The sequence below is a fragment of the Oenanthe melanoleuca genome, chromosome 14, assembly GCF_029582105.1.
Source record: "Oenanthe melanoleuca isolate GR-GAL-2019-014 chromosome 14, OMel1.0, whole genome shotgun sequence".
NCBI classification, from domain to species: Eukaryota; Metazoa; Chordata; class Aves; order Passeriformes; family Muscicapidae; genus Oenanthe; species Oenanthe melanoleuca.
This window is the reverse complement of record NC_079348.1, coordinates 1,332,308-1,436,427: the sequence shown is the minus strand read 5'-3', so window position 1 is coordinate 1,436,427 and position 104,120 is coordinate 1,332,308. Positions and strand designations below refer to the sequence as shown.

The 104,120-nt window shown below is 42.9% G+C and overlaps 3 protein-coding genes and 1 long non-coding RNA gene across 4 annotated transcripts; all 4 read left to right on the top strand.

The window, feature by feature from the left end:
• The first annotated feature begins 11,054 nt into the window (after positions 1-11,054).
• Positions 11,055-20,819, top strand: LOC130259380 (uncharacterized). The gene is made up of 3 exons (XR_008841627.1): positions 11,055-11,136; positions 16,410-16,549; positions 20,511-20,819. It is a non-coding gene; the product is annotated as an uncharacterized LOC130259380 (long non-coding RNA).
• A 1,600-nt stretch (positions 20,820-22,419) lies between these two features.
• SMG1 (SMG1 nonsense mediated mRNA decay associated PI3K related kinase) lies at positions 22,420-78,464 on the top strand. Its single transcript, XM_056503140.1, has 63 exons — positions 22,420-22,747; positions 29,815-29,978; positions 32,800-32,955; positions 35,401-35,537; positions 37,724-37,782; positions 38,420-38,633; positions 39,382-39,507; positions 39,602-39,674; positions 40,329-40,426; positions 41,870-42,043; positions 42,963-43,187; positions 43,284-43,385; positions 43,777-44,046; positions 44,598-44,728; positions 45,419-45,580; positions 46,041-46,159; positions 46,587-46,674; positions 46,755-46,856; positions 47,377-47,517; positions 47,783-47,982; positions 48,228-48,424; positions 49,066-49,233; positions 50,005-50,159; positions 50,624-50,769; positions 51,414-51,615; positions 52,572-52,681; positions 53,056-53,203; positions 53,564-53,723; positions 54,349-54,469; positions 55,126-55,374; positions 55,661-55,945; positions 56,275-56,419; positions 56,698-56,836; positions 57,112-57,342; positions 57,436-57,613; positions 58,230-58,391; positions 58,561-58,778; positions 58,946-59,100; positions 60,005-60,227; positions 61,172-61,418; positions 62,005-62,234; positions 62,748-62,996; positions 63,365-63,503; positions 63,591-63,700; positions 64,279-64,497; positions 64,893-65,083; positions 65,674-65,846; positions 66,233-66,512; positions 67,147-67,419; positions 68,242-68,476; positions 68,801-69,027; positions 69,701-69,851; positions 69,932-70,121; positions 70,337-70,806; positions 71,746-71,883; positions 72,722-72,874; positions 73,201-73,380; positions 73,568-73,795; positions 74,210-74,421; positions 74,627-74,733; positions 75,059-75,238; positions 75,355-75,461; positions 76,078-78,464. Exons 1-63 carry the CDS (start codon positions 22,659-22,661, stop codon positions 76,153-76,155), a joined length of 10,989 nt encoding a protein of 3,662 aa, XP_056359115.1. The 5' UTR covers positions 22,420-22,658; the 3' UTR covers positions 76,156-78,464.
• A 2,033-nt stretch (positions 78,465-80,497) lies between these two features.
• ARL6IP1 (ADP ribosylation factor like GTPase 6 interacting protein 1) lies at positions 80,498-86,777 on the top strand. The gene is made up of 6 exons (XM_056503791.1): positions 80,498-80,594; positions 82,049-82,182; positions 83,760-83,879; positions 84,709-84,826; positions 85,395-85,479; positions 85,696-86,777. The coding sequence occupies exons 1-6, from the start codon at positions 80,559-80,561 to the stop codon at positions 85,812-85,814; spliced, it is 612 nt and encodes a 203-aa protein (XP_056359766.1). The 5' UTR covers positions 80,498-80,558; the 3' UTR covers positions 85,815-86,777.
• A 246-nt stretch (positions 86,778-87,023) lies between these two features.
• On the top strand, positions 87,024-91,282 carry RPS15A (ribosomal protein S15a). Its single transcript, XM_056503792.1, has 5 exons — positions 87,024-87,331; positions 88,276-88,413; positions 88,537-88,616; positions 89,963-90,048; positions 91,147-91,282. The coding sequence occupies exons 2-5, from the start codon at positions 88,281-88,283 to the stop codon at positions 91,238-91,240; spliced, it is 393 nt and encodes a 130-aa protein (XP_056359767.1). The 5' UTR covers positions 87,024-87,331; positions 88,276-88,280; the 3' UTR covers positions 91,241-91,282.
• The last annotated feature ends 12,838 nt before the right edge of the window (positions 91,283-104,120 follow it).

The following is a 104,120-nucleotide window of genomic DNA, read 5'->3' as shown; positions in this document are numbered from 1 at the left end:
CAGAAAAGCCTCAGTGGTCAGTACATTCTCCAGGCTTGATCAGCACAGCTTAGGAAAGGTCAGTCCGTGGCTGGAGCTGGTCCTTACAGGTACAGCCCCAACACCAGCAAAAGCAGAAATGAGGAGACATGCTGGCAGGACCGGGGAGGCTGAGTTCAGTTTGCTACTGAGGTAAATGTTTCAGAAGGTTTCTACGGACAGCAGAGATGCCCTTTTGCCTTGGAAGTCCTTATCAGCACAGACCCTCTGCCTCTTTGGGATGGAAATGCGGCTGAAGTTAAAGGAGCAGAGCCAAAGCTGCTGCCACACACAGGGGCTGGGGTGGGGAAAGCAGAATCTGCTCTCAGTCCTCAGCCGAGTGACCGGAGCACTCCCTGGAGCACCTCTCAGATATCAACCAACAGCGGGCTGATTCGATTAACTGGATTTCTGCATCTGAAGCTGATGTCCACTGATTGGGAATCACTCCAGAGCGCAGGCAGTTAAACAGGAAGGTGTTTCCCATTTGTTTCTCACAGGAGATAAGGGTGCACTATAAGAGGAGGCAGAGGCGACCAAGCAGCTGAATCAACAAGAAGTTCGGTATGCTTCTGGTCTGAGGGTTACAACAGCCTCAGGAATTTGCTAATTAACTATGTCAGATCATTATCTTGCCAGTGAGTGAAAAAGTAATTCAGTTTTTTTTGTTGATGGTTTTTTTTTTTGTTGTTTTTTTTCTACTTGGAAGCATGCTTGGCACTTTCTGCTTCTCCGTGTGCCCTTGTGATGCTGCCCAGGTTGCGGGTCAGGGACCCCTCGGGCTCTGTGGGACACAGGATACAGCCCCTGGGTGATCCTGCAGCCTTGCCTCTGCTGCTGCAGGAAAGCAAAGGAGAAAACACCAGGATTTGGGGGTTTTTGGTTGGTTAGGTTTTCTGTGGTTTGGGAGGAGTTTTCTTTGGGGAGAGGTGTTGGGTTTGGGTTTTAGTTCTTTTTGTTTGTTTGGGTTTTTTGTAGTTGTTGTGGTTTTTTTGTGGATTTTTTTTTTCTTGTTTTTTGCATCCAACAGGTCCCTGAATTACAAGGATGGGACCCTTTGGAAAGGAACTCAGTCTTTAACTGCTTTCAGTCATAAAGGACTGCATGTTCTGGATAATACTGAATTATTTTAAGAATACATCTTTGTTTTTCTGAAGGGCATGCTGTGATAGACTAAGACCACAACTCCCAGTCTCTCTCTTTATTCTGCAACCATGGGGACCCACGGTGGAACTTGTCCCAGACAGGATTACAGCAGGAGCTCCTTGCTGCAGCCAGGCTGGGAACAAGGGGGGGATTCAAAGCCAAGTCCAGCCCCATAACCCAGCCCAAAGGAATGGGGTTGGCATCCTGCTCTGCTTTCCCCCAACGTGCAGCATGGGGAGTTCTCAGCTGAAGGAGCTGCAACAATTGCTTTTGGATACGTTCCAAAACTAATTTAATATCCGATGTCTGCTGGGACTGGGTGAGTCAGAGTGCTGGAATGGGACTCTGAATGTGCTGCAATTTATTTGTACTGAAGTTTAAATAAGATTGATGGAGCCATAAAGCCATTATTGAAGAGGCTTCATGGTGGACCCCAGAGAGGAAATGAAGCATAGCAACAGGCTCTTGATTCTGTGGCATCCTCCCACCTCACTGTGGGGTTGTGTTGGTGGTAGGAACTCTTTGTCCACTGGGTTTGGGTCCCCAGAGAGCTGTGGGTGGCTGTAGGCTGGTGTGGATGCCTGGGACTTGTGAGAATCACCAGAGCTGGGCAAGATTCCCCAGGAGATGAGGGGTGCTTTGTGGAGCTGTGTCTAGTAGAATCATGGAATAGTTAAGATATTTATATACATTAAGGTCAGTCTGGATTTTCTGTTTGAGATGAGATTTTGTCAGAGGTTTGCCTTGAGAAAGAAAACTTGCAGACCTGTGGAGTCTGAGGCCAGCACAATGGAGATAATTGTTCAGTGGTCCCAGTGCTTTGCCCTGCAATGAACCCCAGCAGCAAACCCAGCCAGGCTGGAGGCTGTAGGCTGCCCATCTGCCACCAATGCTTTTGGAAGCAGAGCAAAGGAAATTGGATGGATGGTAACATAAAACTAGAAAGGATTATTGGCTTTGGTTTGCTTTTCAGAGATTAAGAAGCTCTTTCAAGTGTCTTCATTTATCACCTAGATATAGACCAGAGCAGACAAATACATTTATGGTGCAAGATATCTATAAAGGTTTTTCTTTATACTTCATAGCTGTGAGGTATCAAACCCTCAGCTTTTTTGTGATGATTCATTCAAAGTAAGCTGTTAAGAGCAGCAGCAAATATAAGGGAAGCTGTGGCAGTCTGCAACCACAGGCTGGGCATCCCAGGGTGTCAGGCAGACCCATATTGGCAGGGATGGTCAGGAAGGGTCACAAGCCTGCTCAAAAATGTTCACAGACCTCCTGTTTTGGCTGAACCCTCTCCATTCTGGTTTGTAGGAAGGTTTAGTGGCAGCTGCTGCCTTGAGGTTTCCAATGCTGCATATGTGTGGCTGACACATTTGGTATTTCCCACTTGGAAATCTCTTTCCAAACATGCTGAAAACTCAGCTTCAGGGCAAGAACAAGAAAGACTGGGGATGCACCAGGATTTCCAGCTGAGATATTTCTATCACTACTGGATAAAAAGTGCTGAGCAGAAAGCTTCTGGATAATTCAGAGTCTGCAACTCTGTGTGTGTGAGTCACCAATATGTTGACACATACTCATTTTAGTAAAATCTGGTGTTTGTTTCACTAGTAGTGTTGATGTACAAAAGGCATTGAAATTAACTGCTGCATGTTAAAGATCAGTTAGGTTTTACTCCCTCTGAAAATGACATTGATATTTGGAAGACTTATGCCCCTTATGCTCACAGGGAAATTTATGGCCCAGCTGCAGAGAGGCCACTTTCTCTACAATGAACATCAAAATTTTGGTTTCTATCTCTGCCCTTCCTCCACTGGAGGAGGAGGAAGGTCCTAGAAGAGCAAAGAGTTCAGAGCCAGCTGGGAGCCACCTGCTGCTCTTCAGATCTTGCTGCCTTCTCCTGGAGCTCCTTCTCAGGCACCACAGGAGCTGATCTGTGTCATGGAGAGAAGGAACACCATCCCAGGGACCTCCAAGGGAAGTGATGTGGGATCAGTTTGCAAGGCTGGTGCCTGAGGCTTTGTGCTGCTTTTTTAGAAGAAGACATGAGGCAGGAGAATGTGTGGTAATGTACTTGCCAGGTTTACCAAGAACACTGAGTTAAGCTGTCCCAGTTCCCAGGGGCACCCCTGTATGTCACTGCTCATTGCTGGGGTGCTCTTGGCTGGTTTGAAGCAGGAGCTCTTGCTGCTGATTTTGTACTCAAGCAGCTTTGGATATCACTTACCCAGGATCTTGGGGCTCTGCTTTAAAAGAAAGTGGTAATTCAAGGAATTTCAAGGTATTTCAAACACGTCTTTTGGATGCATTATTCAAAATAATCCTTAAATGCAGGGCAGCACCTGCCTGGGCTTTCCTGTTCCTGCAGTTGTTGTTGCAAGGAGGTGAAAGAGGCTGTTGCTCAATGCTGTGACTAACCAACCCTTCCTGCCCACAGCTCTTGACAGGAGCACACTCCCTCCTTTCCACTTCAGCCCTGCCAGAGCCTGCTGGAGCCCATGGTGCTCTGAGAGAGCAGACCTGGCCCAAAATACCCTGGGGAAAGGGGACCTGGGGAGGGTTCCTTTCACCCTGATAATTTCCCTGATGTGGTTATGGGGCTGGAGAGGGGCTGCAGTCATGAAGGGTGTGCTTGAGAAATACCTTGGTGCTAAAAGTGAGGAGAAGTGGACAAAGTGGGGTGATTGTTGCATTGCATCACTTCACTGGAGTGGTTTTGCACTGTGCCTCCCCAAAAAGCTGTAGTGGCCCACTTTGGGCAGGACTGAGCTGGTGGAGAGAAGGCTCTGCCCTTGTGATGAGGGCAATGTGCTTTTATCAAACAGTAAAACACAGAACTCCCTCCTGACATTTCTCCCTCTTCCAGACCTAGAACTTCAAACACTGCTGCACAAAGGATATGGAGCCTTTTCCTGTGGTTTGGTTTATGTTCTGTGCCATCCCAGTGGGAGGAGAGAGGCAAACTGGGCTTGGTACAGATGAGGTACAAAAGTGATTTCAGCTCCTGGAAACAAGAGACTGCAGAGCCAGAGGGAGGTGTGTGCCGTTCCTCGTGTTTGTTCTGTGTCTGTAGCTGTCATTTGTCATTTCCAGCGGGGTGCATGATCTTGTCAGTTTAATCCAATTGCTCCTTTTAACACTAGATTGGCCCAGGGGCTTCTTTCCATTCCTTCCTGTGCTGGGCACGATGCAGTGTGGGCAGGGAAGGGGCTGGCTTTGGGCACAGGGCCATGTCCCTGGGGCTGGGCACAGGAGCTGCTCTGGGGCTGGTGGCAGTCCCTGGGGATGCCAGGACAGCTCTGGGCCATGGGAGGCATTGGTGGGGGTGGCACAGGGGCAGTGGCACGGCAGTGGCACAGGGCGGTGACACCGGGGCAGTGGTAGAAGGGTGGTGGCACTGGGCAGTGGCACAGGAGTTCGGTGACACCGGGGCAGTGACACTGGGGGTGGCACAGGGGCAGTGACACGAGGGCGGTGGCACAGGGTGGTGGCACAGGGCAGTGACACGGGGGGTGGCACAGGGGTGGCACAGGGGCAGTGACAGCAGGCGGTGGCACAGGGGCAGTGGCACCGGGCGGTGACACCAGGGCGGTGGCACAGGGGTGGCACCGGGCAGTGGCACCGGGCAGTGGCACAGGGGTGGCACAGGGGCGGTGACACCAGGGCGGTGGCACAGGGCAGTGACACCAGGCGGTGGCACAGGGGCAGTGGCACCGGGCAGTGACAGCAGGCAGTGGCACCGGGCGGTGACACCAGGGCGGTGGCACAGGGCAGTGGCACAGGGGTGACACCGGGCAGTGGCACAGGGGCAGTGGCACCGGGCGGTGACACCAGGGCGGTGGCACAGGGGCAGTGACAGGAGGCGGTGGCACAGGGGCAGTGGCACAGGGGATGGCACAGGGGCAGTGGCACCGGGCAGTGACACCAGGCGGTGGCACAGGGGTGACACCGGGCAGTGGCACAGGGGCAGTGACAGCAGGCGGTGGCACAGGGCAGTGGCACCGGGCAGTGACACCGGGCAGTGGCACAGGGGATGGCACAGGGCAGTGGCACAGGGGATGGCACAGGGGCAGTGGCACCGGGTGGTGACACCAGGGCGGTGGCACAGGGGTGGCACAGGGGCAGTGGCACAGGGGCAGTGGCACCAGGCGGTGGCACAGGGGCAGTGGCACAGGGGATGGCACAGGGGCAGTGACACCAGGCGGTGGCACCGGTCGGTGACACCAGGGCGGTGGCACAGGGGCAGCGCTGAGCCCTTGCCGTCGGCGGCCGTGGCTGCTCGGCTCGCCCGCCTGCCGGGGACTATTTTTAGCGTTATCTCCCAAGTGCCGCCTTGCTGCCGTCAGTTGCTTAGCAGCCACTGTGCTGGGGTGATGGGGATGGGAATGGGGCCGATGGGTGCTCATGGAATGGCCTGTCAGGAAAATTAATCCACAAACACCAGGGGTTTGTGTCCACAAAGGAGACAGAGGAGTCCTCTTTGCTTTATTCCAATAAAGGCAGAGGCCATGGGGCATTCCCCTGGGATCTCTCAAAGTTTTGGAGGACGCAGCCTCCTTTCATCCTAACTTCCCATCTGCTTTTCCCTCTCTCTTTCCCCACTGGCTGAGCTACTTGAGAGGCACAGACTTCCCAAACACCTGATACCTGAGATTCCCCTCTAATGTACAACCCTTCCTTTTAATTTTTAATTCTTATAGAATTCATAGTTGCTTCTTTCATCTTCCCATATCCAACTCCATTTACCAGCAAACCCACAGTTTGTTTGTGAAGGCAGATATCTTTTCCCATTCATCAATCAGTGGAACCCTCCCATTATTTCTTTTATCTCTTGGTGCTAACTTTGTCTCCCAGCAGATCCACAGCTCGTTTGTAAGGACAGGTGTGAGATTCCTCTCAGGCCCAGTGGGTGCACAAGGGAAGGGGCTGGGTGAGTGCACAGGAATGGACCTGGGAATGCACACGTGCAGGGGGCTCTGCCAGGTGCTGGTGTCCCCTGTGTGCAGCAGTGACAACCCACCACGGGGTCTTGCCTGCCCTGCCCACCCTCACCCCTCTGGCAAGCAGACCCTTCCCTCTGGCTTTGCTCTGTTTGGGAACAAACATCAGAAAAGGGATTTTTGGGCTCAACACACGCTGCCCCATGGAAATCCTGAATCCACAGCCAAGGGAACGTGGTGCAGTAAACCTTGAGCCATTTTGCTTTCAGATGATCTGTTTTCTCTGACATAATGTAGAATTGCATGTGTCTAAAGCTGACTGCCAGAATTGCTGGTGTCTGAGAGGGGAATTATGTTTGTTGTAAAGTCAGTGATACCCTCAGTTAGAATTAGTGCTCTCAGAAGACAAAAGCAGTTATTTTCTCAAATTCAAAACTCTGGTACTTAAATTGTATCTGCTTACATTGATCAAATTGGATTGCTGAGCTACAGATAAGACTGTAAATACATTAAGCTGAAGAAAGATTTCTTTTAAGTCTCCATGCCCTGGCAGTCTCCTTTTTAAAGCAAGAAAATCCTGAAATTAATTACTGCAGGTACAAATACAATACACACACAGGACTTTTAGGGTTTCCAAATGGCAGGAGTCCAAGCTGATGTACAATTGTGAGCATGTCCCCTAATCTGATAAACCTGAAAAATTAGGCTGAGGCTGTTTGTGCATTTTGGGGCACATCCTATTCCTGCCTGCCCAACACCAGGACATGCTGCACCTCCTGTTCCTGCACTTGCATCCTCTCACCATGACATGTGAGGGGATGTGTCCAAGCTGGAGAGTGGTGGTGCAGAGCCACAGGGCTTTGAGCACAGGCAAAGGGAAGGCAGCAGGGGTGTGCAGGGAGGGCTGTTGGGTGGGAAACTCTCTGATCTGGGCAGCTGAGGGAGGGACTGGAGGTCTGGCAGACCCTGGACACCCACCTGGCTATCAGGGAGGGATGTGTTACTGCAGGGACAGATGCTATTCCAGGAGAATGCTGCTTGTGAGACAGGAGGTTTCTGTCAGGCACTGGGGAGCACTGAGGGCAGGAGAGGGTCTGCTGTGTGTCAGAAGCTGCCAGGAGGAGCCCAGCAGCATCCAAACCAGATACTGGATGTCTGCTCAAGGGTAATGATTGCTGAATATCACACCCTGTTTAGTCTGGAGTAAGTTATGCTGCTGTATTTTACACCCAGATCCCGTCTGGAGCATCTTCACATCCCTGGTGTCTGTGCTCCCAATCCTCTGCAATTCCAGCCTTGTTTTCAGGGTCTGCCACGTGTCCTGGCTGAATCAACCCAGTGTCTGCACAAGGTGCCCCGAGGTGCTGCTGGAAAGGCAATCCCTTCTCTTTCTGCTCCTGCTTGTCACATTAGTACTTGTGCCCACATCAGTTATTTTCAGACTCTGTGCAATGCTTAGGTGTGCAGTAAAGCCCCTTTTCTCCATCCTTGTGGAACACTGGGAGAACAGCTTTGTGTGTCTCCTTCAAAACAGCTAAAATCATGAACCTGTGCCTTTGCCAACCCAACCCCTCACTGGGCCTTTTGACATGTTTAATGAAACACTTTTCTGAATTCAAATTCCAGATGCCTCTAGCTCTGCCACTTGCTGCCAGCTGCTGCTGACCTGGGTTTGCTGCAGCTGGGTCTGGGCCTTGAGGGCTTTTTCTATATTGTAAAATAAATTTGAAATGAGGTTTAAGTGGTTTAGGACAAGGCTTTATCCTACTACCTGTTTGCTTAAGGCTCTTTACTTTGGAAAGCATGGAAAATAAATGAGTGCCACCATTTGTCACACATTTAGTAATGTTGCATATAGAAAGGTAAATGCCAAGTGTACATATGCCATTTTATAAATAAATGCTGGCAAGGAAAGGCGATTTCTACCCAATTATGTGCCCTTTTGGATGTAAATGTTCTGTATGTGTGGTAATATTTGGCCATCTGCTGCTGACAGCAAGAATTGCACGGGCATGGCAGGAGGAGCCCCTTACACTGGCTCCTGCAGAAGCTGCAGCCAGGAGGGGACCACAACACCCTGAGGGGCTCTCCACATGGTGGGAGGGGGCTGACAGCCTCATCTGGGCTTCCTGACATCTAAAGAAGCCTGAATCCAGGCTGGAGCTCAGCATCTTGGTCTGTAATAGTGTCTGTGTGGCCCTGCTGGCCCACAGCAAGCTCTCCCACGCTGCTGGGGAGGTTTGTGTCTTTCTGTGGCTGGAGGAGTTTTAGGAGTGCATTGGTCTGATGTCTGTGACCTGCAGGGTCATGGACCACACCCAGGAACAAAACCAGGGTACAACAGCTGGGGGAGAGAGGAAAAGGAGAGGTGTGAGGGGAAAAAACCCACAGTGTGGGAAAGGTCTAAATTAAAAGAAGGTGGGAAAGCTGGTATTGTGCTTTGCAAAAACAGTTCTGTAAGGGCATGTGGTTTTCAGCATAGGAAGGCACTCAGGTGAGCTCTGACAATACCTGAGGTCTGACCCTCCTCCCATCAGAGGGAGCTCTCAGAAGCTCATCCCTGGTACAGCAGGTACTGAGGTGGTGTTTTGGGTGGTGAAAATAGAGGACATGGCTTTTAAACCCACACATACACAGTGAGTCAGGAAAGGTTTCTAGAAGAGAGATAGAAAAATAGCACAGACATTTTCTTGTGATCTTTCCTAAACATGTTTGTTACATCTCTTTCTGCTCAATTAACCATGAATTTTCCCAGCACAGCCAGAGCTGTGCCCTGCAAGCCCATCCCCAACACAAGCAGCTGATCTGTATCCACCTGTGCCAGCCTGAGTCTCCAATGTGGGCTGGGAGCTGGGAGATGTCCCACAGCTGGAGCTAGAATTGGTGACAAATGCATTGCAGGGAGGCTGAATCAATGGAGCTCAATGCAGGGGCGTCCCCTGGCTGCCAGTGCTGAGACCCTCCAGCATGCAGAGCAGTCCTCAGGGTGTGCTGCTGCTCTGGCCTTCCCTGGGGAGAAGGGGAAATTGTCATCTGTCAGAAGTGATCAGCCCCTGCTTCAGCCCTGGAGTCATTCTGCTGCTGCAATGACTTGTGTCAGGTAGGGACCTTGATTGCATCTGTAAAAAACATTTTTTTTTTTTTTTTTTTTTTTTACTTTCAGCTGTCATCACTTTGAAAATCACATCTGTATGTGACAGGCAATGTATTGATTCACTTCTGCTCATTTACTTTCCAACTCAGTTTTTCATTTCACATTTCTCTGGTCTCACCTGAAACCATTCAGGTTTGTGCTCTCTCTGTGACAGGGCACATCCTCATACTCAACAGTTTTGGGATACATTTTGGACAAGAGATGTCTGCCACAAGGTTCATAACTTGGTTTTTTATAAAGACCTAAACAATTTTCAAAATCTAGACCCAGCTGCTGTTTTGAACAAATGAAGCCCAGGCTTGCAGAGCTTGAACACAGTGTTGTCACTGTTTTTTTTGGAGCACTATGTTTTTGTTTCAGTTTAGAGTGAAATCAGACCTTCAGGAATTGGTGGAAATACCTCTAACAGAAATGTCCTATGGAAGAGCAAGGTATGGGGACAAATTCCTTGTTATAGGGCCCTACAGGGGAGTCCCTTCCTTGACCAAAATCCTGTGCAGTTCCTTTTCACCCTGCTAAGTGAAAAGCTTTGTGCTTACTCTTACCACAGTCCCTAATTGTAAAGGAAAATCTTTCCACACGTGGCTGAGATCTGTCTGTGGCCTACAATAGCAATTGCATTCCAATTTCCTCTCTTATTTGATAGTTTAATAATATCCTGAGTAGCACTTACTGCTACTGTTACTCTTGCCACATCTGTACAGAATGAATATTGATCCCTTACAAAGCTGGAGACTGGGATATTCATGAAAACTTTCTTTCATGCTGAGTTTGGTGTTATTGTATTTGGGGCTTCTCTTTCAAATCTGTTTCTATTAAAGAAAAATACCCAGACCTCTGAGAAGCAAAGGCAGGAGAAAAGGCAGTTTCACATGAGTGTTTCCTCTTGCCCTGCTTACCTCAGCTCAGCTGAAGTCAGCTGAGGCACAGAGCTCCTGCCATGTGTCCACCTGGGCCATATTCACCTTTATGTATGGAGCCCCTAACTCCAGGGAGAATATTTGACCTCTAAGGGGCACTCCCAGAGCCTGGGATGCTAGAGGTGCACTGAGGAGCTGCTGAGCTGTATTTTGGGCAGTTATTCCCAGGATGGTGAGCTGCAAGGCTGGACCAAAGCAGACAGAGACATTTCTCACCACAAGGCACAAGAGGTAGATCTTTGTGGTGTTACTCACACAATGTGAGTGAGATCTATGTCTGGACATCTGAAGACTGTCAGCTCTGCCCACAAGGATAAGAGGCATTAAGGAAACCTGCCCTGCTGTTTTAGAGGTGTTGTGTTTTCTGGGCCTGACCCATGTGTGGGGCTGTGTTCTCCACCAAGTGTTCTGAGCTCTCTCCAAGCACTGTGGGTTTAATTGGCTTCCCAAGCAGGCACCTCATGCCACAGTCTGTCTTGTTGGCATCCTTGGAGATATCTTGTCATTGTCCTTTTTCACTTGGCACACAAGTGCCTGCACACAGTGTCCAGAGTAGCCAGGTCCAAGTCACCGATGACATCACAGTCTCTGGAATAAAAAGCTCCTCAGGGGGTTGGGCAGTGCATGCAGCTTTGGGCTAAGTGCAATAAAAATCTGCTGTTTTGTGTAGAAAATGAAAAATATGCTCAGAAAGATCACAGGGAGTAACAGCTCTGACTGCTAGCAGGAAATGTGCTGGGTGAGCCCCAAGTCAATGTGCTTGCACTTCATTGTGTCCCAGCAATTACAAGTGCAGGATGAGCCCAGCCCTCAGCAAACTCATCCTTGTGCCTTGTGGTCCTTTCCCTGTCACAGAAGGACCTGCCAGGGCTGAGCCAGCTGACCTGATGGAAGGGAGGGTTCCTCAGCCAGTCTGGGGAACCTGTCACTTCAGGACAGAGCCTGCTGAGCCCAGGTACTCACTGCAATTTGCCTTTTCCTTCTTTTCCTTCTTTTCCTTCCTTTACATTTCTTAAAGCTGACTGCTGGCAGCAAACTAGAGTCCTCTCTGCTGACATTGCTGCAGGAGAATTCATGGGCTTTTCCTGGTTTCCAGGGAATATTGCAACTCCAAGGCAGGGAAGAGTCAGCAAGGAGGAGGGAGGAGGATCACAGCCAGAGCTATTCAATGGTCCTGGGAGATTTGCCTCTGTCAGCTAATAAATACAGTAGGATAACAATGAAATTAATTTTAAATCACCTAAACAATCAAAGAGCAATTACTTCATTTAATTATAAACGAGATGAGGGAAACAATAGGATTTAATTTCAATAATACCTCTACCAACTCAGCTAGGATTTTAATTTAATTTAAAGTGATAGAACTTCCTGTGTTGCAATACTCTGCCTGAAAATACCATGCTTTACCTTCACCATTCAGTCAATAAACCATGGTATGGACTTTGCTTAATAGTAAGCACCAGATTGAAAAAGAAAACAGGGCCCTACACTTTGTTTTAAAATTACATTTCCATGTCTGTGCAGCAATATCTCTTATGAGTGCCAAAGTTCACTGGGAGAGCCCAGCACTAAACTGAATGATGACCTGCTTGTTTGGGTATTAGTTAATTAAGAATATTTTTTAGATCCCTCCCAAGTACTGTAGTTCCTCTACAGAGGATCAGCCACCTCAGGCTCTCCCTGAAGGGGCTGAGCACTCAGCAAGATGTGAGGGGGGGTTCCAGCAGTCCCAGGCTGGATTAACACATCAAAATCTGGGCAAACAGAAAGAGGCATGAGAGCAAAAGTAACAGCTGGATTTGTTGGCTGCAGGCAAGCTGGTGAGTGGCACAGCTGGAGAAATTTTGGCTTGCTGTCTCCTGGTTTTTGCCTTTGTAGCTTGCAGGTTTTTTGGTTGTTGGGTTTTTTGCTGATATTTTCAGCATTATTCTGGTTTGGTAGCATTTAACTTTGTTGCTGTAATAACTGCTGCAGAAATTGTCATGAGGGAATTTATTCTATCTTTGTGAGTATGTTTGCACTGCATGAAATAAAGAAGGCCTGAGGCAAGTCATTGAAGAACAAGGAAAAGGCAAAATATTGACTCAACAATTCAGTGAGTATCATCTGCCCACTGTGCTGAGCAAGGCATGGGTCCTACAAGAAAAATCTCCTTGATCATGTTGTTAAAGAATATCTTGAAAGGCAAAGGGACAGGGGAACCAGAGACAGCTGCATGGCCTAGAGTAATACTGATAATTTTTGAACACTTGACTTCACAGCACATGAATATATAAAATTCATACATGATTCATATAGGTATGTAAATGAACTGATACACCCAGACATATATTTCTAACTCATGTAAATCAGAGTTAGTGGTTTAATTTATTCTTGTCTTGGTGCTTGTTGCTTTTATTAAGAGCAGCTCCTTCTGATGTCCTGAGTCACTTCAGAGAGGACATGAGGATCCAGCTTCAGCTCCTCCAGGCAGCTCTGTCTCCAGTCCCATGCCTGGGTTGTTGTCAAGGAGACATATCTCTGGCATACATCTTCTTTGTGGTTTCTCCTCTTAGTATGCTTTTCCATTGCTATGGAGACTATCACAAACTCATTTAGCAACTCCCCAGTGCCCCACAAGGAATGTGTATTTCATAACTCACTCCTCAGAACAAGGAGTGCTGTTGAATTTTTGGCTGCTCACCTGCATGTCCAGCCTGGCTGTGCCAGGGACTGTCTGTGCTGAGCCCTCATGAGCTGACAGCATGGTTCTAAAGGGCAGGCCACACAAAGGTGTCTTCAGTGGGGACTGACACAAGTCTTCACTCAAACCACTTTGGCCAGCTCAGAAGTGTGAGCTTTGCTGAGAAAACCAAGACATAAGAGAAGTCATCCCTCAGGATTTACAGGAGCTGCTGGCTGAAGGGCCTGCATCAGTGGGTTTAACACACCAGAGGATCTTCCTTCTGAGACAAGGCAGAAGGATCCTTGTGAGATGGTCCAGCAGGAGCTTAACACCATGGAAAGATCCCTTCCAAAGTGGGTGCAAGCAAGCAGGCAAAAATAACAGGGCAGCCTATGAAATAATCAAGTCCCATGTTCAAAGTGGGAATTAGAGCTCTGTAGTCATGCTGAGATGGCAGCTGGAGCTGCAGGTCCCAGCTCCCTGCCCTGTTTCCCCACTCCAGTGCACAGTCTGACATATCAGCCTAATCCTCAATTCCAGTTTGCATTAATATGTCAGGGACAGTGACTCTGTTACCTTCCCTGTGATAGTCAGAGTCCATCTGTACCCAGAAATCTGTGAGTAGCCAGTCTCCAGATCTCCACCTCAGTGCTCCACAGAGCCATAAATATTCAACAGGTACTAGGAACAGGTGAACCCAGCAAACAGAATATAAAAAAATAAATCAAATGAAGTAGTGAATCAATTCCATCATTTAACAAAAATGTACAAATTTACATATTTCACTAAGGCACGTGATTTCTAATGAAGTAGGATTTGGGAAACCCAAAGGATTCACACATACCCTGTCACTTATGCAAATCACTCTCTGCTCACTGATTTATAACATCAGTTGGCTGCACATGAAATTGCTGTAAAATGCTGATGTGCATCTCCCTGGTGTGTATTGGGCTGTTTCCATGTGCTGCACTGTGGCTGGCTCAGCACAGCCCAGAGCTGGGCTGGTGTAGGATGTGCACCCCAAAATCCCCCTCTGCACTTCAGAGCCAGCACACAGGCGGTGCAGAAGGAAAAGAGGAGGGACATGCATTAGAAATCTACCCTGAGCAGCTCATTTCAGTGTGTCTCAGCAGTGATGGGCTGCTTTGTGGTTTGCTTCAGTGCCATTTTTAATCTTGTGAAATTCAAAAGGTGAAGGATATATTTCACTCAGATTTGTTTTCAGCTTGGATCCCAGATTTGAAGGAAGCCAATTATGTTGATGCAGTGAGTATCCATAGAAATGTGTGTAAGTACCCAGCACACATGGGGTTGCATTTCATAGGGGTGTCTGTGCCCAAACAGCAATTCCCTGGGCAGCTCTGGTTCATATGGCTACATTTCTCAGAGGCACTTTTTTGTCTCATCATGGGTTTTCTTCTGGATGTTTAAAGGCTTGTTTTTTTCTTCAGCTGTGTGTTGGTGAAAGCTTACAGCCAGGATTTATGGATTTGCAAACATGTCATTAAGGGTTTGGTGGACTGGGTCTGCATGCTTGGAGCTAAATTCCATTTATCTGGAGAGTAGGTGTTTAACTAATGGCACATCAGACATGGAATAAATGCAGGACAGCTTCTAGTGTCAGTGTTTTACAAAAACATCTGAATGAATGAGCTGAGAGAACAAAACAGCCACTGTTTTCATATTCAGTGAACAGAAATAACAAGAAAAACCACCATGATGAAGCACTATCTTTGTGCATTAGTGATTATTGCAAGGTTAATTTTATTCATTCTGGAGAATTGCCATATCTGTAAGACTGTGAAACAACAAATTCAAGAAACTGAAAAAATCAAATAATTGCAAACCATATGTTGAAAACAACCTAATTAATATCTCAAATAAGAATTTAAAGGAACTTATGTGAAAGAAAACAGTAAATTCATGTAACATTTCTAGCTGAATGAAAAGCTGATCGTGTTGTTAACAGGGCTGTAATGCTCTGAGTGCTTTGGCTGCACAAGCTGTGGGTGAGGAGGATGGTGGTGCTACAAGGAACTGGGAAAAAGTGCAACAAATGTGGTCTAGGAAAATAATGAGAAAGAGAAGGAGAGAGATGTGCCCTGTTTAAGGCCTCATTCTGCTTCAGATGATGAAGCTCTCTTCTATAGCAGAATTATGAGACAGTATTAAGTTATATTATGCTTCAAGATGCCAAACTGATCAAGGTCTGACTACTCTAAACATAAGAAAAAATGTAATTTCTGTCTAGAAAGCTTTAATATATGCTGCAGTTTAGAGAATAATATGTTTTTATGTGAGAAATCACACGTACTGGGGACTAAGAAGTATGACAAAATAAAATTTGAAAGAACATGTCAATAGGGCTTGATGAGATCTGCTGTCCTTCTTTCACTTATTTCTGAGTAAACCCTTGGAGCTTTCTCTGTAAACATGCAAAAATTGAATTAAAAGGATTTTATGAAGGCTGAAAAAAGCAAAACTTGAAAATCAGAGAAAAAGTCAGAAATCAGGTTGACTGGGAATAACGTGTGCTTTTCATGCACAAAGCCATATGCTGTTTTTTCCCCCTGGCCTGGAGATGAGTCAAAGCTGCTTTTGAAGGAAGCTGTGGTTTGTAAGGCTGTTGTTAGAGAAGCTGCAAATTGTAGTGATTTATCCAGGGCACTATGGGAAGATGATTTGGTGGTTACAATGCATGTATGTTATTTGGGAAATCAGATTCTCTTTTACATAATGCTAGACAGCTCTCCCACACCAAGCTTTTCACAGGCTCAAAGGAATACTGAGCCCTTGCACTGCATGGATCTGGCAGTAAAAAGCAATTTATCCTCCTGTGATTCAGATTGAATTGTGTCATTATCCAGACACGGACACAGTCTTTCTCACAAAAATAACATGCAATAACAACTATGCAGGTGAGATTTCAACCAGGCAGTGCCTGGGGCCTCAATTCCCCCTGTGGAGACTTAGAACCCTCCTGGGTTTGCTGTAGATAGTGCCAGTGACTCTGTCACAGGGATGCCCATCCTCTGCAGTGCCCTGCTTGCTGAAGAACTGGAGAAACTGCTGCTGCTCCCTTTGTTTATCCCGATTTTATCCTCATCCCACAAGTCTCTCCAACTCTGTTTTCTGCTGATGAGTATTTTCCCATCCTGTTGTCATATTATCATGCAAATATCCAGAAATGTGAAAGATTTTGTTTTTTTAGCTGCTTCCATATGAAAGCAGAGCTTACATGGTCCCTTGGCCAGCAGATGAGTCATGGATCCTCTAGGAATTACTTTTGCTCCCATTGCCAGCTTTGTGGTTTGACACCTAAACTTGTGAGTTTCCACAAAAAAGCCCTTCAGAAGGGTTGTGAGAAAACCTGAGTGGTGTTTCAGAAGTGTGTGCAAAACTGACAGATAATCTAGTTGTATCACACATAAAATTAGCCTTACAGAACACTGTCTGGGTCAGAGCACTGAACTCTGAGAGATAAGAATCTGCTGCTAAATCTCTCTTTCTGGACTCATGGCTCCTCTCTTTCATGCTCTGTTACTGTGTTTTTTCTCCTAAAGGTTGGTTATCGAGCTGTCTCACGAAGCATGACTCAAGTGACATCTCTACTGATCTCATCAAAGTCTTTTCCAGAGGCTTCAAGGGAAGATGGAGAGATAAGGGCTTGGTAATGTTGAGATCTGGAACATTAAAAAAACAGGTAGGAAAATAAGCCTAGAAAAAGCAATTAAAATTAGAGAAGATTAAAGGATAAATACCTTGGGGGAGCTTACTGTATGTTTCACTTCTATTTGTACTGCACCTTTTAGACCAATTTTTCTTCTCATTTTCATAGCACTCCACTATCAGCATAAGCACCAAACTCAGCTAAATTAACAAGTTGGATTAATTACGCCATTCAAACAAATTTCCCTGGGCTTATTATGCCTAAAGGCTTGGTACTTTCCTGGCAGTCTCTTTCAAATTACCCTTTCAACAAACATGACATAAACTTGGGTCTGCAGAGCATGAAAATTTATGTGCAAGAGCAGTTATTTTAACAGGTGGAAATTCTCAGATTCACCAGAAAGGTGAGATATCAAGCACACCATTAATTTTTCTAAAGGGCTTCACGGCACAATAGTCTTGTACTATTGGCATCCGTGGTGAGAGAGAGCTGCTTCCTGCTGCAACTCTGCCTTTCTCTGCAGTGCAGTACAGAGCTCGCCAGCTCTGCTCCAGCATTTCATAACGTGCAATTGCTCGTGAGCCCCATCCAGCCTTTCCCTCTGGCAGTGCTTGCCAGGCTTCTGCCCAGGCTCTCGGGAGTAATGCAAGCAGCACAAATCTCCCCACGGCTGCCTGAACAGGCAGCAGCACGAGCTGATCTGCAGCCGTGCTCGGCTTGCAGGTAACAAAACATCTCAGGCAGGACAGCGCCGTGTCCCTGAGCAGAGCAGAGGGAGCTGCTGCTCGTGGAGCACCTTGCAGCTGCTGTGAGTTAAAGCTCACTTGATTCTCAGCCAGCGCTGTCTGCACATCAGACATTCAGCTGCTCCACGAAGTTTGATTTCCAGAGACACTGGAGGATTTTTGTAACTGAGTGGTTACAACGCTGTCAATTTAGCTATGTAACACACTGCAGGCAGACTGTGACTTTCCTCTAAGGAGCTCTGCCTGGATTCCAGAACTCGGGAAAGGATTGCTGCAGTTCCCACTCTCCTGAAAGCAGCGTGGACAATACTGCTTTGGGGTATCCACCATTTTTACCTGGCTGAAATTTAACAGATATGACTGCCTGTATCGACAAAAAAATTACTCTTTTACTATTTTTCCTTGGACTTTCAGGACTTAAATATTTCAAGACCTGAAACTGGTTTAGGTTATGTATTTGTCAGGTTGAAATTACTGCAACAACTACTTGTTTAGAAACCTGTCACTTAAATGGAAGTGCTCAGTTTGTACGTTATGTATGACAGTTGTTGGTAATATGTAAATAATATCTAGGACATTTAAGGAAGTATACACTTAATAAACAGAAAAACATACTGTTAATAAACAGAATATGAAGAAGCAGCTTATACTGACAAACAGGGACTAATGTAGCCCACGATGTAATAAATATATGATAGGATGGTGTCTGTGACAGGAGCTCAGATATTTACTCACATACTATACATAAATCTAGGGGATGTACTTCTCACCTAGGATATGTAAAATGTCTTAAAGATGTAAGAATCATAAGGAAATTCGAGAAAGGGAATTCTGAGAAATTTAATGTCTTATATTTGTTGCTCTGTTGTAGAGGAATACTGTTCAGGAAAAGATATCCTCTAAAAGACCTTGAGGAAATGGAGCAGATGGTTGCATGTGCTATCCCACTTTAATTCAAAGTGGCTTTATAAATACTCAGAAAAAATAAAACAATTTATCCTTAGTATTTTATACACATAAAAGAAAGTAAAAGATGATTTTTATTGGTATTCAAATTGGAATTCCAAAGCAAAATATTGACTTTTTTATACAAAAATTATTTTCAACACAAAACTGGCAGTGAACTAATGGATCAATATGCATTGTTATTTGTATGCTGAATTTCTGTATCAATACACCTGATAAGATAAGGAAAAATTCCAGTTTGGGATGAGACAAGGTATGTCTCAAGAGGGGCTGCAGCATTTGTTGCTGAAGGACAGTGTTCCTGGCGGGCACAGACCTGGGCAGGTCCTTGTAGCTGCCCAGGTTTTTAATGGAGAGCACAGTGGGAGTCCTGGAGCTCTGGGCAGGCGTGGGAGCCCCAGGACAGCGTGTTCCTGACACCCCCTGCTCCCAGTGCTGCACAGATTGGCCACACATCACGTGTGCTCGGAGGCTGCCGGGCCCAGAAATCAGTCTGGGAGGCCATTCAACTGAAAATTTGGTTGATTATTGATAGAAACTGGACTCTGCCATCAAAACAATAGAATTGGCAGGTACAGGGAGTAACTCCTCTAGGAATTCTCTCTAATTTTTAAGAGGAAAGACTTCAGAATCTCAGTGACTCGTACTTCTCTAGTTAAGTACTGTTTTGCTCCTTGGCTTCTGTCCTATTTCCATGAGAGGAAATAGCATCTCTTTCCCTCTCATGGTTGGTGATTGTTTATCTCTCAATCTGTAGCTTTATTATGGATCAGAGAGAGCCAAGGGCCAGGAGTGACTTGCAATCCTCAGCACATGCTGGTTTCTCCAGACACACTGCTTAGTAAGGAAATGAATTAGCAATGGGTAAAAGACACAATATGGTGCTTACCACCCTATTTCAGCACATTAAATATATACAATCTGCACTTCATTCCAACTAAAAATAACACTCAGATTAATGCAGCTTTCTTTGATATATTCAGTCAAGAAATCATTAGCATGAATTATAAAGCAGGAAAAGTGTGGTTCACAGTGTCTGTCACTCCAGAGCTGTGCATTAGGATGGATGTGGGCAGTCTGATGGAGTGGACTGAGCACACACCTAGAGTGACACAGGGCACATCTCTCCACAAGTGTCATCGACTCTTTCTGAAATTTAATGCAGGTCTTTTAAGTACATATATTTATATTTTGAGACAGTCCATATTTAAACACTTTCTTTTTTAGCAAGACTTCAGAATGTACAGCTCCTGCTGATGTCTGTGCTGGCTACTCAGAATCCAAGTTCCAAACCTAAGGACTGAAATTTAGAAGGCAGCTTTGAAAATCTTGGCCTCATCTCCCCTGGGTTTCTTAATTCCTAGTGTGATATCTGAATGGCCTTATCCATCTTTGGCTGATTGAAATCTGCTGCTGAGAAAATGCTATAGGAATAATTATTACTCTATCTCACAAGTCTTGATGAGCTTTTAAAACGATATCTTTAATACTATTTAAATTTCATAATATAATAATCTTTGTAGAAACAAATCTAGAATATCTTTTATTTTGGCTGCTATGTAATATTTTACAGTGTTAAGGCTGTGCACAAAAGCAGTTTAGAAAGCTGAACATCACTGATCCATATTACAAATGGAGACAACTGCACTCTGAAGAGGGATCTGCATTAGACCACACAGACTGCAGCAAATTCACCACTAGAATACAGGATTTCTGATACAAAATTTACTCTACTGAACACTAAATTGATGGTTCTTAAACTCTTAGTGGATGCAGGCAGTTGCTGGTCATAGTATCCAGGTTGCTTTCTCGCCTCCCCTTGCTAAATGAATTTGAAGTGTAGTTAAAAACACATTGCTACTATTACCTTGTCCCTCAAGTGATTCTTGGTACCACTGGGATGCTACTCAGCAATGAAAGGGAAAGAATCACCTGCTGCATCAGTGAGGCAGAGAATCTGCTTGTCTTAATTGGGAAGGGTCAGCAAATTTGCAGCAGGTATTGTTGCAACACTTACAGAATATAATTTTGGGGCATATTGTGTAATTCTGGATGTCCATCTCAATTATAAAGGATGGGGAAAAAATCTGTTATGGCTCACAGAATTGATTGGTTTTGCAAAAATAATTCACTTAAGATACACAAACGCACATCAGTTGAAAGTCAGACTGATGGGCAGGGGTCATTGCATGAAAGTGGCATTTTTTCTGATGAAGCTTTGTGATACAATTTTTTTTTTCTTTTTGTCCTGAAATTGATTTTGAAATCTCTGTGTCTTGCAGGCATTGCTAACTGACTGCAAGGCAACAGGACAGGATGAGGGCTGCCCAGCAGAGTCCGAGGGAGGCGGCAGGATGCCATCTGTCTGAGGGAAGACTCCAACAGAACCGTGGCATATGAAGAGGATTTTTATTATGGAAATAGGCACAGGAGAGTTTCAGAAGTCTCCTCAGGTCTTGCAGTGGTCTCAAGCCTCGGATAATGCAATTAAAAAAAGATTTTGATGTACTCATGTCTCTTTGCTGAATATCTGACCAAATTATTACAATTTTTCATAACTAAGGAATATACTGCTGTCAAGAATTTGACTTAACAAATCAGCTAATGTAAGTTCCCAGGTCTTGCAGGGGAAATAAAAATATGCCAGAGACTGTGTACACACCTCTTCTGGGGGGGAATATCCTTAGAATATCTATGAAATGGAGGAGACCCTCTTTCTCTCCCCAGAATTGCCTGCATTCCTGGTAACAGGAAGGCTTTGCCTGCAGTGCACATCAAATGCCCTTCCAGCAACGGTGAGGACAGCTTTGGAGGTCAGCATGGATAACCACGGAGATACATGGGAACGTATCCGGGCTTAGAGACACTAGTTTGCTTTTTAAATATATTTTAGAAGCGTCCTGGGAGGAAGATGGGGAAACCTTAGGGGTTCAGTTAGTGTTTAATGTGGGTCTGGTCAGCTGATGGCTGCTGAACATCAGACTCCCCGTCACTCATGCAACGTGTCCTAACGGGGAGAAGCGTGGGGACGGGAATCTGCTCCTTTCGGAGGGACTCGGCTCCCTGCAGACTCCAGCGAGGCCGGGGGCAGCACACAGGCCCGTGCAGAGGGAAGGGGGAAGATGGAGCAGGGCAGAGCGCGCCCTCCAGCCCCGCTCAGGTCCCGACAGCCCGGGCTGCTCCCGGGGCTCGGGGGCCCAGGCTGCCCTCACGCCTTGGGAACTTCGGCCCCGCAGCGCCGGGGCCGAGGAATCCCTGAGGAACCGGGTCCGGGATCCCCTGGCTCCCTTCAGAAACCGGGTCCGGGATCCCCTGGCTTCTTTCAGGAACCGGGTCCGGGATCCCCTGGCTCCGCTCAGGAACCGGGTCCGGGATCCCCTGGCTCCCCTCAGGAACCGGGTCCGGGATCCCCTGGCTCCGCTCAGGAACCGGGTCCGGGATCCCCTGGCTCCCCTCAGGAACCGGGTCCGGGATCCCCTGGCTCCGCTCAGGAACCGGGTCCGGGATCCCCTGGCTCCCCTCAGGAACCGGGTCCGGGATCCCCTGGCTCCCTTCAGAAACCGGGTCCGGGATCCTTTGGCTCCCCTCACAGCTGGGATCTGCGATCCCCTGGCTCCCCTCACAGCTGGGGACTGGGAGCCGCCGCCTCCTGCCATGTTTCCTCAGGGTGCCCTCCGGGCCCAGGATCCCCTTATCCTCAGGATGGGAGGACATCGTCGTAAGCTGTGCCCAGGGAAGGTTTAAATTGGATATTACGAAGGATTAGACACTGAAATGGGCTGCACAGGGCGGTGGTGCAGTCACCGTCCCCAGAGGTGTTTAAGCCCGGACGTGGCACTCGGTGTCATGGTACAGTTGACGTGGTGATGTTCGCAGAGAGGTCGGACTCGATGATCTCAGAGGTCTTTTCCAACGCCAGGGATCCCGCGATCCCTGCACGCCGGCGGCGCTGGAATGCCCTGGCCGCCCTCCCGCACAGGCTCCCCGGCAGCAGAGGGGCTGTCACCGGCTCCCCGCAGCGCCAGCCGCCGACACCGCTCTCCCCGCCCGGGGCGGTGCCGCCGCCGGCCAGCCGCTCCCGGGGGAGGCGCGGGCGGGGCGCAGCGGGGACCCCCCGGGCGGGGATCCCGTCCCGCGGCTGCCGGAGGCGGAGCCGCCGCCCCCGCGCCCCGTGCCCGCCCTCCCGGCGTGCCCCGCGGAGGGGCGGGCGGCTCATGTCCGCCATCCCGGCGTGCCGCGCGCCCGGGCAGCAGCCGGAGCAGCCGCGGCGGCCGCGTCCCCTCCCTGCGCTGTGAGACAGCAGCACCGCCCGCGGAGCGCGAGTGAGGAGCCGCCGCCCGCGCCTCTCCGCCCGCGTCCTCCTGCTCCTGCTGCTCCTCCGCCCTGTCCCGCGCCGCTGCCCGGCCGGCCATGCCGTCTCGGGCAAGGTAATGAGCCGCAGAGCCCCGGGGTCTCGGCTGAGCGGCACCGGCAGCAGGCAGCACTACCACCCGCGGGGCTGGAATGACTGGCAACCCAGGTGGGCAGGGCCGGGGCCGGGGCGCGGGCTCGGGGCTGTGCGAGCGGGGCGGGCGGCTCGGCCGGGCCCCGCCGCCGGGCCTGGGGCAGCGGGGCGGCGGCGGAGCCACTTCCTGGCGGCCGGGCCTAGCGCGGGAGGGCGGGCGGGCCCAGGCGGCGGGACGGGGCCGGGAACGCGGCCGGCGGCGCTCGGCGGGGTGGGAGCGCGCCCGGCTGCCCCCGGCCCCGCTGCCGCGGCCTGGAACGAGAGCGGCCGGTGGCCGGTGTGTGGCTGCGGCAGCGCCGCCGTCCCTGCCGGCCGCGGGCGGGCGGGGGGCAGCGCCTGTGGGCTCGGCTCCCGCATTTTCAGCTGGAACACAGCCAGGGAAGTGTTCTTCCCTGTAGAAGGAGTACTCGTAGTTTTTTTTAAGGGTTAGCATCATACTACATAGATTTATTTATTTATTTTAATTCTGTCTTTAAATCTCAGGACAATATTGGAACTATATACGCTCTCACCCAAGCCCGCTTAAAATATGTTGTAAGGCTTTGTGTGTGTTTACACCTGGCACTTTTTAAGTGAAGTTTAGCGTATGTTGACTTCTTTAGTTACATGTAGAGGGTGTATTTCAGGTCTTAATTATTTCTAATGTATCTCATGCCAGTGTATTTACTGTGCTGCTCAGCCTTGCTGGTCTCAGCATCAAAATTGTAATGTAGGAATCCGAAATAAATTTGGTGTTTCTTAGATGTTTTTAAAAATACGTGGATTTGAGGCTTCTTTTAGTGTTTCTGGAAGTTTAACACAACATGGGACCCTACTTACAAACTTTCCAGTAGAGAACAGAGTGGCACGTGCTTGGGAATATATTGACAGGTAATGGTCCCATGCAGTTTGGATTATAAAAACTGGGTGAATATGAAGGTCACTTTGGCATTTATTGTTATTATTATTTATTGTTATTTATTTGACATTTATCTTAAAGAAGCTTTCCTTTTGCTTGAACAGTTAGCAGCACAGCCTCTATGGCCAGTGCTTGAGGCCACTCAATTCTTAATGGTGTATGGGGCATGGTTATTTAAATTCTAATTTCTTCTGTGATTGAAATACTTGGTCACATAATTTACTATTTTTTCCTCACTTAAGAATTTATGAACCTCCTTTGTGACATTTTCTTAGAGCATCTGGTTTTTTTGGGGTAGAGAAGTCTGGTCTCTTAGTCCTCACCTACTTGTTTACGTTAGTTTTCTGGGCTGCATTCTGTAATTCTGGGCCCTAACTTGTGACCTTTCCACCTACAAGAAATTGGATGTGTCTTTGCAGCAGGTGACTTCTATAAGTGCATTTTGGTTGGATATATGAATATGTCATGAGTTCTCTCTTTTCATCTGAAAAATACATCTTAGGAGGGTTAAGAAGCTGATTTTATCCAGTGTAGTATTGCCTACAGTGGGTTCAGTAGTCTTAGGGGGGAAAGCAAGAGTGTAGCTGCAGAAATGTTTTCCTGGTAATAAGGCAGCTTTAAGAAGTTAGCTGCATGTGTGGCTCTGGTGTATTCCCTGCAGTCTGGTGCCTCCTTAGCTCTCTAGTACAACTGTGTGACCTGGGCTGCTAAAATAATTGTCCACAAAGCCACAGCAGAACCAAAGCTGTGAGAGCACCAGGGGAAGTGTGGCAGCCTCAGCATGGATAGGGCCTCATTCTGTTTCCATCACACTTTTTGATCAAGAGCCTCAGCTAAGAAATAGCCAACACCTCTACACTGGTTCTGACACTTTTCTGAGTTTATCTTTATCCTTTCCTTTAAATGTTACTTTTTTAAATGGTGGGGGATACCAGGAATCAGAAACCAAAACACAGCATATTTTCATCTACATGCAGTGCTCCATTTTTTTACGTCTCAGAAAGTTTGGTGATAGGAAATCTGGGTCTACACTATGAATTTAAGGACAGTGCAGGGATTAAATCAATCTGCTGATTTTGTGTTAGCTAATTTTTAGAAGTGATTCACATGCACAATTGAAAAGAGATCTGTTATATAAAATTGACAGCCTGTATTTCTTTCATAATTTGAAATACAATCTTGGACAAACTCCACAGCACAAATATCCCCACATATTCTTTCCTTCCCCTTTCTGCTGGCTGTTAGTTTCATTTTCTTCAGGTGATACTGCCAGTAAGTGCTTTCTGCTGGGCGTGGAAGAGGTGAAGGAAGTGGCCCGAGTAGTGAAAGCTGTAGTAATTGTAGTTGTTGCAAGTTCCTAAAGGCAAAAAACGGTACTGCTGATACATGGGTGTATCATCAGTTGGATTGTTTTCAAATTGTTTTTTTGCATGTGTAAAAGTGACTAGATTGATTTTCATTAGTAGGTCCAGATTCCTCTCGGTTTTTCGTAATCAGCACTGGGACTTGTGAAAAGAATGTGAAACTGAAAGTTGGAGTGCAAGGCCTTTTTTAAGGAAAAGTAGTTTTTAATTAAAATTAGACTTTTTGTGTGTGTGGGGATGCAGTCATACATCAGATCACTTGGAGTGGTTTTCTAACAGTGTGCTCAGATGGAGCTGTGTGTGTGTTACAGAGGAGAAGGTGTCATGATGTATGGGGATGTGTTAGTTTGTGCTCTGCTCTGTACCAGACTCAATGAGCAGCAACACAAAAACTTTGTAGGCAGATGTTGGATGGATGTGACAGACAGCAGTGAAGGGTTTTTTGAGAAGGCTTGATAAGATCTTGTTACCCCTTTTCCTAGTCTTTGCAGCTGTCTAGATATTCTTACTTTTTCTCTTTGTTTAACAGATCTCACTGCGTTTTCCCTGTTACAACTCTTGGGGCAAAAAATAAAATCACTTCAGTGTGCAGGCCCTATGTGTGAAGAGAGTTAATTAGAGTGCTGAGGGCTAATTATGTACTGAAACAAGCAGTACTGCCCTTTGGGAGGAAATGCAGGAGTGTGAGTGCAGGGCAGCAGGTTAGTAAGTGCAGAGTGCACCATGGTATTCTTAGGTGAAAGTGTGAAAAGGAAAATAAGATTTTAATTAACAGGACCTCTCTGTTTCTCCTATCATAAATGTAGGTTAGCAGGGGATGATGTGCAAAAGTGTAAAACAACATCTTTCACATCTGAACAAATTCCCAAGAGTGTCCTGTTAGGTTTTACTACTGAAATAATGAAAATGGCATGTGTCCTTCTACAACATAGTCAGTGTTATGAGTTACTAATTTCAGTTAGCATGGTGCTCAGACCAAGTTACTGCCTGGTCCTCATGTATCTAGACTTGATGAGACAAGACAGTAAAATCCAGTGTCCTTCCAGGTAGCTTGTGTCCTAAGCAGCAGAGCATATTGGCTGGAAGTTTGTAACTGAGGACAGGTAAGTACCCTGTCTTTAAGTCAGACAGGTTGGGAGATATTGGCAGGGAGCAAAGAAACCTATGAGACCAAATGGCCCAGGAAAGTGCTGTTGAGAGCAGTGCTTTTCACAGGGCTGTGAAGGGCAGAGGCCTGTCTTTTACCACTGTGGAAATTGTCTGATCATAATGCTGGATCCAGTGAATGACAAACAGGTGACAGCAGCAGGTGCTGTGTAGAAGGAAAGTTCAATCAGGGACTGTTTCTTCTGTGCTTGCATGTACAAGGTACCTGTAAAACATTTGTTAGAAATAGGCTGAAACCTTAGCACAGGTGAGAGACCTAAGTTGGCAACATAGAGGTGTCTGAGGTGTTTGCTATGATCACCTAAGAGTGGGTGTAGAGTCATGTTGGGTGAAAATGGATAAGACTTCTGCTGAGGAGTAGCTGAGGGAGAGGAGAGCAAAGACTGAGAGGGAGAGAGAAAAGTAGTGATGCTGAAGGCAGTTTATAGAATGAGATGCAGGATCAGTTGTAAGGTGCCATTGTGAAAACATCAATGGAAACCTTGGGGAAAAAAGTGAAAGAGTGAAATTGGTGAGCTGCTGTCTAAGCAGGGAGTGACACAGAATCAAGAGGTGATTTAAAATGCTGCTGTGATGGCAGGTGGATGTCCAGCAATGAAGATTGCAGAATTGCAGTAGGAAGGTAGTTAATCAGTTATTTCATGGATAGAAAACACAGCCACTTGTATTTTCTCAACACAGGAGGAGCAGTGAAAGTAAAGTAGGCTTTGGGGTGGGCTCAGCCAGGCTCTGGCTTGGCAGGGTGGGCCAAGTGATGAGAAGATCATGGCAAAAGGAAGCTCTGCATGCCAGTGGCAGAACAGTCAGAAACTTGGTGGGAAGCTGTTAATTTGGGTGAATACAGTGACTCATAAGTTTTAAATATTTTACTGATAAGAATTTCAGTAATGAAGAATTTATCTGCATTACAGCAAATAAGCAAGTAAAAGCAACTGACTTGAACAATAGTAGAGCTCACACAGTAGAGTTGTCTTGGAGTAAATCTTTCATGTAGGTCCTGTACTTGGAAATAAAATCAAACAGAATAATTAAGTGATTTTTGTCTCAAAATAATGTCCATATGGCAGGGTTGTTCTGAAAAAGCTACACATAATGAACAGTATACACCAGATTGTGGCAAGTTTCTTGGACAAAAATTCTCAAGGCTTCCACATTACTAAAGTAACAACATATTTTTGATTGATCTGTTTATCTTTTTCTAGATAAGGATTTTCTTTTTTAAACTGATTGCTCTCAGCCATGCTCTCTTCAGTCAAAGTGGTTAGTCAAATCATACTCAATACTTTTGATGGAGTGAGAATTTTTGAGAAGTCTGTTTCATTTTGTATACCAATGGAAAAAAATAAGCAGCCTTTTTGGAGAGAGAGAACACACTAGTAGTTGGAACAGTGTTGTCAGTGGACATTACTGACTCTTAAATTGATATTCAGGAGAACAATGATGCATTTTTTTACTAAAATTTGGTTTCCCTTTTAGCTGGTGAGAAAGTGTGAGCAGGTTAGCTTGCAGATAGCTGTTCCAGAAGCCAGGATGAGTGAGTGTGGGAAACAATAGGCTCGTGTATTTTACCACAATGGAAAATTTTACAAAGCATTCAAAGGCTGTCCTGTGGGAAGTGGGGTTAGCTGAGAACATGTGTAGTCCCTCAGTCGATAGGGATGCACAGAGCAGTGTTAAAAATTGTACATTTAATCATCTTTTCTTCAGAGGTAGGAATTTAATCCTTAATGGTTGACAATTGGAGATGATTCAGTTTACAGCACATTGCCTTAAAAAAAGCAATGCCCTTTGGGAAGGTAAACGTGAGAAGTACTTAAATTTGCCAGCTGAAAATTTGTCAGCCTGTTTGATTGGTAGGCAAGCATCACTGCTCAGAGTTGGCTGGGAGGTGGTAGGGCAGGGAGATCTGGGGTCTGCATGTCTGGAAATTTGCAGATGATTTGGGCACATTTAGAGGTGATGCCATGTGAAGGTACAATGCAGAACTTTCCTGTTCAGCATAGCTTAGGTGAATGATGATGGCACAATTGTATAAAGATTTTTGCAGTCCTAGTCAACTGTCATGAGTAAAGACTTACACCAAGGCATTGCCTCTAGAGTAGCATACCCTCTTTTTTAAATAGTCCAAGCAAGTGCCCAGTTAAGCAGTGATGGCACAGTGAATACTGAATGAGGAAAAGTGTCTTGCTGTGTATGTCTAAAAATGAACTTGCTTACAGGGCAAAAGGGAATAATACCTGCCAAGTAAATCTAATATCAACTTCCACTGTGAGAACAGGAAAAAGCACAATTTTCTTATTGTTCCAAATTGATAATATAATGTCTTTTAACAGTCTCAGAAGAATAAAATGTGTCTTTAATTCCAGTTGGTTTTGCAAGTGTCAGTGCTCATGATATTCCTCTTCTAGCTGTACTGAAGCTGAACTGTTTCTGAAGCTGAACTGTTTTGGACAGTAGCAAGCCTTTAGTACTGCTTAAGTAACAACTCTTATCAAAAAGTTTACCTGTGTTTTTCCCTTTTGGCCTTGAGATATATTTGACTCCCTTTTCTCTGAATTTGTCTACCAGTTCTAATCACAGTGTTCTCTTGAAAAAGGAAAAATGAAAGACATTTTTCTTTAGGAGCATGTGGTGTTTATCCTTATACAAATTGTAGTTAATTTACAGGAATGATCTCTCCTGCTTTTTTTGTTAAACAATTGAATGAACTATCCAAAACTTCAAGTAAAATTAGTAGATCTTTAGAGTTTGCTTAGGGAAAGCTTGCTGTAAATAATCTGAATAGTCTGATTCCAAAATACACTTGAGCTGAGCAAAATTCTGCTGATTCTCCCTTTGGATGGGTATTGCTTTATTTGCTTTAATATCAACCCCCCATTATTGCTTGTAAGAGTGCATTTAAAGTGGTTGTATTTATGTTCTGAAGTCTCACGCACACAAGTTTTAAAAGTACAGGACTTTTAAAAAATTAAACCATTTAATATGTCCAGGGAGAAGAGTTGATTTAATAATTTCAGTATTTTTCCTTAAAAGTTTAGTCTGGGCTGTATCAGTTTTCTGATACAAGTGGTTTAAACCTAATGCAGATTTTTTTTTTAACTTGCCTTTTATCTGCAGACTTTTATGCTTAAGGATCAGAGCTCTTAATTTTACCTTTCAGTTCTTTCACAGTAAAGCCTTGCTTTACTTGCTTTGCAGTTTATTTTATAAAAACTTAGTATGTGATTTTTGGGCTAATCATCCATTACTTTCTTCCTTCTAATAAGAGGGTTTATGAAGACCCATGGCATATTATGTAAATGTTCATCTGTGATTAGTGATATCATCCAGACCAAGTTGTATTTTATTGGTCACTTCTGTGAAGTAATTTTTACCTTGTACAGACATCCAACTGAAAAGAGACTTGAGAATGTCATAAGAAAAGGCACTGGCACACTAGAATGTATTTCCTTTGCATGTTGCTGTGATAATTAATCAACTCCCATGTCAATGTGAATTTAAGGTCACTTTTTAAGCAACAGGTTAGACAAACAACTTTTTTGACACAGGGAAATACATTTGGGATTGTCATTTAAACATGTGGTATTTGTAAGTGAATGTGAATCCCACTCCTATTGTATCCCTACATAAAAAAACTATTTTTCTCTTTGTAGAACTGACAGTGCATCAGCTGACCAGGACAATTTAAAATATTCTTCATCCAGAGATCGGGGCAGTTCTGCCTCCTATGGATTACAACCCTCAAATTCAGCTGTGGTGTCTCGGCAAAGACACGATGATATCAGAGTCCACACTGACATACAGAATGAAGAAAAAGGTACAGATTGCTCGTTCTGTGGTTGTGAGGGGCATTCAGGGAGAGGCAGTAAACTGAAATGGTGGAGGAATTTTTATTTTGGTTTGGTTTTTCTTTTTCCTCTCCCCAAATAAAAGGCAGTGAACTGAATTGTCACGTTGCCACAGCATCACTGTTTTGGGACATTTGTTGTGGTTGATGTGAATACTGAGAAAAATAAGCAGCTGCTTCAGGAGAAGAATGCAAGGGAAGACCTGATGTGTTAACAGAATAAGTAGTTTTTTCTGAAGAATAGTAATCTGGATGTATTCTGGTCTTCAGACTGCAATTTCTTCCTGAATAGTCTCTAGTACTTCTGATATTGGATTAAACAGGCTACTAGACTGATCTATTGCCTGTTGTAGCTTTGCTGCACCAAACTGGAATCTTTGTTTAGTAATCAGATCTACATTTTTATCATTAATGGCAATTTCTACTGTCATGTACCTCTGTCTGATTTCATATAAATGGTGTGATGTGTGATTCATATTTTTACTGCTTTTGGTTTTTTTTTTTATTTTTAGGATAGAAATACTATCTCTAGAAAATAGCTAGGCAGTCAGAATCATGTCTTATGTATTTATGAAAAATCTGTATTCTGATTTTTTCATTTCTTTAATTGTCAAATACAGATATCAAATTGGCAGATTTCTTACTTGCAGAGTCAGTTTTTGACTATGTAAATCCTCAGGCAGGCCAGACTCAAAAAATCACACAAGAATTGTAGTGTGGGAGTTTTTGTTCAGGAACCTAAAAAGTATTTGAACTCCCCCCATTTCTCTGGCCTGTAACTGACTGTAAATAATTGCTGTATCTTAGGGGAAGTTACAGATGGATGCAAATTAATTTTTTGTAAGTAGAAGGTAGTGTTAGTAGGTGGCAGAAGCATGAAGCATGTTTATCAGCATAGTTTGAGAGCCTTAAGATTTGTTTTACTTCAGTAGAGAAACTGCTTAGGAAGTGGGTGTATTTGTCTGTCTGCTAACATGGAATGTTGTACTGCCTTTAACACAGGCTGGCATAGGAGGTTTTCTTGTAATATGAAGGGTGCTGGTATTTAAAGAATGTACTGGCAGGGCAGTGAAATAGTGAGTTTTGGAAAATTCAGGAAGGTAATTTGGGAAGTTGCTGGGAAAGCACCATTTGAGAAGGAAAATGTACCTGGCTCTCCCTCAGTGCTGTGTCTCACAGGGCATGTCTCTGCTAGCTCAGCACTTTGTGCTCTTCTGTTCAGGTGTGGCTTGAAAAGAGGTGATTAGGATATTCTGACTATAAAACCAAGTTCCAGGTATCTCTAGTTCATTTTTATTATTGGGGAAATCTGTAAGCTTACAGATGCAGAATAGTTTCTTTGTGTACTAGGATTTTTCAATTCATCTATTGGAGTCTGCCAGCATGGAATTTTCATTTTGAGATTTTCTCTCCTGGCTTCCATATACACTCTACCCACCTCCTCCCAGTTTCTGGTGTTGATAATAAAAATTACTTACAAATTGATAATTTCTGGAAATTTTTCAGGTTTGAAAACCTCAAAGGATGTGACTCATGTTTAGGCTCAAATGCATTGATTGCTCTTAGAAGTTACTTCCTTCATAGGACAGTGTTGGTTTGTTCTGGCAAAATAATGTCAAGGTGGCACATTTGCTAGTTTATATTTAAAAACTGAGCTGTAAAAAATAATGTTGTAAATCTGAATAGACACAAACTATCTTTACTGTATTTGTAGTTAACTAATTACAGGTGAGACTTTGCACAGGGTTTTCTGTAATGGTAGGGTAGCCCCATGTGTATATGAATGCACAGATGTATACTGGTAATTAATATTTTTTATCAAAAGCTTTGCCTTAAAGAAATATTCTTTCCATCTACTGAGGTCCAGGTTCACCTCAACATTTGAACTTACTCTTTTATCAGGTGGACTTGTGGAAATATCTTTTCTGAAAGAAATCTTGCATATGTTTGGTTGTTCTGGGTTTAATTATTTAATTTTATTAGTTGATTTTTTCCTGTCTTGGACAGGGAAGGCACTTTAGAAATCTTCCTTGGTTGGGCAGGCTCAGGGGACAGTTTCACTTCTCTGTAGTATTGAGGGGAAGAATCTACCACTCCAAGTGGTGTGGCAGGCTGGAAAATTCCCCATCTCAGCATTTGAGTATGTTTATTCTTGTGGATTGAGGAGTAAATCAATTTAATTACTCGAAGTCATGCTTTTATTTTTGTTTTATATTGTTACCAAAGATGTATCTTAAGTGGGAGAACGTAGGATTAAGTTTAATTAAGGATGATACCAGTATTAGTGAAAATATTGACCTTTTTATGTTTAAGGAGAGTAGTTCAATCTGTGCAAAAAGATAATATGTGTCTTTTCAAAAACTTTTCTGGCGATTTTACTTAGCCTGTGTGGTGGATTCATAGCAAAAACAGGATGGAGATTTCATGTGTACAAAGGAGCAAGTGAGTGAAAGTATCTAGCCATGTATACTAGCAGTTTCACCTTACATTTTACAAAGTCTTTCATGTAAAAGTAGTAATAATAAAACATTAAATTGATGTTAAACTTCATGGCAATAGTGTTTTTTTCATATCCTTCAAACAAAAGAGGAGATTCTAAATCTGTGACCTGGAAAGTTACAGGATATAACAAAACATTGATGCATGTGGAAGTAAGTGAAAAGGGAAGCTGAAGAAGGGTGGTAGAGCATAGAGCTGATGATTTGCATATGAATTGAATAACTCACACTCACCACCCTGCTAGATACCTGCTCTGAGAACCTGTTTTAATGTCACATTGGTTTGTCCACAGGTGGCTACAGTGTCAATGGAGGATCTGGGGAAAATACTTATGGTCGGAAGTCGTTGGGGCAAGAGCTGAGAGTTAACAATGTGACCAATCCTGATTTTACCAGTGTTCCGCATGGGAATCGTGCTTTAGCCACAAAAGACATGAGGAAAACACAGGGTAAGGCATCACTGCTGATCAGGAAGAGGTTCTCTTTTGGAAACACAAGTTCACTATGGCTGGGCATCTGTATGGGTTTATTTTTTATAATCTATGATTAGATGGTGTTGATGTAAACTTGTTTTGCTTGTTTTGTTATCTTGTTTTACTGTTCCCTGTGCTGTGTTGGTTTGGCAGATCTCTCAACTACCTGGCTTAGGCTGTCAGTCTTTCAATTTCTTTTAGATGGCTTTTGAACCCTTACTTAGGTTAGGCAGATTTGGCAAAGCCATCTCTAGGAAGGAGAACTTACTTTGGATTTGTTGCAAATGGATGCCCAAGTGAAAAGTTGGTAATGAATGAGGCCTGGTGTGGGAAGAGCAGCAATGGGAGCAGCTCAGCCATTCTCTGTTGTCCCTGGGCTGCAGGACAAGCAGAGATCCCTTCCTGCCAGCTCAGGCACCCTGTGTGTCCTCATGAGCCCAGCTGCTCCTGCTCCCTCTTGCTCAGCTGAGCAGTAGAGGCCAGGGAGGAGCTGGAAGCATCCTAAGAATGTGGGCAAGGTCTTGGGAGATGCAGCAAGAGCAAATTTGGAGTTTCAAGAGGGTGCAGGAATGCTGGCCTTGTGTTTTTGAGGAAGAAGGCTTCACTCTTCCCACTACTGGAGGTTTGAGTCATAGTTTAAAAAAAAGCAAAATGAAGTTATTTCAAGCATTTTTGAATGAAAATAGAAACTTTATGACTAAGCACTGTCACTTATTGCATCACTTAGTATAAGTAGTAGTTGAGCCACTGGTAAAAACTGCATGCTTTGTGCCAGGCACGTTATAAACATGAGGACTGTTTCTTCTCAAGGCTTAATATTTCAGAGGAGAAAAACAAATGTTCAATGTGCTTTGCAGGTGGAAGAACTGAGGTCTAAGTGGTGACATGACTGTTTCAAAAATGTAATTTTAGGAATACCTTAAAATCAGACTTTATAACCCCATTTTTATGTCTATGCAGAGGAAATAGAAAACTCTTTAAATAAAAAAACTCTCTGCCAGTACTAAATAATAGTTAATTGAGACTGCTGTCTTGGGTATGTGAGCATGTCTTTAATCCTTAAAAGGTTAGGATATATAATTTTGGATGACTGAAGTTGCTGCCTATGACTTGTATGTTTTCTCTCCTTGAGATGTCAGATTTCAAGAGTTTCTCCTTTTGAACTTGGCTGTCTCTTATTGTAGATTTCAGCAAATCATTTTGGTTTTTTGTGTCTTCTTTAAAAAACAATGGGATTATGTTGAAACAAGATCTTGGGTTTTAAGTTCTTTGATGTTTTCTTGGTTGTATATTCATTAAACAATTTTAAAAATAGTCTTTTGTGAGTTAGCATGTGGCTGAGACCTTGCTGAATTTTCACAAAGTGAATGTCCCAGGTATTTGTTAACTGTTGCTTTGATTAGTGTAGCTTCAGTCATGTTCTTGGTTAGTGCTTTTTGGTTCTGTTTTTTTTCTTAGAGTTGTGATTATGACTTGACAATTAGCTGACACTCTTGGGGAGTAATGCCAATGTAGATTAGCTATTAATTGAATAAAGACAAAGCTGCTTTAGTCACATCAGATGACTGATGTCTAGCAGAGTAGAGCAAAAAGCTGTCTTTAACTGTCTTGGATTTTCTCATTAAAGTCATGTTGACTCAGAAAACCTTGTCATGTTCCATGATTCCTCTGATTTAGAACCACCACCATAGAACATCTAACATTAAATTTATTGAAAAAAAATTTTTTTCCTTTTTGCAAATGAGGGAAATAAATTATTTGTATGAATTCATGTCCCTAAAGTGTGTAAACTGTTGAGACCCTTCTCTGGTATCATGTGCTATTGGCCAAGTTTAATGAAGTGCTTTCTTAGGAAGGTGTTCATTCTCCCCTGTTATGATCTGCTGAAGTGAACAGCCAGGTCCCTCTTCACACCTGGGAGATTTTGTTCTCAATGAAGGAAGAGCAGATCTGTTTTCCTTTTTGAAGCAGAGCCCTGCTACCTATCAGAGAAAAAATAGTTTCTTTGTAGTTGCTTGAACTTAAATCTTGCTCTTTGCTTCAGCAAGCAGCTTTTTTCCACAAGGTTTTCTCTAAATATTATTTGTTGAATTATTTTTGTTTATTCAGTCAGAAGTCTGAGTTAATCTTACCCCATGCCACATTTTTTTTAAGTTCCATTTATGTAAAAGGGAACTAAGTCCAGGTTTTTGTGTGAAAGTCAGACTTAGTTCTACTTAGTTCTCAATGAGTTTAAAACAGGTACTAGGCTGTCCACATGAAGAAATGAAAGATTTCAGTAGCTAAATTAGATTTTACATTTAATTTTCTTTTTATGAAAGCTTAAAACACTCAGGATTTATTTTGGTTTTCTCTGACTATTATGACTTACTGATTTCACACATACACATACTGGATAAAAGAAATAATTGCATTTTTCAGAGCGACCGTTGTCTTATTCTGACGAGTCTCGACTGTCAAATCTTCTGCGGAGGATTACTCGGGAAGACGACAGAGACCGAAGACTGGCTACTGTAAAGCAACTGAAAGAATTCATTCAGCAACCAGAAAACAAACTGGTCAGTCATTCTTCCTGTACCATAGCACTGGCTATTGCTTGTTTTATGAAACTGTCTTTTTCAAACTGAATATTGGATATGTCTGCATGGGTTGTCTTGCATACATAGGATTTCATTCTACAAGAAAGGAGAGTGTATTCCTGGGTTATCTGTCTTGTTTCTGTGATTCAGGAAATGTTTTATTGGGATGTATTGCCTTGAACCAAACTGCTGAATGCCTGAACTGTAGGTATTAACATGGCATGTGTGTGGCTCTTTGCTCTTAGGAATAGCTTCTGAATCCCTCAGAAAGGAGGCAGAGAGAAAGTGAACTTACTGTAAATTAAAAATGCACAGGTGTTTGGTCTGGTGAACAGCTCATCTTAGAGCTACTCAGCTTTCCAGCTAAACATCTCTGTATGTGGATTCCCTTCCATGGGAAGAGAATTAAGTAAATCTTTGTTTTCATTACATCTTTAGGATTCTTGGTGGTTTGCTGAAGTCTCTAATCTCCTCAAGTGTTTTTAAGGATGTGGGGATGGGAAGTATCCCACTGTGGGTATAAGTTTTTAATAAGACGTGTTTTGAAATCAAATATTAAAGAGCATATTGTCTGATACATCTCCCCCACTGTTTTGGAAAGCTTCTGAGTTCTCCAAGTACTGAAAAAGCAGGAAGTGATGGTTTAATATCATGATGTTCATTTCCAAGCAGTTCTCTGATGCTTTGGCTATGGGATCTGTGTCTATCATTATTTATAAGAAATGGGTTCATTTTCTCATTGTTTGTTAACTAACCAGTGATAATTGTGCTCTTTTTCAAAGGACATGAGACTTGAATATGAGGAGTGTTCTAGTCTGTGCATCTAGGTGTAAACAGCCCCTGTGCAAGCCTAGTTAACACTTTCCTCTTGTTACTACAAGGGCTTACAATGCTTTCCACAGTTATTCTGTGGTTGTTTTTTTTAGTTACTTCCATTATTCTCAGTAGAGCTTTCCCTATTTCTAAATTTCATTTTGTAACTGTGTTTTATTTAGATTTATTGGTATCTCAGAACATACTGAAATTGTCATTCTGATGTCTAACTCAGCCATGACAAACTTTGTTAGTGGTCAGAGTATGAAAAGTCTGTCACAGAGAAACTTTTGGTTAAGTTTCTCTGAGCCCACTAATGAGAATAAGATCAGATGTCAAGTGATATCAAGGCCAGAACTTCCTGATGGACAGTGTTGAACCTAGCAGTAGTTCCTGCAGGTCATGGCACTACTTAGTGTAGTTTACCTGAGCTCTTTACATCTTCAGAGTTGAAATACAAGTTCAAAGTAAAGTATTAGAAGTCAGTAGACACTTGTCATCTATTGGAGTCCTGCTTTAGCTTCTAAATTATATAGATGCATTTTCCTTTTTAGCCTTTCTTGCAGGTACCAGATGTATTTTCAAAATGCCCTTATGAGTCCTGGGGGGTCAGGCAAATGGATCTCTGTCCCTCCAGCTTCAAAAGCATGATGTTGCTCAAAACTTGACAAAAACTGGGTACTATCCACTGTGTTAAACAGGAATGTCTTTCTAAAGAAAAGAGAATTTGCCTTTTTATTAACTTGTTAAGAAAACTTCCTGTTAATATGTTACACAGTTGCAGCTAATGTGTGATTTTTCTATCAGATCACTAATGTGGCAGGGGTTTTGTGCATGTTAGGAAAACAAGTCTTTCTGGTTGTGTTTACTGATTCATCAATAATGCTTCATGCCCAAAATTGTATTCCATTTCACTGAAATGCAGGGTTGCCTAAATAGAAACTTTAATACTTCAGATTGTGTTCCATTAAATTTGCCAGTGATACAATTGATTTATTAGTATTATAGATTTGGTCTCTAGTAGATGCTACTCATGAGCTGTGTGATGAGTCTTCCATGGTGATGTAATGTTATCAGCAAGAACTAAACTTGGAACAGACCTTGATAGCAGGCTGCCAGGATTTTCATGGCTACTGTAAATAAATATCAAATATAACATCTAGGATAATATTGCAGTGTTGTTTAATATAGTTCATGCTAGTCTGCAGTGGCCATGGAAAGCTTAATGGCATTTTCTTGGCAAGGAGAACTGGCAGTGTTGTGCTTAATGTGGGTATAAACAGGACCTATTGTGGAGGCAGTATTGGGCAAATACTGTGCTTATTATGCCTTTTATGTATCTTATATTACAGGTACTTGTTAAACAACTGGATAATATCCTGACTGCCATTCATGATGTGCTCAATGAAAGGTAAGCTGGGAAAATGCTCTGAAGGGGAAAATAATGACAGCATTAGGTTTGAAATAGAGAGGGGAAAAGTTGAAAGAAATTCATTTGCTAGTTTTGCATGGGTGTCCCATTGCAGGCACAGAATCAAATCAGGAGGGAGTGAAAACTCAGTCATATCAACAGCACTATGTGGCTTTGATGCTGTAGGTGGTGTGGAGTCTGAATCTGGTGTGTTCAGTCAGCTGGTGGAGCTGTGCATGGCTGTGGTGCTGTAGTTTCCAAAGTGAAATAAGGTGTTTTACAAGCTGACTGATTTACATCCAGTTAAGAGTGTATGTAGAGGATGGTGAGGTTTGTGTGGGTTAGGTCAGTGTCATTTCCCAGAGTCAGCTGCAGACTAAGAACTGTTTCTATCAGATAGTGTTGCAAGTAGAACAACACATTTGTATACTTTTATGGTAAGTTGACTTACTGCATAGAAATACTTCTTAAAATTTTATTTTAGCTTCACCACTGCTGCCATTAAGTAGGAGAGAAGCAGCTTCATTTCTGTGTATATTTTCTTTTGCTTTAGAAAATGCTTTATTTTGTTCATGCTTCTGTTCTGCTGTTATGGCTGGACATCCCAAGTTTCTTTTTTTTCTCTCCAAAAATACAGTAGCAAATTGCTTCAGGAATTGAGACAGGAAGGAGCTTGCTGTCTTGGCCTTCTTTGTGCTTCTCTGAGCTATGAGGCTGAGAAGATCTTTAAATGGATTTTTAGCAAATTCAGTTCATCCACAAAAGATGAAGTTAAACTTCTTTATTTGTGTGCAACCTACAAAGCACTAGAGACTGTAGGAGAAAAGAAAGCATTTTCATCTTTAATGCAGGTAAGACTACAAGTTAAAACATGATTATTAATGATTTTCTCAATGCAATGCTTGAATGAACTTTTTAAACTGGAATGAACAGTAAGTAATGCTATATTGACATAAGAAGAAAATATTACAATTGAGAGGGAACTTTAACTAGGATTCTTTGATTCTGGTTACATTAAAAATGAATGACAAGTCTTTGTAGGATGATACATATTTTGATGCAACTTTCTAGTATTTATGGTAGATCCAAGAAGAATCTTATTGAGACCAAGAAGAGAACTGAAGTAGAATGGTAGACAAAATCCAGCCTTTTGAGTGTTTTGTGCTTACCTCCTATTTACAATTTCTAACTGAAATTGTGGATAGATCTGAGAAGGAGTAGGATGTGTGCAGACAAGGTGAGGTCCCCTTGTTGAAGTTTTAGGGTTGATTTGGGTGTAGAACAGCTATGGCCAGGCCTGTGCTTCAATTTATTAGTTACTTTACAGAGCAAAAAAGCTTTAGCAGGAGAAATAGGACTTAAAACAGCTCACAGTTGTTCTGTGGCTAAAGAACTAAAGGAAAGTGTTCCTGGCTCTGCCATACATCAAGCAAATGCCCCCTTGAAGTGATTATTTTCCTGCAGTGTATGTGATGCTTTTTACCTTTTGTTCCTGTAGGAGGAGTAGAGTTTGTTGATTGAATCAAAGTAGTTTGTTGCAATGTGTTCTCTCATGCTTTAATTAAGTAAAATGTCTGGTGGCTTTGCTTTAATTTTCAGCTTGTAATGACCAGCCTGCAGTCCATCCTAGAAAATGTTGATACACCAGAGCTGCTGTGCAAGTGTGTCAAGTGCATCCTTTTGGTGTCTCGATGCTACCCACACATCTTCAGCACCAATTTTAGGGTAAGATTTCTTTGTGCTTTGAATTTCTTCCTACAGCAGAAAATACTGGTGCAGCAAATTGGGTAATGACTCTGTTTTCACAATTGCTTTCCAGGACACAGTGGACATACTGGTTGGGTGGCACATAGATCACACTCAGAAACCTTCTTTGACACAGCAGGTCTCTGGTAAGTTTGGCCAGAGGGGCTCAGGGAGGGTCTCAGAGCTGCTCTGGCTTGCAGATGTTGGGGGTTACTTACGAGTTTGGTTCTGCTGGCATGGAATTTGACATAGAATGAAATTGAGTTTCTGGCTGCCTAGCAAGATGCTTTGTTCCTAACTTTTTAGTAAATTTGCATTTGCCTTTTTATGCTAATTCTGGGAAATTGAGATGCTTTATTCAGGGTACATTTAAACACCAATTGCTTTGTGCAATTTTATAACAGTCTTCAATAAATTTATAGGTCTTAGTATATCCTCTGTGAAGTGATATATTTTTTTCTAAGGACTTTTAGAAAATATTTGTGCTAAAGATACTGTACTGGCATGTAAAAAATGGGGAGTTTTCTTGGGAGCATTCACAGCAAGTTTATTATGTTTCTTGTGTTGGAGTCCTAGATTGTATCCTTGATGTTTAACTGCTGTGGGGCAGAGCTGAACCTTAAAATGATTTTTGCAAAAGGACAGGGGAGGGAGATATAATTTATATTTATTTTAGAAACATCTAGTGTTAGTATTTTCATGTAGATGACCTCTGCTGGCCTTAGTTCAGCAACTTTTCCCTCAGCAATATGCAACTAAAATGTAATGATTGTATTAATTGGCTTGGTATTTTTTTACAGGATGGCTGCAGAGCTTGGAGCCCTTTTGGGTGGCTGATCTAACTTTTTCTACCACACTCTTGGGTCAGTTTTTGGAAGATATGGAAGCTTATGCTGAGGTAAACAAGACTTTATGTATATAAAGTATATACCAGAGTGAACTGTTACTGTTTTCATAATAAATCCTCAGCTGTGATTTTTATGGCTTTATTACTTTTGTAGAAAGTAAAATTACATGGTTTTCCTGGGGAAAAGAGGACTAAATTATGGGGTATGCTTTTGTCATGTACAATGACCAACTGCACAAATACTCATGAGCTGTTTAATTAGTATCACAACCAGGCCTTTGTTGATTGAGAATATTGTGTTGTAATAAAACTATAAACAATTGACCACACAGGAATGCCTTTATTTTTAAAGAACTGATGTAAAGACAGCTCATGGTCTTCCTTTGGTGTTTTCTTTAATTGTCCAACCTCAGAATGTTTCAGAACTGTAACTGCTGGGGGGAGAGAGGAAGTCTTAATACTTCAAAAGACTAATAATAAATCTGTCTTTTTAAAACAAAGCAGCAGATTGTATTGTGCAGGAAATAATGCAGCAGGAACTGATGGAAAACTAGATTATATTCATTTAATGTGCTTAATTTGAACTTTTTAACCTTTGCTTAGTTCATAGGGCCTAGAGTTTATCACATTAAAGGAGGAGCTTTGGGGTTAGGGGGAGTGCTGTGTACTAAGGTGTGTGTGCTTATATGAATACATACTTACAGGCAGATCATGCAGGCCTATATGTAAAATTGTACTCGGAGCATAATTTGTTTCACTGAAAGCAGAGTCAATAATTTGGTCAGTGCCTTTCTCTGTACACCAGGGCCTTTGCTGGGGCAGCTTTAGGATTCCCAGGGCAGAGCAGTAAATCACTGCTTATCAAGCTGGCTGCTGCTCTGGTCAATGTGTGTATTCTTAGTCACAGACGAGTTCTGAGATAAGGTGTGCTAACATGGAGGAGGTGCTTCCAGCCAGTGTGTTTATCTCTCAGTGGGGCAGAGCAAGGCTGCAGCTCTGCTAATGAGATCAGCACTTCTGGGAATGTTCCCAGGCACTGGTGCCAGCTGGCAGGGAGCAGTCTGTTAGTGAACTCTTGCTCTCCAGATCAGCACCATCTGTGTGTGATGGGAATGGCCAGTCAAGTATCTTAACTCCAGTTTGGGCATGGGAGTTTTTTGTGAGAGTGGTAAAAGTGTGCAGACAGCTGTTGTAGCAGTGCAGCAATACAGATGAACATGTTCCAGAGACCAGGAAATTCATAAGCCTCAGGTTTAATTTACAAGATATAGTCTGAGTACTTTTAAGTGGTTGAACTCATTGCTACTCTTTGGCTTCCCATTGTCTTTGTGTGCCTATTTCCCACCTTGGTATGTGTGTAGTGAAGAGGTATTGGATAAATACATCTGTAACTGGATTTATTGTAAGTTCAATGTCTGGAAAAGAGAAGAAGTGTGTTCAGTCTCACACTTTGCTCTCTTCCCCACGTGTAAGTTAATGATGTGTGTGCTGCAGGACCTGAGCCACGTGGCCTCTGGGGAGTCAGTGGACGAGGACGTGCCGCCGCCGTCGGTGTCGCTGCCCAAGCTGGCGGCGCTGCTGCGCGTGTTCAGCACCGTGGTGAGGAGCATCGGGGAGCGCTTCAGCCCCATCCGCGGGCCCCCGATCACCGAGGCGTACGTCACCGATGTAAGAGTCTGTTCTGGCAGCACAGCAATGCCATGGCTGAGTGTATCTGGGTTTTATCAGTGTTACATGAGTATGTATATTCTGGGTTGAGTAAATCTGCTTTTTCTAAGAAATACGCTACAATAACTTTACTATAGATTGTGATAGTGGCACACAGGAATTGTATCAGCAACTGTTTTTAGGCATTTTAACTTCATGTAGCTGGGTTTGCTTGTTATCTTCAAAGCCATGTTACTGTTTATGCAGATAACTATGCCACTATAAAAACTTGAATTCTAGCTTGATTTTATAAAATGTGATGATTTTTATTCCTGTTGAAACTGCATCTATCAAATCTGATAGACTTCTCTATATCTATAGTAGAGGATGGTGTAAACTCAGAATAAATATTATATAATATGCTAAATAGCTGCTGGAGTTCTGTAATGGGTGAGTAGATAAGATAAAAATACCTGCAGTCAAAGTCTTGTGGTTGTTGGGTAACCTGCAGCTGGAATTTATGCCCTTGCAGAACTTTTTGAGGGACACAGCTTCTTGGGTAAATAAGTGTATGGCTTTCCCAGTTGAAGACAAGACAGTTATGTAACTTCAGTCTTAACCTACAGAGGATTTTTGTGACAAAAGCTCAAGAAAACTTGTCTGTCTTTTGCCAAGGGAGTTCTGTTGATGTTTGTTGGAACTGAACAGAGCTGTGAATAATGAACTTAGGTTTTGTATGTCTCTAACTGAATTGGAAACCAAGCAGTTGGAAGGTTTTTTTTCTTACACTTCTGAACTGTAATGCCAAGATGACATTATTCAGAATAGGGTTGACCAAGCTGCAGAGTAGGTGATGGGACAGGATATCAGATGGGTGTGAATACAATTAACCATTATCTCTTTAATGGAGTTGAAATCAGTTGTATTTTTAATTTTGCAGGTTCTGTACAGAGTAATGAGATGTGTGACTGCAGCAAACCAAGTGTTCTTTTCTGAAGCTGTGCTTACAGCTGCCAATGAGTGTGTTGGGGTTTTACTTGGCAGCCTGGATCCCAGTATGACCATACACTGTGACATGGTCATCACCTATGGATTAGATCAGATGGAAAATTGTCAGACTTGTGGCACTGACTATGTCATTTCAGTCCTGAATCTGTTGACACTGGTTTGTACATGTTTTTATTGCTTTGGGGGGACTAGAAAAACAGTATTTGTTAGTAAAAATTCAGGTAAAGTTACTTGTTTTGGTTTTTATCCCTAGATTGTTGAACAAATAAATACAAAACTACCATCATCATTTGTAGAGAAATTATTTATACCAGAGTCTAAACTACTTGTTCTTCGTTATCATAAGGAGAAAGAGGTAAGAATAAGAGAATTCTACAGGTGTATTCCAACAGCCTTCATGCACTTCCTAGAATATATTAAATTGGAATCTCAAATATGTTTTTAGTCTAATATCTTAATACTTCTGAAAAGGCAGATATAACTACTTCTTGGTTTTAGCATTTTGATTTTATAAGAAATTGTAAGGTAGAGAAGTCCTTAATTCATCTGGCTTTGATACTCAGCATGTTAGGTGGCTGATCAAGGCAATAATTAGTAGATTCTGTGAGTAATAGATAAGGAAAACTGAAGATAGGAACATGCATTAGACTAAGCTATTCATAGATAGAGTGATTTTAAATTCTTTGTTGCTGATTTATGTTCTTTGATTTGTTCTAATCAGTTGTTGCTGTAATTATGTTCTCCAGGTTGTTTCAGCAGCCCTTGCTGTATACCAAGCTGTGTTGAGCCTGAAGAACATTCCTGTTCTGGAGACTGCTTACAGGTTGATTCTTGGAGAAATGACCTGTGCTTTAAATAGTCTTCTCCATAGTTTACATCTTCCTGAGGCCTGTTCTGAAATCCAGCATGACTCTTTCAAGAAGCTTATATCCAATGTGGATAATGCCAAGTTTGTTGTTATATTTGACCTCAGTGCTCTAAGTACTATTGGAAATGCTAAAAACTCATTAATTGGGGTGAGTAAAAACTCAACAGACAGTTCATGCAATAAGTGTAAAAAAAAAAAACTTGATTACTTAAAATTAATGTATTACACCATTAGGGCACAAATGTATAACTAAAATTATATTCATCTCTGAACTGCCTAAGTTTTAGAAAAACTTCCAATATTAAAACTTAGGGGAAACAGTGGGTTGTATCTCTAGTTGGTGCATAATGAAAAGCAGTTTCTAGGGAAGAGTATCTTATCAGGGTTATTAAGGGTTTAATGCTAAGATATTGTAGTAATTGCTTTTGAAACTCAAGACTGATAAAAGCAGCTGCAGTGTGTTCTTTGGTAGTATATCAGCCATGTGAAAACACTTTCCAGATTTTACCTTATAAAAACATGAACTACTTTTAACAGACTTCTAAAAAATGGGAAAGAAAATAGTTACATGAAAATAATATAATTATTTAAGTTATTTTGGGGAAAAAGGAGAATATATTAATCAATGGTATGAAAATTACAGTTAAAAGTAGATCCTACTTTTAATGTTTCTGTGCTTGTGTTGCAATTGGTTTATAGATGTGGGCCCTTTCACCAACTGTGTTTGCACTGCTGAGTAAAAACCTGATGATTGTTCATGGTGACATAGCAGTTCACTTCCCTGCTGTCCAGTATGCAGTGCTCTATACATTGTACTCACACTGCTCCAGGTAAGAGCTCTCATAATTCAGGGTTTGAAGAGCACTAGGATGGACTGATCTGAATAGAATACAATATATACTTGGAGGGATGAAATTAAACAGGCTGTTACAATGAAGCTTTTGCCCAAACTTCCTTAATTAGTTTTTGTTTTCATTAATTGTAGGGAAACTGTATCTCAGCCAGGAAAGCATATCCTGGCTTAAAGTTGGCCTTTTATTCAAAGGCAGATTAGAAATCTTGTGTTTGAATGGAGATAACTAAGGGAGAACTGTACTGAAAGTAAATGAGGAAAGATTATTTACTGTTTTGCTTATTGAGAGGTCTAGGAGAGGTAATGAGATGTAAACAACAGATTAAATACATTTTAGGCCTTAATAATACAAACTGTTGTTAAAGTAAGAGAATACACCAGTTTAGCTGTTACTGTTTGCATCCTTAGCTGTGGTGATTTTTCACTAAGGGTTGGATACCAGCTTTAGAGCCAGGTTACTGGCCTGCATGGACTGATGGCAAATTGTAGCTTTGTTCTTTTAGGCTAGGCATCAAAATATTTGGATTTTGACTTAGTGTGCTTTGTATGTGTATATGCTCATTTTAACTTTTGTTGCTGATTGCTGTTTTCTCTCCCCCTGTATACTTTAGGGGAGTATCTGTAATCTTGGGGTAGTTTTACAGTTTGTTTTTCCTTGCCTTTTCAGGCATGACCATTTCATATCCAGTAGTCTCAGTTCTTCCTCTCCCTCTCTGTTTGATGGAGCAGTAATAAGTACTGTAACTACAGCAACAAAAAAACATTTCTCAATCATACTGAACCTTTTGGGGCTACTGCTTAAGAAGGATAACCTTACTCAAGATACCAGGTAAGGAAAATTTTCTTAGAAATTGGGAGGGGTTTTTTTGTCTAGTAGAATACATTAATTCAGAAACCAGGGTAATATGAATTTGTAAAACTTGGGGTAAATTTAACCAGTCAAGTATTTGAGGGTTTTTAAGCGTTATTAGTGAAATTGTGGAAAAAAAGTAGCTGCTTGTTTTCATACATGAAAACTAGAAAAGTTTAAACCATTCTAAGATCTATCCAATAGAAGCAGAGCTATCAAACTTTACTGAAAGAAAGGGTTTGCTCACTGAAAGGACCCTTTTGCAATAGCTGCCATCCTGTGTTACTAAAATGCTGTGAAAGCTGGGGACATCTTTAAAGTGAAGAAATACCTTGTGTAAAAAGCTATGGTGTGATACTGATGTGCAGTGTGGAGTAGGTTGTGTCAGAAGGTACCTTTCTGTAACTGTGTAGAGTGACTAAACTCTTGGTTTTTGAAGGAAACTACTTACAACATGGGCTTTGGAAGTGGCTCTTCTGATGAAGAAATCAGAAACATACACACCGTTATTTTCTCTCCCATCTTTTCATAAGTTTTGCAAAGGACTTTTAGCAAACAGTAAGATACTGCATATTTTTACCTACTTGTCTTTTACATTTCAAAATTAAGTACATAAATAGCCTTGTCCCAATGATAGTAGGAACTGTTCTTGTTTCATTTACCTTAAGGATGCTTCAAGGTTGTATTGTGCAAGAACAAACACACTCTTTATGATTTTTTTTAAAGTGGATCTCTGCCTGTTACTTAAACAATTAATTTCTTAAAATAAATGGCAATCTTATGAGATTTGAGACATCGCTGACTTTTTTGGTAGACCAATTTCCCAGTCACAAGTCATTATTTATCAAAAGCACTGGAACAGTTCTGTGTTGTATTCAATTCTAGAATCTGTAGATAACATGGGAACAAATGCAGAATAGTGCAGAAATTACCTAATTCCAGCAAGAATAACTTTTTTTTTCCTCCTTTCCACTCCTTAATTCAGCACTTCTGGAAGATGTGAACATCTGTCTTCAAGCATGTAGTAGCCTCCATGCCCTGTCTTCCTCCCTTCCAGATGACCTTTTACAGAGGTACTTGCATGGAGTTCTGTGTGTTATTTGGATTTTGCTGATAATGGTGGTATTAACACTTTTCCTTTTTGCTTTTACAGGTGTGTTGATGTGTGTCGTGTTCAGCTAGTCCACAGTGGTGCTCGTGTGAGACAAGCTTTTGGAAAACTTCTGAAGTCAATTCCTTTAGATGTTGTGTTGAGGTGAGTTGCTCACACAACTTCAGTGTAAATTATGGTTTAGTTTCTTCAGAGACACTTAACCTAAAAAATAATGCCAGTGGACTGTCATCATACTGTCTTAGTTCAAAGTAAAAAAGCATGAGCTTACAGTGGTAGTTCTGGATTGATGGTTGGGCTTGATGATCTTAAAGGTCTCATCCAACCCTCTGTGATTCTAAGTGCCTTGCTTTCTTTCCTACACTTTTACAAATCTAAGAACAGTATGTAGTACACAAAGTAATTAATAATTCTGATAAGCTGTTCATCACTTCCTGAAGCAAACACTGAATGCCTCTAAGGTCCATGTTACCCAGAGCTTGAGCAATATTATGTCCTATAATTTGTCTTGAATATTTGAACTCTGAAAGCTCTTGGTATTAGTAGCAAAGTGCATAATTAGTTCCAGTCATTATGTGTATTTATATATAGTGTGTGTAAATCTTACACAATTTTTTTGGTTAAGTACATTATAGCATGGGTTGTTTTCCTTCTCTTCCTGCAGTAACCGTACCCACACTGAAATACAAGAAATTTCTTTGGCTATAAGAAGTCATATGAGCAAAGCTCCAAGTAACACATTCCACCCACAGGATTTTTCTGATGTCATTAGTTTTATTTTGTATGGGAACCTCCACCGAACTGGGTAAGAACTCCTTGTAGAACTGAAATCTATGAATGTTGAATTTAGTCCAAATTATATTTATTTAAAAATTTGTAATTATCATTACAAACTACATTGCTTTACTTTCAAACTTGTATACCTTTAAGTATTTATAAACACCTTTTGGCATAGTTTCCTATCTACATTGCTGCTTGGAAGTTAATTTTGTGAGAGATTTGTTTGTGAGCAATGGGGCAATGAAGTGTGTACAGTACAAACTTGTTAAAGCACTGATGTTTTCTTTCAGGAAGGATAATTGGTTAGAAAGGTTATTCTACAGCTGTCAGAGACTAGATAAGAGAGATCAGCCAGCCATCCCTCGGAACCTGCTGAAGACTGATGCTGTGCTGTGGCAGTGGGCTGTCTGGGAAGCAGCTCAGTTCACTGTTCTTTCAAAGCTAAGAACTCCTCTGGGGAGAGCCCAGGATACATTTCAAACAATTGAAGGTAAAGCAAAAAATCCACTTCATTTTAATGAGATTTTGTGGTAAGGTTGTGAAATCAAGGTGTTAATGTATAAGGCAAAAGGCACAATGGCCTTATTTTTCAGTGCTTATAGATTTTAAAGATGTTGCATATTTACTGCTAACTTGTGATAGATATTGAGAGATAACATTGCTATCCCTTTGCACATTTAAATTCAATACCATCTGGTAACTCTTTTTTTCCCCATGTTTTGGTAAAATGTGTAGGTATTATTAGGAGCCTTGCAGCCCACACGTTAAACCCTGATCAAGATGTCAGCCAGTGGACTACTGCAGACAATGATGAGGGACACAGCAGCAACCAGCTCAGGCTTGTTCTCCTTCTGCAGTATTTGGAGAACTTGGAAAAATTGATGTACAATGCATATGAAGGATGTGCCAATGCCCTTACCTCTCCACCCAAGGTTTGTCTGGCAGTGCTGATGTTGCTTGGAACAGTCTGTTGAATGAATAGTGTTTTCAGGATTGTTCAGTTCTTAGCCTTGGAATTTCAGAAAAACTTCTCAAACAAAGTTTGAGACTCAAACTCTGGCTTTGAATTTGGTGTATTCCTACAGAACATGTTAAACCAGGCTTTGTAGCAGATTGTATGGTGGTACAAATGCAGCAAGCCTGTAGTACCTCTGATTTGTAGCAGTTGTTTATTTGTAGATTGTCAGCAGTCCTGTTATGAAGTAACACAGTTATTTAAAGCTGTAATTGCTTTTTGGGGAATGTAGTAATTATTTATAAGCAAGGTACCCTGTTGTGTAGCTCTAAATGTAAAACATTCTTCACTGTTGAAATAAGCTGTTTAATTACCAGACTTTGATGTGACAGTAATACATAATTTATAGTCAGCTCATATTAAGACTTCTGGCTTGCCAGTGTGCCTGGCCAGTTGCATGCTGCATGTGATTTCAGCTCATTTGCATTAATAAAATTAAAGATTAATTGAAAACCAGAGGAAAGAAACCTTCCTGCTTTTGATATGTATCTTAAGTACTGAACTGTTTTGGTTTGTGCAGAGCAATGTTGTGGTGAACCTTCTCTCCTGTCTCTGAAGGTTATCAGGACGTTCTTCTACACCAATCGCCAGACGTGCCAGGACTGGCTGACACGGATCCGACTTTCCATCATGAGAGTTGGCTTGCTGGCTGGCCAGCCTGCTGTCACAGTCAGGCATGGATTTGATTTACTCACAGAAATGAAAACTAATAATAGTATCTCTCAGGTACTCTGCTTTCAAACTCTGACTATTGCAGAAATACTCACCATGATATTCTAAAAGAGCTAAGCTAAGGCAATCAGTAGTTGCTAAAACAAGTTATATGTAAAATAATGAGTTGTTTGAAGCCTCATTTTTAATTTGTATGTTTTTATTGTGATTGTGATACTGTGGATTGGAGGTTAGGATATTCTGAAGACATTTGGTCAAATACTACAGAGGAATGAATGCTATAGTTAATTCACAGTTTCAATGGAGCAATTTCTAATTTAGTGAAAAGCTTGTGAAACTGGTGCTGCTGGGTGAGGCCATCCCAAGCTTGTGGTGGTGTGATGTCTGCTTACCTGTGGGTATGAGAAGTAGGACTGTGTCATGGGGGTATCCTTCCTCTAACTAGCTGCTAAGTGCAGGGGTGGGATGGGTGGATAAAGTAGTTAAAGCCTTCTTCAAAAGCTTGAATAGTTTCTTCAGTACATGACTTGATTTGCTTAAATGTTTTACCAAAGGTGGTTTGGTAGATTTACTTTGTGCTCCCATATGGATTCCCAAAACCACCACACAGTGATTGCTAACCATGGATGTTCTGCTGTGGGTTCACAGCACAAACTCTTCCCTTGGCTCCCCTGCTTTTCCAGAAGCAGTGCAGTGGGTGGGTATGACAAGCACTTGTGGATGTGTATAATGAAATACTGCTTCACCATTTGAGTATTTACCCACAGATATGTGGCTCTTGCATTAGAGGAGTTTTGTGAAATAATGCTTTTGGTCTGGATTTAGGGAAATGAATTGGAAGTGACAATTATGATGCTGGTAGAAGCTTTATGTGAGCTTCACTGTCCTGAAGCTATTCAGGGTATTGCTGTCTGGTCTTCTGCTGTAGTTGGGAAGAGCCTCTCCTGGATCAATTCTGTAGCTCAGCAGGCAGAAGGACGGTAAGTTTTCACTCATCATTGGATGCTACAAACTTGGACATTTTTTACTTCTGTGGAAAGTTCTGCTCTGGGTCTTTTAAACTGTGGCACAAGTCAAGGCTGCTGATGAATTTCTGTGTCAGTTATAGTCAGTGAATCTTTTCAGAGATATGTATTTAATCAGTATTCAGCTCTACTCATTCAGATTAAAATTGTGACAGTCAAATATAAAACTCATTTATTTCCTTCTATCTCTACTTGATTTGAAATTGACATTAAAACTTACATGGACAAGCTTTTATCAAATGCTATAGCCTGGAAATTCAGCCAGTAACTTGTATCCTATCTTAATCTCTTTCTTTTGCTGAAGGTGGTATGAGCTTTTTGAGTATTGGGGTAAAATAATGCTCAAAATCTTTTATATTACAAAAACAACTCCCAGCTTGCTTCTTCAAGATGCTGACTGAAACATTCAACTGTTTTAGGTTTGAAAAAGCAACTGCAGAATACCAGGAGCACCTGTGCTCCATGACTGGAGTGGATTGCTGTATAACAGGCTTTGACAAGACTGTGCTGAAATTGGCCAATTCTAACAGTGTGAATAATGCCAGCCCAAAGCATTCCTTGAATGGTCAGTGTTTGTTTTCTTTTTAAGAAAAATACAGCTGTGTAAAAGTGTGTGCATAAAAAGGGAATGCTCAATGGTACAGTCATGGTAATGTCTGAAATGTGAAAACCAGTTTGTCTGCAGTTAAACTGAACCATTTAATGCTCTTGAAACCAATATTGTGTGTACATAGGAGAGCTTGCAGTACTGAGGTCTAACTGAATGAAACTAAAGGTGATAAGTAAAATATTTCATAACTTACCAATTTAAATCTAGTTTATTTTAGATCATCATAACTTAAACCTTAATGTTTATGACATAATTATATCATAAGTTACTCAGAGGTTTTTAAAGACTAAGACTTGGTTGCAGTATTGTTTCATCTTTGAAAATGAACCTTCTTTGTTCCTAATTTAGTTGTTCTGTTTTTCTGTTTTGATGTTCCTTTACAGATATAAACTAAATTTTTTCAAAACCTCCTTTGAAAAGGTTCTTTTTTCCCTTAGAAAAAGTGTCAGTGGAAGAATAGTGTAGAAGTTGTGTAACTATTTGGTTTTTTTTTAATTAAGAATTTTTCCTGACAAAAGACAGAAATAATGGTTGAGTAATAGAACTGCTGTTTAAAAAAACATATTTGTGTGTTTATATACATTTTTTTAATTTCATAGGAGAAACTAGAAAAACTGTTCTGACTAAGCCAAGTGACTCTTCACCTGAAGTGATAAATTACCTGGGTAACAAGGCATGTGAATGTTACATTTCCATTGCTGACTGGTCTGCTGTTCAGGAGTGGCAAAACATGGTCCATGAACTGAAGAAAAGCAACAGCAATACCTCAATCAATCTGAAAGCAGATTTTAACTACATAAAGTAAGAGCCTAATTAACTTATTCAACAGTACCTTAGAGTTCATTGTTTTACAGCTGAAATATTAAAGTTTTAATGGATTTTAAGAATTAGATTTCAGTTTCTAAGTAGAGGCATGCAAGGAAGAAAGGTGTGTTCTTGGGAGGGTGAAAACTTGGCCATGGCATTTACAGATGATGAAGAGGTAACATCATTCTAAACAGCTGCTGCAGCTTTCTGGCTGCTGAGGCTGCTTAGTATTCAAGAAAAATAATATTTCATTGAAAAATAGATACCAAATTTATTCTGCTTTACTCAGCAGAAAATGAATCCTTTTGCACAACTTAAATAAAATATATTTCAATGCTTCTTAAAAATGTCTTAATTTACTAATTTAATGGAAAAAGTATAGGAAGGAAGTGGTCTTAGCTGCTGAATTTTTTTTAGTTTTGTTTCTTTAAATGAAATTTAGAATTGTAGCTTGTGCATTTATTTCCTGACCTTTGATATTTTTCTAGCTCATGAAAAAATACTCGTGGCATTGAATAGACCTTCAGAATTTAAGGATAGTTTCTTTTTATTTGACAACTCGATTGCTTTCCATTCCTGCATGATTGTGGTAAACATAGTACAAGCCTTTTGGCTGAAATTTCTTGACTTAAAAATAAAAGCACAGAAGGAAGCAGTGAGAAAATCTTGCAGGTCTGAAAAAGTGACTGTTTCTGTCAGAGAAAGGGGCTCTTTTCCTTTGGTACTGGATCCATTCATTTGGTGCAGAACTAGTGCCTTTTACTGATGTGTGTGATAATTGAGATTTGTTTTTGTTTTTTTTTTTTTTTTTTTGCTTAGAATTAATCATAAGTGCTTTGTAGGATTTAGAGTTAGTCTTGAGTCTTTTTTGTTTTTTTGGTATGTAGTATACTTAGCAACTGGAGTGAAGTAAGAAATGTGAAAATAAAACTGTAAATATTGAATTGCAGGTCTTTGAGCAGCTTTGAGTCTGGACAACTTACTGAATGCACTGAACAGCTAGAATTATTACCAGGAGAAAATATCAACCTGCTTGCAGGGGGATCCAAAGAAAAAATAGGTATAAATGCATAAATTAACATTCACTTCAAATGCAAAAGTAAATATTTCTTCATGTATCTATCTCTATAAATGACAGACTGAAACTTCTGAATGCAGTTTTTCAGTGGACTGACCATAACCTTTATGAATCACACTTCAAAGTGATTGGCAGTGGTCATCCTAAATGTTGATGCAAATGTGTTTTCTGGAGTTAATGTGACTGTTCATAAGTAATCTATGATGAGTTTCTATTATGAATACATACACATATAAAATAAATTTTTAAGAGGTTTTTTCCTTAACTTCCTTACTGTCAAAAATGCATTAGCAGATGGTGAAACATGATAAAATTTGGCAGTTCTAGTTGGTTTCAATTGTTTAATCTCCATGTAGACATGAAGAAGCTCCTTCCTAATATGCTAAGCCCTGATCCAAGAGAACTTCAAAAGGCAGTTGAAGTACAGCTTTTGAGAAGTTCAGTATGTCTGGCAACAGCTGTAAACCACATAGAACAGGAGCAAAAGTGGCAGTCAATATCTGAGTAAGTTGAAATGTGCTATGAATTAATGTAATACACCGTGAAAACTTGTTCTAGTTTGTTAAACATAACTGTGTAAAGCTTCAGCATCCCTGGCAGCTCTAGCTGTTGTGAGTTATAAGCTTATTGAGGAAAATGATGATGTTTAACTTGGAGTTCATATAGCTTATAAAGTGCTTGAGTTGCTAAAGTACTTCTGTGTGTCAGCTTAATAATAAAGTATTGTTACATAACTTATCATCCTTTTAAAGATACTGGATGTTTTTTTTCTCCAGTAACTTTGATATCTTAAATATTTACTCTTTGATATTTACTCTTAAAGTCTAGGTAAGAAAAATGACTGTGCTGATCCTTTAATTTCAGAAATCTCATTAAGTACTTGAAGCAAACATCCCGCATCGCTATTGGGCCTTTGAGGCTCTCCACACTCACCGTGTCTCAGTCCTTGCCAGTGCTGAGCACTCTGCAGTTGTACTGTTCTTCTGCTTTGGAGAGCACTGTGTGCAACAGGCTGACATCAGAGGTAATGCTGTGTGCTTCAAACCTCAGCTGGGATCATGTCTTTTGCCAAGTCGTGCTGTGGAGTATTGACTATAAAACAGACATTAATTGTTTTGAGTGTTAATCATACTGTAAAAGGATCTGATTTAATTTTCTAATGTGCAAAATTTTTATAAATTTACATCCCAACTGGATTTCTCTTTTTTTATAAATATACCTCTATTTCAATTACAGTTACAGTATTTTTGAAGTGTTATCAATAGTTGCCTTTTAGAGTGTTGGTATTTTTTCTCTGAATACATTGTAACATGCACTAAATTTACTTTCAAAGCAACTTAAGAATATTCTAATAAAAAATCACTTCAGCAATTAAGAACTGAATGTCAGACTTCAACCACTATGAATGTTCTAGATGTAATTTCTAATCACATTGTTCAGAAGGCAATTCTGCTTGATTTTTGAGCAGTTCTTAGTGTCGTCCTCTCAAAATCAAGCATAAAACATATTTCTTTTAATTAATGATAAAGTGTGGCTGCTAATATAGATAAGAATGTTTGCTCTAAAAATCATCTTTAGTTTTAATTAATGAAAATGCATTGTAGTAAAGTTCTCTCATGACAACTGTGCCACTTCTGTGCCTCTCCTAGGACTGTCTGATACCTCTGTTCAATGAAGCGTTGAGGTCGTGCAAGCAGCACGATGTCAGGCCATGGATGCATGCCCTGAGGTACACAGTGTACCAGAACCAACTGATGGAAAAGCTTAAAGGTGGGTGAGCTCTCATCATGGTGTTGTGGAAAGCAAGTGCAGAATTTGAACTTCAGTCACCTGCTGAAAGCAGCAGCTGTGTCTTTTTCTTTTATTTGGATGGAGTACTTTTTAAAAGCCAGGTTTTTTTTCCTTCAGGTGTCTTGCTTTACTGCTCATTGTGTTGATTAGTGCAGTGATGTAGACAGTGTCAAAAAAAAAAAAGCTCTCTGAATTATTTAATAGTTGTATACTCCTCTCCTAATAACCCCTTACTTGCTCATCACTTCATACTTTACCTGCTTTCACTTTTGAACACTTTAACATTATAAATTATGAACATTATGAATAATGGGTCTTGACAAACAGTCATGAAAGCCATTTAAATGTGCAGTGTGATAAGAAATAATGGGAGAAAAAGGTTCTGTCAGGGGAGAAGTAGGTTTATTGGTTGAGAAGAATGGTTATAGTGGGAAAAAATCTTTTGCCCAAGCAGTTAATCTATGGATATAATTGTTTGAGATTGGGTATATAAGTATTGTAGGCAAAAATGAAGTAATCTAAATTTCTGAAGCCATTTTTACTGATAGCCACGTGCACAACACATTGGGCAGAAATTCTGTGTGTCAGACAGTGGTTTAATAGTTTTGTTGACAATGTCTTGCTCCCATCTTTAGAGCCAACAGTCTCAATTAAAAGCCATCTAATGGAACTGGGCTTAACAGCAGCGAAATTTGCACGGAAGCGAGGAAACATCGCCCTGGCTACACGGCTGCTCGCCCAGTGCAGCCAGGTTCAGCTGGGCAAGACCACCACTGCACAGGACTTGGTCCAGCACTTCAAAAAATTGTCTGCACCAGGTCAGATAGATGAAAAATGGGGTCCTGAACTTGATATTGAGAAAACAAAGTTGTTATACACAGCAGGTGAGTGTTTATGTTATAGTGACTTGAGCTTTTTTCCTTATAACCAGGCTAATTCCCCTCACCTTGAAGTCATCACAGTAGGACAGTGTTATTAGAAACTGATTTTATCCCATTAGCTGTTGTCTGTCTGAAAGTGTTTTCACAAGTTTTTTCATACTTGTCATTCTTGGAAAGAAAATTTTCTGTGTAAAAATATATTGCTACAAGCTGTATCTGAGTGTGCTGAATTTCAGAATAGTTTTAAATAGCAGCAATTTACTGAAGATTTCTTTTTCCTGATATGCAGGTCAGTCAACACATGCCATGGAAATGCTGAGTTCTTGTGCCATATCTTTCTGCAAATCTGCCAAAGCTGAATATGCAGTTGCTAAATCTATTCTCACTCTGGCTAAATGGATTCAAGCAGAATGGAAAGAGATCTCAGGACAGTTGAAACAAGTCTATAGAGCTCGACAGCAGCAGAATCACTCTGGCCTGTCTACCTTGTCTAAAAACATATATAACTTGATTGATCTGCCAGCTGTTAATACACTAGAGGATGAATACCCTAGGATTGAAAGTGAATCTACAGGTACATTTGTTCTCATTAAAATTAGTTACTGGTAATTATACTGAGGAATAACACCAGTCATGAGTTTCTTGCTTTGGTTCCAACTCTGTGTGAAAGAGGAAGGAATTGGAGGGTATCAGCAGTGGTTGTTGGCAAATAGAAATTGGGCTTTATTTTGAAGCAGTGTCAAAACTGAAAAATAATTGCATTTTGGAAAATTTTATACTGTTGGTTACTAATTTGACTTAAAATACACTGTCTGCCCATTATTTTTTGGTATTTTCAGTGCTAAGGAAGGCAGAAGTAGGTTTTACACAGTAACATGTATTACTTTATTTCTTCCATCACAGTAAACATTGGAGTTGGAGAACCAGACTTCATCTTGGGCCAGCTGTATCACTTGTCTTCAGTACAGGCACCTGAAGTAGCCAAGTCCTGGGCAGCCCTGGCTAGCTGGGCTTACAGATGGGGCCGCAAAGTAGTTGATAATGCCAGGTAAATAAATACAGCCTAATGCTTGAACTGTTACAGCACAATTGGTTTTCTTATCTAAACCTTATCTGTACATTCATGGTTATTGTTGTATGTGCTCTGAAGTTTCACAAGCAGAGAAATGAATATTCTCTTGGTTACTTGCCCTCTGTAAAACAAAGCTAACTTAATTCTGAGATAAAGCTGATTTTTTTTTTCCTTCAAAAGGCTTTATATATAGACTTGCAGTAGCTCTACAAATACTCATGTAATGGGGATCAATAATTGATTAAATGTTGCAGTCAGGGAGAAGGTGTTCGGCTGCTCCCCCGGGAGAAATCTGAGGTTCAGAACTTGCTTCCAGACAACATTGCAGAGGAGGATAAAGAGAAAATCTATGGCATTCTTGGGCAGGCAGTGTGTCGGCCAGCTGGGATTCAAGTAAGTGTAGATTTATTTTTTTAAAAAAATGTTCAGCTTCAGCATGAACTTTATTTTCCTCTTGTAGTTCATGTTAACTCTAAGTGTCTTAAAATTCAGACAGTAGAAGGAACCATCTGTTAGCTAAGTGGTCACACACCTGTTGATTGAACTATGGTAATGTGATCAAGTAATGCAGTTGCATGAGTTGCTAGACAAAAACTGACTTAGGAACTATGTTTGTAGAAATTGTTGGAGGACTTAATCAAATCTGCTTTCCCTTTATTTGCATTTAGGATGAAGATATGACTCTACAGATCACTGAAAATGAGGACAATGAAGAAGATGATATGGTGGATGTAATATGGCGTCAGTTATTAACAAGTTGTCCCTGGCTTTCAGATCTTGATGAAAATGCAACAGAAGGATTAATTAAAGTCTGGAGGAAAGTTGTAGACAGAATCTTCAGTCTTTATAAACTGTCCTGCAGTGCATACTTTACTTTCCTCAAACTCAATGCTGGCCAGGTGAGTGTTCATGTTGATGTGGAAACCAAGTTACAAACTTTTCTAAATGATGATATGAACTATATACTTAGAGGAGCATTTCTTTGTTTCAAGGTTCCACTTGATGAAGAAGATCCCAGACTGCACTTAAGAAACAACTCTGAGCAGAGCACTGATGATGTAATTGTGATGGCAACCCTGAGACTGTTACGGCTGCTGGTGAAACATGCTGGAGAGCTTCGACAGTATCTAGAGCATGGGCTGGAAACTACACCCACTGCTCCTTGGAGAGGTGTGTGTGTGTTACCTGTCTGTTAAAATGGATTTTGAGGCATTTCTCTAAATGCAGAAAGCTATTCATTGCACTTTTGATAAAATTTTCATTTAAGTGTGAGGGGAAGAGAATCTTTTACTGAATGATGTCACTGAAGATGTTGAAGTCTGCCATATGCTCTGATTGTAAAGTAGATAAGTAGCACAGATTTTGATCCCCTCCTTCCCCCACTTGAAGACACAGGGAAGAGAAAAGAGATGTGGTTTGTGAAGTATTGCATCATATGACCACTCTAAAAAACAAATGAGGTGGGTTTTTTTCTAGCTGTAGTTGAGAAAGATGTGTGGTGAAAGCCACATGTTTCAGAAGTAGTTGTTTGTCACTAACACTGCAGGTTCTGCAGTGTTAGTGCAGTGTTCAGCTTTCCCTCAGAAGTTATTGAGTTAGTGTGGGAGTTTTCACCTGTTGTGAAATTGCCCTTTCTTTTGGACTTTTTTGTAAATTAATAACTTGTACTTGTTTGATTTACATTCTCCATATGCAAGACATGCTTTTAAAAATAAAATTCTGTTGCTCTGTCTCATTTGAAGAGGAATGCAGTGAATCAGCACCTTTCCTTTTCCCCTCTCTGCAGGTATAATTCCCCAGCTCTTCTCCCGCCTCAATCACCCAGAAGTGTACGTTCGACAGAGCATTTGCAACTTACTCTGTCGAGTTGCTCAGGACTCTCCTCATCTCATCCTCTATCCTGCAATAGTGGGAACCATTTCACTTAGCAGTGAATCCCAGACTTCAGGTATGGAGAAAGGAAAAAGTGTTCAAGTGAACTTAAGCTACTATATTTTTATATATTTTGCATATTTTTCTTATATTTCACCAGTACTTAATGGGGACCTGATGCTAAATCAACTGTGGAATGATATATCTTACTGTAGCTAATATTTTATCATCTGTTTTTAATTTAGGAAACAAGCTGCCTTCTGCCATCCCTACTTTGCTAGGTAATATTCAAGGAGAAGAGCTGTTGGGTGGTGAATGTGATGAAGGGAGCACTCCAGCTTCCCAAGAAAGTAGTAAAGATGATACAAAAGCTGGATTAAATGAAGATCAAGCAATGATGCAAGATTGCTACAGCAAAATTGTGGAGAAACTCTCTGCTGCAAATCCAACAATGGTATTGCAGGTAAATAATCCAAGTGTGTGTTACTTGGGTATTGAACCACAAACATGTAATTTGAGTCTTGGATGTTGGCCCACTGCAAGTTTACTGTGTCTTTTTTCCAACTTGTTCATCTGCTGAAGCAAATCTGAATGTTAGTTCTTTTAAAGAGTGAATCTTGGTTTCTCCAGGTTCAGATGCTCGTGGCTGAGCTGCGCAGAGTGACAGTTCTGTGGGATGAGCTGTGGCTGGGAGTTCTGCTGCAGCAGCACATGTACGTCCTCAGGAGGATTCAGCAGCTGGAGGATGAAGTCAAGAGGGTCCAAAACAACAACACTTTAAGGAAGTATGTCTGCTTCAGTAATCCAGGGGGTGATCATAGCACATGTGTGTTACTGGGCAAGTACACAGTCAAATGAATCTACAGTGGTTGCTGTTCCTGAACTCATACTACCCCAGCTGCTGCTTTGTAGGCCTGGGACCTTATTGCAGGAACATTTTGTGCTACAGCTACTACTCCAGTCAAATGAGGGAAACAGTTACCTGTGAATCCATGTTGTGATTTCTTTAGTAATAGTGCATTAGAACCCAATGTGGATTGTATTGTGGATGATGAGATGCTATAGTGCTTGATTTCCAAGTCAGATGAAATGAGTATAAGCATGTTGAAGGGTATCATCTATTTAGAGATCACTGTAAGTGCAGATATTTGGAGTAAATGGAGTGTCTTATTTTAGTTTTCAGTGTTGAGCAAGTCTTCTTCCCTCACCTGGGTTCTCTTGTGAACAGAGTAGTGGAAGAGCAGATCCATTCTCTGGGCACCTGGCTAAACTTAAGAATGCCTCTTGTATTCTATAGTCAGGACTGACATGGAATGGGAGAACACAATGATCTGAATGTCTCCTTTATAGTGTGGTGCATCCTTAACAAGTAGTAGTATAAAGGTCCTTTATTAATGGAAATCAATTGCTTAAAGTGATTTCTGCTTAAAGCTTCTAATCAGAGTTTCTGGTGGTGAGCAATGCATTTCAAATGTTTTGTTTTTTTTTAAAAAAAAGTGGTTCAGGGGAACCCTTACTCAATGCTAGAATGAAATAATCTTCATTTTAACATGATCATAACTGAAGACCTCATTATAGAGAAGTAGTAATTTTTTGAGTTCTTCAATGTCTCAGTTGTTGATTAATGCTGTCATTATGAGAACTTGGTTTTATGGCATTAAGAGGAAGTTTTTGTGTGTTTCGTAACAGAGAGGAGAAGATTGCCATCATGCGTGAGAAGCACACGGCTCTGATGAAGCCCATTGTGTTTGCTCTGGAGCACGTCAGGAGCATCACTGCAGCTCCTGCAGAAACTCCTCATGAGAAGTGGTTTCAGGATAACTATGGAGATGCAATTGAAAATGCACTAGAGAAACTTAAGAATCCTTTGAATCCTGCTAAGCCTGGAAGCAGCTGGCTGCCATTTAAAGAGGTATTACCTGCAAGAGGAAGAGGATGATGTAGAGACCTTGCTGCTCTTGCTGTACCATGTGCTTGACCCTCTCCTTCTCTTGCTGTTTCCTTACCATATCAAAATTGCAGCCTGAATTTGTCTTCCCAGCAGTCAGCACAGGCAAACTGGGCACTAAAGCACCATAATCTTTGCCTCTAGCCAGTCTTATTGATTGTCTCTTGTTGTATTTCTACCCATTGAAATTGAAGTTTTCATATCTTGCATCTTCTGCCATCTGGGATGCTGTCAGCTTTGGGAGCAGAGGGCTTTATTTCTTTTAAATACTATGTTTCTGAAACTCTGGTATTTGAGTTCAGTTGATTTAAATTTTGACAAACTAATTCTCTATTTATCTGAGCGATAAGTCCTTGGGCTGTGCAGCAGCCTTCAAATGATCAGCTCTTCCCAGAGGTCCTTGGTCATCTTCTCTTAGTTTGTGGGTCTAAAGAGAAACAAAATATTGTCTATCCAGAGCAAGCCTGGTGTTTTTAAAACCTTGCTAGACAGAACTGGGGTTTTACATGCACATACATCTCTTTTCCTTGTGCTACCTCTTGTGCTTTGCAGAACAAACAAGCATTCAGATACATAAACAGGACATTGCTGAATGCTGCTGCCTTTAACCACAGCTCAGATATTTATAAATACAGGAGCAAACCTCTTGAGGAGCATGATTTATTGTGACTTTGATTCTTCTCACTGCACAGGATGTATTTTCTACATAGAGGATGTTGTTTTGTTTTTGTAATCTTCATCCTAAACTGTATCTGGATTAGCATGGCAAGGGTGCAAGGGAGTTTAGGAGGAATCTTTTGTTTTCTGGAGGATGACCACCATTAAGTCCAGTTTGGTGGTGGTGTTGTTCTTACTGCTAACTGTTGAGGTGAACATCAACCTAAAAGAAAACCATTTCTTTGGAATAGGTAATGCTGAGTTTGCAGCAGAGGGCACAGAAACGGGCCAGTTACCTCTTAAGGCTTGAGGAAATCAGTCCTTGGTTGGCTGCCATGATGAACACTGAAATAGCTCTTCCTGGAGAGGTGTCCACCAGGGACACAGTCACCATCCACAGTGTGGGTAGCACCATCACCATCCTGCCCACCAAAACCAAACCTAAAAAGCTGCTTTTCCTGGGTTCAGATGGGAAGAACTATCCCTACCTATTCAAAGGTAAGTAATACAATTTTTCTCATAACAGGTACTGTCTCTTGTTATAAATTAGACTGTATTGAAGTTAGGAGGATTGCATGGTGCAACTCTAGTTTTGTTTGCCTGAATGATACAAAGAGGAGTTTGAAACGTTTGCTCTCTATCTTCCCTACCTCCCACTTCACCATGTATTTTTCAAGAAATTTTGCCTTGTGAAACTGTAAATCAAATCCCTTTTTGACAAGGCTTTCATCAGAAGCAATGCTCTGCTTGCATATTGATAGAATTAGCTGGATGCAATTTTCCAGAAGCTTAGCATAGCCCCTAAAAGAGAACTTGAGACTTCATGTTTTCCCTGCAAGGGAAAGGCCTATTTGTTATGTTGTGACTATTGTGCATGCTGTTCACACAGCAAGCTGGTATAAACTGGTAGGTAAATGCCATGTAAACACTTTGATTTAGGCCAAACAACTTATCTTAATCTACATATTATAATCATATTTGAAATATGATTTAAGTAGGTAGTAGGTTTAAAAAGCGCTGTATTTTGGGCTTTAGGAGAATTTTTTTTCACATGGAAGCTAAATTTTAAACAAATTTATTGCAGGTTTGGAAGACTTGCATCTAGATGAGAGAATCATGCAGTTCTTGTCCATTGTGAACACCATGTTTGCCACCATCAACCGGCAGGAGACGCCGCGGTTCCACGCGCGGCACTACTCGGTGACACCCCTGGGGACAAGGTCAGGCCTCATCCAGTGGGTGGATGGAGCCACACCTCTCTTTGGGCTCTACAAGCGCTGGCAGCAGAGGGAGGCTGCTCTGCAGGCACAAAAGGTACTGGCTGCTCTGTGCTGGGTGGGACAAGGCAGAGGAGAAATGGTTTGGTTTGCTTTGTGATTCCGAGTCACATCATCTTACAAGGGTTGTGTTTTGTTCATGAATACTCAGAACCTTCCTGCAGTATTTTTTATCTTGGGACTTCATCTGAAGGCAATAAAATTGCATCTCTGTTAGTTATATATTATAACAGTATGGCATGATAATTTGAGAGAACTGTTTTTTACAGATAGAATTAACTTCAGTTGAAATTACTTTAGTTCCGTATCTTGTTTACTCTCATTTAATTTGAAATACAGTTTTTGCAGTTGTATTTATGAGAACTGCTATAAGAGTAGAATTAGGCCAAAGCAATGTGTTTTCAGTTTATTAGACCTTAGCTACTGAATTTTGGAAGCAGTCTCTGAGCTGCAGAAGTCATGCTCAGTCGAGGCATTGATTTCATACTTCAGTCTCACCAAAACTGAATTTGGGATGTTTCTGTGTTAATACATGAGCTTTGTTTTCTAGGCTCAGGACTCTTACCAGACCCCTCAGAACCCTGGAATAGTTCCTAGACCAAGTGAACTTTACTACAGTAAAATTGGACCTGCTTTAAAGGCAGTTGGGCTCAGTCTGGACGTGTCACGTCGTGACTGGCCATTGAACGTCATGAGGGCTGTTCTGGAAGAGCTGATGGAAGCAACTCCCCCAAATCTCCTTGCTAAGGAGCTCTGGTCATCATGCACCACACCAGATGAGTGGTGGAGAGTTACACAGGTAAGTTACAACAACTGTTTTACGTAGGAGAGGCTGTGGTTTTAATGGGATGAGGGGCAACAAATGCCTGAGGTGTGGTACTTGTGAGTTTGGAGAGCTAGTGCTGCTGTGAGTGTGATGAAATGTTGGCAGTTGTGCCATCTGGAATTAAAACATGGGAATAGACTGCATTATTATACTAGAATTATCAACCTAAAATGAAAACACTTGTAAAATACCATCAAACAACAAATAGAAAACTGTTTGAAATAAGTTGGGCTTGATTTGTTTTACAGTTACACTTAAAATAATGTTTTAAGATGGTAGTCAGTCCAATGTGTTGGCAGAGGATTCCCACAAATAATTTTTTCCTGAAACTCTCTTTTAAGTCGTATGCAAGATCCACTGCAGTTATGTCCATGGTTGGCTACATCATTGGTCTTGGAGACAGACATCTGGATAATGTTCTTATAGATATGACTACAGGAGAAGTTGTCCACATAGATTATAATGTTTGCTTTGAAAAAGGTAATTTAAAAAATGCTCTATGTTATTCAAATAAAAGGTTTTCTTTCTTGCTAATTAAAAGAAACAACTTAATTTTTTATCTTCAAGGGAAGAGCCTTAGGGTCCCAGAGAAGGTTCCGTTCCGAATGACGCACAACATTGAAACTGCTCTGGGAGTGACAGGAGTGGAAGGGGTGTTCAGGCTTTCTTGTGAACAGGTATGGTAGGAGACTGAAAACTGAGCCATCACTGGCCAAATACTATCTTAGGACTTTTCTGTTCTACATTCTGCTGCTGCTTTATACAGCCTTCACATTTCTGCTGTGATTTTAATTGGACTTACTTTAGGTGTTTCCTATGGTAGGTATTTAAGAAACATGAAATTCTGATAAAAACACATGCAAGTACTGGTACAACTACAATTTAGGGTGAAATGGGGACTTAGCTACAGATTAAAATGTTATGGTTTTCCTGAATTCTTGTTTTTTTGAGATATTTGCTTGCCCTCTTACTTTAGGACTCATCCTGATAAACATATATGTTTTTAAAAAGAAAAGTGCTCTGAAGAAGGGAGATTTTCCTCAAATGTCTGTGGCTTGTGCATAGAGTTTGTGTGGAAGGCTAGATCTTCCTACAGGCTTAGCTGCATTTGTACCCACTGTGGTGTTCTTCCTGTCTCTGTAGTAGTTAGGGATGCATTACAGATTTCTGTACCTACTCAAGTTCAGTATTTTGCATCCAAGTTTCCACTCTTCTACAAGGATAACAGAATCAGAATGAGTCTGTTTAAAACCAGGTCCTTCATATCATGCGGCGTGGGAGAGAGACTTTGCTCACACTGCTGGAAGCTTTTGTTTATGATCCCCTGGTGGACTGGACAGCTGGAGGGGAGGCAGGATTTGCTGGGGCTGTCTATGGTGGTGGTGGCCAGCAGGCTGAGAACAAGCAGAGCAAAAGGGAAATGGAGAGGGATATTACACGGAGTCTCTTTTCCTCGAGGGTGGCTGAGATAAAGGTGAGTTTACTGCAATAATTCTGTTTTTAAACCATAGTAGGTTTGATATATTGCTGATATATATATATCAGCAATAGTTCATTAATTTTATTGTGATAAATTGAGTTTGTATGAAGGAATAATGTTTATATTGTGCTCACAAGTATTTAATTTTCAGTTTCTGCATGCTTAATTTTAAAATGTGTTGTAGTGTTTTGCCTGAATCTGGGCTAGGAGAATAAAAACAGAGGTTTAAAGAGCAGTTTAAATAAAGAATGTCTGTTAAGATTTGGCAGTTGTAACACTGGAAGCAGTGCTAGATGAATGGCACTGTTGAAGGGTTAAGTTCTGCTATATCTTACTTTCTCTTGCCAGTTTGATTTAGTGCATCAGTAACATCTGTGTCTTGATTGCAGGTTAACTGGTTTAAGAACAGAGATGAAATGCTTGCTGTGCTGCCAAAACTGGACAGTAGTTTAGAAGAGTACCTGAACCTGCAGGAGCAGTTAACAGATGTAGAAAAATTGCAAGGAAAACTACTGGAAGAGATAGAATTTCTTGAAGGTGCAGAAGGAGTGGATCATCCTTCCCACACACTTCAGCACAGGTACAGAGGAGCCAGGAATTGTCAGAAGTCTCACAGATCAATACAGATGGTGTTTTAGCAATGTACTTATGAGTTAAATGATAGATATCTGTGTATGAGTGAATAGCTGGGTAAAAGCTATTCTTGCAGTATGCAGGTCACTCCTTGTACAGAAGAACTACTGAAACCTTTTCCTACTGAATAATCTTACTTATGACCTGCACCTCATACTCCATCAGTATAACTTGTACTAGTCCAAGTTCCACACTTGACCCTCAAGGCAAGAGAGGAAATGTTCTGAATGTGATGGTCCCATCATGATAATCCATATAAGGGTGCTATTGATCAATAGCACAAAAATCTTCTAAGTTTCTAATTCTTTAGGTTGTTTTTGAAGGTTATTTGAAATTAGTTATGTCAGAATTGCATGAATAGGCACAAGCATTAATTATCTTTTAGGAAAACAATAAGGCAACATTGTTAGTTTTATGTATTGAACATGTTCATTTCCTGATTAACAGCTGTATTTTTCAATATTGTTCTATATTCTATAGTGTTAAGTATTTTCTTTCTTGTAGTACTTACTTGATTCTGTGGCTTCAATAATTCAGGTATTCTGAGCACACACAGTTGCAGTCTCAACAGAGAGCTGTCCAGGAAGCCATCCAGGTGAAGCTGAATGAGTTTGAGCAGTGGATAACCCATTACCAAACTGCCTTCAGTAATTTAGAAGCAACACAACTTGCAAGTCTGCTCCAAGAAATTAGCACACAAATGGACCTAGGTACAAAATACTAGTTCTGGGGGTAGTTTAAGTGGTTTGAAAATAGCTTGAGTTTAATATCAGGAGGTGTTATGAGTATTCTCTGACTTAAAGGCAATGATCTGTATGTAATAAACTAAAAGAAAGGGGCTTCTTCAGAGGGGGATTTAGAGCACTTCAAGGTTTCAGTGCCAAGCTGTCTGAAAGAACTTGTCTGTCCTATCCAACCTGAGCATGAGATTCTCTTACCTTGTGCTTAAAATCCTCAATATGAATTCTCTAAGCTTCCTTTATCACAAGTAAAAAAAAAAAAAATTTTTTTGGAAAAATGTGTTAATGCTCAGTATTTTTATGGTATAAAAACTGTCTTCAGACATATCTTTACTATTAACCTTTTTTCTTAAAAGGTCCTCCAAGTTATGTACCAGCAACAGCATTTCTGCAGAACGCAGGCCAGGCACATCTGATCAGTCAGTGTGAGCAGCTGGAAGGGGAGGTTGGTGCCCTTCTGCAGCAGAGAAGATCTGTGTTACGTGGGTGCCTGGAGCAATTGCACAACTATGCAACAGTAGCTCTGCAGTACCCAAAAGCTGTGTTCCAGAAGCACCGAATAGAGCAGTGGAAAACCTGGATGGAAGAACTCATTTGTAACATGACAATAGAGCGTTGTCAGGATATCTTTAGGAAGTAAGTTGACAGAATAACAACTTGTTCAAAGAACATATTTTTCAAGCTACTACCCTAATTTTATCATTAAAATAAATATTTTTTCAAGGACCCATCTAATTATAAAGCTAACAAATATTAAGTTGTAATTTTAGAAATTTGGAGTAAATATGAAAAACTGCTTTAGAAATACCATTGCAAAGTTTAGTCAGTGTACTTCAACAGGAAAAATCAAGTAATGAACAAAGGAAGAATTAGCCTTTGTGGCTACAGGGTATGATAATTTGGGTTTTGGAAACTTCTGGTATTTAAAAATCAGTAAGAAAAGCTTTTTTTTTTTTAATCTAGTAGATTTTCAAGCAGTTTCTAGTTCTTTTTCTTCTAAAGTCAGGCTGTTTCAACATTATTATGGCTTGTACTAAAAGATCTAGGTTATATTTGAGCATTTCCTCTGAAATGTTTCCTTTTTATCTTCTATTCGTTCTTTGCCTCGAGGCCGGTTGCCTTCTGTCTTGACAAATAAGTGTGGAATACAGTGTATTTTTGGGCCTTATAAAAGCAGAGTAAAGAAGGATGGGTGGCGTGGGAATGGCTCAAACACAGGTGTGGTCCCTGCCCTGTGAGAAGGGGAAGCTTACCCCGCGGTGCCCTGCAGGTACGAGATGCAGTACGCGCCGCAGCCCCCGCCCAGCGCGTGCCAGTTCATCACGGCCACCGAGATGACGCTGCAGCGCTACGCGGCCGACATCAACAGCCGCCTGATCCGGCAGGTGGAGCGGCTCAAGCAGGAGGCCGTGACCGTGCCCGTGTGCGAGGAGCAGCTCAAGGAGATCGAGCGCTGCATCAAGGTGTTCCTGCACGAGAACGGCGAGGAGGGCTCGCTCAGCCTGGCCAGCGTCATCATCTCCGCGCTCTGCGCCCTCACCAGGTGAGCCCCTGCCCTGCCCTCTCCTGCTGGACACCTGCTCTGGAGGACAGGTGTCTGCCACAGAAGCTTCTCTTTCAAATTCAGAATGTAAACACTCTCCCTCCAAAGTATTATAATTTGGAAATTGAGGGGCTCTCAGGCAAAGATATGGGAATTAGGAATAACAGTTCTTTACTAGGAAAATTAAAATAGCAATGCAGTATTACACAGAACAATCCCAGCCCTGCCAGAGTCAGAATCCAAGCTGACACCCGTCAGTCAGTCAGGGTGTTGGCACAGTCCCATTCAATGGTGGCTGCATCCTCCTGCAGGGGCAGATGTGGTTCAGCTGGAGCAGTGCTCCTGGAGAAGGTGCAGTTTCCTCTGAAGCTCCAGGGATGATGTGGAAAGGTCTGGCTTTCCTCTGGAATCCAGTGGAAAGAAGGTGCCTTGGTGTCCAAAATGTCAGTTTTTATCTGGGTAGGAAAGGCTTGGCTCCTCCCCTGGCTGGAGCATCTCCCAGTGGGATGATGGAATTTTATCAGTCATGGCCTGGGACTCACTGGCCATGAACAGGAGATATCTCCTGGAGGGAGGATGGGCTGTGGGAAGATAAAGATGATTGCCCAGCTGGTTTAAAGATGGCCCATGAGCAGATAATGTGTGCCAGGAGATCAGGGGCACTGCCCCACCCAGCTCCAACAGATGGTGATAGAATTCACATTTCTGGCCACATCCTGTATTGCAACCCAAGACAAGACCACATCACAGGAACATGCAGTGATGTAGCTCTGTGAAGAGTTCCACAGCAGGCACGATGTCTAAGTGTCTCCCTTCCTCCAGGCGAAACCTGATGATGGAAGGTGCAGCATCCAGTGCTGGGGAGCAGCTGGTTGATCTGACGTCCAGAGATGGAGCCTGGTTCCTGGAGGAGCTTTGCAGCATGAGTGGGAATGTCACGTGTCTCGTGCAGCTGCTGAAGCAGTGTCATCTTGTACCCCAGGACTTAGATATTCCAAACCCCATGGAAGCATCAGAAGCTGTTCACTTAGCCAATGGAGTATATATCTCACTTCAGGTGATTCTTTTATGTTACTTTTCCTCCCCATCCTTCAAGGCTTCAGTGAAGTCATTCTCAATAGATTCTTCCTTAATGGGCTAAATGTTTATGATGCTGCTGAGGTTTTTCCATAAGTCTTGCTCCTGATTGCTGTATTTGGTTGAGCTGGACAGGTATTTGCTTCTGTAAATTACATTTTTATTGCTTGAAAGGAACTGTTTTGATCCATACATGACAAATTGTAAAAACTGCTGTCAAGTAAGTAACCATGAGGGAGAGGTTTGTATCAGCTTTATAGACACACCAGCTTCATGTCTTCTTTTCATACTTACTACCCAACAGGAATTGAACTCAAACTTCCGACAGATCATCTTCCCTGAAGCACTGAGGTGCTTAATGAAAGGAGAGTATACTTTAGAAAGTATGCTCCATGAATTGGACAATCTTATAGAGCAAACAACTGATGGAGTCCCTTTGCAAACATTGGTTGAATCTCTGCAAGCCTACTTGAGAAATGCTGCTATGGGTATAGAGGAGGAGACACACACTCATTACATTGATGTTGCAAGGTAAATCACTGTTTTTCTGTGTAGGTGTGAGAGAGTGAAGACTGAAGAACATCAGTTTGTCTAAAGTTTTTTTTGTTTGATATACAGGCTTTTCTTGCCCAGGATTACCTTAAGCAGAGTGTGGGGTGTGAGGTGTGCACTTGTTTCCTCTCTGTGTGTTTGTGTGTTCATCCACATGCATACACAGAAATGTGGAGCTGTGGCAATGTACACTTACATCTGCTTAAAGCTGACTTTTGGTGGTCAAATTCTTCCAAAATATGTAGTTGTGATTTGATATTTGAAGTTAAAGGATGCTAAAAATAGGAACTAGCTCAATAGTTTGTGGGAGGAACCTGTATAAGGGAGAGCTTGTAACCATGGCACTCCTCATCAGAAGGCTTGATAAGCAGCTTTTGTATAATGAGTCAGTGCTTGATTAAAAAAGCAAAATGAGACAAAACACTGAGCAAACAAACACTTGTGCATCTTGTAATGTGGGACAGTACATTCCTGGGTAGGTGCTTGGTACAACAAACCAGTTCAAAAGCTTCAGGTGGTGTTTCCCTTGAACCAGTTGTGGTGGCTCCATCAGTGGTACAGTGAATCTGTGGAATCAGTCAGTTTAAGAAAATTCTGTTTATTGTGGACTAAGTGAAACCATGTAAATTTTCTTTCTTTTTTTCCTTTTTAGAGTACTTCATGCTCAGTATGGTGAACTGATTCAGCCAAGAAATGGTTCAGTTGATGAAACTCCCAAAATGTCAGCTGGTCAGATGCTTTTGGTAGCTTTTGATGGAATGTTTGCTCAAGTGGAAACTGCATTTGGCTTATTGATTGAAAAGGTGTGGATTTGTTCTTTTTAAGTCAGAATTAGGAAACCTTTAAGAAAACCCAACTAATTAATTTCCTTTGCATTGCTCAGCTAAACAAGATGGAGATTCCTCTTGCTTGGCGCAAGATCGACATCATCAGGGAGGCCCGCAGCACCCAAGTGAACTTCTTTGATGATGACAATAACCGGCAAGTTCTGGAGGAAATCTTCTTTCTGAAGAGACTGCAAACAATTAAAGAATTTTTCAGGCTCTGTGGTACCTTTTCTAAGACACTGTCAGGTAAATAAATGTTATCAAATATTCAGTATGGCTTTATCCACTTACCCTATTCAGAAGAATGTACAATGGTCACTTTTGCTGTTCCTTACCCTTGATACGTGGTAAGGAAGCAGAAACTAAAAATTAATTGCTGTGTTTGTAAGTTGGGTATTATTCTTCTGGATGCATCAGATGTTTAGTTTATAACAAAAATACTATTTCTTTCCCTTTAAAAGGAATCAGTTCACTTGAAGACCAGAATGCAGTGAATGGACCTGTTCAAATTGTCAATGTGAAAGCCCTTTACAGGAACTCTTGTTTTAGTGAAGATCAAATGGCCAAGCCAATTAAGGCTTTTACAGCAGACTTTGTGAGGCAGCTTTTAATTGGCCTTCCAAATCAAGCATTGGGACTGACCCTGTGCAGCTTCATCAGCGCTCTGGGTGTTGATATCATTGCTCAGGTAGAGGCTAAAGACTTTGGAGCAGAAAGCAAAGTTTCTGTGGATGACCTGTGCAAGAAAGCCGTGGAGCACAACATCCAGGTTGGCAAGTTCTCCCAGCTGGTGATGAACAGGGCCACAGTCCTGGCCAGCTCCTACGACACAGCCTGGAAGAAGCACGACCTGGTGCGCCGGCTGGAAACCAGCATCTCCTCCTGCAAGACCAGCCTGCAGAGAGTGCAGCTGCACATTGCCATGTTCCAGGTGAGAGCCAGCCAGCCTGGCATGGGAAAAGGAGCATCAGTTAGTGTCTGGGCACGACAAACATGATATTTTGTTGAATAAGTTCTGAGGTGTTTTAATTATGCTGTAAGTATATAAGGAACAGTGTTATTGCTAGCTTCTTTTGAAGACTAGCTGCTTTATAAGAAGCAAATTCTGCAACTTATAAATTTTTTTAAAATCAATTTGTGTAATTTTTTCAATAGCCATTAAGTTGTTTTTTAGAAAATAGATAATTTACTGGCTTTCTTACCAGCAATGCTGTCCCATTCCCGCCCCTTTTTCTCAAACAGATTATGGCTTTAAGGGAGGAGATGGCTTAGAACAGAGGGTATGAGTTGCTGAATGTCATTTTGTACCTTTCCTTCAAAGTTTTAATGCATTGACTGTCTCCTTGCTCCACTCTTTGCTTCACTAAAAATACAAATAGCAGTGGTATCAGTCCATTATGTACCTTTATGTGGGTATCCAGTTCTGTTCTACTATTGGTGATCTTTATTTTATAGTGATTTGTAGGTTAAGGAACAAGGCTTTCCCCAGGTTAGTTAATAAACCATTTCATAGACTGGTAAGCAAAATTGTCTTGGTTTTAATGTATCACAAGTGAATTGTTACTGAATATTGATGGATTTTCCTTTAGATAAAAAAAAAAAAAACATGTGTAAATCACTTCTAGTAAGTCAGTGGACTGATTAATGGTATAAAAATCCAAGCCAGCAAAACATAATTTGCAGCTACTTGTATAATTTAACACTCTTGAATGATTTAGAGCTTTGAGCTGCTCTGGTACTGTCTGACATGCAGCCCTTTTAAGTGCCCTTACTTATAAAGGGTGCCAGAGCACTGGAGTTGCTGTTTGTGATGCAAAGTATTTTGTGCTGAGCAATATTGCTAATCAAGTGTTGCTGTTATTTCTTAAAGTGGCAGCATGAGGATCTCCTCATCAGCCGCCCCCAGGCCATTTCTGTCACTCCTCCACCTCGCTCAGCAATTTTAGCCAGCATGAAAAAGAAACTTCACACTCTCAGTCAGATTGAAACTTCCATTGCATCAGTCCAGGTATGGCTGGTCTGGGGGGCTGTTCAGCAGCACATGGAAATGTGACTGACAAACTGCAAAATCATCTGTCTCCTTCAAGTTGCATTGTCCTTGCTGTCTTACACAAGTGTGGGGGTATTGCCATATCTCTTTCAGTTTGTCTGATGGATACTGTTATATTTTTTTATTTTGCTGTCTCATCCCAAATGTTCTTTTTGGAATAGCAGTAAATCTCTTTGAAGGAAAATACAAATCTGGGAAAGTACATTTTTTTCTGAAGGCTCCTTTTCTTTGTCAGCCTTAAATCATCCTTACTATTGTTTTTGCTGGCTAAATGTCAGAAATTCCCTTTGTACAAATGGACAAATTAATTTTTCTGTGTGTTAAGCTTTGTGTGCTGTGGCTTTGCACAGTATTTTAGATTTCTTTGGTGGCAGTAATATAGAATGTTTAATTGTTTATTAAATACTGCTTAGCTTCCTGAATTTTAATTTCCTTTTTTAGTTGTGAAGGTACTGTTTATAGTAATTTCTTGAATTACTTTCAAAATAATGGAGGGATTCCTATGATGTTATATAATTCTTAGTCTAGAAATCTGATTACTCTTTGGGTTTCTTTTGGTGAGTTAAAATCTAGACAGGTAAACTTTCTATAACAGTCAAATCCAGTTGTGATGTGTACTGGAAATAAACTTTTAAGCAACATAAACTAATATTAGTCAATCATGAATGCCATAATATTTTTCATATATGGGCATAAGAAAGTGTCTGCTTGTGTTATAGGTGTATAATTTATTTAAAATAAGGCTTAGAATGGTTTATATCAGTATGATTTATCCTTTTTTCCTTCCCCCATGCAGGAGAAACTAGCAGCACTTGAAGCAAGTATTGAGCAGCGTTTAAAATGGGCAGGAGGTGCTAATCCTGCACTGGCCCCAGTCTTGCAAGATTTTGATGCCACTATTGCTGAAAGAAGAAACCTTGTACTGAAAGAAAGTCAAAGAGCAAGTCAGGTACTACAGATAAATACAGTACTCTGGACTCCATGAGTGTGTTCACTCTTCGTTTCCTACCCAAGGTTTATGTAGATATTTTTCTGCTCTGCATCTAAAGAGCATACATAGATAACCAAAAATACTTCTGGGAATCCCACTTGAAAGCAATAGGAATAATCTTTGTGAGAACTGCTGCAGGGTTGGGTGACCCTGGGATGATACTGCTGCTTTACCAGAGCAGTATCTGTGTGTTTCAAATCCTCACTTCAAAGCAGATGAAAAAAGCATTGTTTGTCTAATAGCTGAAGTGGAATAATTTTTCTCACTCTTGCTTTGGTTTTCAGGTCACTTTCCTGTGCAGTAACATCATTCACTTTGAGAGTTTACGTACCAGAACAGCAGAAGCCCTGAATCTGGACGCTGCCCTGTTCGAGCTCCTCAAGCGCTGCCAGCAGATGTGCTCCTTTGCGTCCCAGTTCAACAGCTCCGTGTCGGACCTGGAGCTGCGCCTGCTGCAGAGAGTGGTGAGCACAGGCACAGCAAAACTGCAGGGAGCTCCCAGCTTTGTCTGCATTCTCAGTGTTATGTGTACCTTCAGATGGAGTATGGCTACAGAGTTTATGCTGGCAGTTAAACACTTGGCAGTGCTGTCTACACAGCAGAGAATTTTATCTCTGGGTACTGATAAAGAAATGTTTCTGTTATTTTTAGGGCACTGGTCTTGAACATCCTATTGGCAGCTCTGAATGGCTTCACTCAGCTCACAAGCAGTTGTCCCAGGAGATATCTACACAGAGAACAATACAAACAGAAAGAGAACAGCAAATAGAAACAGTTTGTGAAACAATTCAGAATCTGGTGGATAATATTAAAACTGTGCTCACGGGTCATAACAGACAGCTGGGAGATGTCAAGCATCTACTGAAAGCTATGGCAAAGGTATGCCTGAAACATCCTTGAATTTATTCCTCAAACCTATGTCAGTACAGTTTCAGGAAAATAAGTTGTAGCTTTGTAAAGTATCTAGAAACAGTAAAATGTTTGTACGTATGGAGCTCAAGACAAAGTTTGTGCTTAAGAATTCATAGAACATTCTAGCATGAGCTTTAGCAAGCTTTGGTTGAACTGAACCTTTTCTCTCTTGGCAGTTGAAACATGCTTATAAATCCTTTTGGCTCTTAATCTTTAAAAAAATTATAATTTTAAAATTGATTCCTTCATACATAACTACTGAGAATTACAGTTATTTGTAGTTAAATGACAAACTGAAGGGCTGAAAGGGCTAAGTCATGCTTTCCTTTATTCTCTTAGCCAAAATATAGCAGTTGACCTTTTTGCACATCTTGGTTACAGGATGAAGAAGCAGCTTTGGCAGATGGTGAAGATGTTCCCTATGAGAACAGTGTTAGGCAGTTCCTGGGTGAATATAAATCGTGGCAAGATAATATTCAGACGGTTCTGTTTACATTAGTTCAGGTTATGGGTCAAGTCCGCAGTCAGGAACACGCTGAAATGCTGCAGGAAATAACTCCCACCTTGAAAGAACTTAAAACACAGAGCCAAAGGTAAGAGAGTTACCTTGTCTCAGGTGAGACAAGGCATTTTGCATACCTACTTTCATGTAGCAGGAGCACATCATGGGGCACATACTTGATGGTTTTTTTTTAGAACTCAGAAATCTTCTTGCAAAATTTGAATTAATTTAATTTTTGGGTTTTCAGTAAGTCAAGCAGTTGCATGAGTATTTATCGACTCCATTATGTTTCCCAGTGTCTACAATAACCTGGTGGGGTTTGCATCACCCTTAGTCACGGATACAGCAAATGAATGCTCCAGCCCAACTTCAGCTGCTACATATCAGCCAACCTTTGCTGCAGGTAATACTTGCAAAAGTACAAACATGAAACCACCAGGAATTGGTATTAGAGAGGGGATCATAGCTCTTACTGAACTTTGAAATGCAGATAATTTGCTTAATAAAAATAAATTCTTAGCAGCAGAATAAAATCTCTTGTGTATGAAGCAGAAGAAATTAGAGAATGGAAAGATTGGAAACTGGTGCAGAATTTAAAATGCAGATTTAATGCATTTGTTCTGAAAAACTAATGGGTCTATTTGATATGCATTTAATTGTGCCTTTTCTTGCCTCTAAAGTATGCTATTATTTTGAAGACTTTAAGCACTTTTAAACTTTCTCTACAGCTGTGCGTAGCAATACAGGGCAGAAAACTCAGCCAGAGGTGATGTCACAGAATGCAAGAAAGCTAATTCAGAAAAATCTTGCAACATCAGCAGATACTCCTCCAAACACAGTCCCAGGAACTGGCAAAAGTGTTGCTTGTAGTCCCAAAAAGACAGCCAGGGACCCTAAAACAGGAAAAGGTAAATACAAACCTGAAAAAAACCAATAACCTTACCACTGACAGCAACAAAAAAATACCTCAGTGGGTTTCTGTTCAGGAATGTCAAATTGCATTGACTTTACTTTGTACCTGCAGCTGTGCAGGAGAGGAATTCCTACGCAGTTAGCGTGTGGAAGCGGGTCAAAGCCAAGTTAGAGGGCCGAGATGTGGATCCCAACAGGAGAATGTCTGTGGCTGAACAGGTGAGTTGAAAGTAAAGGTCCAGTACTGGTTCTTGCTTTAAGTACATGCTGAAGTGTGCCTTCAGGGCTGAAATCCTGTTGTGAATGGGGGGTTCCTTTGGGGGTGGGAGCTATTGCAGTGAAAATCAAGGTTGCTGCTGCCTTGTATTGCTGCATTCTTTTTTTTTCTGTCATATGCTTTTGTTTGCCATATGGGAAGTTTATGTAAAACCATGAATTAAATAAAACTGCCTTTTGTCTGTCAGTAAGCTAACATTTGTTCCAGAGCTGCTGATAGCCAGGGAGAACAGGAGATCTGTACAGCTGCCCAAGGGACAGAACTTGTCTGTGTTCACTAACATAACAAAACCACTTCTGTCTCTGGGCAACGGAGTCAGGGGACACAGTTGTCCATGTCTATTTGAGAATACTTTCTAGATAGGGGCTGTGAATGAGATATGTGATCTTTTTTTGCAGTGCAGCTTTCTGTTTCTTATGTGGACTGCACAAAGTTACATCTGCAGTTACTTTAGATTTTTTTTTTCAGTGGCATTCGACAGTAAATTCTAAGATCACTTAAACGCTTTTAAAATTCTAGCTTATTTTTATTTAATTCCTTGTTTGACCTTTTTAATAGGTTGACTTTGTGATTAAGGAAGCAACTAATCTAGATAACTTGGCTCAGCTGTATGAAGGTTGGACTGCCTGGGTATGAGTAGGGAGAGCAGCTCGGTCTGGTTCAGCGAGGTCAGACATCCACCAGAATCAACTCGGCCTCAGGCATCCGTAGCCGCACCACAGTCGGTGGTGATGCATACTGGGGCTTAATCTGAGGAAACCTAGGAAATCTCGGTGCACTGGGAAGTGAATCCTGCAGGATAGCTGCACTCAGGGATACGTAAACACAATGGTCTGCAACCCCCACGGTCAAGGGTGAACGCTCACCGCTTGAGCAACACGGTTTGTCTTTCTGCTACGGAAGAACTGCAAACGTGTCTGGGGGTCAGCTGCAGAAAGAAATCAGGATGCTACAAACGGCAGAGTGATTTGGAACTCAATTCCACCTGACCCTGGGAACAATTCAGGAAACACCGAACCCTGTTCAAAGAAAAACAGAAAAATGGGGCCATGAAGAAATCACAGCAAGGGCAGATTTGATGCATTCAGATTCTTGTTCTCTTGTTACGTGGCAGCAGTGCTGGTTGAGTTGACCAGTTAGTACGGGAAAAGGCTACAAAATGTAAACTTCAGAAACGGACTGAAAGCAGAGAGCTGTACATCAGATACATGCTGCATTGGAAGAACTTCTGAGATAGAAGAAAAAGCCTTTGTTCTCTTCTCCCTTTCTTCTTTCCTTTCGCTCCTCCTTCCCAGCCTCTCCTTGCATACACCCCTCTTGGCTTATTCTTGTAGGTTAGGCGTACTTCCAATATACTTTTTATTTCAATCCTTCTACTTCACAGTTTAGTCAAACTAACAACTTAAAATTCTGTTTGGTAAGCAATTCTTCCAAAAGGTCTGAAAATATAGAACATCAATGATTACTTATGAGTTGGATGGTCAAATGCAAAATGTAATTTTGGTTATTTTAAAGTCATTTTTGTGATTCTATTATGTACAGTTTCTCAAAATTGTCACTGTGCATTTAAAAGTAATGATTCCTACAGGCATTTGATTTAATGTGCACTTCCCTCTGCTTGCAGTGTACACTTTTTTGTAATTCAAATTGTCCCTCCAATCTCATTCTACTGTGATTGCTGTAGTTTCTTTCGTACTAAGTAGCTAATCCAATGTAATCTTTACCTTTTTAAAAACCAGGATAGAGTATCTAGTAGAGTTTTACATTGTTGATGACAGATAAACAATAAAGTGATGTTCTGGTGGAGGTAGAGTGATATGCTTTTTACTTCATTTTCCTAATCCTTTTAGTTCACACTTGTAAATTCTAGTGCTTCACTTCACAGGGGTATACATATAATCCAAGAAATGAAGGACTCTCAAATTTTTGTTCAACTAGATCTGTAAAGATTTCTGCAAAGTAGTTTTCCTTTGCCATGTTTCTTCTATAGATGGTTGTTCAGTAATGCATCCATAGGGAATCTTCCTCCAAGGTTTTTTTTAATCAATTCTCAAAGTGTGATTATGGTCAGAAAAGTCTCTCTGAAAATGGCATCATCTTCCTTAGATCAAGGTCCTGCTTGTCTGCTGGTTGTCTAAAAGACTTCTTGCTTCATTTTTTAAGTAGGACACCTTTAGGAAAAAGCATTTTCCTTGTTTTGGAGCAAACAAACCCCAGAGAATTCAGCTACAACTGCAGAATTGTAAAGATGATAAAGCAGAAATGCACCCTGGGGGTTCTGAACCCAGAGAAATTTGTTGTAGCTCTGTATAAAAAGTTTCTCTTTTGCAAGCTTGGTGAATTCATTATGCACAGTTGCTGAAAAATGTGGGAAGATCCTTAATGCCATTTTAGTCACTTTTCAGAGTAAAACCACACTTTCAATACAGCATTTTTTTCTGTCAAAATCCAAGTATTAAAAGATTTGAGCCAAGCCCACTACTGGCATAAAATTAATTTAATTGCAAGGGTTTGCAGCAGTTCATCTGAGTAGGGAGCTTGGCTGGTGATTTTTGGATAATGCCAGCAAACTTCTGTTCCTTTCAGTATTTGCACTATGCTGACTGCTCTGCCTCCGCACTAGCTCTTAGAATTCACTTTCTCCTCTGTTGCCAACTTTTTTGTGGACATGCACTTTGAAGTGTAAGAGTTTTCAACAGTCCTATGGCCTTCCCTGCACTCTGATTGCCTGATTACCTCTAGGGAAGTCACAGGCTTTGCAGATCCATTCCGCTGCCCTGCTTGCTGACCCTCTGCCACGCACGTGCAGGAACAGCTGGGGGAGTCCTGCAGTCAAGAACATTCAGGTGCAGAACAAGACACTTGACACTGTTGGTCCTTTTCATTTTTTCTCCAGTTCAAAATAACCTTATGAACAATCTGTTGGAGAAGTGTAGTGCCAGGAGTGTGTTGTACCTGCTGTTTTGTTTCTTGGAAGCTGGAGGGAAGGGAGGGGTAATGCACTCACCTGTGGCTCATGTGTTATACCTCTGCCATCCAGAAATGAAACACTTGTGTGGAGATGGGTTCTTACTGCGTAATTTAATAAAGTTTTAAAAAATAAAAAATAATATGTGTTTTTAATTTCTTCCTATGCAACACTGTGCCGTTGTGAAAATGACAGGGAAGAATGAAGTGCCTTGATACAAACAAATACAAACCAAACCCCAAATTAGAGCAGGATTCTCCAGAGACTTGCATTTGCATGTAATGCAAAGGAGACAGCTCAGATGTGCAGGAGTTACTGTCACTGATGACTTGTGTGCTGATGCATTTTTCTGGGAAGTGTTAGACAGTATGGGGAACTTGATAAGAGTCTTGATGAAATCTAAAATTCACATTCCACTCACACATCCTGCATAGTAAATAAGATACTGTTACATTCTCTTCAGAGATGTAAGGGTACTTCCTTTATTTTCAGTAAAAACTGATGTTTATTTTCTCTGCAGTGAGGCACACCTAGAATAATGCAAGTCTAGAATCACCTCTCTAAATACATACAAACCAGCTAAAGCTAAAGAAGTCAAACAGTTCTACTGATGGCAATGATTATTCTGATATTATTCTATTTAAATAGTAATGTTTTGTCTAATTTTTCAAATGTCTGTAAAAGACTCAAGTTCCCCCAAGCTGAAGTTCTGCTTTTCTAAGTATTATAGTCTTTTAAGTTTAATTTACTTCAATTATTCATCTATGTGTTCTGTACCTAGTATATTAGCCATTCTGTTTTAATGCACTCAAGTACTTCAAAGGTTTCTTTGCTTTCTTTCATCCATTTTTTTTGTCAAGATTTTCCTAAAATTAGCAGACACACTTTATGCAGTAAAGAATTTGACTAGGAAAAAAGTTGGAGATGACACTGTCATCTGTGTGTTTGTTAATGTGGTCCCAAATTATAAAATGTATTTTTTTCTTTAGTAGAGAAGTTGTGAGCACACATTAACATTTTAGCTAAAGAATTCCACAGAAATTACAGATATTAGCTAGAGCAACTGCTGTGTACATAAATGCATAGCTGATTAGAGAAATTGTCATTCATCAGGCTAATTTTATTAACAGCATAATAAATGCATATTAGGTATGCTGGAAGGAGGGTGGAGGCTTGACATACAAACTTTATGTGCCTGTTCTAAGTGCACAGAGCAATTGCACTGTCCTTTTTAAAGGTGCTTTGAAGCCAGCTTGGGATTTAATTTTCTGTGCATTTGCTAAGAGACACTCTTGGTGCAGGAAGAATTGATTTGATTGCAGCACGATCTGTGCTGTGCATTGAGGTGCAGGTGAGGTACAGGAGGTACCGAGCTGATCCTCTGCCTCCTGCACCGCGGCTGGGATTTTAACAGTGGAATTTATAAATACATGTAGATGTAGGCACACATTTTTCAGTTTGACTGGTGCCTCACGAGGCCTGGCTGCTCAGGGAGGGGTGGGCAGCTGGCAGAGCCCTCCCTGTGTTCTGCAGTGCACCGGCTCCTCTCGGGTATTTCTGCGTTTGAGGGCACCCAGCAGCACTCATCAGTCCCTCTGAGAGATGGAGCAACACTTAATAGCAGGGGAATCCCCTGCGGGCCCTGGGATGGAGGAAGCTGCAAGGGCACCTGACTGCAAGGGGAGCTGGCATTTGAAAGGCTGGCTGGAAGACGGTGAATGTGCTGAGCTGCAGATGATGGCAGTGCCCGCTCTTCCCATCGGTAAGTGCCGTGGCGCAGCTCACAAAGCGCTGCTCGGTCCCAGGCCGCTCTCGCAGGTTTTTTCTGTCGCTTTTGAGGGGCGGCCGCCCGTCCCCGGGGCGCGCGCCCGGCGCCGCCTCAGCCGCACTGCGGCGCGCGGGGGCGGGGCGCGCGCACGCCCCGCGCGGTTCGAATCGCAGCAGCCAATCGGCGGCCGGCGGGGCTCCGGGACTGGCCAATCACAGCGCGCCGGCGGCTCGCGCAGGCTATAAAAGGCGGCGGCGCGGCGTGGTGCGGAGGGCGTGGCCGGCGCTGTGGGAGCGGCGCAAGATGGCGGAGGGGGACAACAACAGCGTCTACCAGCTGGTGAGGGCGGGCGGGGGCTGGCGGCTTCTCGGGCCTGCGGGAGCGGCGGAGCCGGGCCCGCCCTGCTCTGCTCTGCCCTGCTCTGCTCACGCTGCTCTGTCCTGCCCGCAGCGGTGGCTGACGAGGGCCGCTCGGCCCGCGCTGTGTGACGCGGTTTGGCGCCGGGGGTTGCTATGGGCTCGGCTCGGGGCCGCGCGTGGGGCGGCGGCTGCGCTGCTGCTCGCGGGCCGGAGATCACCTGGCGTTAGCTGACCTGCGGGGGTTATTACCCCGCCTGTGTCTGTCTGTCTGTCTGTGGCAGTCTGTCAGTCTGTGTCCGTGTGTGCAGCCTCCCGCTGCGGGAGCGAACGCCGCAGCGATACGGGAGAGTGGCGGGCGCCGGGTGATCTTAACTAAACGTGCCAAGATAAGCGTGAATAGTTACATCAGCACAAGGATAGATGTGTAGTTATGCATCATTTGGTAAGCCTCTTGCCGTGGGAAATGGGAAAATGGCTGTAAAAGGCCGTGAAGGGGCAGAGGCTGGGCACAGGGAACAGCTCACAGCTTGCAGGGAGGCTCCGGAGTTTGTAGAAAGCCCAGGGAACTGTGTTATTTCAGTGGCGTCAGAGTTGTCATTGGAATTAAGTGTAGCACACAGCTCAGAGTGAAACCTGTTCTGTTCCCTCGGCGCAGCAGACGTGTGTGTCTCCATGGCTTTTCACCTCTCGTGCTCGGGCAGCAGGCAGTTCTGCTCACGGCTTGTCTGAGTTTTGCAGTCTCAGATACCATCTCCCACTGAGGGGAGACTGTTAAGCTCTGTTAAATGTGGAACACCTCAGGTGAGCTGCTGAACAAGCTGGTGGCAGTGCAGGTGGGCCCTCCTTGCAGGAGAGGTGTAGGGAGGAATGTAGGAATCCCATAGGAAGAAGAGTTTAAAGGCTGTTTTCGGCAGCTTCTGGGAAAACTTGCTGTCCAAATTTGATCAGTTGGATAACTTCACTGTGGATTCCGAGTCTTTATCCATCTTCCTCATAATAAACTGGTGTTGGACAGCAGCTAGAAAGCTTCATTGTAATGTGGTAGAGTTGTCTTGGAAAATACATTTGTTTTCAAACAGTTCTCATATTACACTTTTCCAGTCACTGACACTGAAAACTTGAGAGGCTTTAGCGAGGCTTTTAAACCTGACTTTCTACTGATCTGTGGGGATGGGGTAGGGTAAATGGGAGATTAGGGGGAAACACCTTGGCAGAATCTGTGAGGAGGTGTTGTTTGGCCTATACATGCTGCTTGGATCTTGGGTATTGCTACAATGTCATAAATTAGTACAAAACTCACTTATTACTAATTCAATGACTCAGATTGGTGGCTGGGATCTTTAATTATTGCACTGGGGTGTTTTATAGCTGCTTCAGTGTGGGAATTAATTTGATTCTCTGGTTAGTTAAAGGGGTTTTCTCTCTTTTGTGTAGGCTGCTGAAACTGCAAGCTTGGAAGAGCAGTTGCAAGGATGGGGAGAAGTGATTTTGATGACAGATAAAGTTCTTCGCTGGGAGCGAGCCTGGTTTCCTCTGGCACTGATGAGTGTTGTTTCCTTTTCTTTCCTGTAAGTACCTTCTGGAGGGAGCCTGCAACATCACTGCATCTTCATGGCTGCTACCCAACCCATTAAAAAATTAATAGGACATCTGGAGAAGTCTAATAGAAAGGCTTTAACTCTGTTTCTTAAAACCTGTGAACTTCGTTGGAAATTAAAAACAGTGAAAACAGAAAGTAACACATATCCCATCCTGCTCAGAATGGTTTCTGCAAAAGCTGTTTGCCAGCAGTAGTTGCTGGGTTTTTTACTGTGCTCAGCTGAATGTTCTTCAGTGTTGCATTCATCTTCTTTGTACTCATTCTTTGTACTCTGCTTCTTAGTCAGATCTCACGATCTGCTTTGGCTTTCCCCCCACCCCACACCAATAGCAGCATCCTTACAGAAAGCTTGTTTCCATAGGGCAAAATATCCTATTCTGCCTCTTTGCTGTGGTGCTTAGGATAAGTTCAGGGGGTTTTGCACAGTTAGGGGTTTTTTTATATTCTCTAATATGTCTTTTGAGAAAGGGAAAAGAGAAGACTGCAGGTAACTTCCACTCAGCAGGGTGTGAGGATGTTGCCTGTCTGATTGGAGGTGCTGGAGGCACTTGGGAGTGCCTCTGTATAACATGGTAGTAAAGATGTCCTGAGTGCCTTGCACAGACAGCTGTTTGTGCCAGCTGTGCAGTTTGCCATTTGTATCTGTTCCTGCAATAAGGGGAGAAATTACAAAAATAAATGTTGGACCAGGTGAGGCAGAGATAATTGTTCTTTTGGCTAATAATTTTTTTTTTTTTTGTTTTCAGAGGAGATGAGGAAAATCAAATGGATTCTGAAAATTAACTTTTAAAAAGTAATTTTGTGAAATTGAGGGCATTCTGTTACAAATTTTGTGATTATAGCAGGAAAGATCTTGTGCTGAGTAATACTTTGTGGAAATGCAGAACTACTTCAGGTTCTGAGCTCATCAGAATGACCTTGAACATGCAGCACAGTAACACTGTGCAGAGGTACAGAACAGCCCTGCTGTGGACTCGGTCATTCCTTTCTTGTACTGTTTCAGTTTTCAGGAAGTTGTGTGAAGTACAGTTGAATAGCAGAGGGCCCAGCAGGGTGTTATCAGACAGGAGATCAGCTGGTTCTTATCCAGTTGCCCTTGTGCTGTGTTTGAGTGAGAGCAGACTGAATGAGGGGAATGCAGCACTGCTTTAAGTGGAGATTGATGGCCTCCCATCCAGAACAGGTTTGGCTGGCTCTCCCAGCACAGAGCAAACGACAACCTCTAGTGGATCCCAGTTCTGTGACTTGAGCAACAAAATTAGGGCTTTTACTCTACCTGGTTATTTCATACCTTCCCTCATTCATCCTCATCTCTCAGTCAGTGTTAAGTTCACTGTGTGTCAGTTTCTGAGAGAATAATAATGATGAATTTTTACTTCTACTGAACTTTGTACCTTAATTGCTTGTAGCATATTCTTACCTGGTATATTAAAGAGTATTTTGTTTAAGGTTAGGCAAGAGAGTAGGTCTACTGTTGGAAGATCTGAACCAGTGTGCAGAAGTGACTAAGTTTGAGCACTCAAGTAATTTCTCTTCTTTCTGCAGGATGATCTACTATTTGGACCCCTCAGTTCTCTCAGGAGTCTCCTGTTTTGTTATGTTCCTGTGTCTGGCTGATTACCTGGTTCCTGCTCTTGCTCCTCGAATCTTTGGCTCTAATAAGTGGTGAGGAAAGCTCCAATTGAAACACTTTCTTGAGTGTAATTATGGTCTTTTATCAAAATGGATACTTTGTCGAGTCATTGTAGTGAGAAATCAGCAATCTGTGCAATCTATAATACATAAAGTGACAGTAAAAACATGTTCTTCTTTCTTTTTCTGGAAAATGGTTACTACAACATACATTTATTGTTCCTCTTTATCTGAAAAATCAGATTTTTTTAGGAATAGGCACATTATTTACTCTCCATTAAGCATGCTAGTTAGTTCTGCTAGACTAGTCTTTAGTAATTAATGGATAATACATAGTAAGAAGTAAAATTATGTGGAGTTATGAGTACTGATTGTATGTTTGGAAAAAGGCAATAGTAAGTGTGATGAAGAAAGAGTAATTAAGAATATGAATGTGATTGTGGTTGAAACAGATTTTTAAAAAGGCAAGGCTTGTATAAAAGCAGTAACCAGAAGAAGAACCTGATTTGAACAAAACTTTGAGTTAGAGGTAAATTTTATTGTATCTACTTTAGGATGACTAATGGATAAATTAATTAATTATTTATGTGTATCACACTGATACCAGATGAAGGTCAGTAGTCTTTGGTTTGAATATGGTTGCTCTTGGAGAGTCAATTTAGCAGAGTCAGCATACAGGAAAATCACATGGGCACTTCCATTGCAGTGCTCAATAAGGTATCAAGCTAAGCAGAGCAAATGCCAGGATAAGCACTGGCTACATTTTTACTGCTGAAAAAATGCCAGGAGAGATTTTTTTTTAATTTTCAATTAAATCTTGAATTCTTATTTCTGGCTTTTTGCCCCCTCCCTTTTATTAAAGGACCACAGAACAGCAGCAAAGATTTCATGAGATTTGCAGCAATTTGGTGAAATCTCGTCGCCGGATTGTTGGCTGGTGGAAACGCCTCTTCACTCTGAAGGAGGAAAAGCCTAAAATGGTATTGGGTTCTAGGAATTAATCTCTATTGTCTTAAGATTTTGTCTGATTTAGCTTCCAAACCAGCAGCTGGCAGCTCTGGTCACACATTTATTCAGACCTGGAGTGGTAAGGTACAAGACTTAAAAACTTGCAGTTGTTTGTAGTTCAGGAGCATACCCTTGGTAATAGAGAAAGACTGGATTTCTCTGGATAGTTTTTTTGGAAACAAGTTGTTTCCAGTGTGCACAAACTGTCCAAAGAACTGGATCTTTAGCAGTGAGTCAGCTGGTACATGAGCTGATGAGCCACTGTCCCAAAAGCAGCTTTGGGTGCAGCACTGGGGATGGCACTAAGGGATATCTGGGCAAAAGAGAACAGTACCCTGTCCAGCTGATAGTCTGAAAATAAGTGAGAATATACAATTACAGATCCTGTAATCTCAGTTTTAACACACCTGTGCAGAGGTATCACATGTGGAAGAGCCAGAAAGCTTCACTTTAGTTTTAAATGTTAAAGTATTGCCAAATACTGAAGGGAAGGGAGAATCCTCAGCAGGTCTGTGCTAACTCTTCCCTTTTCACTTCTAGTACTTCATGACCATGCTCTTCACCCTTGCTGTGGTTGCCTGGATTGGACAGCAAGTTCATAATCTCTTTCTGACCTATCTTATTGGTAAGTGTGGGCATGCAAAACACAAAGGACTCTTGTTAGCTGCCTGAAATGGATTGAGACTTGTAGAAGTAATTTTTGAGTAAGTGTGAGGTGTGTTTGTTGCAGGGTTATGTTTTCTCTTTTCAAGCAATTAATGAGGCTTAAGAGAAGCAAAGAATTGCAGTGACAGAAGCTTGTTAAGGGAGTATTAATTCTCTTTTTTCTTATTCTCTACAGTAAGCTTCTTGTTGCTGTTTCCTGGACTAAACCAACATGGGATCATCACAAAGTACATTGGAATGGCAAAAAGGGAGATCAACAAACTTCTCAAGCACAAGGAAAAGAAAAATGAATGAAGACTTTAACTGCTGTTCATTCTAGTGAAAGGTTTTCTTGGGAACAGTTTTGAGAATTAATGTATAATTAAGACAATAGAAGTTGTATTGCTCACTGACTTTTTTTTTTTTTTTAAATTGGCTCCCTGATGAAGTGATAAAGTCACTCCAGCAACTGCTGTGGGTTTGTCTCTTGCTGTGCTGGGTAGGTTCTGCAGCCTGGAGCTGATCCTGTTTGAGATCCTCTGCTTTGATGTATGGAGCTTGTTGAAATGTCTTCATCAAACTAAGAGACCCTGTGCATAACTATCCCAACAGCAGAGCTGTAAAGCCTGATAGTATTTCTGTAACTGTGTTAGTTTTGCTGATCATTAATTGTGGATGCAGCAAGTGTGGGAGGCAGTTCTGAAGGCAGATGCTTCTTGGAGGCTTGTTACTACTGATCCTTGTGGCAGGAGGACAATTAGCTGGGTGAGAATGGCCATGGCTGAGGGTGCACATCCAGAATGGAGGCACGAGGTGGTTCCATTTCTCACTGAATCCGATTGCTTCTTTTGGCTGTGTGTACCTGAGAATGTGTGAGTGGGGGTCTGGAATATATAAACCTGTAGTTGAGTTATTTAGCTGTAGTGTAAACTCATTGCACTGAGACTGTAGAAAATGAGTGAAGGTGTTTGTAACCTTAACAGCTGATTGTTCTGGAAACTGCTGTTGTCATGGAGCCTTGTAGCACGTTTGGTTTTATGAATGTTTGTCTGTATACAAAATCACTCTGAATATGCTGAGTTTGACTCTGTAAATAAGCCTGAATTGTCTGTGCTTTTCTATGATCTCTCCCTCCTTTTTTAAAACTGAACTTTTTTTCTTTAAAAAGCTAAAACCTGTGTTAATGTTTTAAAAGTTTACTGTTTTAAAATGAACTCTCTTCAGTGTCTGTTGTAACTATTGAATAGGTAAATACAGAGTAAAGAGAAACTACTTGAAGACTTGCTCCTTGTCAATGTACAGAAAAGGGTGTCAATGTCTTTTTCAGTTAAGCAGGAGATGTGGGAAGGGTTGAGGAAGTGCCGTGCTGAGCCGGCACAGGCTGTCGGTGGGAGAATCCTGGTGCGTGAGGCCAGGCGGTGACACGGGGCGGTGTTGCAGAGCTGCGTTCCGAGAGAGTTCACTGACACGGGCTGGGTGCTGCACGCACCGAGTGCCGTGCGCCCCTCTGGACTCAGACACAGCGCGTCCATCGGCCGGGCCGTGCTCCCCGCAGCCCCGTGTCCCGGTGTCCCCCTGTCCCCGCGTCGGGCCGGGCGCCCCGCCCGGCGGAGCGCAGCTGTTTGTCCCTCTCGCGCCACCGTAGGCGCGCGAAGCGTTCCCGTTGCCATGGAGGCCGGGCGGCGGCGTCGCTCCGGAAGTTCGACACGCGGCCTCGACCAATGGCGAGGCCCAGAATGGATGCGCGAAGTCTCGCGATATCTCCGCCCGCCGCTGGCGCTCCCATCACCGCGCGCGGCCCGGGCTCTTCCTTTTCCGCCATCACGCTCGCGGTGAGTGGGGCCGGGGCCGCGCTCGCGCCGCATCCGCCGCGTCCCGGCGCCATCCGCGCCCCGCGGCCGCCCCGCGCGCGCCGCCGCTCCGGGCGGGCACCGCCCCACCCGCCCGGCCCGCTTTGAGCGGCGGGCAGCGGCCCTGGCGCCGGCCGGAGCGCCCGGAGCGCGGGCCGGGGGCGGCACCTCCCGGCCGCGGCCCCGCAGCGATGCACGGCGGGAAACGGGGCCTGGGCCGGGCTGGGCGCGGGGAGCCGCGGAGCCGCTGCTCTGCAGGGCGTGCGGACCGTGCGGCGAGCCCGGGCAGGAGGTAGCGGAGCGCGGGGAGCGGTCGGGGCCCGCCGGGGAGCGGCCCCGCGCGGGGCGGGAGCTGTATCGGTGTGGAAGTCCCGGTGCGGCTCGGGATCCGTGCCCGGGCAGGGACACCTCGGGACGGTGCTGGCAGTGCCAAGTCATCGCTGCCGTGCTCGGGGCGCTCCGAGGCGCCTTTCCGAGAGCACTGAGAGCTCCTGGGTTTCCTTCCCGAGCGTTGTGTTTGTGCATCCTGCAGGTTCTTGCTGATCGGTGAGCCGAGCAGCATCTGTTGATTTATTACCACATTGGATTTAGTTATTGCACGGGACTGGGAGTGTGCAGTTGGGTTTTAAGGCCAAGCTGAGGTACCTGGGGAGATGTCACTCTGCTGACATGGTGTCTGGATGGAGGTTTTGAAATCCTGTGTGTGCTTTGATGAAGCCGAGTTTAGCTGTGTCACATTTCCCGACGTGTGATGCCAGTGGTGACTCTTGATCACAGCTGAGCGCGTGCCTCGGTTCACTTATTTACTTCGAGAGCGCTTTTTAAGCTTTAATGCGACATTCTGTCAGCGTTGGATCTTTTAGATCTGGAAGTGCCCTGGGCAGCAGCGCTGCTCAGTGCGTGTGTGGATACCTCTCTCCCCGCAGGCACCATGGTGCGGATGAACGTTCTGGCCGATGCTCTCAAAAGCATCAACAACGCCGAGAAGCGCGGCAAGCGCCAGGTGCTCATCCGGCCGTGCTCCAAAGTCATCGTGCGCTTCCTCACCGTCATGATGAAGCACGGTGAGTCCCCTGCTGCCCCGGGACATGTGCTGAAAGAAGAAATCGGTGCTCCAAGTCGTTTGGTGCAGCATAGTTGTGTTATTGTAGCTAAGTGTTATCTGTGTCTGTGCTGGCCTCCTGCAGGTTACATTGGTGAATTCGAGATAATTGATGACCACAGAGCTGGGAAGATTGTTGTCAACCTCACAGGCAGACTCAACAAGGTAGGATTTGTCTTCTGAATTCAGTTCTTTAAATAAGTGTTTAAATGAGATATTTTTTTTTTGATTTTGTGTTTGTCTGCTCCATTTCTAAAAGAATTGCTTGTAAAGAAAGTGGTATTTGTTGAATCTGTGTAAATAAGTAGTATGGATGTTATCAGTTAAAAGGATGGTTAATTTGTCTGGTTTCAAAGTGATATGGGTCACTAATTACATTTCTTCTAAACTCTGAATATGTAAGATGCTTTCAGGGAAGTCTGCTTGCAAGTGCTCTGTATTTCTCTCTCTTCAAAGGCTTTCTGGCTACCTAGTGCTTTCTCAGTTTCTTTGCTACTTAAATTATCTGGAAGACTTGTCTTAAGAGATAGGAGCTGAGTTGGTTTCCAGTTGATGTTTGATACCTGCAGATGTGGAGAACACAAACCTTCTCCTGCTGCCAGGTGGGCTTTGCTTGCAGTGAGGGAAGGTTGAGTGTTCCATTAATTGGTGCTTGTGAAGTTCCTGGGGCATATGAGGCATTTGTGTGTGGTTTGGAAATTTTTAAATGCTTGTGTCTCAAACTGCTGAGCTGTGTAGTTCAGTGGTGACTTGCTGTGCATCACTGTTCATAGTGAAGGTCTTCAACTGAGAGTTCATCACTAAAAAATAAAAACCTTGGTCAGAATCTGTTGGGGGCTGTTCTCATGATGAGTAGATACATAATCTGAAAATGACATGAGTGTATAAGGCAGATAATCCTGACACCCCCAAATTACTGTAGTAATTACAGCATTATGTCCAATAAAAGTGATGTAGGTCAGGTTTGAGGGTAGTGTTCCTTGAACTCTTCAGGGATGATTTTGTAATGGATCTTCCAGGCTAATGGATATGATGTTTCTGTCAATCACTGCAAGGAGGGAACAGTTGTTTAGTTCAGAAAAATGTGCATGGTGCAGGAAGGTTTGCCTCTGGTTTGGTGTTGGATAGTTGTTAAGGTGATTTGAGCCAGTGAGGTAATTGGTGGTGATGCTGATGGTCTTGGTCAGTGATGTGATTACCTTGAAAATTCCAGTAACTTCTCTGCATGTTAATTTCTTCCTGGTTAAAATCTACATGGTTTGTTTTTTTGTTTTGTTTTGTTTTGTTTTGTTTTGTTTTGTTTTGCTAACTGTATGATGGTTAGAGGTAGAATATCCCTGACCAATCCCAGGAATTGTGCTGATGTTGTGGAGCAGGGAGAGAGGCTGAGGAACTTGGGTGTGGAGTGCTGGATGTGAGGGTCCTGGTAAAGTCCTTCAGGCAGGGAGCTGGGATCACAGATGTGCAAATCCATACAGTTCTTCAGTTTGTAATGGAATCCTCTTTTGCAGTGTGGTGTGATCAGTCCCAGATTTGATGTGCAGCTGAAGGATTTGGAAAAGTGGCAGAACAACCTGCTGCCCTCCCGTCAGTTTGGGTGAGTATGGGGAAGGGGCAGATGTGTTCTGTGTAAAAATGTTACACTCACAAACTGCCAGAGTTAGACTCACCTGGCACCTTTCCTCTGATCAGCCTGGAGTTAAATTCCAGTCTAAAAATCCATCCTCCATATAAATGTCCTTTTAAACCAGTTTTAAAGGGGCACTGCTAAGCAAGGATCTGTTTCTGTTTGGCTTTGGTAAAAATCCTTGTTTCACCATTTCACAGTTTAATAGAAAACAGGACTTTTCTTGTACTTGTTTGGTTTTATGAATGGCCATTTTTAAATGGGGAAGGAGTTATGAAAGTTACCAGGTCAGTGGAAGTAGATTGTACTACTTGAATTCATGTGTCCTGATTATCAGATATGAAGTGATAAGGGACTTGGAGCCTCTGTTTAACAAACCTCCAGAGCACAGGAAGTCTTTCTCTTATGCAGTGTATTTTTTTTTCACAAACTGTATGGAGTTGAGAGCTGTAAGTCTCAGGATGGCAGAGCTGCAAGAGTCCAGGGCCTCAGCCAGTCTGTCCTGTCAAAGGAAGGATTAACATTTTGAGCTGTTTCTGTTCCTAGAGCTGCAGCAGTAGCTCCTGCTCCAGCTGGCCCTGTGTACTCTGCTCTGTGCTGTCACTGGGAGTTCTGAGAGGATATGCAGATTGGTGGGACTGGAGTTCTCACACCTGGAGCTGTGTGGGTGAGGTGTGTTGGTGATGCAGGTGTTGGCATGAGCAGTGACAGCTGCTGCAGATGCAGGTCCTGCCCTGCACCAGGCAGTGCTCAGCACTGGGAGCAGCATCTGAGGACAGAAGTGGGCTTGGTCTAGAAACCTTGGAGTTCTGCAGCAGCTGGACAGGGACTGCCCAGTGGGAACATGCAGGGGAAGAGGCAAATATTTGGAGCACAGAGCTCTGTTAGTGTCCTGTGTGTGCTGCACAGCTGTGCTCATGAGAGGAGCTGCTTTTGCACTGCTGATAATCAGATCTCACTGTGTTGGGCCTGTCCTTGCAGGAGCAGGCCTTGCTGCTGTGACACAGATGAAATGGGTGCTGTCAGCTCTGCAGCAGGGAGATAAACTGAACTTTGCTCTCTTGGCAGGTATATTGTACTGACAACCTCAGCTGGCATCATGGACCATGAAGAGGCGAGACGAAAACACACAGGAGGCAAAATCCTGGGATTCTTTTTCTAAAACTTGTAAAAAAAGAGGATACTAATAAATTGTTCAAATGGACTCTGGTGTTTCCAGTCAGTATTTTAGTGACTTTGAACACTGGTGTGATAGTGTTTGTAACAGCTCTTCAATAGTGCTCGAGTTCCAGCTTCACTTCAAATGATATTTGTGTTCCACACCATCCCTGGTCACAGTTCTATTTCTGTTAATGATTTAATCTTCTTCTGAAAGTCCCCCCTGGAGTGGCAGTTTGGGGTCATTGTGCAGGGGAGCTCTGATGCTAAACTGATGCTAATCCTGGCTGTCCTGCATGGGCTCACCTGGCACATGTGTCTCCAGTTCCCTGTGTGTGATCCTGGAGTTTCACCTTTTGGCTCCATAATAGAAGATGCCTTGCCAGAAGGTAATTCCTCTATATGGTTTAAAAAGTTATGGGATTCTGGAATAATTACAATGGTTGAAGTTTTTATTTCAGATCACAAACTTGTTCCACATCATAGAGTGAATGGAGTAACTGAGGTTGGGAGGTGAATAATAATTATTTTCCTTCAAATTTCTACTTTGGAAATGTTTTGAAAGAAACACCAGAATTTTGGATAGAGTAGTTCCTGTGCAGCTGCTTTGTATGTAGACACCAACAACTCTTTGGGGTTTCTTTGTTTTTGGAGTGAGGAAATAAGGTTGTCTGAACCTAAAGGTAGGAAATATTTAATATTGAATGAGTTGGTGTTTGCTTAGGCATGTGACAGCACAGTGTCCTTGATGCAGAGCAGTCAGGTGTGTCTTACAGCTGGAGCTGCCCTGCCTTGTTTCACTTTGGAGTCTTACCAGGAAATGTAGCAAGTGTTTGAACACTAAACCAGCTGGTGAGTTCTGGTACAAACATTGGAAACCAACTTTTCTTTCTTGGTGATACATCCCCATGCCCACTGTGTACAGTTGCTTTACTGGAATTTGGTGCTTTGGCTACTTCACAAACCTTGGCATGGAAGGGACTCTTCAGGCACCAAGTCTGAGCTCCAGAACTGTAACCTCTCTCCATTCAGAGTGTTAATGGAGAAAAGGAGGTGGTACTTGTGAGAAATGGATTTGTAAATAATTTTTTAAAGCTTGACTAAGAGCTTACACAATTTTTTACAAAAAATTTTTTTCAAAAAATTTTCCAACAGGTATTGCTAAGCCCAAGGTCTTTGCTGTGGACAGACCCAGCACTGTCACTGGGTGTGGTGCTTTCTGAGGAGCACAGGAGCCAGCAGAGCTCAGAAAGTGCCTGCAGGAAATGGTGGCACCAGCATCCTGATCTGAGCCTGCCTGGGAAGAGCAGGGGCACAGGCTGCAGCTGCTTCACCTGCTGGGCCACAGCTGTGGTGGTTTAAGTTTAAAGTGTGGGGTGGAGACAGCACCAAAACATTCAAATGGCATCACTGATGCTCAGTTCTGGCTGGGAAGTTGCTTAGCTGAAGATGTGTACACTGAATTTGAGTAGTTACAAAGTCAAGAGTGTTTCAAGCCCTGTTTATTGTCAAATTGAGCTATCTAGTGACAGCTGGGTTTTTTCCTATCCATGAATTCCATTCTGCACCTGAGATTTTGTACTTCTTGCCCAGAGTAACCCTGAAGATTGTATCAAGATTTCACTATTCTTTTTTATAAAATCTTGATTTTTATCAAGTCTAGAATAGAACACATTTCTTGTACCGAGTGGAAGAAGGCCAGTGACAGTTCCAAGGCTTCCTTGGGATGAATTTACTGTGGCAAGTTTCCTGCCAGTTTCACAGTGGTTTTAAATCAGTTTTACACAGGACATGGTAGTTTTTCTGACCCAGCTTAGCTGTGTGTGTCCTTTACTCCCACAGAGACTCCTGAGGTAACAATTTCTGATCTCAGTTGGCAGATCATTGGGAATGAGCTGTAAATTTATTCCACAAGCCAGCCCAGCAACTTCTATAGAATTATTAAATGGAAATTAGAGCTCTGGTGCAACAAGAACAACTTGGAGGAGAGGAAGCAGCAGCAGAAGCACCTTTTCCACAGGATATCTACAAAAGTAACTACATCAAGCTTAGCACATGTGGCAGCTGGTGTGGCTGATTTGAGTTCATGAGATGATCTGTGAGTTGCTCCTCTCTGCTGAGAGCTTTACTCAGTGAAATTTGGAAGGTGAGCTTGGGAGCTGACAGGGGAGATCATGTCAACACAGCAGCTTTAAATGGGTTTGCAGGAATTCTTACTCCCAGACATGTTTAAAATCTAAAATTGGTATATTTTTTTAACCTTGGTGATGTTTAGTGGGCTGAGGGCATGTATGGGCCTTGGGCAAGCAGCTGGTAGGTAAAAGCATTTTGGGTAGAAAAAGGATTGATAGAGGTGAGAGGGGAAATGGCAGAAAGCAGCAGGCCCAGGGGGTGGAATGGGGCCAGAACTTAATTTAGATGTGAAAAGGAGTGAATTGGAAATAGCTGGGAGAGGGTTGGTGGTGCCCCTGCGAGGTGCAGCCCAGCTCACCTCTGCACTCACATCTCTGTTTGGGGGCTGGTGCTCCTTGTGCCAGGGCTCAGGGAGAGGAGGAAGGATTTCCACACTGCCTGCCTGCTGTGGAGCCACACACCAACTGACTGAGAGAGTCAGCAGAGGGCAGCATCCCACCTGCAATCCACCCTCATTTCTGTGTCCTGCTGGAGTCTAACCCTGATTTCTGTGCCCTGCTGGAGTCTAACCCTGATTTCTGTGCCCTGCTGCAATCCAACCCTGATTTCTGTGCCCTGCTGGAGTCTAACCCTCATTTCTGTGCCCTGCTGCAATCTAACCCTGATTTCTGTGCCCTGCTGGAGTCTAACCCTGATTTCTGTGTCCTGCTGCAATCTAACCCTGATTTCTGTGCCCTGCTGGAGTCTAACCCTCATTTCTGTGCCCTGCTGCAATCCACCCTCATTTCTGTGCCCTGCTGGAGTCTAACCCTGATTTCTGTGTCCTGCTGCAATCCACCCTCATTTCTGTGCCCTGCTGGAGTCTAACCCTCATTTCTGTGCCCTGCTGCAATCTAACCCTGATTTCTGTGTCCTGCTGCAATCTAACCCTGATTTCTGTGCCCTGCTGCAATCCAACCCTCATTTCTGTGCCCTGCTGGAGTCTAACCCTGATTTCTGTGCCCTGCTGCAATCCAACCCTGATTTCTGTGCCCTGCTCACAGCCAGAGCTGCTTCTGTCTGTGATGCTTTGAGCCAAGTTTTAGGTAATGTTGGAGGTGAGAGCAGGACTGGATTTTCAGAGTACTGCAGCTGAAGGAGCCTGGTGTGTGACAGTGGCTTCCCTGGAAATGCACCTTTCCCTCCTCATCCTGTCTAATGCTATTAGCTAATTCAGATTTAAGACAAGGCTGTGTCCTACTGCCAATTAATGTATCTGTCTCTCAGTAAATATCTGGCTGGATTTAACCCTAGTTACTGTGCTTACTAACCACAGAATTTTCCAATGAAGCCAAGGGGTTTCAGGTGCTGCTGGCCTCCATTCTGTTCATGCCTCTGTTTGCTCAGGTGCTGCTCCTGTATCAATGCAGCAATTCTGATCCTCAGGACAGCCCATCTGATCAGGCTTGTGATGCTGTTGGTGCCTTTGTGCTAGGGCAGGACTCAAGTTCCTGGTCTAGTTTAGTTACATTTTATTGGGGGTTTTATGTGCTGGTGCTACATTTAATCACTGGATATGCATTTCTGTGACATTATCTGCTTTTGTAGGGTGTGTGACCCCCCTCCTCCCCTCAACTTTCAGACTGCTTTTTTTAACAGATTTGGGATAATTCTGTGTGAGGATCATGGAAATGGAAACATTCCTGCTACTGTGCAATCCATTGCTTTGCCTTTTGGACCTTTATAATTTATGACTAAGGCTTGTTTTTTTTCATATTTAATTAACTTGATTTATTGTTCCCACTCTGTGAACAAACCATGCTACACATTCTCCAGCAAACTCTTTTTCCAGGAGCCTGCAATCCCCTGCCTGTCATCTCCAGATGTCTCTCTTGCCTTAATATAAGAAAATACGAAAAAGGCAAAAGTACCAAAATACTTGGTATGTGATCTTGGATAGAAATGTGTTTGTGCAACACTCCTCCACCTTCACTTCCCCAGTAGACTAGAGTGGGACTGACCCCTTCATTTGTGGAGAAGAAATGCAAAATGTAGCAGAACCATCCTTGTCCTCACAGATGCAGGTTAACTCTGCTCTCAGCTGGACAGGCTGTAAGCAGGAAGAGGCAAGGATTACATCTGGGAGTAGGGGAAAAGTAGGGGATGGGTGATGTTAAAGAAAAGCTGCTCCTCAGCCCAGCTCTGGGCACTGCCTTAGGCTCATCAGCTCCATGGATGGAGCTCAGTTGTTTTGTCCCACTGTTCTGTTTGTGCCACTTTAAAAAGCAAAGTCCAGGAACATCAATGACAACTTTAGGTTCTCAGCATCTTTACAAATCAGGCCTTTAACCATAAGAATGAGAAAAAGGGGAGAAATGAAAAGCTATTTTTTTCCTTTTCTTCCTCCACCTCTGCAATTCTCAGGAATGCTTGTCTCCTCACTGGCAGCAACATCCAGCTGTGCTCTTGCATAACAGGATCCTCAGCACACGATCCACGTGTCTGTGTGGGCTGGTAACTGGTGCTGGCCCTCCTTCAGTCCTTGGGATTCCTTCCCTAGGGCAGCAACAGCAGCCCCCAGTTCAACACCTGCACTGCTCAAGTCTGGAACCATTCTCTCCTGGCTGGGGGTGTCTGAGCTGGCTGCACACCTTGCTGTGCTGGGAGTGTGTTTGTTCTGTCCAGGGTGGGCTCATGGGTCTGTCCCTCCTGAGCCAAAGCTTGTTTCCCATGACTGGTGGTGAATTTGACTCGGTTCTATTTCCAGTTTAAGGTTCTAGTCCAGCCCAGGTAGCAGAATTTGGGGTTTTATCTGGAGCCTTGTGTGGTGTCACATCAGGTGAAAGAGGAGATGTGTGTCATGGGACCACTGGATTCATCTGCAGGCAGCTGTTTGCTCTGGGAGGGAAGCAGAAATCAGGAGAATATTTTTAGCTCTGCAACTCTTTTCTTGAATGACATTCAGTCCTCACCAGCCTTTGATGAGCAGACAAACAATCCCTGAAGGGAAGAGCTGGAGGTGCCTGACCTGTGCTGGGCTGGCAGCTCCTGGTGTGGCTCTGGGATGCTGGGACAGTGGGACAGCAGCCACCACCTAATGCACTGCTGAGAGTGCAGGAAGGTGTCTGAGCATGAACAAAAATGATTCTGAGCCCATTTTCCTGAGACACACCTTGTCCTGTGGAGCCACAAGCCCATGGCACATCAGGGATCAACCCCAGGCCAGAGAACCCATCTTGCAAATTGCTGAATTACAAACCCAGTGCTGGTAGGTGCTGGCTCCAGAAATAGCTACAGAGATAGCACATAACACTCCCTGATAGCTGAAACAAAAAGAATCAAACTGTACAAAAGTGTGCATTAATTGCTAACTCTCTCCTGTCTGCTTAAATCATGAGAAATAAAGGTCTCCTCTTTAGTGATGAGCAGTTCCAGGCAGAACAGACGTGATGGGGAAACATGTTTGGAATAAATACTGATGTGAATGACACTTATTAGCTACAGTGTGGCATATTTATTTCTCTGTAGTTAGCATAATAGCACAGCTTGAAATGAGAAGGGTTCTTTGCTTGTGTCTGTGTGCACAAAAATAACAATGGGCTGTTCTGGGCAGAATGCAGATGGTTCTGCTGCCTGCAGTTAGCACTGGTGGTTGGGTGGTGTGGCAGGGAGTGAGGGGCCAGCACGGCTGTGCTGTGGGCAGCCTTCCCTTCTTGTGTCAAATCTTGTCTTCTCCAACCTTCCCTTCTTGTGTCCAGCCTTCCCTTCCCTGTGTCAAATCTTGTCTTCTCCAACCTTCCCTTCTTGTGTCCAACCTTCCCTTCTTGTGTCCAACCTTCCCTTCTTGTGTCCAGCCTTCCCTTCCCTGTGTCAAACCTTCCCTTCCCTTCTTTGTCCATCCTTCCTTTCCCTGTGTCCAGCCTCCCTTTCCTTGTGTCCATCCTTCCCTTTCTTGTGTCAAACCATCCCTTCCCTGTGTCCAATCCTTCCCTTTTCTTTGTCCATCCTTCCTTTCCCTGTGTCCATCCATCTCTCCCCTGTGTCCATCCTTCCCTCCCCTGTCCATCCTTCCCTTGGCATTTCTCACCTCAGCAGTGAGGACCTGCAGGAGTTTTCAGAGCAGTGACCAGTTCATTCATCCCACACTATTTTTGCCATATCCTCCCCAAGATCCTGGAGCAGGGAGGGAGGGAAAGCTTTGCTGGGTCTGTTGGGCAGGCACAGGGAGAAGGTTCCCCTTGCAAGAGCTTCCACACAAACCTGGCACCTGAGTGGGTCAGTGGGCATCACCTTTGCATTGTTGCTTTGAAACAGCAATTCCTCCTCTCTTCTGCACATTTCAATGTAAGAACATGTGGAGAGGGACAATCTCTCTGTCCTGTTCAGCTCTGAGTTGAAGGGACCTGGTGGATTGCAGCTGCTGGGGAAGGGAAGAGAGCAGGTGCACAGACAGAGGGGCTGCTGGAGCCCTCTCCCCTTGAGGAAAATCGTGAGGCATTCCAGGTAAGAAGCCCAGGAGCTCCCAGGTGGGCTGTGAACTTGAGCACTGTCTCAGGGGCCATCTCACAAGCCTTTGGTAAGGGGAATAATTACACTGTGGTAAAAGTATTTACTTGCCAGGTATTTGCCTGCCTTACTGCACTGTGTTCTTCCATTGCTGAAATGCAAGATGAAAAACCTGGAAGTAACAAACTTTCTGTTCCAAGCCACTTGATTGAGTGCCTGGTTCAGAAGTACCATAAAAGTGCCAGACCTGGGCTTGAAATATCTCATTACCAGGTGTCAGGTTGCTTATAACTCCCACTCTGGGATTGTTGAGGATTTTTTTTCCTGTTGGTCTTTTAATGAAAATGCCAGAGGGGGAAAAACTATTGCAAAAAATAAAAAACGCTGCTTTGATTGAAAATAAAAATGCTGAGGCAGCAGCAACTTTCAGTGGTTGCATTGCCCTGAGAGATGATTCCCAAGCCTGGGGGTGTTGTGAGGGCCTGGTGTGGGCACAGCCCTGGCTTCTGGTGTGTGGGAGATTCGTGTGGTGCCTCAATAAACCTCCTGGGGAGAGAAAATGATGCTGTGGAGGGACAGCCTTGGCCAGGCCCAGCTCTCACTGACTTTGGGTGTCTCCAGTGCCTTCAGCCCTGGGCTCCAGCTGTGCCTCCCTCTGCCTGGTGTTTTCCATCTCCTGCTGGAGAAGGGGCTGTCAGGGATGGAACATGCTGCTGTGCCCTTGCTGTCTGCCAGGAGCTGTGCCCTGTCCCCTCCTGCCTGGGACACACAGACAGAGGTTTAGGGGTGTCCTGGGCTGCAGCACAGGATGTGAAATGTGAATTCTGTCCCATCTGTTAACCCAGCTGGGGCAGTGACCCTGATCTCCTGGCACACATTATCTGCTCATGGGCCATCTTTAAACCAGCTGGGCAATCATCTTTATCTTCCCACAGCCCATCCTCCCTCCAGGAGATATCTCCTGTTCATGGCCAGTGAGTCCCAGGGCATGACTGATAAAATTCCATCATCCCACTGGGAGATGCTCCAGCCAGGGGAGGAGCCAAGCCTTTCCTACCCAGATAAAAACTGAGATTTGGGACACCAAGGGACCTTCTTTCCACTGGATTCCAGAGGAAAACCAGACCTTTCCACATCATCCCTGGAGCTTCAGAGGAAACTGCACCTTCTCCAGGAGCACTGCTCCAGCTGAACCACATCTGCCCCTGCAGGAGGATGCAGCCACCATTGAATGGGACTGTGCCAACACCCTGACTGACTGACGGGTGTCAGCTTGGATTCTGACTCTGGCAGGGCTGGAATTGTTCTGTGTAATACTGCATTGCTATTTTAATTTTCCTAGTAAAGAACTGTTATTCCTAATTCCCATCTCTTTGCCTGAGAGCCCCTTAATTTCAAAATTATTATAATAATCTGGAGGGAGGGGGTTTCCATTCTCCATTTCAAAGAGAAGCTCCTGCCTTTATTGGCAGACACCTGTCCTCCAAACCAGGACCTGGGGAGGCCATGGTGCCCCAGAGCAGCTTTGGGGTTTCTGTCCTGCTCCTTTGGCCCTGCAATCCCCTCCTTTCAGGAATTCTGGCACTTCCCACAGCAGGGGAAGGGAAACTTGGAGACGTGGCGAACAATTTGCAACAGTTAAAGCTCCAAGAAAAGCATCTTGCAAGGAAAATCAGACAGAGCAGGAAAAACAGCATTTACCATCAATGTAACACAGCTGAAATCTCATCCTGGGAGATAATCATCTCTGACTCCAGCAGTAAAAATAAAGGACAGAAACTGGAAGAAGCCAGAAAACAGTCGTGGGAGTGAATCTCAGTGAGATGAAAATTAAAACCACAATGAAAAGCACAGAATTGCCTTAAGAAGAGGCAGCCTGCCCAGAAGAGCTGCCTGTGAAGCTCGGGGGTGGGAAGGGGCTGAGCAGGGCTGGAGGGAGATGAGATTTCAGGGCTCCCTGCAGCGGACACACATCCTTCCTTTAGCAGGATAAAGCCATTTCTGGCCAGGCTGAGGGACAAGGACCCTGAGCTGCTCCTCCCTGGCAGCCTGGGCCCCCTGCCCTCCTCAGCACAGCTCCACATCTGGGCTGGGCAGGGCACTGCCCATCCAGGGACATCCTGGGGATGCTGAAGAACCAGGCAGAGCTTGCCAGGCCTTTTCTCAGATTCTGAGCTCTTTTTCTCAGACTGGGAGGGTTTTTTCTGAGCTTTTCCCAGGATGATAACCTTCTGGTAAACAGAGAAGTATTAACAAACAGACATGAACACCTGGTGTTGGCTGAGGGACAGTTCCATGTTGTGCATGACAGATGTTTTCTCCTATTGTCCACTGAATACTGTCCTGTTTGTGAACCACTCTATAAATATGGTTCTGTTTTTCCATAAAATGATTCTTTTGCCTTTCTGGCTTAAGAAGTCATTTGTCATTATTACATGTGAGTCTCCGCATACAGCAACACCCCAGAGTGGGAGATTTCTGCTGGGCTGGTTGAGGAGCAGCCCATGGCTGTCATTGTCATTGTCACTGTCATTGTCACTGTCATTGCCATTGCAATTGTCATTGCCATTGTCATTGCCACTGCCCATTGTCATTGTCACTGTCATTGTCCCTGGAGGTGGGAGCACAGACTTATGCAAATCACAGCCACAAAATGTGGCTCCTGATGCTGTTCCCTCCTTCATTTAAAGAACAGGCATCACTTTTAAACTGCTCCAGGAGCTGCTCAGCCTTTCACCCCAGCATGTCAGTCTGGTGTGAACCTGCCTTCTGAGCACTTGAGCTGACCTGGATGTGTTTGTCATGCTAAGTGTCATAAAAATCAGGCTGCTGAATTAACCAGCTGCTGTTTCCACAGCACCTGGAAGCACCTGGGGCCCTTTTGCTCCCTGCAGACAATGGCTGGGCCAGCCTTGTGCAAGTGCTGCTCCCTTCCAGAGCTGCAAAGAAGTGTCTCCTAACTATATGCTAATCACATTTTCAAAGCTTCAGCTGATATTAAAGTGATTCAGCCGTGTCCTGAATTCACACACTTTTGTTTGTTGCCTTTTGTATGCTCTGTGTAGCTTTTCATATGCCTGTGCCTATTTTCAACCAAAATCATGGTTTGGGAGCTGCTGTATGACAAAGGATGTTTTTATCCTTTTTTGAAGATCTTTTGAGTTATCCTTAGCCCCAGCTATCTGAAATACAGACTCATGCATACATATTCTCACTGCAGGCAAAGAACAGAGGCAGGAGTAGACTTTACAGCTGTGATTCTCAAATTTTATTAAAGGGCTGCCTGACCTTCAGGGGAAAGGAAAGTATTTGAGAGCCATCATATCTGATGCTGCCACCCTGATGCTCATTTATGGCCAAATAACTTCCTGATAGGATTTTTTTATTAGTTTTTCTTGCCCTTTTGTGTACTCTCTTGCCTGATGGGAATGTGCTCAATAAATAAATGTCTTTGTGTGTGCACCCTCAGGCCCGTGCTGAACGTGGATCTTTGCCCCATCATCTGATGTGGGGTGTCCAAGCTGGGGAAAGTCACTTTACTGCAGACAGCCTGGTGAAATTAGCAGAAAGGTGCCACAAGCTCAGCCCAGGACATTGTCTGGTGCTCAGGCAGGGTCCTCAAGCTCAGTCCAGCACACAGGGAAGTCACCAAAAACAGGGAACACAGCAAGAGAGTGCTGCAGCTCTTCCTGGTGAGGGCTCAGGGCTGGGTCCTGGGGGTGAAGGGAGCACCCAGCTGGGCTTTACTGGTGTTCCTGAGAGCCCAGCTGGGCTTTACTGGTGTTCCTGAGAACCCAGCTGGGATTTACTGGTGCTCCTGAGAACCCAGCTGGGCTTTACTGGTGCTCCTGAGAACCCAGCTGGGATTTACTGGTGTTCATGAAAACCCAGCTGGGATTTACTGGTGTTCATGAAAACCCAGCTGGGATTTACTGGTGTTCCTGAGAACCCAGCTGGGATTTACTGGTGCTCCTGAGCACCCAGCTGGGCTTTACTGGTGTTCCTGAGAGCCCAGCTGGGCTTTACTGGTGTTCCTGAGAACCCAGCTGGGCTTTACTGGTGTTCATGAAAACCCAGCTGGGATTTACTGGTGTTCCTGAGAACCCAGCTGGGATTTACTGGTACTTCCAGTGGGTGGGGCAGAGGAGAGCCAGGAGCAGCTACCTGCAGAGGTAGGTGATGCTTTGGGATCCCCACATGGGATGGTGCTCCCAAAACCCTGAAAATGGCCTTTCTCTGGCCAAAAAGCACCTGGGATTGCTGTTCCCCCCCTGGGCACCTCTGCCTCTGGATGGGGGGACACTGGGGACCTCTCCCAGGGATTTGGGGATCCTTCATTCCCTCATTTCCAGCTCCCCATTCCCTGTCCCAGCTCCCCATTCCCTGTCCCAGCTCCCCATTCCCTCATTTCCAGCTCCCCATTCCCCCTGTCCCAGCTCCCCCATTTCCAGCTCCCCTATTCCCCCATGTCCCAGCTCCCCCATTCCCCCATTTCCAGCTCCCCCATTCCCTGTCCCAGCTCCCCATTCCCCCATTTCCAGCTCCCCATTCCCTGAGTGCAGCTGGAGGATCTGTGCTGTGCCCCCTCTCCTCCCTGCACCACTCTTTCCCCTCCTCCTCTTTTAATCCCTGTCTTGCTTGAATTCAGGTTTTTTTTTCTATCCTGATCTTCAAGGACCTGTGCAAAATGCTTCCAACAGCTCAGGAAGCTGGTCACATTTGCATTTAGCATATTTAAATATCTAACATGTTTAGGGTTGGATTGAAGCAAAGGGAGACAAAACTGGGAGCAGACTGAAGGATGAGTGTGTGTGCACATGAGGGAGGAATAAAGGTGATGTGTGCAGATACACAGGGAAAATAAAACATGGCAAAGGAGACAGAGAGAGCCTGGTCCTTCTCTGTTGTTGTATCAAGCACACTGTGACTAATGATGATAATCTCCCATACCCCCCAGTACCATAATAGAAGAAAAAACACTAATTGTCATCTGCCACCCACTGTTTGTAAAGCAGCTTCTCTTAAATTGTTCTTATGTATTGAGTTCAGCTGTCAAAAGGAGCAGCTTTTTTTTTTTTTTTTTTTTTTTTCATGGGCTGCAGAATGCATTTCAGAATGAGCACAGCCCAATGCAAAGGTCACCCCATCAGAAATGCTTCCCTCAGTAGTGAGCACAATGGCAAAACCCAGCATTCTGCAGCCTGTTCTCACCATTTTACTTGGTATTTCTTGAATGTTAGACAGCTGGAGATTAAATTCTCTTTGATGGGCAGAATTTGAGTAGAATGGTGGCACACTTTGGGTTTCCCCCTCCTCTCTGCCATGCTGTGGTGTGGGCTCTTTAACAGCTGCTTTTGGCAGGGAGTGGGAGCCACAAAGAGAGCAGGAGACAGGAAAATTGCCTGTTGTTCTCCAGAGTGGCCATCACTCCTCAGGACATCCCCGTGTGCTCCTGGGTGTGCCAGGCTCTTCTCTGGGTTCCAGTGATTAAAATACTCTCCCTGTCAGTGTCTCCATTTAATTGAATGTTCCAAAATGAAGGATTTTGGGGGACAGCCTGCAGTGGGAGGGAAATCACAGCAGGGAGTGCCAGGGGGCACGGGGGGTGTCCTCCCTCCTCTCAGGTCGCTGTGGCTGAAGGGACAGAGAAGTTCTCCTGCAGTTTGCTGGGACAGTTTTAGAGTTACAGAATCTTTTAGGCTGGACAGAATCCTTCAGATAATTGAGTCCAACATTAATCCAGCATTGCCAAGTCCATATCTCCCACACATCTTTTAAATAACCTCAGGGATGGTGACTCCACCATTTTCATGGGCATCCTGTTCCAACACTTGACAATTCTTTCAGTGAAGAGATTTTTTCCTAATGTCCACCCTAAAGTCCCTTGGTGCAGCCTGATAAATAGAGACATCTTTACCCTGCAGTTGATATTTTTGGCCATCATTGGTGCAAGCAGTGCAAAGCAAGAACCAGTCTCTCTGGGAAATGGATTTGCTTCCCCCAGCAGGGCTGATGTGAGGATATGTTTGTTGATGTTCTTGGGGTCCTCATCTATTTTTGGGAGAGAGCCATGAAGCGCTTGAATGGCAAATTCTTCCTGTCAGATCATCCCATAATTAAACCAGCCTGTGTGTGCCTGTGTGTGCCTGACAGACAGGCTTATTATTGTTTTTTCTAACCTTGATCTAACAAATTGTGCAATGTGGTCTGCCACACATCTGCTGCTCTGTGCCTGCTGGGGAGGGTGGACACCTGGAGTCAGTGGA

Coding starts and splice junctions, on each gene's coding strand:
- SMG1 (XM_056503140.1), top strand. CDS start 22,659: ATGAGCCGCAGAGCCCCGGGGTCTCGGCTGAGCGGCACCGGCAGCAGG. Junction 45,581..46,040: donor AACCTTACTCAAGATACCAG/GTAAGGAAAATT, acceptor TGGTTTTTGAAG/GAAACTACTTACAACATGGG. Junction 56,837..57,111: donor GTCGGCCAGCTGGGATTCAA/GTAAGTGTAGAT, acceptor ATTTGCATTTAG/GATGAAGATATGACTCTACA.
- ARL6IP1 (XM_056503791.1), top strand. CDS start 80,559: ATGGCGGAGGGGGACAACAACAGCGTCTACCAGCTG. Junction 80,595..82,048: donor ACAACAGCGTCTACCAGCTG/GTGAGGGCGGGC, acceptor TCTTTTGTGTAG/GCTGCTGAAACTGCAAGCTT. Junction 82,183..83,759: donor GTTGTTTCCTTTTCTTTCCT/GTAAGTACCTTC, acceptor TTCTTTCTGCAG/GATGATCTACTATTTGGACC.
- RPS15A (XM_056503792.1), top strand. CDS start 88,281: ATGGTGCGGATGAACGTTCTGGCCGATGCTCTCAAAAGCATCAACAAC. Junction 88,414..88,536: donor CACCGTCATGATGAAGCACG/GTGAGTCCCCTG, acceptor GGCCTCCTGCAG/GTTACATTGGTGAATTCGAG. Junction 88,617..89,962: donor TCACAGGCAGACTCAACAAG/GTAGGATTTGTC, acceptor CCTCTTTTGCAG/TGTGGTGTGATCAGTCCCAG.